Consider the following 106,116-nt stretch of genomic DNA (forward strand, 5'->3'; position numbering starts at 1 on the left):
ATGCACTTTAAGTGCCAGGGGGTCCCCATACTAGAAGACAGAGTTAAATCTTCTGTGTAGTGCAGCTTGCATAGTAATCCACCTGCTGTACTGAGCAAGGAGAAAAAGGGGGTGAGCTACAGTGAAGCAGGTGAATATATTGACAAGAGGGTGGAGGCCATTATAAAAATCTGTCCATCCATATATCATGTTTCCTGGGCTGTCTACCTTGAGAAAAGCACCTTTGAACTGAAGACTCATACTCTGCGTCACTTTCTTTGACACCCTTTGCTATTTGCTAGAGAAATTGATGTGATTTTGGAAATTTTTCTTCCTGCTCTTGTATATTAATGAAAGTCTGGAAATTTAAAGGGATTTTTTTCTGACATAGATAGCAAGACAACTTTTTCCATTTTAAAACTCCTGCCCAGCTTTTACTGCTAATCTAAGTGAGATTTCTCACTCTGACTGAATTTTCTCCCTTTCTGAAACTAGCAGTCAGCAGAGCAGATAACATTTCAATTTACTCACAACAGTCAAGCAGTCATGGGCATAATTCAGGAACTTGCTGAAATATTACTGATACCATATCGGTCCTGCTTAAAAATAAGGGATCATTTTCTAGGCTTCCATGAAGTCTCTGTCACTTGCTGGCAGTCCAGAAAAAGCAGGTGAATCATTCCCACTGACACTTGGGCCTTTGCTTGTTCTTTTGCAGCATTTCTTGTACTGGGGTCTGCAACAAATAGCTCAAAGGCAGATAAATTCCTACTCCATTGGGTTTCGTGAGTGATGAGAGACAAAGGAGTCTCATAAAGTGTACAGTGCTTCCTTGCACTGCCAGGAAACCCTAGACCACTGCTCTTTTTTTTAATCTAGGAGGAGTATGTGTCTGGGAGTGGGCCTTCCTGTAAAAGTGGCCTCTTAGTTGCAACCACTCTCTCTTTTCTATTATATTCTGATGATTAAGATAATTCAGCCTTTTTAAATTAAGTCTGGAATTTCTTCAACTCCTTTTTGCCTTACTCTAACGTTAAGTTAGATGTTAACGGATTGTGTTGACAATTTGCCTGGGACTGCATTCTGCCACAATTTCATGCCCCACACAAGCCCCTCCCAAGCAAGAGGGTAGTGCTCATTTGACTGGTAATAATCTCCCTCCAGTGCAAATATTTTCCTAGGAAAATGTGTGTACTTTGGCCACACAGTAAAGAGGGAAGAGGATTTCTGTGATTTAGAGACAAAAGATTTTGTGCATTTCCCACACAAAACCCTTGACCACACTTTCCAGTTCAGCTGAGGAGAGCTCAGTGGGACAGGGAGAATACAAGTGACCACCAGACACAGATGCATAGTGCACACTGCATTTTCAGCAGGGCTGAAGGAATCCCTTTACCACCTGAGATGCTGGTCCAGCAGGTGGAAATGTGGGCAATAGAAGTGCTTAGCACTGCTGTGGGGAGCAGTACTCCATGTACTCACTTGCTTTCCTTCTGCAGACAAGGGGTGTGCCCTGAATCTGGTGCTGCTCTGTACAATTCTGACAAGATGAGAGTCTCTCTTGGAAAGAAAGCAGCTCTCCGATAATACCATCCATTCATTCACACATTCTTTGACTATTCCTCACCCACAGTAAGTATGAGGCCCTGCAGCACCATGAACATCCCCCCAGCCTAGCTGTGTGACTTTTCCTGTGACTTTCTGTCACTCCAACATACTGACAACTCAGGTACTCTGTGAAAGGTGAACTGAAGTACAGATTAAGGCTTTTCAGTGAGGGCCAAATATTAATGACTGTTTTTCCATATGGAAAGGATGACAAGGAAATGACCTGTCATTTTATTCCAGTGGGATGTGACAGTATCCCACATTCCTGAGAATCAATCTGATCACTTTGCAAGCCCACTATTTCTCTCCTCTACTTGCACGCTATGTATCTCTGAAAGGTGCCTGGGAGACACTGCCCTTTGTATAAAAATACTGGGCTGGACTGCCCAGTAACCAGAGGAAGGAAAGCACCCTCAGTTTTTAATTGCTAATACATTGAAGCTAAAATTCTTTCTAAGGAAGGGCATTTGCAGGGAATCTCACCAACAGTTTATGTTTTACTTCTGCCTTAAATCCAGGGTACAAGTGATGCACACCTGGTTGGTAATGCCTGTGACTGGCTAGCTAGTGCTCTGTACTGCTGTGTTTCCTTCTGACTGCAGATTTCACTCCATCTGCAGCCAGCATTAGATACCTCACCTGCTGCCAAGGCACACGAGGTTGATCATGGGACTATTTGCCTATAGGTGATATAAGACATTTCCCACATTAAATCTGCAGCATAAGATGCCAATAATAGGGCTTGTCAATGATCAGTGTGACATGCAACACCCTCAAAATGACAGATAATACTCCATGTTTTACTTCTGGCTGGTGGTCAGAAAGGGTCACTTCAAGAGACTCTCTTAATTTTTGCAGGATGAATTTATGTTTTCCAAGAGACAGAATTAGCTTGATATGCACACAGGGGGACAGCAAAATTAAGAAAATAACAAAACAAAACAAAACAACAACAACAAAAAAAAAGCCCAAGCAAGATAAATCAAATTATAAAAGAAGCAAACTCAGCAGTTCAGCCATTTTAGTGAGTGCTGTCTAGTGCAGCTTTTGCTGCACAGTTACTCCAATAGATGTAATTGTCCTCAAGTACCTAAATCTGGTTCCTCCCATTTTCTTGAATGCAAGTGTTCTCTGATGAATAGCAATTGCAATTCACTGAATAGCTAATGCTCAGTCTGTGGTGTTGTAATCAGCTGAAAGCTAGGGAGCTTGAAAAGCTTAAAGAATGGAGGAAATTACACAAAACCTCTTTCTCCTAAGGCATCAGTTTGAGGCCAGTTGAGCCTCACAGTGCCACTGCAGGAGGCTGCTTACACTTCTACCTAGCACAAAGCAGAGAGGTGACTGCCTGATATGAAATGCTGCTGTCTTGTTGGGATGCATTTGAAGCGTGTGTATCTTAAGACTTATTTTTTCTGAGGCTATATCTAGAAAAAATTTTAAATTAATTAACTAAATGACTGCTCTTAAATGGCAGAACTCTGTGCAGATTCCCTTAATTTAGAATATATTAGGTTCTGTAAATTTGCACATAGAAATGACAGATCTTTCTCTGGTTTTCAGACAGTGTAGCTGTATCTCACTGGGCTTTGCACTGATTTAACTGCAGTGGTTTTTTGCATCAATTTCAGTTTAATTGATACAACTTGTGTAAGTAAAATCATTCTCCTGTTGTTTCTGTTTCTGTTCAGCCACTAATTTCTTCCTCTGTCCTCACAAATGACTGACTCAGATTTTGGAGCCTGTATTATCTCTGTTCCTGTTTCTGGAATTCTCACTGACCTATGGCTCCATTCTGCTTTACTGACATTGTGGGTGAGAAGGCACTGATAGATGTCCAATTCCTTCAGAGATCTTTCTATGCTGGACTCCTGTTGGAGCTACACTCAAGTCACTACTCTGAGAAACATTCACCAAGGAGTTATAAATCAAGCAGTCAGCACCCATAAATCTATAAACAGATAAATCCAGATTATACAGAAGTGTAACTAATCTCGCTTTTGTACTGTTGAGCAATACATGGTGACAGGCTGATAGGACACAGAAAATGTGTCTTAGAACTAGATTTTTGCTTGATGAGTAAAGTGTTTGTGTTCTATTGAGCACAAGCTGAGGCTGTTTTTTTAACTACTGGCTCTCCAAACTGAAACTTCAATTTGAAATTCAAGCTATCTCTTTCCTGGTCTGATATCTATAATAATTTTGGAAAGGAAATGTAGCATTCTTACTAGAGTGCAGACGCCAGATTCAGATTTCATTCTCTTTCTTATGGTTTGAACAATGCAGAGATAATAGAAATAAAAAGAGAGCAGCTTTTTGGCCAGTATTTTCTGTTGTCAACTGCCTAGGGCCAAAATTCCTGAGGGCAAATAGTGTTCTTATACTGTGATCTAAAAGAAATGTTTTTTCAAAGTAACATTCATGAGTTAATTCAGTGCTTACAAATGTCTACTATATGGATAACTATAATTAAATCTACAACTATTATGGCCTTTCTTATCTTTCAGCTGAAATATATCTCAATATATTATATTTCCAGGCTACTGAGGTAAAGACCATAAAATTCCTCCCAATTAATGCAAAAAAGAGGGTTTGCTGGTATTCCAGTGGATATTTGAAGAAAGAAAAAACTGTAATAGGCAAAACTCTTCTTCATTTCGGGGGGGCTATGCTTACAATCATAAGATTACTAAATCAGTTCAGAAAAGCCCAGAAATTTTACAAGTCTGTCTCTTAATTATAGATAAGATGCAAAAGACAATTTTGAATGTGTGTTTTGGGAGTAGATCTCTGGCAGGAGGAAATAGATTCTATTTATCTCTTTAACTACCTTCTTTATACAGGGTTGGGGTTTTTTGGTTCAATGATAATCTAAGCAACTGTCTCTGGTTCACTGGAGTTCAGTAATTTTATATCTGCACCTTTATACATTTTACATTTATCATTACATCTATGCTGCACAACATACCTGTGGTAAGCAGAGACCGGATCCTAATGTCATTTTCTTTCAGAGGCAGAGGGCTGCTCTTTAATTGTCCATGGTCTTGTAAATCCAAGTTACCTACAGAGGCAGAGGTCTGATTCCACTATTACACTCTTTGAATTTCAGTATTCTACTTTTAAAGCTGGTGGTGCTGGTCCTAGTTCATTGTGATCTAAACAAATAGGGCTCCTGGCTCATTCTTTGTGGAGGGACAGAACGTAAGAAAATAAAGGTAGTGCAGAAGGTAATCTCACCCCTGAGGAGTTGCAGCTGTACCAATCACCAAAGATTAGGAACAGGCCTGCCCTTAACAGGCCACAGCTGTGTCCAATACTGATGAGTGCTATAGAAGAGTGGGTTAGCTGGGTGAGGAGGGAGTTGAAGTTTGTTGGCTGTGTTGTGCAGACGGAGTTAGTGTTGTGAGGGGCTGCATGTGAGAAATCACTGAGGAGGTATGGGACTTTTGAAATAAGATGTACAACAATTCTTTAACTTGTATTACAGTAGCAACTGTGTCTAAAATTAACAACCTTGGGCTTGGCTTAACGAGTGCTAAGGTCTGAATTTTCAGCTCACCACTGCATACTCCTTTAGTGCTGATGAAGCCTGTGTTGTCTCTCCTCTCATCAGCACGCTGGCTTCAGCAGGCCTTTCACTTACTTGACCATGGTTCTAACCAGCTGTCTGTGTCTACTTGATTATTTTTGCTACAGATCCCCAATGAATTGGGACCTTTTCCTTCCAACCCTGCTCCTCATGAACTGAGTAATCCTGCAAGCCTCTTAACTCTTCTTGGTCATTTCACAGAGGATGACTTCTCCCATCTCTTGTCTTCTGGATAAATCTGCTTCCTCTCAAGTCCTAGTCCTAAGGTATGGTCACTTCTTACAACCTCTTCTGTAAGACAGCCCTTTGAATAGCAAATGGTTTGTGTAATTAAGCTATTATAAGTTGTTACTACAGTTGCTTCAGAAAAAAATCATAATACAATTTTGGTTTTATGTAAATTTTTAGAGATGTAAAATTATAAATGACTTAAAAACTTAGAAACTTGCCAAAATCTATTTATATGGCCTTTTCTGATCTAAATCCTACACTCCCCATGTCTACTGGAGCTATGCAGTACTCTCCATTACCTGGATTACAGACAATGCCCTGCTCACTTTATAGAAAGACACACTGAGAGGTGGCTGAGTTCAGCTAAGAAAAGTCTCAGTCCAGCAGCTCCTGCCACTTTTACAATCAGAGAAAGAGGAAAGTTAACCTGTTGCATAGTCTGCCCACAGATCACAAATCAAATCCCCTCTGGACCCTAGCAAAGTATGAAGCTTGTGGAATGCATTGCTCCTTGCACTTTTTTCTGCACCCGAAATGAAATGAACACCTGAAATGGAACTCATTTGTGTCATTGATGGGTTCAGAGCAGAGTGATTCTGTTGTTTGCTTTGGAGTGAACTATATTTACACTAGATTACTTGAGTTTGGAGCTATACAGGAAAACAAGGCTTGTGTCTCTTGAGGTACACAGGGTTCCTTATCAGCAAGGCATTTAGTACTCCAGCTGATACCTGGGTGTGTTTGCAGGCTTATATACTCATAAAAATTTGTGTGAACAAACTTCAGGGAATGTAGCTGGCCTCAGAAAATGATTTTTTTTTAAAGTGAATGACTGTGATTTCCATTTTCAGAAACCTAGACAGTTGGATAGCATTTTTTAACATATTGAGTCCACTCAAAGTGTAACATTCTAGATAACACAACTGTATTTTGATCAAGAGAAAATGTTTCAATTTGGGTTCTGCTGGTCAAAATTCAAAGTTTACACACTTCTTCTAAGCTTCTCTGTTTGCCATTGAATCTTAAAATCAAATGCATATAGATAAAAATGAAGACCATTAACCACCATGATGCTGTCAATTGAGATGTTAATTATCAAAAAGAACGCACGCATATAAATTGCTTTTAAGATCGAGATTAAGAAATTATCTTTCAACCATTAAAAACAATATAATCTGTGGAGAAAGAGTGCCTACAGCAGTGGCTATGGACCCAAGAGAAAAGCCACTGGCTATGTTATTTCAGTATTTAGTAGATAGAAGGGGTTGGCAAAGTAGTATCTCACTGCTGAAAGAAAGCCTGAATGGAGGATGTGGGTTGGGAAATGAACATCAAACCAAGGAAACAAATAGTTCTTGGAAACAAGGATGCCAAAGCCATGGCAATCAAGTCAGTGATTTATTACATACCTACTTCTTGCAAAGCATCACTGTGTTATAAGAACAAGAACATAAGTCGCTATTAACATGATTCAGAAAGATAAATTGCCCTTACAACAAAATCATATATGATCCAAGAAATCTAGAAGCTTCCATGGAAGTAAGCAAATTCCACAGACTTTAAAATGCAGAGCTGGAAAACTCTTTACAAGACCCCTGCAGAGATGTTTCATTGAGAGCAGATATGTCTACCACATGCAATCTGTTCTTCTTACTTTTGTTGTACATAAGAAAATTGAACAATAACACTACTGTTTGCAGACCAGATCAATAGTATCAGAATATTCTACCCTTATTTCAGGATAGTATGCCCATATGTGTAATTGTATGAGTAAAACTACAGCAATGCCTTGATTCATCTGGAATTATATCAGTCAAGGTTCCCTAGTTGGGCAGGCCCATGGCAATGCATACAAATTGCAGAATTATCAAAAGAAGAAGGAAATTCTAAAAGTTACCTGGTTCACCCTGCTTAAAGTCTAAGTACCTCCAAGATTACATTAGGTTGGTCTGGCCCTTGCCCAATCAAGGAGGAAACACCAGAACATATCTGGGTCCTTCTGTGATTCCTGTGTTTGACCATTCCCATTATGAAGATTTAAAAATATAATTAGGAGTAGATATCCATCTTGAAATGAGCTTCTCTTCACACCTGCATTCAGCAATGCATGCAGAAGTGTCTATAAATGTGCTCTAGTCAGGAATAACAAATTACAGAGCAGACAGGCCTTTCTCTAATAGCTGAACCAGACAAGAGAGGACATTATATTTACTTGGATAGTACATAGTGCTACAACTCTAAGTGTCCAGATTTTGTGTTGGGCTTCAGAAGTAATTGTGTGATGGCTTAATAATCACAAAGCTCACAACTCTGCTTTTTCTTCAATGCCCAATGCTCTGAGTTTCCAGGTCACCACTGCTGGGTTATGTTATCAGATTTTCAAAGTAGAATTCTTCTCTCAATTTTTTTGTTTTGTTTGTTTGTTTTTGTTTATAAGCAAAAGACCCCCTGTAAATCAAAAATACTCACTTCATTCCACAATTTTCACTTTACGAAAATAATTTCTTAAGACTTGGATCAAAATGGGAGAATTAGCAAGGTTAGAGAAACATCCAATAAAGCTGGGAAACAGAAGCAGAGGCAATTCCCCTCTCACTGATAATGCTGGTAGTACACAACTTTGAAGAAAAGCAAAGCCATAAATCTTCCTTGTAGTTTTTAATAAGCCTTTTAGAGATGGAGAGCATGACACCCCCAAGTCCTGGCAAGTTCTCTTTATTTCAGGCCTGCTACAGAAGCATAGCAGAGGATAATCTGTGAGAAAACCTTTGTGAAAAAAAAAACCCTAAATAAAAATTAAGCATACAAATCAGTTAAGATTTTACTATGGAAAATGGCTTTCATTTTATCCCACAGTTCTTCTGTTGCTTTATGTTAACATGCAAATCCAGGAGAGACATAAAATGAAGAAAATAGTATGATAATATACTTAGAAAAATCTTTTATGCAACCATGAGCTATAAAATGTTTCTCTGGGCTGTCTTTGCATGCTGACATACAAATGGGTCTCTAAACCACTGTGCTTAAGGAACTAGGTGCAATAAATTACTGCAGTTGGTTTCACCCAGTGAAACCACAGATGGTTTCCCCTTATTTCTGATTTTCTTTTCCTCAAGCTGAGATTTCAGACCTGCTGCTTTGTTCCTGGTTTTCAGGGTGGAACAGTAAGAGATTATAGGGCTTGTCAGACGTCACAGACTGGAAAGAAAACCTGCCCTTTCCTTTATCTCAAATGTCTGTTCTGCAGGGTGAGTTCTTGTACCTTGGTCTCCTGCATCCCATGTGAGTCAGCCTAGATTTCTGGACTGAGGGTATTTAATTCTTCACATGAAATGAGCGAGTCTGTAGAGGAAAAATGTGAGTGATATTACCTGTTTAGCTCAGGGATTGGAGCACTCACACAACTTGTAAAACACCTAGGTTTTACCAAAGTGAAACAGCAGCAGTGATGGAGCCTGTGGACACATGAGCAGATTACAGCCTTTAAGGCATGAAGGTGACCAAATTGCATTGTGGTAGCCATAGGGGAAATGAAAACCTGTGGGTTAGAAGGATGGTGAAGGGTGAGGCTTCTCTCCTTAAGGCAAATGGCTGAGGCACTGCCAGGCTTCCCTGGTTCTGGTAGGAGATGATGTGCTTTGGGAGGCACAATGGTCAATCACTCTGAGAGCCACCAGTGTAAGCCCCTGGGCCTACAGCTGGCCTTGCTCAGGACATTCCCTCTGCCTGCCAGCGGGCTGAGGCACGAGCCAGAGATACAGGAACAGAAGCTGGAGTTTACAGGTGGTCACAGAAGCAAGGAGTTGATTTTGGTACTCAAAACCTGAACTAAAAGCAGCCCAGCCTGGGGCCACTCTCTGGCCTTGCAGCAGCCCAGCCCTGCCTGGCTGTAGGCTGGGTCCTGGCTGCCCACAGAGCCTCTGCTGCATCCAGGCCCAGCTCCCGTCCCCAGGCCCGATTCCCATCCCTGGGCCCAGGGGTCGCATCTGCTGCACGAGGGGCCTGTGCTGCAGCCAGCTGGGGACTGTGGTGTGGTGCCCCCACTGACAGGGAAGAGGCTGGTACATGGATGGAAGCCATGGTGGACAGGTCCCCAGTGTGTCACACCAGCTCTCTCCTCACTGGGAGAGATTCTTCAGGCTGAGATGGTTTTACCTTTTACACAGTCCCCCATGGGGCTTACACATTCAGGGCATCCTGCAGTAAAGCCATAGCAATTTTCTGTTTGTGCCAGAGTCACTCTTTAGTTTGGTTTCTCGTGTCTGGTCTGATTTTGAGAAGTGGGAAACTCAGTTGTTGAGTAAGCTGATGGCATTGATTTCTTCCTTGATTCCAAACTTCATTTTCACAATACCAGGTGTTAAAAGAATGAACTTTGATGTGCACTGTGACAGCATGGCCTGGCACCTAACTGGCTGGGGTCCAGCATCTGTTCCTGTTTGTGGACCCGTGGAATTACTTCTTCATTGCAAGCCACTTCTTGATGACTGTACAAAGATGTCAACTGATTTAATATTTTCAGACAAAATGAGAAAATAATTGTTTCAGTTAGCCCTCTAGATTTGCACATATTCTAGATTTGCTCTAGATTTGAAAATCTTGGGCTCTTTTGTTAAGCCAAATATCCAGCTACTATGGCCTTTGGCTTTTGATTAATTTCCTGAGATTGATAAGCTCATATTCGTCTTTCAGACCAGTTCAATAGGAGTTTTAAGAACATCTTCTGGCAGGCCTGTGTTTTGCCCTACTGACCTTGGTAAGCCTAGCCAAGGCCCCAGATGCTTTTGAGCTTCCTTGAACATTTTGCTGACTCCAGACTTGGAATTCTATGAAACTGAGGATAAAGCTCCTCAATGCTTGGCAAACAATTTTTCTTCTGCACTTGCATATATCTTTAGGCATAGTCCTTTCTTCCTAATCCTCCAAACTTTAGGACTGAATTCCACAAATAATTCTCTCTCTGCACTAGATTGAAGCAAAACTCATGGAGTTAAACACCCTGGGACCAAAACTGGGGGCAATAACAGTAGAAAGACAGTAGTTTCTCTAATCTTGTTTGATGCTATTCCTGCTAATTTTTGTCACCTCTATCTCCAGACACCATCAGACACTGAGAAGGCTGCCTAAAATGAAGCAATGGTAAAAGTGTGAGGAGGAGGCAACCATTAGGGCTAGTCCATTATTCCACTAATGCTTGAATAATCCCAGTGCTGCACATGATGGCTGTGGTCAAACTGTGCTGTCGTCCTTTAATTAAGGACTTGTTGATGCCTGAACCTGTAGAGATGTCTGAGGATGTTTTCAAAGAGATGCCCTGCTTCTGTAGAACTGACGTCTAAGATACCTGTGTGTGGCCATTCACACACACTGAATACCTGAGTAAACCTCCTTGTAAGTAAAAATGTTTTTACATGGTCTCTACCTGGCAGCCAGTACAGTTGGAAGTCAATGCAATTCTCTAGAAAAGCCACATCCTATCCACTGTGCTAAATGTTTTTGTGAGAATGTTTTAACTCTTGAGGAGCTTCTTTCCCAGCTGAATTATTTGCTAAACACCAGTGGGTAGCTATAAACAAGGGATTATTGCAGTCTGGGTGTGGAACTTAGGCTGATTTCTTGGGTGTATGCTGTTTCATAGTCTGAGCAATGATATGGAAGAAATCATGACTGATAGGGTGTTCAGATGAGACATTATGGATATATTAGATAAGGCAACCTAGAGAATGGTGGTACAGAGATCTGTAGTGCTTGTAATATACATGGATGTTCACTTAAGGGAAATACACAACTCTACTCCTGTTACCAAAATACAGGCTAAAATTCAAGGAAGGTGACAGGGCTAAAGCAGCTTTCCAACAGACTGGATGTTCACAGTGTAAAATCAGCAGAATTCAATATCATAAACAGAAGGGCTGCTCTGATTTGGAACTGGGAACACTGAGTCAGCTGTAGCAGCTATCATTTGAAGCATGCTGTATTAGTCTGGAGTCAAAGGTTCAAGAAACCTGCTGAGAACATTGAAATCATTTGGAAGGGAGCAGGTAGAAGAAGCTAAGAATATTGAAAAACATATTGTTTGATAAATCAAATTTAAAAATGTTCTTAAATGGCATAATGCCTACAGAGAATGAGAGTACAGTGAAGGAAGAGGCCCAGGTACTTTTAAATTATGTCATTATGAAATTACTTAATCTTGGAATCTATAGGCTGTATAAAGGCATGAGGTTTCCTTGGTTTGTTTTTGATTTTTTTTAAACACTGTTTTGCTGGTGGTGGAATAATTTTCTTGTGTGTAGTAAGTTCCTCTCTTGTTAAAACATGCTAAAAAGGGAAGTATTTCCTCAGCTTTGTAATGATACCTTAAAGTTACCAGCGACATGAGACTCAGTGCCTCTGCTGCCTCATGGCATTACCAGTGGCTTTTATTAGTTCCTCACACTTCAGCTGTTTCAGTACTTGCAGGTGATCTATTTGATCTGCCATTGCTTTGGCTGCTGCTTTCTAGGAGCAGAGCACAGCACTTTGTTCCACCTTCCATGTGTCTGAGCTGCCCTGCTGTTCCTGTCACTTTGACCAGGCTTCAGGCATTCTCCTACATGTCTGTGTCCAGTGGAATTGAGGCAGCAGCTTGGTAGTGAAGAGGAAGCAGGATGCCAGATCTGATTCCTAATAATTTACCTGTTTAATCCTTGGCAGCACTTTGGTGCTGGGTAAATGAGTCTTTACTCGCATACAGCTGGTCCAGAGCTTGCTAAATGCACTAAATGGAGCCAGAAGAGGAAACTCAGTTGCAGGAATCTGACTAAACTGTAGTGAAGTTGAACAGATGTGGTGTTAAAAAAGCACAGTTCTGTTAAATGCATTTCTCAACAAGCAAATTAGTATTACTTTTTAAAGAGAGAACATAATAGCCTTTAACAAGGAAAAAGTCACTAGAATTTTAAAGCACAAGCCAAGAAGAATTTTTAACTGATTTTGGGGGAGGTGCTTTTAAATGACAAGTGTTCTGCTTGGAGTAACCCAGAAAAGCCAAACCTGAGGCTTAGGTTCTCCCAAACTGTTCAGTTTGGCTATATCATTCATAAATAAAGATAGCAGAAGAGTCCTACTTTTAATGGCTCAAATTCTCAAAAGTAAGTGTTTGTTCTCATTGCCTCCATTTCAAGACTTTCAGTCTGAGTTGCTGATGGTCTCTGAAAACCAAGTTTCCCCAGGGTATTATTAGGATAGACAGAAGTGAAATATCCTGAAGACTCAATGCAGTAAACCAGAAGATTGTCAATTTCTACCAGTTATCTGTTGGTCTTTTAGGCTGCCTTTTACTAGGAACTACAAATGCATGTCATTTAAATGTTTGCCCACACAGAAAAATATTTTAACTCTTCACACCTAACTAACAAAGTCTCTGGGACTTTGAAGATGCTGAGAGATCTGAAGCCTTGTAACAGAATTTTTATCTCTAGAAGCTGTGCAAAATCTCATAGTTTTTAATGACTTCTGTGAGTCAGAGGAACTTCCACTATGGGATGAATCAGTGGTAGCTGAAAATCTCTGCATTGCACTGCATTGTGTAGACATGTCTTGAGTCATGTCCTTTAATTGCCTCAGACTGTAGCTGTAGAAAGTCAAAGATGAGTGGTATACTCCAATTAGTGCCCTTTGACATTGTAGGACTGAGAGTGTTATGTAAATGAAATCTTAAGGGTTGTCTGGTTCTCAGGTTAATGGTGCAGAGTAGAAGCTGAACAGGGGCCTGTAGTCATTCTCCTCTGAAAGTGATGGATGGTGCATCTTAGCTTAATATTTTCAACATTTCTAGGTACAACAAGGTAGGATCCTTAGATAGTAGCACCACAAATCACAAACCCTTCCTGAAACCTGTGGGTAAAAACTAGTCTCAATACAGAAGAGACAAACTCTGAGGTACATAGGGAGAAAAGATGGTACCTAAAACACTCTTTAGGAATAAAGAAGGCCAATTAGGAAATTCCCTCAAATTCCTGAAAGGATTTTAAACTTCACAGAAAATTAACTTTTTCTTCAAGGTTGTTTCATCGTCTCTCTATATCAGGATTCTTCGAGTGAGTTATGGGGTGGTGAATGACACTGAACAATGAAATCTATTTATGTATTCTTACTGCAGTGGTTACTAAAGAAATACCACAGTTTTATTGCCCACAGGTACCCTGAATCTTCCTCAGACTGAAATAAGTAGATGGTGAAATTTGTGCAACTAGGTGTCCTCTGCCAACTCTTCAGCTTTGAAATACATGAAGGGATTAATGAAGGCCTTTTACTGGAGCCAACATGAAAGTTTCTTTTCACTTAGGTACTGGACAGAAGACCCAAGGTTAAATGCTGGTCCTTGTAGTCTCTTCACATAGAGAAGGGTGGATGTTCCAGTTTGCATCCAGATGTTGACTTGGCCATGCTAAATCTGATACCAAGAAATTAACAAAACCTGGATTTGGAGAGGCAAAGTGGCTGTGCAATCACCAGTTTAGTCTGGAAACAATCTGTGCTCACAGAGTACAGATCTGGTAAGTCTGCTCCATGTGGAAAAGAGAAGGCTTAGAGGTGACCGAACTGTGATGTTCCAGGACCTGAAGGGAATCTACAACAAAGATGGAGAGAGACTATTTACAAGAGCATGTAGTGACATGGGAAGGGGGAATGGATTCAAACTGACAGAGAGTAGATTGACATTAGATATTAGGAAGAAACTCTTTACTGTGAGGGTGATAAGGCTCAGAAGTTGTGGACTCCCCATCCCTGGAAGCGTTCAAGGCCAGGCTGTATGAGGCTTTGAACAATCTGGTCTAGTGGAAGATGTCCCTGCCCATGGCAGGAGGGCTGGCACTAGATGATCTTTAAGGTCCTTTCCAATCCAGACTGTTCCATGATTTTGTGAAGATGGGATGAGAGGTGTGCCAGCTCAAGGTAATGTCAAAGGGTGCTGCCTCTGCCTGTCCAAATGATGATTTTTAGTAACACCAAGTGTTATCAGCTGGTTCAGGGCCCTGAGCAGCAACATGCACTTTGGAGATCCTCCATTGCCTACCTCTAGCATAGAGACAAAAATCCTTTTTTTCTCTCATCTTCATCTGTCAGGACTCAAGGTCTTTCAGGCCCTGCCCATCTATCAATGCCCTTTTGTACTGCCCCTTTTCTGACGTGAAGCCTGATCTTAGCAGGGACACGCAATGTGTGGGTGGCAGTAAAACCTTGTCTAATTAATGTCATTTTCCTGTATCCTGTCATGACTCAGTAAAATGCACCAGCAATTTACCCTCTGACTTTGATCTCAGGAACGCTTACGTCCAGACCCATTCTGCCTTCCAGAGCACCTATCTGCCAGTGTGTCATCATAACAGACATCAAGCAGAGTGTTTCCCCTAGACTCATCCATTTGGAAGCCAAAATAATTTTACTGAGGGCCCTGCCTTTGACTGTCAAAGTCTCTCTTGCTTGAACAAGACTGTCTGCATTGACAGGACAATGAACATGGATTATATTTTGGGTGAGGCTTCTGTCTGTGGGTGGGATAGAGTACAGGTCATTGGGTGTGGGGTGCTTATTTTTGCAGCCAAATGTTAATATTTAAATCAGGTTTAGCTTGTTTCGTGAACAGGAAAATGTTCCATCTACAAGATGACTGAAATTTTCACTGTCTATCAAGAAATTATGCCAACAGGAAAGGAGGAGATGACAAAATTCATTGCCTAAAGATGGGGAAGGTATTCGGTGATTGCAGCTGAAGGTGCTGCCAACTTCCACAAATTCCTCTTTGCCCTGGAGCCAAGCCAAACCAGAGAGCTGGAGTGCACAGCAGAAAGAGCAGTTCCTTCCTAAAGAAAGCAATGCCAGATGAGTCAGGCAGGAATTGATTGCTACTGTGGGACAGAGAGCTGTAGCTGTGTTATGGTTGTATTTCCATTCTGACAGCAACATGTGTGGTGGGACAGCTCGTGGCCACCTGTCTCTTTGCTGTAAGGATTCCTTAGGGATTTCCTGTGTGGCAACTTCTGAAAGAATTCTGCTGTCTATTCAGAAACAAAAAACTTTGCCATATGGCTGCTTTACAATAAATCAAGACACATATTGATGTTATTTCTGTTGTCTGATGCTCACCACCCCACAGTACTTCCTTCATCCACAATATAATGAAAATATCTAAAAGCCTTGCATCTCTGGGCTTCATTAAGTTGGTCTTTTTCCAGATGGACTTGGACAGGAGATGCATGTTAAGCAAATCAGAAGTAATGTCTGAGTGCATACAACTGAAACAGATTTGTTTTCCAAGTATCAGGTTTTTTATCACTGCTGGCACATATATTTCCAAAGTGTTATACTGCAAGAACTCTTATTCTAAGGCTTCTTTGTAGCAGTAGTTGAAGGATTAAGACCTGCTTCTTGGAATATATTTTTCTCTAAAAGAAATTTGTAACCATAAGAAGGTGCTGGCTATGTAAGCCTTGGACAGAGGCAGATATTTGACAGACATTTTTGTAGTCAGAAAATCTTCTCTCTCTTGGGTCCCTGGTGGGAGATGTCAGCTCCCTCAAATAAACTCTGTTCTACAACCTTCCAGTCAATGACTGTTATGTAATAACAAGGCAACAAAAGCACACCACTACATAAACAAGGCATATGGCTACCCCAGCCTCAGCTGCACCTGCTGATGCTGCAGTAAAGTTGCATGATGTTGGATAGCACTCTCTCTATCACTCTGTAGAGGATAGGCCAGTGGGATTCATTCACTCACAGAGAAGTGGGGATGCACTGAACCAGCAATCTCCTCTGCATTGGTAGAGATGATTAGTCTCAGAGTAGGAGAAGAGGAAAGATGAAGTCTCATAATAATAATGATGTGAAAGGGATTCCGCCCACTTCCAACTAGGCTCTGGTCTCCCCATATCCTGAACTGGCCCAGTGGGAATCTCTCCTGAAAATGGTGATGGAGGCATGGTGAAAAAAAAGGACTCCAAATTGTTGCCAGACTGTAGCAGGCCAGCACATTTTCCTGCAAAAATGCTTGGAGACCAGTTATGGGAGACCTTTCACCAGGTAGATTGCTTACAGGTTTCACAGTGAGGCTGGGGAGTCTCACTTTCTGGAGAAATTAAAAAACTGTCAAGACATAGCCCTGAGTAACATATTCCAGGAGACCCTGCCTGAGCAGGGAGGTTGGACTAGATGACCTCCTGTGGTCCCTTCCAACCCTCAACCATTCTGTGATTCTGATTGTGACAGATGTAATCATCATTTTCATTTATCTCAGGCTGCAACAAAGCACGTTCATTTTCCTAGAAAACCTGTTGCCATAACTCCTTCTGACTTTAATTTTAGACAAATAAAAGATCTTCCCTTTTCGCTGAAGGGCATTTAGCCAAGATGGTTTTAATGTTCTGGTATATACTTTTTTGCCTGCACTATTTATGATTTTAATTTAAGATGGACTGAAGTCTTTCCCCCAGACTCTTGAGAGCAATCAAATCATGGCCCCTGCTCAGCTGCACTGGGAGGTGACAGTGTGTAATCCCTGTGTCAATGCTCACTGGGCTGGGACTGGCAACCAGGGACCATGGGGCTGCCATAAGGAATAGCAGCCCTGCAGTTCATATCCTCTGAAAGGCCACTCCCACAACAACGACCCACAAACAATCCTTTGTTATAGGAACTTCCAAGCTTCACAGGCTTGTAAATCACAATTGCATTTATCTAGAAGATAACATTATTACTAAGCTACTATGTAGCTTTACCTTTGCACCTGCAATACAGTAGAGTGACATTTTCACCAGCTATAAAGACAGTCCATTCAGCTACAGCTAAATTTAATTTTAAATAATAAAAAATGAAAAGGCTCAAAAAATTATGGACCTTTATATAGCGCAAAACGGGTTCTGAGCTCAGCCCAGTGAAAAAAAGAATTTTGCTGGCTTTTTCTGAAGGCTCCAAGATACAGCTTCCAGTACACCACCCTGGGATGCACACTGACTACTCTGATGCATTCATAAGAAACAAACAGAGCAAAAAAAAAATCTGAATGCAAATCAGACCTAGCAGAGCAGATTGAATGGTGTCTCAGTTGAGACTTGTGATTCACACAAGATACATTATTTGCAGAATGTTGCCAAGAATGCAGGAGTAGGTTTTGGATACCCACTGCTACAGTCATGCAAGTTTAGTTTCAGTTTTCCAAATTTCATTTTTTCTCAGCAACAGAAAAATAAACACTGGCATGGAGAGAGCCTCAAAGTGACCAAACCCAGTGTCTCTGCAATCACAGCAACTAAGCAACCATTGAGATACCAGTGTCTGCCACCATCTATGCTAGGAAACAGAAAAGGAATCACTTTTTCATCAAAGAGGAATCTCACTCAACTAAGAGTCCTCTGACTTGAGCACCAGTCAGGCTGTTAAGAGAATGCCATGGTAGCTTGTTGTTAAGTCTTGTGGTTGGAACTAATTAGACAAGGGAGGGAGATGCGACAGGGGAGGGCTTTTTCTTGGTCAGAGGAAGCTAAGACCTCCCAGAGGAAGCTAAAACATCCCACAAATATTTTTGGTGTATGGAAGTGTTTATCTGCTCATGAAAAATAGTCCTTTTATTTTTATTGAAATAATTTAGTACTTTGGCAATGGCCAACTTCCCTTTCTTAAGGGTAAGGAGAGAGCTGGTCACAATTTGTCAGAGGGAAATTATCCATGGGAAATTCTGAAAAGAATTTCTGTGTGAAAGTGTGTGAAGGGAAGTGTCTTGTTCCTCATCTCCTGCAAATCACAGTGAGGTGATTTCTTCCAGCATTTTCAAAGAAATTGAGTAGTTCATACTGGTCCTTCAGCAGACTTGTGCCTACCTGTTCCAAACATTTTCTACATAAAATTTCCTGTCACAGGGTATTCTACAGTGTACATTTATTTCTTCCCAACAATATCCTACCAGAATCTGAGGTACAAATGGCTAATGATTCTAGTCATTCTAGCATTCTAGTTCCATGCTCTGACAAATAAGCATGCTCATCCCAGAAGAGGAATTTTTTTTTAGGTTTATTTTTCTTCCTCATGCTGCTATTTTCTGGTGAAGTAATTGACTTTGCATATCTTACTCAGCATCTCCTTGGCAACCTGGAACAGACTCCTCTTGTCTTCCTCTTACTAAGGCAGGCACTGTCGCACTCAGCAGCAGGAGCAGCGAGCAGAGGGGAGCGAGCGTGTCTGCCGAGGAGAGCGAGAGTGCCTCCCAAAGCCAGAGATGCAAACAGCACCTGGAGAGGAGCCAGCACAAACCCTGTCCTTCACAGCAGTCCTGGTGCTGCTCGTGACCACAGCAACCACTGCAGGAGACTGCATGCTGAACTCCATGGATGGTGGTCTGGCTGCTTAATCAGAAGTCACCCTGAGCTTTGAACGCTGATGAGATAGCCACAAAAAATACAAAATGTAGGGCTTGAGCACCTCTCCTATGAAAACAAGCTAAGAGAGCTGGGGTAGGTCTGCTTGGAGAGGAAAAGGCTCTAGGGAGACCTTGCTGCAGCCTTCCAGTACCTAAAGAGGGCTTTTCAAAAGAGGAACAGTGTCTTTTTACACAGGCAGATAGTGATAGGGAGGGGAAACGGTTTTAAAACTGAGAGGAGAGATGTAGATTAGATGTTAGAGCCAAGTTCTTTAGTTCTTTACTCATAGGGTGGTGGCGTGCTGGCACAGGCTGCCCAGAGAAGCTGTAGATGCCTCACTCCTGGCAGTGCTCGAGGCCAGGTGTGATGGGGCCCTGAACAGCCTGGTCTGGGGGCTGACTTCCCTGCCCATGGCAGGGGGATTGGAACTAGATGACCTTTAACGTCCCTTCCAATCCAAGTCTTTCTACTCTTATGTTGAAATACATTTGTAAGAATCAGTATAATTAAATAATAAGGAAGAACAAAGTTCTGTAGGAGATGGTTTTGGCACACTGCCTCTCTCCTTGCTCCAAACCCCTGGCAGCAGGCTGCCTGGGTTACTTGAAGTGGAATTTGATTGTGGCCTGCCAGCCAGAGCCTCTGCTACTTTGCTAGACTGAACAATGTGAGTGTGTCAGAACAAGTTCACTGCAAGGGAAACTCCACTGAAGTCAAGAGAGTTGTACTAAGAAAAAATCCAGCCCATCACTAGGCTTTTATTTCTGAGTGAATCACATGCTGATGCAAGCAGGCACTGCTCCCACTGGAGTTGGCAGCAGTGTTTTGAGAGACTCAGGCCTGTTTGTTTAGTGCTGCCCTGCTCTAGGACCAGCAAAATCCTCAGTGTTTCTTGACACATGAGATTCCTCTGCAGGGAGAGATACAGTTAAGTATAGGCATCAAAAGTGCTTATAGCTGTGGGGAAAATTTCAGAAATAATTTCACTGATAAAATACATGTTTTCTGATATGACAAACAGTGTAGGAAACCAGTTTTGAGACATCCACATACATTTATCACAACCAAGTTACTACAGTTACTACCACAGCAGTCCATTTTGCCGCTGATCACATTGCAGAACCATCCAACTTATTTAATTATGTCATTCCAAAGTGCCAAATTCTGTGGCAGCCTGGCTAGCACTCATTGTCTTTCCCTTCCCACTGTTCCCACTGTCTCCAACTGGAACAGCTTCTGCAGTCCCATGCTGAGCTACCAGCATGGAGTTAAGAGCAAATGGAGCTGAATATATGGGGTAGAGTCCAGTGAAATTTGATTTAAAATAAATAAATAAATATTCTTCAGTGAAGAAATTCTTCTAGATGTGCAGCCTGAACCGGAACCACTACTGGTGCGATGTGAAGCCTTTTCCTCTTCTTTGGAAAAGTCCTTTCCAAAGGACTTTTCCAAACATCCTTTGTGGTGATACATTATAGAGGAGAAACCTCCAGTTTCCAAAGATATCTGCTACTAAATTTTCAGGCTGGTACATTGATAAAATGTAGAAATCAGAGGGACTGGCCAAAGTAGATGCTCAAAGTACTCTATGAGCTCCTCAGCAGCAACCCATGTTTTTGGAAATTGTCTCCCAAGATTATTTTCTAAGATTTTTCCCCAGTTTTCTTCTCTGTTGCAGAACGCTGGCTGAGGCCAGTTCTGCACAACCAGCCTCGGTGCAGGATCTCTGTTATCTGATGTAGACCAGCACAACTGCACTGCCTCTCCTGGGGCAGTGAGAACCAGGGTCAGGCAAATGTCTGGACAGGCAAGGTAGAAATGAGGATACCACTGGAATGGCATTTTTCCAGATTCTAGTGATAAATTTGGTTTTAGTATCTTCAGTGGTGGTGGCCATGACATTTTCCTGAAGATTAGTAATGCAAGGAGAGGTTTCTGTCCTTTGTTAATTATAAACCTGAAATATGGCTCACAAAACATGGAAAAAAGCTCTTCCATTAACTGCTTTACAAAACCTATGGGACTTCTAATGCAAATACAAGCTAGAAACTATACCCATAGGCTTCATGAGCCTCTTGTTTACAGGCAGGCTCACCCCTTGGCAGCAGTATCTCTAGGACAGGACCTCTGCAGTTATGTAGGGCTGCCATTGCAATCACACTACTACAGTTTTTTAAAGGGAAGAAATATATATGTAAGCATTATCTTTGTAAACAGCACTAATATGTCAGAGATGGGAAAAATCACTGATGTGTGCATGTGAATGGCTGAGGCTGTACAGGCTGATGTGCAGTCCTTGGCATTTGGGATTTCTGAGAGAATGTGGTTAAAAAGGGAACCTATAATTCAAATTAACTGTTCCTCCAGAGAGCAGGACAGAGGGAGTGGGAGTATTCTCTGACTGCAGGGAAATTCAGATGGTGTGATGGAGAGACTGCAAGGGGAACCCGGCCAGGTTTAGATTATTCCAGTTCAGATCAAGACAAAAGAATCAGTGACCTGCTGGATTTAAATGGTCAGTTTCAGTGACCTGATTCTACCTTTTGTGTTAAATCCCATCAATGCTCCTTTTACACCACTTTACAAGCCCTTTGCCTGATTGAGGCCATAGAGAGCGAGCCAAGCACGCACAGTGACTCAGGAGACACAACACTGATGATGTAAGGGAAACCCTGTCCACTCCCCCCAGTGCTGGTTTTGGCCCCAGATGTCCAAATCAGTCCTGGGAAATGGCAGCTTTCAAATATGTGCTAATTCATGTGTAAGCATCTCCCTTACCTGTCTGCAGCCCTGATCAGCTGTTATACTAGGGAGCATGGGGAGGTGGGAAGCAAAGCAGAGAGCCAACAGAAACACATTTTCTAATACATCTGAGTACAGTACCCAGTATAGGAGGAGTCCACGCAGCTCCAGCTGCAGGGACTGATAGGACAGGCCTGAGGGACACTGAGACCTGCTCTGCATGGTCATAGACATGTTGTGTGGTCACAGATTGCTTCACTTTGCTTTTTCATATTTTTGCCGACCTGTAAAATGGGATGCCTGTGCTCCAGCTGTGGGAAATTAGGGCTAAGGGCATGCCCTGGTCACTGGGTACAGCTCCCCATAGTGCAGGCAGCTTTAGCTTCATACCAGCTTGAGGAAGGACTTCAGCTTTCAGAAAGTGCCTTGGGCTCTGCATGGTTAGGGGTTTGGAGTTCACATTATACCCTGGGTTCTTTTTTATTTTATTAACTTACATGAAACTCTATTCCATGTTTGTACATGTGATGGTGTAAGTAAAGAATAAGAAATCTAGTAGAATAGAATAGTAATTTCAAAGGACTAATAATTTAAATAAAGACAAGAGAGCTGGTCTCAGAGACAGAGAAATAGGATTGCGACTCAAGAGGCTTAGGCTGAGTTCCTAATTCTGCCGAGCTCTATGCAGAGGCTGTGTTTTTGACAATTTTTCTCTGTCTGGCCTTGAACAAACCAGCATTTCCAAGGCTGCCTTTATAAAATCTATTTATAAATGTATTAATTCACCTACCTTAACAGTCCAGGTGATTAATCTAGTCTAGATTAATTCCCAATGAGATAGAGGAAAGAACTTAGGTGTAAGTTGTTTTGCTGCTAAGAGGCTTAGAGAGGCATGGATTTACTTGTAGATTTCTACATATGCATAAATACACATATATACAACTTCTGCTCACAACACAGGAGGGAAGGGTGTGGCATATATATATTTTCCTGAAAAAGCATGAAGACTTTTGTTTAAGCTTTCCACAAATAAACTACACTTGAAAGCAAGGGAAAAAAAAGAATCAGAATTTCATTATTAAAAGGATTAATTTTCTAAATCTCTGAGAAAAAAAAGGAATTGTTCTAAACCTGGAAATATTTTTTTTTTTTACTATTATACTTGCTACATTAAGTGTAATTGGATCAATATGATAGTCTGGCTTTTATATATGCAGTTCTTGACAATGCTTTTTTACATTTAGTTATTTTGTGTTTTGTCATGTGTTGAATGCAAATATATGGCCACATATGCAGCTAATGGTGTTTATTTGTTGGTTTCAAAAGCAAGAGAAAGCATCTCCCTTGTATCTGAGTTATGGCTGAGTAGGTTAGAAGGATCCCAGCTCATGAATGTCCCCTATGTCTGGGGGATCTCCCGGCAGCCTTTCTGTTCATGAAATTCATCTTTGTCACAAAGAGCAAATCTGGGGCTATGGAATATCACAATCTCATTATGGGATGTCATCCCACAGCACAAATACATTATTCTCAGTGGATTTACAAACACCGTAGCCAATATTGCCACCTGGATGTGACAGATGTACGGGGTATATTTACACTGGGACATGATTTACACTTGTCAGGACAGAGGCAAGAATAGGCTGCAGAGAAGACTAGAAATACTGTTGAGAGAGTTTCTCCTTCATGGTTCCTTAGACACCATGAAGGAAAAGTCCCTGTCCTGAAGCACGGGGTGGGGGAGGGAGCAGCTCTCCCTTGCTCTTTAAGTTACAGCTGGATGTGGGGAATAATATTCAGCTCAGTATTTCTGCCTGAGCTTTACCTTCCAGCTGTGGGAGCAGTGTTACCCCTCACCACTAAAAGGAACTTGTAGCATCCTTGTCAGCCCAGCCCATGGATCCTCCAGATGTATCTCGGGGGGTGAGGGATAATGTCTGTGATTGACCAAGTTGCAGGAGAGCTCAAATTGTGCTATGTGGAGTGTGCCTCAGTAGCACCCTTTGCTCCCAGGGGAACAGCCCTCAGTGGCTCTCCAGGCAGTCCTTCTATGCCAAGGCAAACAGCCCTTGGCCACACTGTCTGCTCCCTACCTGCAGGTGAACTCTTGGCTTTGTTTTGATGCTTGAAACCCATCCTCCAGCTTTAGCTTTGTAGGAGCCTACAATCCAGACCTGAGCTGCACAGGGAGCTGTCCTCACAGCACAGGTGTCTACACAGTTTGGGTACCTTTCCAGCCACTTACAGGTTACTGATGGAGACAGGGTTTCCAGCTTCCCAGGGAGTAAGGAGCAAAATGCTGATTACAAAAGTACTACCAGTAAGAACATGTTGGTTTAATACTGGCCTCTCTAAGAAGGAGAAATATAAATGTCTGTGAATCAAACTGAAAAGGTAAATCAAACTGAAACAGGCAAATCTGTTCCACCAGAGCCAAAAATAAATGTGAGCAAACCTCCAGGGTTCTGTGAGATGAGACAAATGAGAGAGGAAATGACCCACTTAGAGCTGGAGAAGTCCAGATAACATATTAACATGGAGAGGACAGCCTGAGGGAATGTCTGCAGAGCTCTGTCACCCACAGAATGAGCAGGACTGATGGCACTCAGTATCCTGGCAGTCTGTAAGGCCAGCAGGGACTCATTGTTTCAAGGGCACAGAAAGGAGACTTTCACTCCTTCCTAATGAAGGAAGCAATCAGAACATCCTTGCACATGCATTTGGGGCAGGAGTGTGGGGTGCTGCTGCAAAAGAGGACATCCTCTGCTTTGTGGAGATAGGAGAAGCAGCAAGTGCTGCTCTGGGGGAGTAGGGAACAAAACAGCTTGGCTGGGATGTAAGCAGAATGCGGAGGGGAGTGTGAGTTGTGGAGCCCCCCCTGCCATCTCAAATGAGATCTGGTCCCTAAAAAGTGGGTTATCCTCAACCTCTGCATGGGCTGTGGACTACTACACATCCCTAAAACATGGTGCCCTTTCACATGAACAGCAGGACACAGTGAAGTGCTGAAGAGAGCTCTCAATCCAAATTCAAGGCCACACTGGGTCAATGGTCCTCTAGCTGAGCAGAAGGGAAGCAAAGCAGAACGAAGCTGGCGTATCTCCAACCAGCAACTTACAATCTAATTTCCATTTCTCAACTATGGGCATTTTAAGCCCAAAGCCTTTCTGAGTAAAGTGTCTGTGAAAGTTAGGGCCTTTACAATCCAGAGGGTTTGTTTATGGCTCAGGTCTGCATGAGTCTAATGCTTGAATTTCTCATCTGTGAAATTTTAATGGGGGAGCTGTAGAAAGAAAAGAGTTCTGCATGGTTTTACAGCAAAATAACAGACTTATGTTTTAAATATGAGACATCCACAGTGCAAAATTACAGTCAAGTACAAAGTGAGTAAATGAAGAAATGAAAATAAAATGAAAATTAAATGGAAAAAAAAAACCTGCACAAAAGTGAAAATCTGTTGACAGATTACAGTTGTGCTCCTGTGGCCAACAGTGCAACTGGTCTGCCTCCTTGAACAGAACTTAGGAAGATAGATGGTCACCTATCTATTAATTTCTACTGGAGATGCCTTTATTTTTTTTTTTTTCAAAGTTTGTGCTAAGATTAATTCTGGACTTTAAAAATAAAAGTGACTCTTGACGTTGAAATAGAAATTCACACACAAGAGAAATTGATAGTTTCCTGTGCAACAGCAATGTGACATCCATTCAAAAATATGAATATCAGACCCTGCTTCTCTCTAAACCAGAGCAGATTTTAATTCAGAGTATAATTATGTTATTTTCCTAACCCAAGGAAATGGGAAATCACATGCCCACCTAGGAAATGAGCACCTCTAATAACAAGGCAGCTGCAGAAGCTGCATGCAGACACTTCTACATCTCATTAGGTCAGACTTGTAGGGTAAATTCTCAAAATTAACCTTCTGCAGCAAGTGTTGCAGCATGATTGTTATAGACCTCAGTGCAGGGATGAAAGTGGGGCTCCCATCCAGCCAGCCCCCAGTTCACAACTCCCCATTTGCCATCTGCTTATGTCAGCACAAGGCTGCTGTTCTGGGCCTTGTTGCTGTGAGCTTCATGGCTGCATCCTCCCACACAACTTGGAAATTTATCTTGACCTGTTTCTCTTGACAGATGAATAAAATTTCTTCTGAATGGAAAGACATGCAAGATACAGCTGTGAATAACAGCTACCCTTGATACCAGCATTTCACCTCATTGCCTAATCAGTCAGAAAGAGAAGCAGGGGTTGTCTTGATGGACAAGGGACTGAAATATCAATTCAGTGCTGAATTCACACTTCTCCATAGCCTGTGTCTGATTCTAGGCCATTCTGTTCACCCAAAATGTACTGACATGTACCTTCCCAAATCCATAAAGCATGTATCCCCTTCTGTTAAACATAACACTCTGTTACTCCAGCCTGGTCTCTTCATCGTGAGAATCCATCCATGGCAGAGTGCAGTCAATAAATTAATTTACCTTGAGGTCTTCAGTGCATGTTGGATCAGCTCCAAAATGTATGGGTGGCTCTTCCTAAATCACGCCTTAACTTTGACTGGCAACTTTTCCAAGTGTCTCTGGTTAGACCTCTAGACCCTTCTTTAGGCATGTGGCTGAAGCATGAGAGCTTCAGCTGATTGACATCAGTGACACTGCAGCCATGTTTCCAAGATGTCAAATACACATTTTGTTTGGAGCATGAAACTGTCCATCCAAATTTGATTGCTGTAGGAACAGAAATTTGGCTATGAGGTTTGTTGTCTGTACTATAAGGAAATGTTGCATTTATTTATGGGTTATAGACCTGTGAATGAATACATCATTAACATTCATAATCTCAACAGTTATTTCTGCTCTACAATATAAGTGAAGCATTTAATGACCAAAGTATGGCAAGGTGAATATTAGTCTTTTGTGGCTCTGGAAAACTTCCTAGGGCTTTCACTCTGTGTGTATGTGTGTGTTTTCACTGTCTGTGGACAAAGTCTGGCTCTGTTTCTGTACTTTTCAGTACTTGTCAGTGAGAAGAGATGAGAAAAATATCTGCAAAGTTACCCAGCTTGGTCAAGGGTAATCAGACTCAAATATGGTGAGGCTGCATGACAATTTCTAACATGTCCCTGATGAATTGAGTTTCACAACAAAATGTTCAGAAACGTTGAGAGTCACTGAAAGCATGCCAGTGAGCCTGGACAGATGATACAAGTGTCATTTTTCTATGGACCTTCCACATGAAAGCAGAAAAAGAAAATAAACCTGTGATTTTCACTTTTTTGAAAGTCCCCTTTCCTGCAACACCAGGAATGTGATGCTGAGTGAATGTGGTTGCAGAACTCTCCATCTGTCATGCTGGCCAGTACTGTCTTGTTTCTGTGCTTCTTCACAGACTTATGCCTTTGTGAGAGCTCTCTGAGGCAGAGATCCTACTTTTGTTTTGTTTTGTTTTGTTTTGTTTTTTGGCACAGCATCTGACATGGTAAAGTTTGAATTTATAACCAGCTCTTGTGAACTAGAACTAAACATTTCTGACATGAGCAATATTTAAGAACAAATCAGACTTTTAAAACTGCATGTTGCTCTGTGTACAGGTGAATTTTTCCCTTTGAGATTTCATTATGGGGCAGGGTTTTATGTTCTGTTCAAAGTCAGCGATCTAGGGAATACTCATGGCCTATGTCTCACCCCACCTACCCTCTTAATTATATCAGTGCAACTCTTTCTGAGGCTCATGCTAAGAACAAGAATAGGGAACTGATCTGGCTTTTGGGAGAAGAAAATGGCTAAAGAATGCAACTATATATTCACTACTGGCTCAGTAAGCAGTCTCAGACCCTTGTAGGGCCAAGGGAGTTCATTGCAGCAAGTGAATGGAATGAGCAGCAGTACTGGCGGACAATGGGAACCAGTATGGCTGTTAAACACTTAATATGCTGAAACACGGTCTGGAAGTGGTGCTCTGGACTCTTGCCCTCCTTCCAGTTGCTCTTTCACTCCATCAAAGTAATAAAATCTCCTGCCTGGTTATTAAGAGCAAGCTGTCTCTGCTGTTAGTGAAGATGTTGGTTAGGAGAGAGTAGAAGTTCTGAACTGATGCTCATTACCTGAACTGGCAGAGGTGTAAATCTGGGTCAAGAGGGAGTGGTCAGGTCAGGCCAGGCCAGGCCAGGCCAGGCCAAGGGTGTTGCAAGGCTGTTTCAGTGCTCACTTTGCTGCTCTGCTTCACAAGCACTGATCTACTTGCTTTTTATTTCATCTCCTGCAGAGCACAGAGTGCAAAGGGACAGGTGCTCTGATTCCTGTGATGTGCTGAAGTTGATGACTCCTAGTTTGCTCATCAGTGCAGCAAAGAAAATCAGTCAGTTGAAGTAACATGCTAACATGCATTTTGGCCCAAAGCCTCTCCAGCTAGAGCTGTGAGAATGGCTTTTGTTCTGCCACAATGGAGAGGAGAATTCTCATGTATATTTTAAACAGCATGCTGAAAGTGAGGCCTGATCTTCCTTACTAATACCAGGGAAATTTTATTGAAATCAATGAAAATTGCATCTGAAATCCCTCAGTGGTAAAAGGATCAGGTCTTGCAAGCTCTCTGTTATGCTCATAGAGTTAATTTCCATTAGCAAATTAATTTTCTTTTTCTTTTGTCTAAATGAGCCATGAGAATCCAGCCACCATTACAAATAAGCATACAAACACATTGTACTTTTCTGTCTACTGCTTCTCTCCTGTCTTGAGTTCATTTGGACACAAGTGACATCAGTCACATCTGGAGAGATTGCAGCCAGGGCAAGTGGATGTGGCAGAGGAAGGAAATTGCAGAGGTACAGACCTGGCAGCGAAGCAGATACTGCCACAATACGGCCATGAACCAGTCCAGGAGAGAACTGTGCCCATCTGTAAATCTAGTGGAAGAAGGGATATGATTTTATGGTTTCATTTGTAATGCAAGAGGCTATAAATTCATCTATAATCAAAAATGGACTAAAAATTTCAGCAGACCGTTAATGGAGGATATGTCCACTTATCCCATGCTCACACATCACATATAACTACAGAATATCTGATGGCTCCTGGGTAGGAATAAGACTGGCAGATGCTCTTGTGTTGCCATTGTCTACGTCATCATTATAGCTACAGTTCATCCTACCCCTAATTTTGGTAACCAGGCAGGTAAAAATTCTTGCATCTGCAAGGGTTGGCACACACAAAATTGTATTTTAAATTTGGAGGCCTCTTTTCACCCTCCACTTTCACTGGAGAATGCATCAATGCTGACTGTTCCTTTCTGGGATGACGGACCCTCAAGCAGACAGAAAAACAACTTTAAAACTTCTTCACTCTTGCAGGCTCATCGATCTGCTTGAGGAAGCCACACTGCATGGAATGTCCTGACATATTGTAGTCTGGTTAGAAAAGGTAAATTGGTGTAGTTAGGGCAATCTGCCAGCAAGAAAATGAAATTTATCTTACCCATGACATTTTCACTGTAGATGTCTATACGGGGAGAGCTGGTGACAGCTCTCCAAGTTTTACAGTAAAATGTGCTGGTGTTACAGAGATGGACAGAGGCTGACTGACTGACTGACCAACCTTTTGCCTTTCATACACAGCCTACGGTGTCAGGTTCCCGGCATGCTGCAGGCACAGCTTCTGTTACACATTTCCTGCAGGAAGTTGAGTACATATACTTAAAAAGCAAACTAAAAAGTCACAGTTCATTGACAGTAACTGAACAGAACTGAGAAAGGATACCTTGAGAAGTCAGGAGCTAAATTACCTGCAGAGAGCATGGATAGGTAGAGACAGCAGCCACTGTGCATTGCAGCCAAAACATGGTGAGCCAGCTGTCTGTCCAGTTCCACAGCACCTCTGCACTATGGATCTGCCCACCTCTGCTTGCCTCACAAGCACTGCAGTGGGTGGCAGCTCAGTACCTGGGCTGGGTTGGCCAAAAGGATGATTTGTTATAGTTTTACCCATAATATTTTGCTGGCTTTTTGTGTCTATTTTACTCATTCCTGAGCAGCTGTTAGAGCCTTTTATCTTCCTACTTTAAGTCTTTATTTTCTTCTCCTCTAGAAGCATGTTGTTCACATGCCCTGATCAGAGTAATCAAAGGAAGTTGTGAGATGCCCAATTCATGCAGTTTGACTTTCTGCCTAAAGGTAGGCTTTTTCTTCAAGGCTTGAAGTTATGTTATACAGGCTTCCTCAAATCTCCTTTTACCCATAAAATGAAGAAGCCAGTTTTACCCAGCTCAAAATGCTGTTTGAAGTCAGATTGTAGCTGTCTATACATCAGTGGGAAACACAAACCTCTGCAGTGAATTGATCACACTGGGCTCACAGCCAGTGTCTAGTGTCATCCACCTGCTTCACCTACTTCAGCTCAGAGCTCTGGGGATAGGAAATAAATCTTTGGAAAAACCTTCTGCATGGGCACTTCCACCCCTCCCCATCTGCAACATAAACAGCTACCTGGACTTCTCAGCTCTAGAGCTGAGCACAAAGGGGGAAAACAGCACACAGAGGAATTTTTGGACACCTCATTTTCCCCCATATTCCTGGCTTGAATGCTGGCTAAAGCAACAGAGAACCAGGTTATGAAAGCCACAAAATCCTACTAGAGAGGAGTTGTGGACAAGGTATTGGCCTCGCATGAATGGGATAGGAAATTTCCTTCTTAACTTCCAACTTCTCTCCTACCCTTACTGGTGGTCTTGCCTGCTGCTTTACAGTGCTTCACCATCACTAAAGGACAGACATGAGCCAGCCCACTGCAGACCCACATGGGGTCTGTGCCAGACACTGGAAGGCTTTCTTGTGCTAATATGCATGTCTTCAGCTCAGGACTTAATCCAAGAAGGAATTCTAATGTTATAATTCCAGGAAAAAGAGTGTAAAACCACCACAATAATTAATACTTCTCTGAGATACATTGTGCAAGCCAACCTGGAGAGGACAACACTGTAATTTTTTTGGTGTTATTGTAACCTCGTGCCCATAAGGAAAAGCAAATATCAACTTCAAATTAACTGTAATACACACAGTGAAAGCTAAGTGGAGTGAATGAGGAGAGCCCAGAGATAAAACAGGCTGCTCTCCAGATATTATTCTGAAAATTAAAGTGAGTGGATGGAAGATATACATCATGAAAATATTCTATTATGCTCAGTGTACTAGAGCAGAACTTTCACCCCTTTAAACTCTCATTAAAATGCAGCCATTTTTGTTTCAAAGGATTAACATGTTGGCTCTAAAGAGAGAAGAAAAATGTGATTCATGGTGTGCTTGGAATTAGATATTGTTAATTGAAAATAACCCTAGGCACCTACACAGTGCTTTTCAGCTCAGAATCTTGAAACTATTTTGTTTGTATAAAATTCATTCATGTAAAGGGGCTGATAAAAGACGTGTGCAGCAAAAATCTCATTGAAGAGTACTGTACATTGAAGAGCCCTTTTATGTTTCCACTGTACATTAAGGCAAACATCACTTATGGGCAGAAGGCTTTTGAAAATGTGGGGACTCACTGTCACATAGGAACAAGACATCTGTCTGTAAAAATAGCAGGAAATTATTTATTATGGTTTGGCTATAGCTGAATGGGTATCTGTACAGCCAGATAAAACAAGTCCCCTGAGAACTCTGGAGCCAGCCAGTTTTGAACCCAGCATCTGAGGGGCCCTCTGTTCCCTTCAGAAGGGAGTCACCCACTATGACAGCCTTCTTTTCTTTTTACTATTAGAGGTGGTGATCCATCCGACAGATGAAGTGTAATTGAGAGGCTCACTGGGCAGATCATTTTCTTCTGTCATCTGTCTGACCCTCTAGATCCAGGGCCTCATACCTATTCTGAAGTGGCACCTGGGTAGGTGATGGGGATTGGGAGGAATTTTTACCACCTCCCTGAGTAGGGAACCATTTCCACTCCCTTTCATCCACCAGATGTCCTCCTACTGCCTGGCATTGAGTCCTCTGACTCCTGGTGGGCCTCCCTCAAGGATGGAAGGGCAGAACCCCACCAATCTATTTCCCTTTCACTTTCCCTAACACTCCTTGGTCTTTCTACTTCCTCCTTAAGCTTGGCCATCAGTGAAAGATCATTCACCAGCTCACACTGCTGACAGGCTTCTTCTGTAATGCCCCCTTCTTCTGTAATGCCCACTGATAAGCTCAAACACTCCACATTGGAAGGGGTCTGTGTTGGAGTGAAGATTTATCTTCTAAGTCATTTGTTTCTGAACCTATTGTGACTTAGTTTAAGTTTACTGATAAGTGGCTAGGATTTAGAGTGGTTGGGACAGTGACGTAATCAAAGTCACACTTCGGTGCATGGAGGCAAAATAAGCATCAAGGTCAGGAAATTTTGCAAAGTGCCACCAGATGAAATAAATAACTCTGGAATAAAGATGAAGAAAGCACCACATACTGAAAGGAAAGATCTGTTTGAAGTGGAGAGAGCAGGATGACAATTTTCATGTGGCTAATTGATGCAGCAATTCCAGCAGGAAGTCCAGTAACTGATGAGTGTATCCAACATCTCCAAATGCCCACTGGGAAGCAGAGGTGATGAACATCTTTGATAAGCCATTTTCTGCAGGCTTTCATCCTTTGCTAAGGTAAGGGATGAGTTGTCACAGACCTACTAGCCCCTAATGACCTTTTTGTATAATCAGCTGGAGCCTGCCATCATTCCTGGAAACAGGAATAGCTTCCTTTTACAGGAATAGATTTCCTCCCCTATGTCTGGGAGGCAGGTCATGAGATAGGGAAAGATACAGGTACAAGACTTAGTGAAGAAAACTAAATTGAAAGTGCTATATTCTATAACCAGCTTTGGCTCTGGCTTCTCCAAGGAAGAACTGGCTATAAGCTGCATGTAAAAGGCCAGTGATATTAAAGCACTTGGCTCTGAAAGGATCTGGGAATGAGAAATGCCACACAGTAGAAGCTATTATTGTAGTCATTTTACTGTGGACTGTTCACTGTCAGCCTCAAAGAGTGGTGGAGGAGAAGGGTGGAGTGGAGGAGGCTGGAGGAAAAGCCATTGGGATGGGCAGAGAGGGCACTTCCTGGACCACACTTACGATAGAGCTATGGACAAATCTCTCACACCAGAAACCAAGAAAAGTCAGTGAAAAGGCTCTTATTGTTGTCATCAAGGTCAGGATTTCACAGAGGTCTGACCTCAGCTATATGTAGTCCAAAGTATAGGTCACAGCCTCACAAAGGGAGCTCCAACAAAGCATAGCAGTGGAGTGATATTTGCCTTTAAGCTCTACGATATGTCACCATGGCTTTTATGTCTCATTCTTCTCTTCTATGTGTGACCTCTTCCTAAGGCTCTGCATTGAGCTCCCTGCAGAGGTCATTAGTGCCTCTCCTGGGGCAGCAAATTTGGAGACAAGGGCTAAAAAACCACATGGGTTTCACAGGAACTCAGTACTACTACATCCTAGATACACTGTCTCTGTCCTCAGATAGCTTTCCAAGCACGAGGGGAAAACATGAGTGGTGTTTCAATTAGCACTCAGTGTGTGCCAGATGTGCCAGGGTTCTGAGCCCTGAGCTCACTGCTACACTGAGCCTCCCTGTGTTATTGGAATGGCACCTGCTGCTGTGTGCAATGCCTCCACAGAGCACCCCTTCCCTGCCAGCCCAAATGGAAGAGGTGGCAAAATCACTGAAACTCTTTGACTCTAGCACAAGGTGGAGTTTGATGTCCTGTTATAAAATCACATACAGGGAGCATAATCCTTGGCCCTCATTGTCTCCTGAAATTAACTGAATTTCCCACAGAAATGCAAGGAAATTTTATCTTAATAAACCTTCATTATTTACTGGCTTTACTTTGCTTAAGTAACCAGGGGGAATTTAAACTGATCATTTGTTTTCCTGTGGAAAAGTTCCATGCACTGTAATAGAGGAGACCCTGAAAGGCTTTTATCTTAATTACTGCAGAAAATTACAGAGAATTAGATCCTTTGTAATGGTTTTCTGAATCATCCTTTGGGATTTGATAGCAAGAATATAATTCGCTATTGAATTGTATAGACTAGAGGAATAACAATGCCTCTAGAAAAGTGTTCACTATCTATTAATGTCTATAGGGCTTCCCTATAAAAGGTTTCTAAAAGCCTTTTATTTACAAATATTTCCAGGGGGTTCTATTATGCTGTTCACCTTTGTTTATAATGCACATTCATTAGAGTAAGAAGGGCAAAAATGACAGCAGAGATCAGAGATCTGGTTTCTGGGAAAAAGGACTGCATGAAGTTACAGGACACCATCTTTGTAACCCTGTGAAAATGCATCACATAGCCAAGGAAGGCAGAAAAAAGCAAAGGTTTTCATCCTGCATGGAGTTACTGTTGGCAGACCCTTGTTCCCACCTAAACTCTGCTGCTTTAGGGAGATGCAAAGAGCTTTACTTTGGATTACAGGTCCCTAAATTAACACAGTAAGTTCACAGTGGAATTTGATCATAGCCTGGAAGCTTGCATGCAAGGATCCACGTTTTCATGGGTAATATAGCAATAATTGATCAATTCCTTGTTTACTTCCTTCAGCTGAGCAGCAGCCAGGTTTTTCAGCTGCAATCCCTCCTGAGCAGACTGTGCTGTACATGTTTCTTCCTCCCCTAGTACTTGTTGCATTGACAGAAAAGGACTCCCTGAACCCTGCTCTGCACCCTCACTTCCACCTCACAGACATCAAGGGAATTAGGGTGTAGGAGGATAGAATATAAGGAAATAAAGATAGAAAAGTATAAAGTAATCTTACCCCTAAGGAGTTGCAGCTGGGCCAATTATCAAAGATTAGGAGCAGGCCTGACTTTAACAGACCACAGCTGTAACCAATGTGAAGAAGAGTCCTATAAAAGAGTAGGGTGCCTCCTTGTGTAGGGAAACTGGGGTCAGTTGGCTGCTTTGTGAAGAAGAAACAGTGAGTGCTCTGAGCAGCTGCCCATGAGAAACACCAAGGAGGTATGGAACTTTTATAATAAGGAGACAACAGTATGGAACCCCTGCAAGAAGATGACAACATTAGGGAGAACTGTCTTAGTTGTACAGTGATTTGCTACACAGATCTGGTCTCACTGTTAACATGCTTAAGCATCTGAGAAATGCTTGCAGTGGCAGTGTGGTGGGGCACTGTCAGGTGCTTTGTGTGCTTGGGAGTGATACCAAGCTCCTCTTCCATTGCCCTGGTCAGCAGTAAGAGCTACACAGTATCTGCTTTGAGAGTTTTCCATTTCTGATGGGCATTTCTGTTCCTCTTTTGGTTTATGCTAACTGCTTTTTCTCTTTTCTTCTATGACCTTGAAGGAAAAGACCTTGCTGAGTGTAGTTGTGTGCTTTTCAACAGATTTTTTACTTCACCACCTGATGAGGAATATGCTGAACGGTGCCTGACTCCAAAGTGTGCTGCTACAGTTACCCTGGGTTTAAGCTGAAGCTGCCACATGCAAGGGCTTGCAGATCTGGGAACAAGAGAAGTCACAGAAAAAGTCTAGGCATCTATCCTCAATTGCCCCTTAAAAGTGCCCAGCGGAGAAAATGGAAGAAGGATATCAACAGCAACTTCAGAATTTGCTTGTTTCTGCAAAAGAGGTGAGGATAGAAGAGGAAACACAATGACTTTAGGTGACTTTCCAGGTGACAGCATGCCGAGCTTTCACACAGGAGTCACAGAGGGATTCTAGCACTGAATGATACTGAGGGGCTTTTTGAGAGAAATGACATTAGGAAAATGTTACAAAGCTGTCCCAACATTGCATACCTGTGCATTTAAAATCCATGTGACAAAAGGTGTTTGCTAATCTCACACTAAAAGGTGCTTTTCATTTTCCAGGAATCCACTTATATTGCAGATATTCACATTCCAGCTGCTAACACAAAGTACTTAAGAGTAAATACAGACCATCCCAGAAAGCAGAAAACAGCATGCTCAGTACTGGAAGTGGAAGATGGATTATGTTAGTTATTAGATTTATAAGTTGAACTAAAGCTAGAAAAACCATTCATGTGTGTTGCAGTTCTGACCAAGTCCTGGCTCTCTAATACCTTTCATGAAAAGCACAATTACCTTGATTTTCCTTATCTTTCCTTCCTTTCCTCCCCTCCCATTCTTTCGTTATTTTTCATTTGCAATTGTCTGTCTTGGCAGACAGACAAGTCCTGTGTTCAGGACACAAACTCCTACTCATTATTATAGATCTCTAAAATGTTTTATCTAACACATTTTCAGGCTGTCACAAGAATTACAAGAGAATTTTTTTTGTTGTTATTATAGATTGTTCCTGCTTTTTGTTTATCCATCTCAGATTTTCCCTTTCTCAGATATGAACCCATACATCAGCCAAAGCTGTGCTGAAAGCAGCTTCTCAATGGTACAAAAAATGAGCTCTTAAAAATCTGCCAGCAGTGGCCAGATGCAGAGATATTTTTTTAGTGAAACAGGGCAGTTGAATACAGTACAGAGCTCAGGCTTCCTGAATTTCATTTTATGTTAATGTATTTTTATATTAAGAGATGAAGAAAACTAGTAAATCTTCATGCTAATCAAAAGGAAATTGATATGTCAGTGTGGTTTGACAATCATTTACAGATTGGGATATTCTAACAGGAAGCATGATGTTGGGAAAGGCAGAAGAAAGGGACTTTTGGCTTTAAGCATGTGACCAAGGGAGGGTTTCCTCTTTGTGTAGATGCTGCCACAGGGAATTGTAACATTTCCTGCAGACCTCTATTTTCCCAACACCCTTATGATCACTAGTAAGAAGTGTGTTCTTCATAGGAAAGAGTCTGGGTGTTGGAGTGTTTCTTGTTTTCAAACTTGGAGAAATATCCATCTTTTACAGCTACAGCCATTTTACAGCTGTGGTCACTACACAATGGCCTGGAGAGCTAAGCCACCAGTGAACTCAATGTGGGATTTGAAGTAGGAAATGCTGCTGAGACTGGTACATTACAAGGCTCCAAAGAGGTAGCAGGTATGTCTACATCCCAGGTGCTATTTTACTGAATTTACATGTAAAGTACTGTGTTGAAATCTGCTCAAGAGCTGTAGAATACAAAGTGAAACTTAAACTGCTGCTGGTAGTCATCTTGTGAGCAGAGGGGTGGCTCGAGAAATGGTGTGATTGGGTCTGGTGGGTCTGTACATCACTGCAAGCACAGACCCACTGGGAACGTTTCTGAGCTCCTGGATGGGAAGAGTCACTGAGTGAGGTCTCTGAGCACACAAGGAAATGAAACAGAAGTGCTAATGACCACTTCTTCATTGTATTTATATCTGGTTTCCAGTACAATAGGGCCCTGATTGTAATTTGTGGGTTTTGCTATTATTGTAATACAAGCAATTAGCTGCAAATGAACAACAGCAGTGAGTAGACAAGCTATACATAATGCATATAGATGTGTAAGGGAGCATGTCATACTGTTTGTGTTCCCCAAAATGCCCCAACAAAATTTATTTATTACGTATGGAACCAAACCCAAACACCAAATCTGTATCCTCTCCATGTAGGAGAAATTTGCACATGGATGAGGGATTTAATGTTCTGGTAATATCCCTGTACCAAAGCATTAGCTCCACTGCAGCACTGTAATGCAAAGCACTGCTCAGATATGAATACAAATTTTACTGCTTGAGAAAATCCCAATTTCAAAATAAATCTAATGACAGAAATTAACATAAATCCAGGAAATGAGCAGCAGAAATCTATGCAACCATTGCTTACAGAGGTCCTGAGCCAGCCCACTTAGAGACTATGAAGTTCTTCAGATCAACTTCAAAGGTGCCTTGCTACAATCTAATGACACTTTACAATAATGAGATTAACACATCACTAGTATATTTTCACCAAAATAAAAGGGGAAAAAAAAAAGACACTGAGGCAAGAATAGTAAATGATCCACCTGGGGACTTTGAATAGTTGTTGTCTGAAGCTGGTTGAGAATCAGGAGTTTGCTTCTTAGAACCTTACTTAAAAGCATCTTCTCTTCTTTTAGAAGACGTTTCAGGCATCCTGAGTATGTGTACTTTGAGGCTGGCTATGACAGATGCAATGCTATTGTCTCAAAAAATTTTAATGAGCACAGCTCCGCTGCCATGCAGATGGCTCGATGCTGTGTTCTACTGACAGGATGCAGATCACAACTCTTCACAGGGGAAGGCTTTTTTTTTTTTTTTTAATCTGGAGAAGAATTTTAAGTCTGTCAAGGAAGCAACACACCTTTTTAAAACTGTATGAAGATTGTGGTGTGTGCTGGATGCTATTGGCCTGACATAATCCTTGGCATATTGAGATTGTGCCCGTAAATCGTGCAGATTTTTTAGCTCCAGACACAAAATTTGTGGTTCATGGAGGGGGAATAAGGAGGAAGAAGAGCCTGTCATTGTCTCTGGGAGACACCTGGGGCACACTAGGTGTTTGAAGAGGGACACAGCTGAGTATAATCCATACTAGTTTGGCTGGCAAATTTAATAGTTGTGACCCTGTATGTCCCATGTGGAGACAGCTCCAGGTGGTGAAACTAATGGAGTTCATGACATTAGTTATTAGGATGATATAGTTATGAGCTGATTTTACCCTAAAAATGGGGCAAATCAAGAAGGACTGGTGAATACAAAACAGGAGCCCAATTCCTTGCTAGTTCCAGATCTCCAGAGTCTGGAAGTGCTGTGATGGGGCTCTGTGACTGCAGCTCCTCAAACTCTTGCCCCTTTGAAGCATGTAACTTGACAAGCAGAGCCAGGGAAACATCCTTAGTCCAGACTTCATCTGACAGACCCTGCGTGCCCTGAGTCTGCATTAAACCCAGCTTTTGCAGATCCCAGCCTTGTGGAGCCTGAAGACTGCTACCTGTAAGTGCTGTTTTGAAGATGTTTTTGAGGTGTATGAAATACAGGCAAAGTTTCTGGCATCGGAAAGGAGGACCTGGCACAAAGAAGCACAAGGAGTGCTTTGGTTACATCATAGTATTCTGTGACATTCCAGTTTTGTCCAGGAGTCCCAAAAATGCTTTGCTACAGAACCAGACAAGGGACTGCTATGGAGGGAAAGATCTGAAGAGTGGTGAAGCAGCTGCAGTACACTAGGATATCACCAACTCAATGAAAGTGAGGTCTTGAATTATGTGAAACCAGGTTTGGTGCTTCTGTGGGCTCCTTCCTACTGGGACTGGTGCAGACCTGGGAATTGAGGTCCCACAGAGAAAGTGTACAGGCAGAAGAAAAGGGAGAAGTCTTGGCCAGGATCCAGCTATCAATAGGAAGAGCACAGCTGAGTGCAAAGCCAGTGAAGGAGAGGGAGGAAGATGGCACAGCAGGATCCTTGGTCTGCCACTGAGCGACTCTCTCCATGTGAGCAGCTTAATTCCCTGCTCTGTCACTCTTCTTATCTGCACAGACAGCCTGCTCTATAGGCCAGGACCAGGTTTGTGCAGCACAAGGCACAAAGGACTCTTGAACAGCTTAGAAGGCACTGTAATAATACAAAGCAGAAATTGCAGCCACCAGATGGAGGAAATAGAGCACTTCCAGTCAGCAATTTTGTTCCTGGTGAAGTCCCATGCCACATGAAGCTTTGAGCTACAGCTGCTGCAGTGCTAAGTACAGAAAAGGGAGGTCTTTCTGGAGTCTACTTTGAAATTTTAAAAACTGGGTACAATTTCCATGAAATGAGGGATGAATTTAGCTCATTTTTCATCATGCTCTAATTACCAACTGCAGTGAAATATTCTATGATGTATCTCAGGCTCCATCTTATTTCTGGATCTTGTTCCAATTAATTCCCTCTACAGTTTACAGCACCTAAATGAAATGCACTGAGCACCAGGCTGTGAGTTGCCTGGTCTTTCTCCCTTGGTACCCTGGGCCAATTGCTCTTCATAGCTACTGCAATACTGTTTTGTCAGTCTTAGGATGATGGTACTAATACTCACTTGCTATCCAGCAGTTTTTTGAGACAGCCTATTCAAGTGTGAAAAGCTTTTTGAGGTCCTAGGTCATGCTACAGAAGTGAGAATAGTTATTTCTTCTCTTTCACATCATTTCTCTGTGGCATGTTGTATTTCTGAATGCTGGAATTGGCACAGGAAAGAGGGTATCTGTTCTGCCAGAAAAAAGGAAGAGGAAGTCTTTTTTGAAGGAGGAAAAGAGGAAGGCTGTTTGAAGGAAAGAGAGAACACATGGGAGAAAGGAAGGGTGAATGTGAGAGGGAGAGCACAGATCCTAGTGCAGGTGAGAAGCGGTTTAGTAATCCAGGTTGTCAATCCCTACCCTGAATAAGGTGAATGTACTCATTGGCAAGTCTTGGGGCCAGCACAGCAGAGGCTGTAGGTTCCTTCCAGATCCCAGATAATGCTCACAAGAGGAGCTTTGAGGATGCTGCATTTTTTCCACAAAGACTTCAATTTCAGAAAGAAAGAAAAAAGATTTGGTGGAAAACTCTGGGCCAACACTATTTGCAATCTCATTCTCATTTATTTGCTCAAGTAATCCCCAGTGCTTGATTTACGTAAGACTTGAATTAACTGTGTATTTATTCAGAGATCTTAAATTACACTGATGTGATGAGGTAAAATTGCAAGCTGATGCAGTTTCAAGGGTATTAACAAGCACATGATGGTGAGGCAGATCCCACTTGCCACTGAGGAATCCAAGCCCATTCAAAGGTTTCTAGAGAAGGTGGTAAGAAGGATCTTTTACAAGTACAACTGCTTTTCATGAAGCAAAATTTATCTTAGCACTGAGGTGAGGTGCAGTACCTGTCAGAGACTTTTGAACAAAATCAAAGCTGCTTGCTTGAATGCTGCTCTTGGTGAGCAGTCTTGGTTTGAGCTCAGACACTGAATGAAGCAAGTTTTTGGATCTGAGCAATTTCTGAATAATGCATGGTACCAGGAATAAAACAAATTCAGGTGAACAAGAAGCATGGAGCAGCTATGAGCCTGATATAATGGAAATTTTCTCTAAGTATGAAGGTGACTATAACTTCATGCAGAGGTGTCATTAAAAAAGACAAACTGAAATCACCATTGCTTCTGGTGTTAGCTGTTTCTGAAGTACTTCATGTTTTCCACAGGTGCTTAGTGAATTCAGGCAATGAAAGCTAGCTATGAAGTTGTCACTGAATGGGATTTAGACCTGTTAAATGAAGAGGGAGGGAAATGATAATGCAAGTCTATGGTTGATGTGGGTGGAGAGTTGATGGGACATTTTGGAGGCCCACTGAAAGACAGAATCTGAGACAAAATGCTCATAAAGAAATGACTGGAACTTCTAGTATTGAAATATGATGCAGCAAATAGGATATGGTTAGGAAAGAAAGTTATCTGGTCCATGAAGCTTGTGGAGATCATCATCTTGAAAAAGATGAGGCAAGAGGATTGGGGATGAAAACTGGAACTGGTATAGAAAGATCTGTCTGCTTTGCCCAAGTGATGCCCGTGATGCATGTGGCAGAGCTGCTGGAGGTTTGCACCACGTGAAAGGGAAACAAGGAGACCCACACACCTAAAAATGGTTATGACGGGCACACAGGAGACTTAGAGGTATTCAGAGACGGACAGAGCAGGTCTTGCAGTGGCTTGGGGTTCAGGAGCTACTGTGACTTCTGTGGGAGCAGCATTATCACCAGAGGGAGCTGTCCGCCTGTATGAGATTGTCACCCCGGCAAGAAACACTGCGGGGAAACAGCACCAGGGCTCTCAAACCCGGGCAGGAGGCAAGAGAGCTCAGCCAGGCAGTGACCACAGCAGCCCAGAGTGGAGGCCATGGGCTGAGCCGGGCGAGCAGAACTAATCCCTCAGGGCAGGCCACCCACACCGCACACTGCTGATTGCTCTCCTGCAAGTCAGATCCTGCACGGTGCTACTGCCATCAGTTCATTGGTTTTTTGTTTTTCTGTAGGCTTTGCTGGGGAGGGAGAAAAAGGAGAGGTGGTTGGTCAAAGTCAGACAAGGTGCTAGTCAGAGGTTCATGTGACAAGGCAGCTGATCACCGAGGCTCCGATGGTGAACGAAGTCGATGTGTGCCAGTCGGCTGTGAGAGTGTCTGAGCACAACAGGGCCCGCGTACCCAGCAGAGGGCATGTGCACACACACACACACACACTCACTCCTGCCTGTACCTCCGGAACATCATTTCTTAGATAATGAGCATATCAGTGCCCGAAACGGTATCAGTGGCTACAGGACAAAGCCAGAGTACCAGGTGTTCTGCTTGAATGGTCTGTGGTTTCTGTTACAGGGTCCAAACCTACCCTTCTGCTGAACTTCCACTTCAGATCAAGGTAGTGGTTCAGAGGAGCTAGGCAACATCCCTAAGCTCAGGTTTAAAGACTGGCATCTGTATTTACAATGTATCAGGCAAACCTGTAACCTCTTCACATCCGCCCGTGACCTCTTCACGCTGAGCTTTATTTATTTATTATCCAATTATTTATCCAAATGCTCATGTCTGATTTTGGTAGACACATTTTACCATAGTCTGAGACTGAGCTGAAAGCTTTGTTTCCTGCCAAGAATCTTGAGAGGATATTACATATTCAAGCAGTTCTTCTGCCCTACAGAAGACAAAAACAATGTATTTGTACGCTCCCTGGGCAGAAAGACAGACAGTTCTTCCAGTGGATGCACTAATACATGTAATGGATAGTGCTGTATATGTTCAATGATGGGTCAAGGCACAGAAGATCAGGCTAAAGGGAGAAAAACCACTGCAGTTTGAAAAGTTAGAAGGCATTAAAATGACATACAGAAGAAAAGGGTGTAGTCTTGTCGATGGGAGAAATGGATGAAGATGAGAGGTCTGGGCTCCTTGCCCCAGGCTACTTGACCTCAGGCAAGTCTTCCGAGATCCCATTTCCCCTCCTATCCTTTGTCTATGTGGCTCCCGGGAGCTTCGAGGCAGGGTTGGTCTCAAGCGCAGGAGTTACTGTACTTTATCTTGGTCATTTCTCCCAGGACATACCATAACATAATTTCTTATATATATACATATATGTATATCAAAAGCAGCCTTCAAGATAGCATAAGAAGCTAAAAGGAATAAACACAGAACGCTTTGGGAACATGTGGGAAGAGCAGAGTTCAGAGCCAGTTATTAATCCGCTTTCAGGACAAGGGTTTTGCTGAAGTTTAAAATAAATTTAAGTTAAAAAAAAAAAAAAAAAGATAATTTTATCCCGAGCCAGCGGTCTGGCTCCAGCCTCGGCACCCGCCCGCCGTGACGCCGGCAGCGGAGCACCCCCCCGCCCCGCGGCCCGGGCAGCCCCCGCCGTGCCGTGCCGTGCTGTGCCGTGCCGTGCTGCGCTCCCCGCGGCGGGCGGGCGGCTCCGCGGTGCCGCGGGCGGGGGCTGAGCCCGGGCGGGGGCCGAGCCCGCGCGGCCGCTTGTTGATCGCGGCGGCCGGCGCCGCTCCGGGCTCAGCAGCGCCGGCGGCCAGCCCCGCGCCCGCGCTTTGCCGTTGCGCCGCCGCTCGCATTCTTCCATTTCAACAGTGCAAACCCCTCCTTTTTCCTTTTTTTTTTTTTTTCCCTCTCCCTTTCTTTCCTTTTTTTTTTTTTTTTTTTTTTTTTTTTTTTTTTGCATGAAGATGGCGGCGCCTCTCGCCAGCAAGGCAGGGTCCGCCGGCACCACCAGCAAGCCTCCCTTCCCGGAGCTGGATTTCCGATCGGGAGCCAGGGTGGAGGAATTAAATAAACTCATCCAGGAATTCACCAAGCACGATCAGAGGGAGTACGACGACCAGCGAGCCCTGGAGATCCACACGGCCAAGGACTTCATCTTCTCCATGCTGGGTAGGGCAGGGACCGAGCGGGGCGGGGCGGGGGCGATGCCGGCCGGGGACCCCCGGGCAGGGCTCCCGGCCGTGCGGCACCAGCGGACCCTTTCCCCGCGCCGGGCTGGGGGGGGCCCGGTCGCAGGGCGGCTCTCACCCCCAGGAAACTAATTTTTCCTGTCCTATCCGACTAGCCTTTGGCAGCGATGTGTTTATAAGCACAGAGGAAAGGCTGGGTCGCAGAGCTGACCGGTGCCCGAGAAACACGCCGAGCCAGCAGGGCTGCAGGCGAGGCGAGTCCGGCCCTTTATTGTTTTTACCCCCAATTGTCGAGACATAGGAAACACAGATTTTTAATTTTTTTTTTCTGGACCGCTTATTTTGGTTATTAGACCGGCGGATGCTTGTACAGGAGCATCTCCCGAACTGCCTTTCTTGCTTAGGTTGCAAAACTCGCAGCGAGTGGAGCAAGTCAGATTGTGGCGGGGGAGTCTTCATCTGTGTGAAACTTTGAATCGCAGGCAGGGATCCTTAAACCGGGGTGAAGCATGTGTTGGCCTTGCGGAAATCACCTGGGCTCTAGCATGACTAAGGCTTCCTAAGAGTAACAGTAGAATGACTAACAGCTCTGATTCTCCAGGTAGTCAGTTTCTGATAAATATTTACCATGAATTGACGAAGAAATCACTTAGACGAATAAAAGCTTTCAGGATACAAAAGGATGCTCTTTAGCATGCAGATTAGACCTTGAAATCAGTCATCCAAGTTTCAATTATTGTCCTAAACGTTCTCTCAAACATTTTTGTGTAAACAGCTGCTGTGGCGGGTGAATGGTTCTTTGTAGCTCAGAGGTGCACATTCACCCTTAAAGCATACTTGGTACAAACCAAGTGTATGATCTACATGTACACTCTGAATAACCTACATCACTTTTCTCATCCAGAACCACAGAGCTGTCCTATTGCAATGATTATTATTTTCTGTCTCAAAGGATTGTCTCTATGATAGACCAGTTCCTCTATAGATGGCTATGAGAATCTGTCTGTCCCACTGGTTATCTTGTAAGGTACCTGGATCAGTACAATTGCCCACTGTATGGGATTTGCACAATTTTATATGTGTATTGCTTTTTCACCAAGGGCTGGACAGGATATAGCAGACTAAATTTAGACTGAGACCAAGGACAACAAGTTGAAAAGTCAGTAGTGTGTATATTTATAGTCGCAGTTATAAATATTTCCCCCTTCCCAGTTAAACAACAACAAAAAAGATGTGGTGAAGCCAGGGTTGCCTCAAAGCCTGTAGGATTTTTTTTCTTAAAAGCATGATCTGGTGGAAGTCATCCAGTATTATGATCTGATACATTTTTCAATCAGGGCTTTAAATAACTGGCTGAGGAAACATGGCTGGATGGGATGGAGCAAAGAAGAGTGGAGAGAAAAAAGCAATAGCTGCTGTGGCTAGCAAGTAGAGAACGCTTTGTATGATCCTGTTTAAGCATTAATAGTCTTTGCAAGGTACAGGGATCACAGAATTTCTTCCTGCCTCGTGTAGGAGAAAGCAATAGAAGAAAGAAGAATAAACTGGAGCATGCCTTGTATTTCTGCAAATACACCCTAATGCCTTGCTGTTCATGAAACAGGGAGCCTTAGGCTGTTTAGAAGTAATGTAAATTAATGTGGTTGTCTTTGTTAATATAATGACTGGGAGATGAGCATTCTTCAGTTCTAAATGTATAGCTAAACCATTGGTTTCAACAAAAAACTTATTTCTGTCTAAGTTGTACATGATAATTTTCAGTAAGTCTTGTTTCTGAATAAAAGAAGAGACTTGAGGACTGAGCCCAGGACAGAAATGGAGATGACATGTCTGGTTTGCATGCATTAGACCCTAGAAGTTGTGTTTGTGGATCAGATCCTTCTTAGCAAGAGAGGCTCTTAAATCTAAAAGGATTTAACTTATTAATAAATAGCTCTTTCCCCTGTGCCTGGTCTCTCCCATACGTACTGCTCTTATCTCGTCGGGTGATGATAGGAAAATTAAACATAGCTTTCCTGATTTAATTACACTGGTGTATAATTGGTGGATGAATGATAGGTGAGGAGACCTTGTGAAGATTCTCAGATGTTTGTACTCTGCACGGCTTGCCCTCTAGGTCAGACTTTGCTTTTAATTTGTATTAACTCTTTTTCAGCTGTGTTGTCTTGTCCTGGCTTTAAGTAACTGAACTCTGGGAGATCTAAAGAGTTGGACTGTGAGAAAATTAGGGAGAGGCACTACTTGTCGTGGTTTTGTCCAAAATCTTGTGTCCCAAGTATTAGAAGAGGACTGCAAATGACTTACCTCTCTGGTGGGGGAAGTGAGTGTTTTCTGAATGTGGGTGGTTCCTGGCCATTCACAGTCCCTTTCACAGTCACCAAGACCATATGGTCTTGCCAACACCCTATACCAAAACAACAGGTGTATTTTGGTGCCTTTGTTAGTAAATTCCTGTACTCACACTGAGCTATGCCTGATAAATTCTTGTCTCTTTGATTCAGGTATGGTTGAGCTTCAGAGGAGGGAAAGGCTGTGGGAACCAAGAAAAAGAGTGGAGAAAAGACAGTCTTGTGTGCTGGGCAGAGGGCTGACTAAGAGAGGCTGAGAGACCAAGTCTGTACCTGCTAGTCATGAAAGGAGCTAACTACTTATTCCCCTGATGACTCAGTTTTGGGGGGGTCTTGTGCTTAAAAAGTGATAAAGGAGTATTTTTATCAAATGATGACATTACAGTCAACGATATTTTGATTTTTAAAGTACTTGCTGCCATTGTGATGGGAGGTGCATAGCAGTCATATTAAAAACCATTTAAGGGTATCTGACCTAGAGGATATTATTCTTGCAGTACAAGTACTTTCAGGAAATTCTGTAATAAACACTGCCTGTCTCTTTCTGTTCAACACCTAAGTAAAAAGTGCTTTCATGCACAGATGTTGTAGGCTTAAAAAAAACCATATATTAATGCTCTTGAGAGAACATAATTGAACATTGCATATAAAATAACTCCTTGAAATTTCTAGTGCTATTGCTGCCTCAAACCAGCTCATGTTGTTTGGAATACCGACTCCAGAATTTTATATGGTAACAAGAGAAAGGAACAAAGATATATGAATTAGTACAGACTATATAGCACTCCAGGTACACATCAGGGTTCAGTCGTCTAGAGCAGTTTTCAAGCTCTTTAGGTTGGTGTTTTGTTTCTATTTCCTACTATGAGACTTCTCAGCAGAACCAGAAGACAGATGCTTAGGACATTTCATGCCATTCTCCTTCCTGAGAAATCAAATCAAGGAACAGATGAGTTCAAATTGGTGCTAAAGTGGCCTTTTGGGGTTTTAAGGCCTCTAGTGTGTCTTTTTGTCACTTGAGTGGTTACTTCTGTGGGAAGTGCCCACCAGGGCAGGCCATACTTGGAGCATCTGCAGCCAGCTGCAGCTTGGAGCTGTTGACAAGACCTCTAGAGAGCTTGTCTCAGCACCTGATACAGGAGAGGTGGTGATCCTATTCTGAGATCATTTCCTAATTCTCTGGTGTCTGCCTGCTGCTGTGCTGGGTATGCTAGCAAGTGTTTGTGATAGAGGCAAGTCTCAGAGTGGAAGCAGGGCTGGCATCAGCAAATTATTTCTGCTGCAAATACCAGATTCCCAAATGGAGTGAGCTACCCTGCTGAGCCCCTGCATCTGTAGCAAGGCTTCCAGCTGTTTCCTGGACTCATGGGCCCCTAAAATATGTGCTCTGGAGGTGCAGATTGCTGTGCTGACAACACAGGTGTCCTCACATTAGCTTGCCTTTGTCAGCAGCTTCTACGAGGGAAGAATTTTCCAGTTTCCCCCTGTACCTGAGGTCTGTGTAGCAGAACAGCATTGGCAGTGTGACTCTTGTGTGGGTTTGTGTGGCATTTTTTTCCTCCCCTTCCCTACCTGCCATAACTTGCTGATAAAATCTATTGTAGATTAGATTTCAGACATTGTTTGAAGTGTTACCTGTTTAGGTGTGTGTCTAGGATACATCATGGAAATTCTCTGCTTCCTGTTGTAGCGTCAAGCTGATGAAATAGCAACAGGATTGGAGTGATCTCTCTAGGGTTAAGTCTTTTGTGTGTGTGTGCCTTCTCTCAAGAGAAGCCAATCATGATAGGAGCACACTGTACTCTGAGGCCTATGTTAATAAAGGCTCCCTGCTGGCATTCCCTGTGCTGCTGAATGCATAATGCACAGCTGTTAAAAACAACCTTACTCTATCACAGATTTCATTTCTGGCTTCACTTGTGTCTCCTCTCCCTGCAGACCACATGTTTCTGTATTTGCATTTAAGGCTGGGGGGTTTCTTGGTGGTTTTGCCTTTCTTAATTAGGGGACAGTGTACTGAACTGGTAAGGTAAGGCTACAAAGCATTGGTAGCTTCTATTTGGTTGTACCTTTCATAAATCAACCAATTTCTTCTCACTGGGAATTAGTTAAAAAAGGTTTTGTAGCCTTCTCTGTCCCTTTGTTCAAAGGGATTGTTGGTCCATATATGTATCATCAGGGAAAATAGATTGAAAATATTTGTCTCAATTTGTTTTAAGATGCTGGTATTTTACTTGCTCAACTACTGTTTTGAAACATTAGTCTGTGATGCAAAGTATTTAGTGTAATAGCTAGGAACATGTCCTGAGGGCACAAATTCTCATGGCAGGCTTGTCAGACTGCCCACCTCCTGTTCTTTCAGTCTGTGGAAATATTTGTAAAAGATTTGGGAGAATACTTGCCAAGCCCAATTATGCAATTATGTTTTAAGGGCAATTTTATAATTACAGCGGTAACCAGGATACAGGAGTTGTTGAGGTTTTGACTTTTCCTTTTTTTTTTCCTATGTGGCTTTGTGTGAATGCTAAAATATTTAGGGCAATTCTAGTTAGAAACCAGTTGTTCAACTTTCTTTTAAGCAGCTGGCTACTTTTATAGGTGAAGCTAAATTAAAGATGACTCCGGCATTGCTCAGGAAGGCTGGAGGACATGTTTTATTATAGCTTTGGTAATCTGCAGCTTGGATGTGTACTCAGAGACCCAGAGTAGCCCACCAACAATGTCCAGTCTAGAGGAAACTCAGAGGGTAAAAGTCCTGCCTGGACTTCTCAAAGAGAATCTCCAAGCTGATCAGTTTTTTTACAGTTGGGCTTGTCTGTTGTAATTTTTCTTTCACAAATGCCAGGTTCCTGCTTTGTCTCCTGCACAGCTGAAATTTTTGCACTTTTTCTTGGGCCTTGATATGTGCACTTTTGCATTGAGCTGCACCTTTAGGGGCGTGTCCCAGTCCTTTTGCTGCAAAGGTGGTTTTCCAGGGCACACCTCTGGAATCTTCTCCTGCCCAGGTCAGACCCTGTTTGTACTCTGCAGGGTTGGTTAGGTGAGAGAGTGCCAGGAAGAGATGTGGCTAAGGCCAAGATTGCCTTTCACCTCCAGTCAAGGGGTCTTGAGTTCCAAGGGCTTCTTCAGCATGACACTGTGAACAGTGATTGAGATGGCAAATTGCACTTCCAAGCATATCTGTGTGAAACCCTGTGGTGGCAGCTGCAGGTAGAGGCTCTGGAATAGACCTGTCAAGTTTCTGTGAGTCTAAGAAAAATGACCTGCTGTTGAGTCCATCACCTTTGTCTGGGTGATGCTGATGTATGAAGCTCACTTGAGAAGCAAGAGCTGTGGATCACTTGCTCTGAAAGAAGCTTAAGAGTTGAGTGCATTATATAGGATGACACATCTTCTGGGTTTTCCCATAGCAACAGCTGGGGTGGTAAGTTCCATGTCTTAAAAGAAAACCATTAATTCTGGCCATTGGTACCTTGGCCTGCTATCCTCTGAACAAGGAGAAAATTCTTTGAGAGTGACACTCCCTTAATGTGTACAGCATAATATGTTACATTTAGACTGTCTTTAATTTGCTTGTCTTTGGGGTATGAAACAAGAAGTGGAGTAGGTGGAGTTCTGGGGAAGTCAAGAGGAGTATCTGGAGGTTTTTTTTTTCCCTTGGAAAAGCAGAAGACCTATCATGGGAGCTAAGCAGAAAGCAGCTTTGGAGGCTGAATTGACAGAATGTCCTTTATTGGGAAAAGAGCAGTGAGCCTGCATGGGAACAAGGGTGAGAGAGCTGAAAAATGACCTCTGGCTGCATGGCCCAAGTCATTGGTCTGAGTCTTGTCCTGGTGACTCGTAGCGTGGTGTGAGTTCAGGAGCTGAACTGTAGCTTTATTGGAACTCACAACCATATTTCATAGGTTCCCCATCTTAACCATGGATTTTATATCCAGTGAAGTTTTATGACTTCTGTTAGCACAAACTTCTCTTACTGTCTAAGTAACAAAAAGATGACAGTCAGGTGTTCTTGGTGGTTTATTTTGATTGGTTTTTTGGGGGGGGTTGCTTTTTGTTTGTCATTGATTTCTTTTTGGTTTTTTGGGGTTTTTTTTGTTGTTTTTCTAACAGAACTGGAAGGCAGCTTATGAGACATTCAAAATAAATCTTTCAGCAGCAGCTGATGTTCCAATTGACAGATGCAGCTATGGATTTTGCTATGTTTCATTAAGAGAACTCCACTGTTTGCTTTCATTTCCACCATTCTGTTGTGTTCCCTTTTACTGTAAATAGCAATTGTCCTGGACTGAGTGGATTAATCTGTGCCTTAGTGCTTCAACCAAACTGGCAGGTCTCTGAATCATGTACTTTTACAGTAGATAAACTTTCTGCAGTTCTTTCAAGGCACTATTTCAGTGACTGTGTGGTTGTATAGGAAGCATTCAGTTTGAAGAAGATAGATTCCCTGCTCCCCAACATATTTGACTTCTGAGCTTTTAATAAACACTGGATGCTAAGAAAGTCACAATGATCTTATTAATGCATTGTTTCAACTGTCAGACAATCTGATTTTAACCTAATTGAAAGCATTTAATTAGAAGGTTGTTAACATATTTTGTTATCAGCATGCTGGTGTCAAAAGTACAAATACCATTGAGTGGGGGTGATTGGTTGCTCTAAGGTTCATAATATCCATGTCTTTGACACAGCAGTGGTAGCTACTGCCACCCACTCATGTTTAGGGCTGTGGGCAGACATTTTCACAGCATTGGGTGGCTTCAGCTGGTAGAACAGGAGGTGGGTGGCATCTATTTCAACCTAAGAAAATCATTCTGTGGGTGAAACACTGAGTCAGAGTGAGGACACCCTAGACCTCTGTTCTGAACTGCCCCCAAATTTATACAGATCTATGCAAGTTTCAGTATATAATCATATGTAGTAGGGGCCTGGTACTATGAGAAGCCTTCCTTGTCTCCTGTGCTCCAGCAGTCTGTGAAAGCTGGGGTGGTACTGCAAGAGTGGAACACAGTGGTGCTGCAGTTCTTCATGACAGGATGGTTAAATCATGCAACTCTCCCATGTAAAGACTCTCTGGCTCTGAGAGTCTTGCCATGAAAAGTATTTAAATAATGAAGGCAAATAGTTATCTGTCATTTGTTGTTGATCTAGTGGCTTTGAGATCAAGTGCAATTCAACCTCTATGAGAGAGATTACAACCTAACCCAGTTCTAGCAAGTAATCTTATTTTGTACTGAATGGACCCCAAAGCAAAATTGGGACAAATTAGTTTCAATAATGCATCCTGTCCGTAGTGTGCATAGTGATGCAGTTTAGCAGTGTCAGGCAATGCCACTTAGTAGAAGGCAGCAGTTTGGGACAGAAGGCAAGGGAAAAATACAAGACATGGCCAAAACTAGAAATCCTTCTTGGATACCATTAACAGTGATTTTTTTTTTTTTTTTGCCATGCTATGACACACTTATAAGGCCATAATTTAGGAGAAAAGTAGAGGTTTATGTGTGGCATGCCATTGATCTGCCAAGAGCTTCTTTATGTGGCTTGCAGTCAGACCATACAGAACTTCTACCCACTGATGGAGTGAGAGTTCAGAAATGATTTGGTCCAGAACTACTGAGTAGCTAGCAAACACTTTCAGTTTTCATCTGGAAATAACAAAGTCAGTTCTTGATTTACTGCATAATCTGCTAGGCAGTGTGGGTTTTTTGTTCTAAAATGTCTTGTCTCTCCTGTTCCTGTTTGTGGGGTCTTTTGGCACTGCTCCACAACCCCCTCTCAAGGATGGATGTTTTTATTCAGTGGTGCATATATGACCTGGTTTAGGAAATCAGGTTCTGAGGTTGTGAAGGAGTAGTACTAAACATCTACCAAAAATGCTGAGACAAATGTTGCAATTAGCTTCTGTATGTTTCCCTTCAGCATTTCTGCTCTTTGCATTTTAATAGTCTGAAGAGCTATGTCTTTGTGATGCTTTGGGTGACTCCTTTTGGAAATGAATCCTGTGCTGATAGCTCTGGCTGTGTCCCATCCACAGGCACGTGCTTGGAGATATTTTGTGTTTGTTTTGTACCTCACTAATTAATGTATAAGTTAGTGGTAGAACAGCAGGAAAGCTGCGTTTGCTGACACTTCATGAAATAATGATTTAATCCTTTGTGACACATTCCTGCTGAGTGTCAAAGCTGATAACTCTAATCTCTGTCCCTAGCTCAGTGCAACAGGAACCTGTTCTAGAGGGCATTTTACATGAGCTTGCAAGCTCTTGTAGGTACTTTGTGACCAATTCATGTAAACTTTTTTTGTACATTGCCACTCTTGAGCACAATTGTACAGGATTGTCTGGCACACTGAGGAATCTGGAGTTGAGAGCAAACAAAGGAGCTAACATTTGCCTGCTTCAGATGAAATAAGGGGTGTCCTGTGAGCAGCAGGGAAATGCCCTCATTTCCTTCTCAGTGCACCTCTTCCTTTGCCAGCAATCAGAGCAAGGTGTGATTCTGTTGATCCAGAGGTGGTCCTTGACAGAGCTTTACACTAGTTTGGAATGGGGAATGATGGACCAAGGGGGTCTCAGTGCCCTGAGCTGGAGGACCATGACTGAGACAACTATCACTCCCAGTCAGCCATGAAATTGTGTGGGATCTGCTGCTCCAGTTGGATCCTTACAAATCTGTGTGGCCTGATAGGATTCATCGAAGAATTTTTCAAGACCTGTTGATGTTGTCACAAAACCTCTCTTAATGACTTTCGAGTGGTCTTGGGAATCCAGAGAAGTCCCAGCTGCCTGGAAGCTGGCAAACATTCCTGATTTTCAAGAAGGGCAAGAAAGAGGACCCCAGAAACTACAGGCCTGTCAGTCTCACTTTGGTGCTTTGTTAAGTTATGGAGAAGATTATTCTGGGAGGTATTGAAAAACACTTTGAAGACAACACAGTCATTGATCACAGCCAGCACAGCTTCATGAGATGAAATTCTTGCTTGTTGAATCTGATTTTCTTTTATGACAAGGTAACAACCTAATTACCTTACCATCAGGTACAGCATCACCTGCCTGGCAAGGGAGGGGATTGGATTGTCCTGCTCTGCTCTGGGGCAGCCTCACCTCGAGTGCTGGGGCAGTTTGGGGCACCACAATGCAAGAAAGACACCAAATCATTAGAGAGCATCCAAAGGAGGGCTGTGAATGGTGAAGGAGCTTGAGGGGAAACTGGAGCAGCTGAGGGCACTTGGTCTGTTCAGCCTGGAGGAGGCTGAGGGAGACTCTGCAGTCACAGCTTCCTCCTGAGGGAAGAGGAGGGGCAGGCCCTGATCTCCTCTCTGTGCTGACCGTGACAGGACCTGAGGGAGTGGCCTGAAGCTGTGTCAGGAGAGATTTAGGTTGATATTAGGAAAAGGTTCTGCCCCAGAGGGTGGTTGGGCTGGAACAGGCTCCCCAGGGAAGGGGTCACAGCACCAGCCTGGCAGAGCTCAAGAAGAGTTTGGGCAATGGTCTCAGGCACATGGTGTGACTCTTGGGCATGGTGCTGAGCAGGGACAGGAGTTGGACTTGATGACCCTTGTGGTCCCTTCCAACTCAGCAGATTCTGTGAAACCCACCCCTCTTCATTCTATGTGATTCTGAATCCTGGGTGTGGATGCAAATCTGTATGCAGGGATAGCTGAGAAACTGCTCTGCAGTAATTAGTCCTTGAGATACAACAAGCAAAGCTTACTTCTGTTCTGGCATGAACTGTGAATTGCTGTTTAAAATAAACTTTTGGTTTAATGGTATTAAACAAAAAATGTGCAGCTCTGCAAATCGAGAAGGGAATGTCACTGTAACAACACTTCAGGGCCTCTGAAATTCATCTTTTACACTTGCAATACAGTGTGCTGAATGGCAGATCAGGTATTGATATTGGCCCCTTGATATAAGACCCTTAAAGCTTGAGTTGCTGAAATATCTGTATTTCGTAGAGAGTAGGACAACCATGTGCTAAGCAATCAGTTACTTGAGGAAAATAAGAGGAATGCAGGTCTCTGCCAGCACAGTGTGTCTCTGACAAGCTGAATTAAATGCCCATGTCTTTTTCCAATGAGCAAGCTGTGATGCACATCTAAGTTGCATTATTGAGAAAAAGGAACCATTACAATTTGATTGAGCATCTCTCAGAGGCTTGCATTATGTAATAAGTTGTCTGTAAAAGTTTGAACCCGAACTTGCATTTTTTCTTAATATCCTGTGAATGTCTGTGGATGTGCAAAATTTGCAGTTGAGGCAACAATGTTACAGTGAAAACAACCCATTTGACACAGGCTTGTAACATCAAAGAAAGACTTTCTGTGCAGTATTTTAATTGTCTTGGGGAGAGATTTGTATGTGCTCTATAAGCACTTAACAGAACTATTTTCACACTATCAGAGCTGCAGAGTTAAGTTACAAGTTAACTGGAAAATCAAAGTTTAAAAAATTATTTTGATCCTCTTAAACTTAAATCCTGGCTATGAACTAGGGCACTCATGAGTTAATTTAGAAAGTAGACAAACCCTCTCACTCCTTCATCCTAAAAATCTGGAATCATCTTTTTATCTAAACTACTTCTTAAAAATTCAGGTAAAGAATTCAGTGTTTAAAAATCTGCTCTTATGCTGAGACCAGTCTTGTAAGACGTTGCTTGTATATGTCTGAATCACTCTATTGTTGTGAATGTCACTGAGTTCTCAACTTCTTTTAAGTGACTCTTTCTTTACCTTAAAATGTGTGCATGCCTTTGTTTTATTCTATGTGGAGGTCTCACCCTCTCCCAACAGGGCTGTTCCAGTGTGGCAGGCTTCACTGGGCCAAGGCCAGCACTGCTTGGCGAGGGCTGTTGGAGTCCTATGGAAAAGATTTCTGTCTGAAGGATACAGGAGTGAGGGAGACAAATGAAGAAAATCCCCAGACCCACAGCATGTTGATAGACCTCCTGTTGTTCTTAATTCGTGTCTGTAAATGGCACTGGTTTCCGCTGTTGTGCACTGAGACAATAATAAATAACCATCCTTAGCATTTATATACCACTTCACAATTTTCTGTGTGTTCAACACACATTAACTAATTCAGCTGAGATGCACATATTCTGTGAGCAAAAGTACTCTTCTTGCTGCCCAGGGGAACCTTTTATTACAGCTGGGACAAAGCTTTTCTTTTTACCCTTAACTGGAGCTGTTGGCAGGATTGTTCTGTACAGAGCCTGTGTCTTTCTTCCTGAAGGTTTTAAGCATTTGCATGTACCTCTGTTTGAACAGGAATTGGAGCACTCCCAAGTCATATGTGATACTATGAAAAAGAGATGCAGGAGACTTTTCTTTGTGTTTTGTGCTGCAAATATGCAGACCCAGGGTTAATAGATCTGTGGTTTCAGAAGTCATTGAGTTAGCAAAGATGTGGCTACATTAAGAGCATCTTTCTGTGCTTCCATAAGGTCTTAAGGGCACACCATATCCAGTGGCCCTCAAGGCTTAGGAGGGGAATAAGTCTCTTGTCAGTTTTGGCTGTGTTGGATCATTGCACCATGTGCTGAAGAAAATTGAGGATGCTTGGTGGTTTTGGTGCACAAGATCCAGCACCTGCTAGGCCACCAGCTTGTCTTTTGGGGCAGGAGAAAGCTCAACAGAAGCCTATTGCCATGTGAGAGGTGTTTTGAAGGCAATTAAAGACATTATGCTGTATTATTTGTAATCCTGAATCCCAAACATGTTGTTTGGGGTCCCAGATATGCACTGGCATGAATCTAATCTGTCAGGCATTTGTCTTGTTTTGTGCCTTGGTGTTTTGCATATGTGTATAGAGCTGGTGGGAGGAGTTTGATGCATCCCTGTCTGCATCTTGAAGCTGGGCAGGATTGGTTCCACATTTTCTTTCCAAGAATAGCACCATTTTAGCATTCCATTCAGGTGGCTAGAAGATAAGCATCTTATTTAATCAGGTCATATAACGTGGGATTAGTGGTTTACCTTGGTAATAACTGTTTTGTAGTCTTTGTAAATTGGTGCCTGGTACTTCAGAATGGCTTTACAGTTGTAACTCTTTTTCTGATCTGAGAGATTTAGTTATAGCTAGTGGTCACACTTCTGGATTTCCTCTTTGTCTAATCTTATAGTAACCTTCTGGTTTAGAAGTGATGCCTGCAGGTTTGACCTGAAACTGATTCTGCTAGACCAGCACAGAGTATAATTTTCCTATAAATGGTTGTGTGAACCAGGAGCAAGCACCATTAGCCTTTTAGTGGCCTAATTACGCAGGCAGGCAGCATTTTGAGGTGAGAACTCTCATCTTGCTACAGCTCTTCCTTCAGCTAACAGTGCATGAGAGAAGAACAGCAAGTTTCTTGCAGGTGATGATTTCTCTTTCAGTGGCTTTGATATCCTCATTTTGTGTTTGAAGGTAATGTGCAGATTGCTGGGTGGTGTCACTCAAAGTGACTGACTGAGCTGCTGTAGCATGTGAAGATGTCTCCAAGACAACTGATTTCCTGGTCAAACAGCACATTGGCTTCTGCCACAAGACATTTTAAGGGAGCTGGTGAGCTGAAGGAGCAAGATATTTTAGCAGTTAATTATTAGCACTGTAGCTGCCAAATGCAGCTCAGAATCTTAGGCTGAAAATGTACCTATTACACACTGTAAATGAATAACTTTAAATAAAAAGGATTGTGTTATTTGATTAGCAAGCTGATTTATCAGAAAACTTCTACCAAATAATAGGAATTAATTCTCCCCCTTTACAGTTCTTTTCCTCCAATTGTTATATGTGGAATTTAGGGACCTTCTTTTACTCTCAAATTTTGTTGTCTATGTCCCTGCTACCTTTCAGCTTTGCTTTTAAGTGGTAGTGTGCCATATATTTTTCTAAAATATACCCAAAAAATCAAATGTTTGTTTCTGTTTTCCTCATGCTCTAAAACTCAGAAAGGTTTAGTGACTCCATTCTATTCTAAAGTTAGGATAATAAAAGCTGGAAGCACTGGATTTTTTCCTCTGTGTTATCCCCTCCTCCCAGTCCCCTTTGTCTCCAGAGGAGCAGTGTTACTGAACAGGTGTAGAGCATTTTGAATTTTTTCTTCTGCATTTCAAATTTTAAACTTTTCTTCAGAAAATATTCCTTTGTCCATCCTGTTTTAAGGTACTTGGTCCAAACTAAAATCAAAATTATCCACTTGTTCTTTTGCCCTCCCTGCAAGGCTTGGCTGTTCTGCTTAGCTGAACAAACCCCACCTTTGTCTTTGCTTTGGAATAAGAAACAAGCAGGCTTGTTGATTTCTGCAGCATTAATACTCTCCTTCGTCACAGGGATGTAGTGGTTGTCAGGGGTAGAGTGGGAGCTGCTGGCTGCTGTTTCTGTGAGATCTCCAGGAGCTGCTGCAGTGTGGATCTCCAGCCCCAGGGACAGCACAAACTGAAGGAACACGAGCAAAAAGCGCTCTGTGTAATGGTGGGTAGTGAGAGGACAGAGAGTGCTGAGAACACTTGAAGATTTTCAAATAATGTGCAGGAGAGCCAGGGGGTTGTATCCCTGCCCTGACCTCTGTCCCATGGAACATCTGAACCTGAATTCTCAGCTAATAACCCCTAAGCTGCCTTCTCTGAGCGTGCCTGCATTTGCTGGGGAATTTTAGGAATGCGCATTTCAGCACAGTGTTGCTGCTGCTCACCCTCTGTTCAACTAAGATTTAGAAGCTGGTGTGGGGTTGGTATTGCCAGCATAAAACCCCATTGTGGTTTGCAGTATTCTTTAACTAAAGATTTATTTTCCTGGGTAAGGTTCCATTTAGAACAGCAGGAGTCAACATCAAAGAGCTGGAGAAAGGCCTCTTCCCTTTCCCTGACACAGCACAGCTTCAACCCTCTCCCTTCACCATCCCCTCTCCCAGTTCCTTTGTTTTTAAGGCATTACAACTTCAGTGACTGGAATATTGAAAAGACTGTAGTCAGTGTTGTATTGCTCACAATTACAGGGGCAATTGATCTAAGGAGGGAAGAGGAGAAGTGGGAGGGTGGAGCCAGTATCACTGATGCAAACCTCTCTCTTTTGATGTACCCTCCATGCTGATGCAACTCCATCTTTAGCCTCCAGCCTCTTAAGTAGTTCCTGTTGGAGGATGTGGGAGGTCTGCTCTTGACCCATATGGGAGGAAGTTGGGAAACTGGGCACAGAGGCCCCACCACCTGCTTGGCCTTGTGCACAGCTCTGTGGACTGTGTGCCTTTTGCTGCATGTGTGTCTCACTCAGCAAGGCAGCAGGAGTCTGTGGGTTTGTTTTGTAGCAGATGTGGTAACAAGGACACTCCTTAGTCCATCCCTGTTTCTGGTGACAAGGTCTGACTGTTGAAGGTCCTTCTATTTGCTTTGAAAAGCAGCTGACAAAGGAAGGCAAAGCAATTTGTGTCCTCAGCAGGGCAGAAAAATCATGTGACCAGCATCTCTGAAAGATCTCAACAGTGCATCTTGGAGTCTCATCCAAACTGTGTTAATGCAGAATTCCTACACACGCAGGCATTCAGTGCCACACTTGATAACGAGGCAGTGATTCAAGCTGTTTGAGATCCTGCATGCAGTATGAGAAGCAGCCTGGACCAAAATGAAAACACAGGGTGATTCTGGAGGAAAATGTAAGGTTATTTTTAGGATTGCTGCTATTCTGTTGTGCACCAAGGAAGATAATGCTCCAGCTTTGCACTACAGGTCAGCATTGTTTGGCCTTATTCCTTGTTTCTTGGCCCCATCTATTTTAACTGGCAAATAATGTTTGCTTTAGCACCTTCTTTTGTGACCCTGCATCTGCTCATCTAGGTGCTGGACAAAGCAAGGGTTTGAAGCAATCGCAAGCAGGGCTTGTGTTCTGTATATAAAATGCAGTTAAATTTGTTCCTGGTCATCTTGCAGCAAAGCTATTTTTGCCCTGCCTATGGCCTGGCTTGCAAGCTGCAAATGTCTGGATAGGATTTATTATCTCTGACCATAAAATTTTAAACTGCTTTTAATGGTAGATATTAAATCACTGCTGCCCCAATTCCAATCTCTGCAGAATTTCTGAGTTCCTAGGATGGCATTTTCTCTGCCAGTAACCTTTGGTTTCTGAGAGCAGAGGGTTACAGGGCTGTTCACAGGATGATGATGGTGAGGGACCTGTGTGCTGGCCAGTGTCCAGGCATCTGTCTGGCTCCAGAGAGCAGAGCCAGGCAGACCTGGTACGGCTGTGATGTGACTGAGGGATGTTTGTATTGGTGTCTGGGTGCAGACACTCTGCTGGGACACAGGGACTGAGTGTCTCTGCTCTTGGCTTTGTTCCTTCCTGATTGAAGTATCTTTGACACAGCAAGAAAACTGGAATTCAGTGCTTCAGCACTGAGCTGCTTACAACAATCTATTTTATTTTTTGTGCATGTCTAATAAATACTGAACAGTTCAGTGTTGTCACTCAATGTGGCTTTGTCCCTTGCTGCTGGGAGTCTCTGCATAGATTTCTCTTGAGACTGGCAAAATGCTTCCTCCAGGATGTGCACGAGAGGCACAGTGTTCTAGCTGAGGCTGTTGTTTGTCACCTTTGCCTAGAGAGCAGTGGCAGCACTAAAATAGAATCTAATGTTTCTTAAATCAATTAATAGCCTTAAAGCCCTTTTCAGGAACATGCAAAGGCAGCTGTGGGAGGTGGGCAGGAGATGTCTTCCTTGCCAGGGAGGAGGAGATGCCACCTTCTGTGCAGCATTTGCAGGGGAGGCAGAGAGTCACCCAGGCCTTCCCACTCTCAGGCCTATGCACTTTACACTGCTCCATCTTCCTCATGGCAGCCTAGCTTTCCATTTCATCAGCAGGAGTGCCATTTAGTGTGTTTTGCTTTAACCCAAAGCTGGACATCATAGAAAATAGTCATCCAAGACTAGGCTGGTAAGAATTGTTTGACATCAGCATATCAGAAAAGGTTGCAAAAATTTACAGTATGCTGTGGTAGAGTTTTCCAGAGCTTGTGCTTGACTGAAGCAGGATAACTCCTGTCCCTAATGTGGTATTTAAAACCACTCTTCATAGCAGTGCCTGCAGCGATGGCAGTTGGAAGCAATCTTCTGGACCAGAGTAGCCAAAAGCTTAAAAACATCTAATATTTGATAATTTTCATCTTCTGGAAGATCTGTGCTGTCTAACTCAGGGGTTATTTACCTTCCCTTATGGTGGGAAAGGCAGGCTATCATCAGTAGACACTGGTAATCCTGGACCAGGGTGTAAGCAAAACCACTTTCAGCAAGAATGCTTTCCACAAGTGGTTCTGCCTGTCTGAAGTTAAAAGGGGACTCTGACTTTTCCTCTGCTCATTCTCACACCTCTAAAGGTTGAACAGTCCATTTTCTCAGTGCTCTGTATGGCTCCTTCCCATATTAGAAAGGGAGTTGCTGAATATGGGCATCCCAGGGTGCATGCGTCTGTCAGTCTGGACCCGTCCCATCAATTAAACAGCAGCTGACGTCATATTTGAAGGTCAGCTGTTTTATAACCTAATATTATCTTTTTTTTTTCCCCTCTGGGTTTATTATCTCTCTCCAACCTGCAGCTCAGCACCATCTGGTGCAGGCACACAAGGGAGAAAGATTAGAGAAAGTAAAGCAGCTTTGTTCGCTTCCCCCATTGCTTCCGATGTACAGAGGAGTTGCAGTCTCTTGCAATATTGAATTTTAAGTGGTGGGGAGGGCTGGATCCTGTTTGCTATCTGAGAGAGGGAAAAACAGTCTGTGCTTACCAGCAACCTGTCAGGAAGTGTCTCAGCATTCCTAAGGGTCTTACTGTGGCCACAAAGTGTACTTTGCTAGCATTTTATTTTATATTTAAATACTGTTGGGATTTTTTATGACCTGTTTTTCTCAGCACACATATTTTCCTTACCTGTAAATTGCCAGAAGCACTTCTAAATGAGGTATATGTGCAGTGCTGACCCCAACTAGAGTCTGCTTTGGAGGTGAAGATCTCTGAACAGCTGAAGTGCATTTACACCTGACAGAGCCGAGCTGTCACACCCCAAGCATGTTCTGCCACACAGAGGTAGCTCCATCTTCCCTGGTGGCATCTGTGTGCACATGCCAGGGAAGTGAATATTTACTTACCCAGCCTCAGCCTACAGGGAAGACACATGAGTTGTTTCCATTTCATAGGCAGGGTTGGGTTGCACAAAAGCTTCACCCTCTCTCCCATCCTCCCTCCTTCTTTTCCTCTGTGCATCTAGAGGTGTGATTGCTTTCTGTCCAAACTGCATGGTGCTGATTTTCTGTAAAGGCAAAGCTCTTTTCTTTCCAGTAATAAAATGATAATAATTCTAGAATGCTGATCTCCTCATTCAGCTGGCGAACTTGCAAACTATTATATTGTTGCTTTTCTTCAATGTTTCAAATTTTGCATTTGGCTATTTTGAAACAAAATTTCTTTAGGCATAAATAACTGGTTTTGGCTATTGGGAAAGATAATTGTTGGACACAAATAAAAAAGTTTAATTATGAAAACAGTTGGCTGACTGGTGGTGCATGGATGTACATGCACTGTATCATAAGACATAGAGACTCTTTTTTTGTCCAACTTTCCTTTGGTGCTGTGTAGCCTTCTCCTAAACTGTGATTTTGTCAGGTCAAGGACATTTCATACAGATTCCTAATTTCTGGGGAATAGATCAGCTTGTGGAGGTTTAGTTTCAGTTTTATTCTTCTAAGGAAAAATGGCATTTGTTTCTAGCTTCTCCCATTTTATAAAGAATCTTGAACAAATGAAAGTAGAATTTCAAAAGAGGAAAATGTATTTGGAAACAAAGAGGAAGTTCTGTTTTTTCCAGTGCTTTAGGTTTAGCTCCAATTTGTAACAGAGAGGGGTTTGTCTCCTTTCCCACGTTCTGATGCAATTCTTTCCACTGTGATGTATTTAAGGTTGGGACTGAATTTTTTCCTCTTCTAAATCAGTATAATATATGGTGTTTTTTCAGTATTTGATTCAGCTTTTCATGTCCCCAGCATCTTGATTTATACAGGGTTTTTATGGAAGCACAGCAAATGGAGCAATTGTTCCTACATTTCTTGACAGGTTTTTAGGTTTGTGAAGTGTACTTTTCCAAGCAGTGAGACAAACTGAAGTCTCCACTCATGACAGTAAAGGGTTGAGAAGGCAGATGCACACAATGGAGGACCTGACCATGTCACAGTCTTCCTAGTGTGAATCCTCAGCACCTTGAAGTGAGCTTCAAAATGCTGCTATGGATTCTCATTTGCAGCTTACCTTTGAAACCAGTTGTTGTATATCCTGTTTATATTTTTTAAGACCATTCTCGGAGTAATTTTAATCACTCACAGCAGTTTACAACACATTTTGTTTCCAGTCTAGACTGACTCAGTTTTCTCTACACTTAAGCACTATATAAGTAAAGAACCCAAACACTTCTTTGTGCTGTCTTGCCATGAGGGAAGGCTAGATCTAGGAGATACTGAAATGGGGTTTGAGGAGAGAGAAGGAAACTGCATGAAAGGTTTGAGTCTTTTTTACAAGTTTGCTTAGTTGTTTTTAGTGCCCAAGAGAAAAAGAGAGATGATTTTTTTTTATATTATTCAGGTCATAATGTGGCCTTTGCAACCTAAAATGCTCCTAGACATATTGATTTTGTACTTCTGGTGCTCTCTACAAAAAGATCTCTCACTTCTTTTCAAGGACAGTACAAGACAGCAGTGCTTGGCTTGGATCACCGTGAAATCCCCTTATCTGCCCGTTCTCACTTTATTTTTCTTCCAACTCTTACAGTGTCTTCATTTGCACTGAAAACACACAGCCAAGGTTGATGAGGGCAAAACTTAAGCTTTACCTTAACTTCTACTTAACTCTTTGCAGTGTTTTTTCAAGGACTGTGAGTGAGCAGAGCCATTAAATCCTTCCTATTTTTTTAATTTTTTTTTCTGTCCCAATGCAGCAAGTATTTTTAATCTGCCTTTTAAAGAGCTGGAGCTCAGTCACTGATCTAGAATGGTGTACTGTGCCTGGTGGTGATGTGTAATCTGCAAGGAGCTTGGGTTCCTCCATCTCTTTACTTTTTTTCTTCTGGACACCAGAGGATGCATACACATTATTTTTACTGCAGACAAGGTTGTACTTGCCAGATTGGCAAATGGCAGGCTTCAGAAAAGAGGCAGCATAATAGCTGGCTTTGCTACTACAATGAAGATTTCTGTCCTGGAAGAGGAACCTGCTGACAGACATCTTCATGTGGCTCCTGGTGCTGTGGCCAGTGAAGCACCCACAGTATCTGATGATGTCTTGGCAGGGAATGAACCCAGCAGTACTATTTCACCTGATACATCCAGCAGAGCCATCCCACAATGGTCAGGTTAATGGTAGGCAGTAATACTAAAATGTTGCACTAAAACCAGCTTTTCATGCTGAAATAGAGAGTTTTGGTTTATATTGCCAGTACCTCTAGGGCTTCTTGGTTGGGGACAGAGCCCCTTTGTACTCCAGTCTGTGTAAAGACCAATTGAAAACTGCAACCTTTGCTTTGACATGTTTTCAGGATATAAGTAGCAGAAGCATTTTAAGTAGTCTTGTGCCTTCTGCTGCTTTGTTAACTTTCACTTGCATTGGGCTGTATTAACCATTGACTGGACTGTTTGCAGTTGCTTGGTGTTTTGTTCTTTTCTCTTTGCATCTCAGCAAAAATCCCTGCTAACAGTCTCTCAATGTTTGTCTTGTTTTTGGAGGTTCCTCTTTTGAGGGGTTTGGCAGGGGTTTGCTCACTGTCTCTAGTAATAATTGAGGTGGTTGAGTGAGTTATGAAGAATCAGCTGGATTGATTTCCCTTTTGCAATTGGGACTAGAAAAGCTGATTGCCTTGGTGTGCAGCATGCTCAAGGCCATACGCCAAGCTGCTATCAATTTTGCCTTCTCCTCCTGTGAAATTACTAAAGAAAAGATGTTTTCCAGATCATGCATGTGGAACAGATGTAGCTTATATTGCTAGATGATTCAGCTAAGACTGGTGCCAAAACATTTTCCAGAACTCTCAGCTGGTAGTTGGGTTGAGAGAAGGAATAACTTGATTGAAGGTGCTGGGCTAGCTCTGCCCTCCTTGTCTGTAACTGCAGCTGTGTCAGGTACAGTTCCCTTTGATGTACAAAGGTCTAACAGAGTGATGGGATGAGGGGTGCACACAGGAATCTTGGGCCATGAGGCCAGGGAGGCATGGGCAATGTGTGTCCAGACTGGGTGCTGCCAGCCTGGGAGCCTGAAAGGAGTACAGAAATGCATTTGTGGTAGGCTTAGTTAATGTGTGCAGGTGCTTACACACAGCCCATGTGTGCTTCTCCCACTGCAAGTGTTCCTTTTTAGTCAAATGCCATCAGCACAGAGATCACTGGGGTACTTTGGCCAAATGTATTTCCTTCCACCTTCTGCTGAGATGGAGAAAATTCTGTTTTCATGAATAGGAATGTGATTAGCTCACCTATTTTTCCCTTTGCAGTCACACTTGGCAGTCTCCCAGAAAGTCACTGGAATGAGCTTTTCTAAGGCTGTATGTATACATAGAAACATGCCAGAGATGGGACTGGGCAGTTGCCTGAAAGTCTGGCACAGTAAAGCACATTTGTTTGTTTAAAACTTGCTTATATGTAGACTGAGGAGTGCAGAGAATGAGCAGAAGTGCTTAATCAAATTCAGTCCACATGCCTTACCAGCATGGCTCCTTGGACCTTCCTGCTACCGTTGTAAATTGGAGCACTTTAACCCTAAAGCTGGGTAAATGTTTGTACATGGATGAAGTCCAGGGGAGGTGTTCTGATGGTGGTGCCTGCGGAGTTTAGCCCAAGGAGGAGAAACTGGTTATTTTGTAACCCATAATAGGGAAGTGTTAATCACAGCTGCTGAACAAGACGTGGTTTTATTGCACACAGGGCATTTATGGGGAATACAGTGTAGCAAGTCCTGGCATGGGGAATGTGGAGTCTATAGTCTTGTGTCTAGGACTGTCAGAGAAGACATTTGTGCAAAATGTTTGCAGGGTACCAGCAGCCTCCAAGCCTCCACCAGCCAGAACATGGGATTACTAGTGGCCTCACTCATGGATGGATCAAAGGAGGGAAATGTCTACAGGAGATGGTGGCCATTGTCTTCTCTTCATGTTCCCTGGAAAAACTTTAGCTGTCAGTCTTCTACTGAAATATATACTACATTCTGCCTTAATAAAGAGAACTATAGGAAGAACTGTGTTTTTTTTCCTGCAATTGCTGAGTCAGGAGGGGGTGGAGATGAGAAACTCAGAGTTGTCATTCTGGTCCCATGGGAGAGCAGTTCACAGCTTGGCACAATAGTTTCTCTCAGTATCTGTCCCCTGGGAGCTCACTCTAAGGTTTAGCAACCCTATCTACCTTCCATGAGAAATTAGGATACCTCCTTATTGCTGTTTGGTTCTTGACTGTGGTCTATAAACCAGATCTCTTGTGGCAGTGAGCAGAGCAGCCAAAAAAGCAGTCTCTACCCAATGCCACTGCTACAGCTCCTGGTAATTTGGAAGAGGTCAAGTGTGGCAGGCTTGGGCTAGTGCACACTATTGTAGGTGACCCTGGTGTTCCGTGGGACATGGTGGTCCTTGCAACAGTGGGTGCTGCTCCCCATGCTCTGGAGCTGCCTGGGGAGGGGACAGTGTTTGCACACTCTGCCATGCCTCTTTCTATGTAATTATTAAATAAAGCAGTTGGGGTCCCAGCTGTGCTGTGGCTTCTTTTGTGTTTAAAGTGTCTGTTCTCTGTCCAGCCACCGGAGATTTTCATGCAGCTCAAAGTGCAGGGCTGGTGCTTTCGAAGCAGGAGGCTTGATGTCCTTTCAGGTTAGTAAGGGCAGGCTCTGTCAGCAAAATCTTGCCAAGGTTCTCTCTCTTTTTTTCCAGGAAGGCTCTTTCCTACCTTTGCCTGTGTCTGGGGGAAAGGCGGCACCAAGTGGCAAAGAGACCGGGCTCATGCTGCAGGGCTTTAATGGCGATTCAGTTGCATCTCTTGCATTTTTTGGTGATGCTGATGGAAGAGCTTGCAGTAGGGGATGGGTTAGTAGTGCTTTTGTGTTGTTGCCAAGTTCTATTTAATCACAGAGTACTTTGCAGCCCCTGGAATTTCACTCAGAGTGCATGCATGCTTTGGTCCTAAGAAGTAAAATGCTGCATATTGCAAACTGAGGTGTGCCTTGACAGGTGAAAAACCACAAACCCAATTCCAGCTGGATACAAAATGAAACAAAATGTATTTACCAAGTTTTTATTACATTTACGACAAAGATTTGGAATTAAAGCATGGGTGCTATTTGGATAAAGAGGCTATTTCATGTATTCCAAGTGTGAAAGTTTTTAGTCACACTCTGAATAAGTTGCTTAAATATCAGAAGTTTGCAGTTTCCTCCCTAGCTCTGTAACTACTGAATAGTAGAGAGGATAGAGTAAGCAAAAAATATTATTTGGAGGAAACTAATTTCTCTCTGCTCCACCTCTTCCTGTGAGCAAAAGGAGAGGGAAGGCACAATGAAGACATCTGTTCCTTTGAACCCACTCACAGACTTGCTTAGTAATAAAACTAGGGGAGAGGAGGAGAAGATATTGGTGCTGTTCAAGTGGTTGTTAATCGTTTTGAGTACTGAGGGGGCACGTTGACCTTCTTAGGAGATATTGAAAAGAAGCTGGCACTGACCTCTGCCAGGGTTTAAATCCAGGAGACTCAGAATCCCTTTGTGCCCCTTTCAAAGAGGAGACAAATCTGTGTGGTAGCCACGCTGTCCCCTTGCCTCAGGGTAGGCACCTCAGCTGGACTGACCCAGATACTGTGCTCTGGTCTCCTGGATGGGCCCTTCACTGCTTGTGTATCACCGTGATCAGGGCTGCAGCAAACTAAACAAGAGTCCTGCAGATAAAAAAAATTATCCTGTGCCCTGCCTCCCATCCACGCTTTGCTCTTGTTATGTGTAATGCTTAAAATCTTGTGTGTCTGTAACACAGAGCTGCAGGGTCCTCCCCATCCCCCAGTCCTCCTGCCTAATCTCATTGTGCTGCTTAGTCACAGCAAAGACCCCTCTAATGGGTTTAAGTGGCCGTGCTCCTGGCTGGCTGAGCTGCTTTCTGTCCAGCCTGGGACACTGTGTGTAAGTAAAAGATGAGACTGCACACATCTACTGCCTCTGAGTCCTCCTGAGTGTCAGCAGGTGCCTGCATGAAGATTAGGTTTCCCTCTAAGTGTCATATCTGGAAACAAAAGCCTGTTAAAAATGCCAAGGGGGTGATACATTTTTCTCAAACTAATAAAATGTGGCCAAAAATGCTTCTATGAACTCAGCCACAAAAGGCAGGGGTAGATGGTTCCTTATGAGCCTTTCCAGGTCCTTAGAAGTGTCTTAAGGCATAAACCAGTGGTTGTGGCATACACTGGCACTGGTAAGGTTGATGAGGGACATTCTTCAGCTGTGGATATCGAGTCTTCTCTGAATTCTTACGTGGCATTCTCCCATAGCTAGTAAGGAGCTCTCAGAGAAGGGCTCTCTGAGAGCTGGTATAAGGTCTTTAAGCCTGGAATGTTTGTTCAGAGTGGGAATGGTTCTGCCTTAACCAAAGGTAACAAGCAGGCAGCTGCTAAAGAAAAGAAAGATGGCTTTGTGTGGTGATGCAAGGAGCAAGTTTGCCAAGCCAACACAGTGGAGGAGAAATAGGGACTTTGTTACTGTAGGCAGCACTGGAGCATGATGATATGATTTAAAGTCATGGGGTTCTCTAATTTGTGGCTATAAACCATAGAACATATGTAATATAGGTGAGAAAGGGCTCCAGGAGGCCCCCAAATACCTCCCTAAACTGTAACTGATGACATAACATTAAGGCAAGAGAGAGCACCACATCACAACAGTGCATAGAGTGTGAAGTTGAGCAAGGTAGCAGGGCTAGACTTATTCCTTCTTTCCTCTATCAATCTCTGGACAGTACCGAGTTAATAGTTAATATTTGTATGCAACACTGGTAAGGCTGGACTCTACTGTGTGCTGGGACTTAGAGAACTCTTGAAAGAAAAGGCTGGAGAACAGAACCTGTGAAGTATTGTTCTCCTTTGTCCTTTTGTGAATGCTAGCCTTGGGCCTGAAATGTCCTGGATGGAAAAGTTGCTTTGAATAACTCATGATGCTGCTGACTTCATGGAAGTGAAATCTCTATGCAACACTGCTCTCCTTTCTCATTGCCTTTCAAGACAGAGCTTGGTGCAGATCCATGTGGTGCTCCTAGGGAGAGCAAGCAAAGGGTATCAGTAGTGTCCTGGAAGCTGCTGTCTGGCCCAGAGCTCTCTAGTTAGGAGTGGAGTCTAGCTTGGGAGCTTGGCCCCAGATTCCCTGTGAGACCCCTGGCAGATGTTTCCTCAGGAGTGTGAGTAGCCGCTCTCCTCAACAAAGCATAAGGTTCAGCCACTGTGTAGGGAACCACAGAGCTGTGGGCACTGCTTTGGAGGATGCTGGTGCTCAGTGCTGCTGTCAGGCTGCCTGGGATCCAGGATGGAAGCAGCTTCTGGGGAGTGCCACCCCACAGGCTCTGAAAAATAATCCTCTTCTTGTGGTAGCACAGTTAGGAGGAAGCTCAGAGTCTTTAATCCTCTCCTGAAGCAACCAGACAGCTGGCTTTACAGGCAGAAGGGTGGGCTCAGTAGGCAGGTGCTTCTTCTCTGAGGGGATTGTAGCTCTAGTCTGACAGATACATAGCAGGGTGGGATGGACAGGGAAAGTGGGTTTTGCTATCAAATTTCCATATCTTCCCTTTAGTCTCAACAACATTCTTCTATTACAGCTCTTACAAATCTCCCATACATCAACTTTAATTTAGCAATGCACAAGCCAGACATAGTTTGTCAGTTCTCTCCCCTGGAGCAGGGTTTGTTAGCCAGTAGTGCCAGAAGGGACGTGTGTGCCCTGGTGCCTTCCTCCCTTTGCCCCAGTCTCTGTTCTGCAGTAGGACTTGTCTGGACTGATAATACTCATACCATTTACAGAAACATTCTGCCCAGACTTGTCATTGCCTGGTAGTGAAGAATTTTTTTCTGATCATCAGGCCTGGATCAGAATATGATCTTTCTCTTCCTTATAAAGCAGCCATAGAGCAGCCCAAACTGTTAAGATACTCCTTTAGGAAAGAAACTGCTTAGAATAATGAACTGACTCATGGCATTTGTGACTGCAATCCAGAAAGACTCTCCCCTATGTGCTTAACTCCTTCTTCCCCTGAAAGGAATGACAGTGAATGGGGTGGAAAGGGTGATATGATATGAATTTTGATTGTGTTCCACTCTGCAGAAGAATTACAGGCACCAATAAACGTAGCAGGTGGCCACTGGAATGCAAGCATTTCTCATGACCCAGAGTTGCAGCATGGAGCTTGTTGCCCCATGACACACGAAGTTTAAAATACAAACGGGTATAAACGGAGTTGTGCAAATTCATAGACAATTTGTCTGTAAAAGTGACTATTTAGCATTTACAAGGCTGCATGCAGGAACCTCTGAGCCACGCACTGCTGAAAGCCAGGGAAGGTGTGTCAGAGGAGGTATTGCTGGAGGCTACTCTGCCCTCTCACACTTGCCCCTGAAGTTTCTCCTCCTTGTCACTGTCAGACAGTCCATGGTGGATGAAATGACCCAGGATTGTTATTCCAGTGTTGTTGAACACTTACTCTTTCTTTGCCATGAGGTCTCTCCCACCCTGTCATTTCTGCCTTTCACACAGACTTGTCGCACTGGCATCCCAGCCAGAGCCTGCTTGTGTGAGGCATCACCCTAATGAGTGCTGGAGCTCACGAGTTCCTTTTTCACACAAGCAGGGCAGCTGCCCCAGTGTGGGCAGGAAAAGTGTGAGAGAGGAAAAGTAGATGCAAGTATCATGAGCAATAACATGTTTAAAAATAAAAGGCACAACTGTTCAGTTGTGCAGATAGATCAGCTGCTTGGCTTTTTCACATGTGTGAGCTTCTTTGGTGTGGCTGCCATTGTGTTTTGCAGCTAGATACCTTCTCATTCCTTCTTAATTTGCTGAGCCCTTGTCTCCAGCATTTTGACTAAAAGAGTCTCCAAGTATGTTAAAGAGATAAATGCATGTTTTCTGGCTTCTTAAACAACCCTTACTCATAGCAGTGGAATTTAAAGTATATTATCCACCCCCTTTTCAGACGCTCTTTTTAAGGGGTTTGGATAAGGAACTCAAGAGTTCTGCTAACAGAGAGGTAATACTGCTATTTGACCAGTGTCTGAATGGGTGGTTTGTACCCACAGATCCCTCTCTCTGAGACCAGACAGGGATGTGCTCTGTAACAGACACAGTCTTCCTTAAGGATTTGGATCCAAAACATGTAATTGACAAAGCTTGTTTTGCTGGAATGAACATTATGTCCAAACATGAACAGCTCTTAGTTTGTGGGCCTGATTGCTTGTATGTTTCTCTACCTTCCCCCTCCTTCACCCACTATCCTCTCTGCTAATTGCTTTTCATCAGTTTTATCCAATACTTATTAGTAGACAGGAATATCATCAGCCATTCATTAGATTTCTGTTGAAATGGCTCTTTCCATGGCAGGAGGTCCAGGCTCTGGTGCCCATTCTGTAAAACCTCAGGATGGAAATAGACTTCCCACATGGAAATCTGCTGCAGTTGGATATCTTTTGGCCAGGATTGTAAGGGAAAAGCCTCCTAACAATATTCAGTGATGGCTTTTTTCCTCCCACCCAACTCTTCACACACACACACAAAATGTTGCTGGGCTCCTATTCCAGTTCTATTTCTGATGCCCCAGCCTCACTCTGCCCCTGTCGCCTTAGCACAGGGCTTTGAGTGAGACTTTCAAACACATACTGGGTCAGCTTCTTCACCTCCAGCAGCAGGTGACACAGATGGCTGGGCTGATTTTTAAGGCCATACATATGCGTTAGGCTGCCTTCGTGTGTTTCTGTGACTTCAGAAGCCTGTGTGCTCACAGGTCATAAAATACTACTCTATGCACCACAAAAACGTGCCACTTAAAGCTCTTTAAGAACTGTTGAATTCTGCTAGGGCTGCTTATATATATCATCTAAACTCTCTTCTCAAAGCATCACATTAGCATGTGGCTGTCCTCAAAAGCTGCATGCATGACCTTTCTGGCATATGCAAAAGTGGTGCTATTGATTTTACCTTAGCTTTATTCCTTAGAAAGTCATGAGTTCATGTATTTATTCCTGTTTATTATTTGCAGTACCCAGCTATGTTACCTCGTTACCTACCCCATTCTGTGATCAGCTCTTCCCTTCTAGCAGGAAAGAAAATAAGCACATGCAGTGTGCATTACAAATCACTGTATGCTGGTGTATCTTGGTATTGACAGTGGAGCTGTTCTGCACTTCTGTGTCTTGTGAAAGCTCACTGAATAAATGTTTTATAGGATCCAGCCCAGTTCCCACTTAATGGGAAAAAATCTTATTGGTTTCAGTGGTATATGGATCAGTCTTCTAATCCTGTGAAGGAATGTAGTTATATTCTTCTGTGGATTTTAGCATGACTGTATGCTGAATGCCATAATGACTGCTGCAATATTAGCCTGCATATTTTCCATTGAGGTGTGAAATCATCTTGATGTTTGGAACTGCTCAGATATTTTTCTAACTCACTGCTTATCTCTGCATGGGAGCAGCATGCTGTAATAGCCTTAGGACTGACTGAATATTGCATGCTACTGGACTGTGAGTTTTCCCTTAATCCAGGGGATTCCTGCAGTCTTTTTGAAAACAAGAATAGGGAAAGGGGAGAAGGATGTGAGCAAGATTTTAAAAGGAATTTGTAATGAACCTTTGCAGACTAGCAGTTAGGTATTACAGGTCTGATTCTGTGGTTTTCTGTATAAACTGACTGATATCTTACTTTGAAGTCATGCTGTAGATTTCCATCATGTTTCTAATCTTTGAAGCATTATTGAAGCAGAGCTAAATGCTACCAAGAAATTTTCACTAACATATAATATGTGCCATCTCTGGCAATATTTCGATATAATAGTTAAACATTTTTGGCAGGGGTGCTTCATTGACACAACAATTTAGAAAAGCATTTAAAAATACTTTCTGTGTGCTATTAACACCTCCTGTATCAAGACTCAAAGTAAAATTCTGTGTGGTGGGCTTCCTTTCTTCATGCTGCACTGGATTCACCCTGAAGAGTACATCAGAAACTGGCTGCTTTCTCTGCTTCTGGGCCTGTAGCTTTCATGCAATGCCAAAATAGTGACTCCATACTAACGTCATGTTTTCTATAAAGAACAATCTTAATAAAACCAAGACGATGCAACTTTCCCTTCCCTTTCCTCTGGATATAGCTTTTCTTTTTCTGTCTGGATAATTTTTGACCTTGTTGAGTTTTCCTTGGAACTGACAGCTCCCTCTACCAATATGCCATTTCACTCAAACCACTTTGGAAATCATTTCCTTTCCATGGCAGAGTGGTTGCATGTCTCTGCAGGGTGGTGGAGGGCACAAGCTGCAGTATGCTGGCTGCCTTGTTTCAGTTCCTGTTTCAGAGGGACTTTTTTGCTGTAATGTTGCATTTTTGCAGACCACTTGTCAGTCTTCTGGTATCCTTTTGCATGGCAGTGGGAGAGCTAAATGCCACTGAGTCAGAGGGTTAAACAGATTGTGAGGATCAGCTGCAACGGCTGCATGGGGCAGCTGAAGATCATGGCTGAAAATTTGGTACTCTGAAGTTTTAGTGACCAAACAATTGCTTTTCAGATCAGAACATACCTTTGACTTTTTCCTATGGTGACACAGAGCTCCTTTCATGGGCTCATCCCAGAACACTGATGGCATCAGGACAAGAAGATGTATCAACAGTGTCTTCCCATGGCTGGCTGGTAGATGAGAGCTGCCCTTCTCTAAGCAGCTTCTGCTTTTCCTGGGTTTTCTTGCTCTGTGACCCATCTCCCATCTATTGCAATGAGCTGTAGAGCCCTGCCATCCATCCCCTGTGTGCATGTGGAAATAGCAGCTTCCAGGCCACCGATGGTGACAGCCTGGGGAGAATTGTCTTGGCACAAGGAGTGCAGAAGTGCTTCACTCGCATTTGGTGCCAGATGTCTACTTATTTCTGACTGCTGGAGTGCTGCCAGCTCTGGGGTGGGTGTGGAAAAAGGGATTTGGGCAGTTAAATGCGGGAAGGGGAAGAGAGGTCAGGGCTGGCAGCTCCTCTGTGCCTCAGAGGATCTTCTTACAGCAGAAGCTTTAAGGGACTGTCTTGCTGCAAGACCCATGGGCAGCCCTATGATCTGTCCCCAGACTCCTTACTGACTACTCTTCTTTTTAAATAGCTGTGTAAAATATATGGGAGTCTGGCCTCACACGCGCTTGGCATGAACAGAGCCCAAAACATGCCATGGGAATCACGCTGCTCCTGGGAAGTCTGGCCAGCAGCACAATTGAAGCAAGGCAGATATGGATCACAGGGTCAGGATAACGATTAGTCCTACCCTTCCCCCTAGTTGTAATTAGCTGTGGTGATGTCACCCTCTGTTCTGACTTCTCACTGGCATTAATTACAGATCTGCAAATTTCCTGCCTTTCTCTTCTAATTGCTGTCTGGGAAACTCAGAGTTTACACCCTCTGTTCAATGTCTGCCAGCAGCCTTGTACATGACATGCTCCAGGGACTAACCTCTGGAAATGGGCTTGTTTGGGATACTTGCTCAGATGCATTTCTGAATGTGAACATTTCTGGTTAGGAATAATCCCTCTGCTTCTCTTGAGCTTGGGTCCTTTCATCCCATTTCATTTTGGATTCAGTCCTGAGGAGCAAAAGGTGTTCAAACCCTGCAATGAAGTTCACCCTCCCTTTAAGAGAATTCTGTCCCTCATTAGATGACCCTGTTTCTATTGGAGATAAATTCTCTGCTGGTGAGACAGGGTTTGGGAAATCTGAACTGGTGTGGTCTACGTGCCTTGAGTGGCCTGGAATGTGTTCTGGTCCTGCAAGGACCCTACAGCCCTTGGGTTGGACTCCACCTGCTTGAGGGGCTGTGGCTTGACCCCAGCCAGTAGTGGCTTGTGTTCTGTCACCCATGGACTCTCACAAGCTCTTAGCAGCCTCTAATCATTAGGGTCAAATGGAAAGAGTGAGTACTGGTAGAGGGATGAGGGAAGGAGATGACAGTGATTGCACTAAGAGTTATCAGGGGAGAGAAGGACGAGCTGTTGAGAGCAAGTGAGATCCTGGGGGACAGCAATGTGTCAGCATGAACTGGTTGGATCCCCACCAGTTTGGAGTGGGCAGTCCTGGTTAAGTGCTGATGCTCCAGGTCAAGCCCTGAGCCAGGCTGGTGCTGAGAAGGAGAGCAGCCTGTCTCCCATGGCAGGGTGCTCCTCTGAGTGTGTGGGTGAGCAGGGCTGCCTGCACCCCCAGGCAGGTTCCCCAGGCAGCCTCTGTGCTCTGTGTAGAAGTTTATGTGCTGTAGAACCAAGGTTCTACACTAATACTTACCTATTTAGAGAAGATCATAAAAATTCAGTCCAGATTTCCGTTCTGAGGAAGCTAAATCCTGAGCATCCATGCCCCTGGTCTTCATACTTGTTTTGGTCATTTATTTTCCTGGATGACTTTTCAGCCTTGTGCATTTTGCTCTGCACAGACCTCAGCAAGGTGGCCTCGTGGCTTCTTCAGTCAAGCATCTCCCAGTCAATCCTCCTTTTATTTTGGGTGCCAGTCCCCTTTCAAGTGGGGTGCATTTATGACAATAAACATCATCATTAACATGAGGGGGAACATATCCCATAATCAGGAACCTTCTGTTTAGAGAGAAGTGTTTATTATACACAACTTGTTAGGGAGTGTCAATCAGCCAGGCTCCCTTTGTTACTCCATAATGCATCATTAATGATGGCTGCTGCTGTGCATTTAATTTCATTGCACACAAGGGCCTTGTCTCTGTCTCCTCACCCCCTTCCCCCTCTTTATAATCACCAGCACAGAAGAAATTAATAAATCAATCCAGGATAGGAGAGCTACAGACTTGCTATAGGCTATCTTTGGTGTCCTTGCTCTCACTGGGTTGTGCCTTACTCGTGGAGAGATCTTTAGGATGTCAGTGGAGCTATTTTGGGATTACTACTTGCTCTGCATCTTGAGAAAGGGGACTGGTGTCTGCCCACACAAATACATGAGCATGGATAACTGGCCATGGAAGTATCTAATGAAAGTGATCTGTTGAGTCCTGGGGATGGATATATCACATCCTTTTCAACTCTTCATTTCTGCCCCACCCCTCTGGATCTTTGAGCCCTGAGAACATGCTGATGCTTTGCTGACTGACGTCTTGCTCATTCAGTCCAACTCAATTAACTTTAAAAAAGAATATTCAGCTGCTCCAGGGCTTGTGAAAGGTGAATGGGAGAAACAAGCTTACTGGAGGCTATATATTCACTAAGAAATTCAGTGTCTACCCTGGAATTTTTTGGGAAACTACAAAGAGTTAAAAAAAAAACAAACTGGAAAATCCCCAAATCCCCACTTAACAGTGATAAGAGAAAATGCTAGTTTGTAGTGTATTTTGTTTGTTAAATAAATCTAACTATGTGGTTTGGGACCCGCCTGTTGGAAGCCCTGAAGCTGATTTTCTCCTACTGTCAAAGTTTCCAGCCTTCATCTGCAGCTGAAATTCAGCATGCCAGTAATGGCAGGGATAATTCTGCCTTCTGGCTGGAGTCTGCTAATTGGTTTTGGTTGATCTCCCTGTCTCATTTTTTTCTGTTTGAGTATCTCTAGGGCTTTTTTTGAGCAAAGGGGGCCAAGTCCTGGTGTGAACTGTGGATACCAAACTCTCTGGTTTTTGTACTTTCCCAGATTAGAAATTACTTATATTGTCTGGGCACTTTCCCACTCTGTGGAAAATCCAGTCCTGTTTTATGGTCCCAAACTAGCTGCTTGGCGTCCATCTTGGCACCAAATCTTTCCTAAGTCCTTATGTGGTGCTCCTGCTCATATATGTCACTTAGCTGCACTGGCATTTTTTTGTGTGGAAACAGTGGTTTGTGTGGTCATTTTTCATTAAAGCAAGGAGTGGCTTGTGTTGAGGACAAGAAACCCCCACAAATACTTCTTTCCATTCTCCTGGGTTTTTCCAAAGGAGCTCCACTCCTTATCCTGACATCTGTTACACAGAAAGACCCCATCAGTCCTGAGGACGCTGCGCAGCAATTAGAGGAGAAGGAAATTCAGTCAACTTTAGATGGACTTCTTTAATTCCCTGTCCTGACATCCTTGGCTCCAGGCCACAGTCTTTTGGGATTTCCCTCTGGCAAGCAGCGCTGGCAGAGCGCTCCCGGCCGGGCTCCAGCTTGTTCTGCTTTGTCCCGCGCGCGCCCAGGCCTGGCCAGGGGCTTCAGCTGCTCTTGGGGGGAATCTCTCGGGGTCTCTCACTGCTCAGAGTGACCCCAAGAAAAGTTACAAAGTCTCTTTTCCCAGCCCAGTGCTCAAAGAAGGAGTCAGAGCTCTTCATTTCTCGGTCTCAAGGTTGTTTATTGTATCTTATCTATAAAATTTTTTCTCCTGTCCTGCAATCTGCCTGGCCCCGTGGTGGTGTTATCTTTTTATACTGAAAACTACGTGTGCAATGTTTACAATTACTTTCCAATATCTATCATCTATGTTAGACAGTGAGCTTCTACTCTAAACCCATGTAAAAGTGCCAACATCACAGCAGAAGATGGAGGCCAAGAAGAAGAAGGAGAAAGGCTGGACACGCCCAGATTCCTCCATGAACCCCCATTCTAAAAACCCCAAAATCTACTTTTTCACCCCATGATAAATTCACTATCATTCTGCTTAAACTGTCGTGGCTTGCATATCTTCATCTAAGGTTGGTAACTTGCTCCACGGGTCATAATCAAACCCACAGGGGCATCTTGGGCTCTGTGCCAGGGTCTCTGAGCCCCCTGGTAGGGGTCTTGGCCGTTCAGGACAGCCAGAGGGATGTCCTGGGTTCCAACAGGAATCCACCTCTCCTGTCTGCAGGGCACCAACTCTCCCTGGGCACACACCTTGGTGTCCTCTGGCTCACCAAAAGGAAAAGTTCACCTTGCTGCTTTGGCCTCTCAGTCCAGAGCATCCTGCTCAGAAAGGGAAAGGGCATCAGTGAGGCTGCTTTAAACACCTGATAAGCAGAGCTGTAGCAAAAACCTTTGATCATTTTCCATCTGAGTGGAGTAACTCACAAGACTGCATTGCCCTGATTTTCCATGATAAAGGAAAAATAATGAGATTTGATGTTTCTTTTCTGGAACAGAGCACTTGAAGTTTTTGAAATGTTTTGTTTATTTTCTATTTGCTGTTCCTGTACCTAAATACCTGAAATATTTTTAGATTTTTCCTCTTGTGGATCATTTCAGAGGATTTTTGTCCTTTGTTTCAACTCCAAAGGAAGTCAAATTTTAGAATATTTCAATCTTGGCCATAGTGGATTTCTGTCTTCTGTACTGTTTTGTGGATTTATTTGATATTTAAAAAACCACAGACTTCAGCACAGAAGAGGACAAATTTTACCTTGCTTTTTTTTCCCCATTTTTTTTTTCTAAGACCCATGGTTTCACTGGAAACCTATTTCTGGACTTGCTGCTTCCTCTTTAAGGTTACTTTCTCCCTCCACTCAGCATTAATTCTAGGGCCCTCCAGTGGCCCAATAAGGGAGCAAATGATCTTTTGGTGCTGGGCTATGAACCTGTTTTCCCATGATAAAAACAAACTACTTAGGTTAAGGGAGTCACCATGCATTCATCATGGTGCTGAGGGCATAGAAAGCCTCTCAGTGTGATAATTTTTAGAGTTTATACAAATTGAGAGAGATGCTAAATGCACATTACTGAGAAGGAAGTGTGAAAATCTAGTGACCGGTCTCCTGGGAGAAAAAAAAAAAAAAGGAGAAAATAAATTTGGGGCTTAAAATTTTATTGTATTCTTTAGTTTGACCCTGTAGGCTGAATTCAGATTTCAATAAATCTATATAGTAAAAAGAATTTACCTGCTAATAGTTTCTGCTCTTTTAGTGAAAGGTTCTTCAGAGAAGACTTTGCCGCATGATAAATTGGTGCTGAATTTAATCTCTAGACAAACTGCATAAGAAGCTGAACTGTCTAGGTCTTTGTTATGGTAGCAGACTGAGCAAAAACTTGGTATGGAATGAAACTCTCAACTTCATATTCTCAGTTCTTTGCTAAATTTTGTTCCTTTACATCCAGTGCATTTTCAGGCTTGCTTTATCTTGAAGATAGAACTATAACCCTTGATACCTCCCCCCTCTTTCGTGTCCGGTGTAGAGCAAAGAATTAATTATGGAGACTTAAATCACTGCTTGAAGCCATAACAGCAGATCATCATTGTCCTTAAATGTCTCTGGCACAAGCTCACTATCTCTGATTTTCATGTCTCACCAGTTGCTATTTTTACATGTTTTGTACGGAAGAGGCTGCACCAAATAAAGCTCTGTGTTGTAATAAGTGATTGAAGACCTTAAAATGGCTCCCACTCTGTTATGTGCCTTATAACCTGAATTCCCAGCTCAGCTTTTTCCCTGTGCCAGGAAATATCTCCTACCTTTGAAACTCCTCTCCAGAGATGTAAGATTAGCTTCATGCTGTCAGGAGCTGTCATTTCAGGCAATTAGAAATAGATCAGCTGACACCTGGTAGTTTTGCAAATGCCTTTCTTTCCTTCAACTGCTTCATCTCTGGCTGGTTTTGAAGATTACAGGGTGCAGGGCAACTCTTCCCTATTGCCCACATGCACTCTTTGTTCCTGGCTGCTGTTCTCTGGCTGCCTTTTCAGTGTTGGTGAAGTTATTGGTAGCTCGTAATGCTGCTGTGAGGGAGCTTTATTTGTAGTGTAAGAGGGGTGGAAGTGGCAGATTTCTCGTTCTTAGCTAACCCAGTGTGTGAAGAAGGAAATGGAGAAAATAGGAATTGTTATTGCTGAAGGCAGAGGCAAATGAAAAAGGAGATTTTATTGCTGTAGAGCTCTGTCCTCTGCCAGGACTGGGAGGAAACATGCAGTGGGAGCCAGAAAACTGCATCCACAGAGTGAAACTCTTGGCATGCCCTTGGGCTGCATCTTTCATTAGGCGCCTGCCAGCCCTCTGCTCACACCATCCCAACCCACCTGTCTGCTCTTGTGCTCTCCCTGTACAGCTGCTTCTGCTTTCATTTGTTTCTAGGTTAAATATTGCCACCTGAAATATGCAGTTCCCAGAGGAGACACAGTCAATGTTAGTGGAAGGCTAGGATCTGTTTCTTTGCATTTTGGCTTGAATTTGGAATATAAAATCAGTGTGAGAGAGTGAGGGGGAGGCTGAGCCATGACACTAGGAGCAGCACAGCTCTCTTTCGTGACCTTGCAGTGCCTCCAGAGAATCCTGTATGTATGTGAAATTATGAACTCTGGGACTTGGTTATGCTGCCAACTTCATTTTGATCTTCTCTCTCTCTCTGAGGCTGTGTTTTAACTGAGGCAGAGCTAGCAGGCAGTTAACCCCAGTGCTCCCCGGTGGAGATGTGCTACCCTGGATAATAACATCGTTTCTAGCAAACTCTTGTTTGAAAGTGGTCTCCTAGACAACTAAGTTTCTTGGCAGGGATCTGTTATCTCTGGGTGGAAGCTGAAAGAGAGCCTGCAAGGTAACCAAATGCCAGGCCCTGGCCTGTCTGCTATGTCAGACATCTTCAATAGCAGAGGCAGAGGAGGGTCTGCCCACATCCAGAAATAGCGAGGGAGTGAGGCTCTTGGCTCCCTGTGTGCACACAGATGGGGAGAAGATAAAATGAGTGGTCTCAAGGAGCATGGTGTTCAAACCTTTGTTTTGTCACTGTCTGTGAGTCCCTGAGGAGCCCTTTGGGGCTGTCTGGTGGGTGGAGGGCTCTGGGGCTGAGTGGCTGTCCCCCTGGAGCATCAGAAGGGTGCTGGAAAAGGCCAGGGCTTGGACAGATGGAGTAACAGAGATTGGAGGCAGAGGAGCTTGGCCTTGTGCCAGGCTGTGGAGTGGGGTGGGCAGATCACAGAGAGGAGCTGGAGGGGGTCAGAGGAGGATAATCCTCAGGCAGCAAGGAAGGCTGCAGCTGTCAGTGTTAGAGCATGGCACTGCAGAGGTTTGCTGCTGCTGGGCTCTGGGCATCAGCAGAGCTCTGGCACTCCTGAGAGCTGGCTGAAGTGGGGTGCTGACAGGCTTGTCCCTGTCCTTTGGTCAGTGTCCCAGGGGATGTTCTGGGACATCAGCTGAAGGTGGAGGAGCCTGGAGATGTGCAGAGCCCTGGACAGAGCCTCTCCTGGCCTGGTGTGGGGTTGTGAGAGCTGTGGCAGTGGCTGGAAGGGAAGGCAGGAGCTTGGACATGCTGCTGTGTGTTGCCTTAGAAGAACTGCTGAACTCAACTTGCTTTTCTGTCCCCCTTTGCACCAAGTCACAGCAATGCCCTCTGTGAATGCTTCTTCCAGATGCCCCAGTGGGGCAAGCACTATGCTCTGGTGGGAATAATTAATTCATGCTGAGCAGAGAAGCAAGCAAGGAGCCCAGCAGTTTCCAGCTCCAGCTCCTGGAAACTCTTTCTCTGGCAGAGGTGCCCAAACTGTGCTGCACTGCAGGACCTGGCAGGAAGTGGTGCCTGGAATAGAGCCTTTTTTCCCTGCTCACTGTGGTGTTTCTAACACCTCCAGTACAAGTGCACGGTGCTGCTGTTTTGCTTTGAGACTGGAGGGAGTTTGCCTGCATGGAAGATCTCTGAAGGGATGTTAGAGATCCAGCAGAGTTTGTGATGTGAAAGTGGGCACTTAGAGGACTACAGCAAGACAGGGACCAGTGCTGGGAAAAGATGCACTGCACTCCTGCACTCCAGAGGAGGAAGCTCTCTGTCCAGGGAAGAGTATAGCCTGCCCCTGCCATCCCTAGGGCTGCAGGCAGATTCCTTCTTGGAGTGTTTTTCCCAGAACATCACTGTTTGTCCCAGGGAACAATACATGGGATCCCTCTGTCCTTTTCCTCAGTGCCATCTTTCCATCTCCCTCCCTATATGAGACCCAGTGGGTTTTACTTTGCTGGTTTTTTACTCAATAAATTTGTAGAGAGAGCTGATGCCAGCCATCTAAAGGAAAGCTTAGGGGGAATAGCAGTGAGCTGGTTTGCAAAACTTGAGGCATTCAGAAGCTGAGTTGGACTCTAAAATTAAAAGCTCTTGGTGTATTTTTATTTCTGTTCTGTTTTCTTCTACTTTTAAGTGAGACTCATCTCCTTCAGGGTATTTTTGGTTATTTGCAGCTGTGATGGATAGGAGTTGCTAATTTCTTTTCATAAATTTAAGCCGAGACTTTTGCCCTGCCTTAGGACTCCAGAAACTTGGATTTTCAGAAAAAAACAGAAGACAAGAATTGGCAATATGGCCCAATAACAAATATTGAACATTTCTCAAGCACCTCCAGCACATCTTTGCCAAGTGCCTGAACTTGAATCCAATACAAATACTTATCTATGGCTTATGCTTTGGAGACTTAGGGAGGAACAGCTCTGCAGGTGTTTGTTAGGTTGGTAGATGGAGGTGATGGATGAGAATGGATCTTCTTGTGTGTCCTAGCCAAAAATGGTTTGTAACAAAACATAGCAGTTATTCTGTCCAGCTGGCAGGGGCTGTTGAGAGCTACTGTCTCAAAAGTGCAGACAGATCTCAGTTTTCCTCTCTCTGTTCAGTGGGAAGTTTGAGATGGGGCTCTGGCAGCAATTCTGTGCCAAAGCTGTCGAAGCCCAGCCCCAGCCCCGCTTGTTCTCATGCTGCAACTTCGGATGTGCTGGAGCAGGCACATCAAATAGTTACAAAGGGTGTGATTAAGCCCTGGGAAAGAGCAAGCCGGCAGCTTGTTTTATGTTTCCTCCCCTGTGTTTGTATGAGTCACGGAGCTGGCGGCAGTCCTGCTTTCACCTCACAGAGAGCAGAAATAAGTGTGTAAGAGCCCCACACTAATTTGCTGAAAATAGCCAAAAGCCAGGCTCTTAAGATACCCAAAAGAGATTGCAGCTCCTCCATTTATTGATTCCTTTTCTCTCTGCTTCAAGTTAACAGCTTTTAAGAGACATAAAATGGGAAGAGCATCCATTCTGCCAGTGGTGTGGTTGTCTGTCCCAGCCCTTGCCTCAATGGTGTGTGTGTGTGTGTGACCTTGAAGGGCAGACAGTGGGATGGTGTGTGGAGACACACATTTGAAGCAGTAGAGAAGAGGTAAAAAATATCTTCCCCTGTTACCCTGGAGGCTGCTGGCATGTCATACCACTGCCAGGGCAGCAGAGAGGCTGGCTCTCACCATCACACACCAACTCTGCCCCGAGCAGGCCGGGGCCAAGGGGGTTTACACCCGAGCTGTGTTTGTGCAAGTCTCTCGTGGCTGGACTTGCCCCTGCATTCTCCCAGTGCAGGGGACAAAATACTACCTGGGTGCCTTGCAATGGTGCCAACTCATATTTTTTGTTTCTCTTTTTAATCAACTGTGATGTTAAATTTTAGGCTGTCATTAAAGCTCCAACTTCTGGAGCCAGTAGATGATGCTGTGAGAATTCCAGCTTTGTTTCTGAGCAGGGGAAGGAAGTCAGGAAGGCAGTCTGGGAGCTTGTAGCTTGGGGACAAGCAATGGACCTCGTGTTCCTTCCATGTTTCCATGGGCTAAGTCCACGTTCCAAGTTTTGAACACAAGGGTTGGCAGAGCAGCCTCTGAGCCTAGCTGATGTGTTGGGAAAAGCAGGAAAAGTGCTTCAGCTTGCAAGGGATACATGGCTTGTGTGATGATCACAAATTCAGCTCAGCTCACTTGAGCAGGAGGAGAAATAGATGAGAGAGGCTGCCCTCACTTCATCCACTGGTGTGGGGAATGCAGCTGTGGTTTGGGGCTCACTGAGCCAGGGCTGTTTGTGTGCTGAGCATCTCAAGCAGGCAGGAGACTCAGACATCTCCCAGCATTCGTCCTTGGTGCAATCAAGCAATTGCTCTTTAGCAGTGCAGGCTCCCCCAAAGCCCAATTCCTGCATTTCCTCCCTGCTGTAAGCTCTCTTTGCTTCACTTGTTTCCACATTTGTTTCTTCTGTTACACAAGCTTTGGTCTCAGGCCTGTGAGATGAAATACTCGGGGCTTTCAAAAGCATGACTCTGAATTAGTCTCTGGCCCTCTCTGCTCCATGCCCAGCTCATCTGCCTTGGCAGAGTGAGCACCAAAGTTAAGGAGCTCTAGTGAGTGTTGCTGTTCAATACTTGAAACCTGTACATGTCTTCTGAACTGCCACAATTTTGCTTTAATCCCAGACCACATCCCATTGGATTCAACTAATATTCCTCATGGAATCTGCAACTTTAATGGCCCTCAGAGGGCTCTGTTTGCCACTTCATTCACTTTTTCTGCTTCCTCTGCTGTTTTCTACTGACTTCCCCACAGTGGAGAATTCCCTCCCATGATCCCTAAACTGGATCTCCACCCAGCCCCCTTGCAACAAATGCCCTGTCCCTCACACTGACTGCTGGGGCTGGGCTCTTTCCTTTTAACTGGAGTGGAATGAGAAAATAGGTGTGAAGATTTAGAATTATCCACTCACCTCCCTTTTACCAGACTCCAGACTGAATATGGGGTTGGGGGCAAGACCATGACAGGACATCTGCATCACTATCCAATACTTGGAAATCAATTCTAGGGCTTGAAATAGGCTTGCTGCTGGGTTGCTTCTGGTTATGTATGTCTGGAGCCAGCAAGAGAGCTATCCCAGCAGTGTCCCCTGTGACAATGTCTGAGCAGTGTTCAAAGGCTGGGGAGTGTTCTGGGGCAGAGAAATACATGTTTGTCTCCTCCATTAAGGTTTTTGCTGGCCTACAGCTGCAGTGTGGGTGTGACCATAGCTATTTAAATGCAGCTTCAGAGTGTCTATAGGACAGCCCCCCTGAGAGCTGATGCCATTGCTGGGCACGGTGCTGTAGTTCACACAGCGTTACCAGCACAGCACTTGTGCTGGTAGTTTGATATTTCTATAAACTCAAAGGGTGCTTGGGTTTGTTCCTTTGATGTTCCCTCATCCCAGATGTGTTCTGTGTTGCCAGATGTCCACAGCTATCTGTTAGAGCACACACATTCAATTAATTAAACACATTAAATGCACCCACTTTCCACTCTGGATTTGTTCCTTCCCTGACCTATAACTCAGCCTGACACATGGACAGTTTGATGGATCTTGGTCCTACAGGTGGAGTCATGTGGTAACCTTCTCCCTTTTCTGCAGCAGATCACCCATAGAGGAGGGTCTGTATTTTAAATCTCTGGAAGTTACACTGACAAAATAGAAATACAGTTCCCTTGACTAAGAAGCTGGTTTTGTCTTCCTTTGTTTCTGCTATTTAGGTGCATTTAAATCGATTTAGTTCAGAAATTTTACACACTGGATTAAAACATGCAAACATGACTTTACTACACTGTTTTTTTCTTAATGCTTTCTTCTTCTTTTTTTTTGGTTTTTTTTTTTCTTAATGCTTTCTGCTCGTTCCCCATTTCCAGATAGACTCTCTGTTTATTGCCCTGAAACAGTTCCAAAATCCCAGCCCTGCTCTTCAATACATGGGTGTGTGTGCGTTCCTAGATGAACCCCTTTGCATTTAATTTTGAATGCTCCTAGATTACTTTTTTTGTACTCACTATGTTCTGGGGAGGAAAATAAACAAGGGAAACTGATTAGTTAGATGTTGACTTCACCTTTAATCTGAATCTCTGGAGGCTTCTGTCCTTAAACTGAAGTAGCTGCTTCCTCTGAACACAAGAACTGCTCCTGGGCAGCTCTGTGCTTGCTGAGAGTTTACTTGGTTTTTGATGAAGAAATAGAAAATCTAATTTTTGAACTAAATTTACCTGCAATGATTCATTCTCTTTTCATAACTTATCAAAATGCATTAGCAATAAATTCTTGACAGTGCTTCTATAAACAGCAGTTGTTCTCCTTTGAAGCCTTGGTGCTCGCTGCCCGCTCAGTTGTGCTGCTGTGCAAAGTGGCATAAATACCCAAAGAGAAATGGCACAAAAGGAGCTGTGTACAGATGGCTTAGACAAAATGCTGGCCTTTTCCTTCAGTCGTCACAAGCTGGAAATCTGGCATTAAATAGGATTTGTAGACAGGTTTGGTGTCTATCTTCTGGCTTATCCCCTCTTAAAGTCGCATCTCGCTCCCACCCCGTACATTGTCTGCTGCCGGAGTACCCCCGGCGGAAAGGATGGAGCGAACGCGGCTTGGCGGCCTGGTGCTGTCTCAAAGCTGTAATTGTGTCAGACGCGGTAAGCGTGCGGGGTGCTGGGGAAGCTGCGGTGTGCGTGCCCGTGCAGTGTCACAGGGCGGCGGGAGAGCGCTCCCGGCCGGGCGCGGCTGGGCTGGGCTGTGCTGGGCAGTGCTGGGTTGGGCTGTGCTGGGCAGTGCTGGGCTGTGCTGGGCAGTGCTGGGCTGGGCTGGGCTGAGCCGTACTGGGCTGGGCTGTGCTGGGCAGTGCTGGGTTGGGCTGTGCTGGGCTGGGCTGGGCAGGGCAGTGCTGGGCTGGGCTGGGCAGGGCAGGGCAGTGCTGGGCTGGGCTGGCAGGGCAGTGCTGGGCTGGGCCCGGCTGAGCTGGGCAGTGCTGGGCTGGGCTGGGCTGGGCTGGACTGGGCAGTGCTGGGCTGGGCAGTGCTGTGCTGTGCTGGGCTGTGCTGGGCAGTGCTGTGCTGGGCAGTGCTGGGCTGGGCTGGGCTGGGCTGGGCAGTGCTGTGCTGTGCTGTGCTGGGCTGGGCTGTGCTGTGCTGTGCTGGGCAGTGCTGGGCTGGGCTGGGCTGGGCTGGGCAGTGCTGTGCTGTGCTGTGCTGGGCTGGGCTGTGCTGTGCTGGGCTGGGCTGGGCAGTGCTGGGCTGTGCTGGGCTGGGCTGGGCAGTGCTGTGCTGGGCTGGGCTGTGCTGGGCAGTGCTGTGCTGGGCAGTGCTGGGCTGTGCTGTGCTGGGCTGGGCAGTGCTGTGCTGGGCAGTGCTGGGCTGTGCTGTGCTGTGCTGGGCTGGTCTGTGCAGTGCTGTGCTGGGCTGTGCTGTGCTGTGCTGTGCTGTGCTGGGCTGTGCTGTGCTGTGCTGGGCTGTGCTGGGCTGTGCTGTGCTGTGCTGTGCTGTGCTGTGCTGGGCTGTGCTGTGCTGAGCAGTGCCGGGCTGGGCTGTGCTGTGCTGGGCTGTGCTCGCCGGTGCGCTCCTGCCATCTGCTGCCGGCACAGAGCGCCGCACGCTCCGCTCCTGCTCCTGCTGCTGCTGCTGGGGCTGGCGCGGCTTCCCCGGCACCTCCTGAACGGGGGTGGGACAACGACCATGCCCGCGGCAAGGCGGAATGGTTCCTGCCTTCCCGGTAAGGCGGCTGGGTAAATGCCAGTGAAGTTTAGAATGATCCCCCAAACCCAATCAAGTCAGGAAGGAAATCTGTTTGAAGTAAGATTTGTCAGGAAAATTAATGCACAAACAGCAGAGGTTTATGTCCAAAAAGGAGACAGAGTAGTCCTGTAACTTTATTCGAATAAAGAGAGAGGCCACTGGGCATTCCCCTGGGGTCTCACTAATTTTTGGAGGATGCAGCCTCCTTTTTATCCTCATTTCCCGGCCGCATGTCCCTCTCTGTTTCCCCATTGGCTGAGGTACTTGAGAGGTACAGAATTCCCAGAGTGCCTAATCCCTAAGACTGCCTTCTAATCTATATCCTCTTTTTCTTTTCCTTGTGTCAATCAGTGGAACTCCTATGGAATTTATGGTTCTTCCCATTGTTTCTTTCATCTCTCAGTATCTGACTTTATTTATCAGCAGACCTACAGTTTGTTTGTAAAGACAAATCCCTCTCACTCCTTTCATCAATTAGTGGAATCCTTTCCATTGTTTGTTTTATCTCTCAATATCTAACTTTACTTAGCAGCAGACCCACAGGTTTTTATGTAAAGATAAATCCCTGATTCCTTTCAGATTTAAAGCTCAATATGGTGATTTAATGAACCCGAAGCAAAGTAGAATGTCCTCAGCTTGGGAATGCAGAGATGTTTTAACAGCACTGTGATTTCATGAGCCATCTCTCTGGGAAGGGATAAAGTGCTGCTTCCCCAACCACAAAGTTCTGTGGAATATTTCTTACTTAATTTCTGAATGCTCAGAATATAATTTGGGGCAGGGTGTTGTGTTTTAGCAACAAAAATTTTGCAGGGTCCTCCTAGTGGTGGCCCTGTCTGTAGGCAGAGGATGCCAGTGGCTGTTTGGGATACTGGCATACTTTTGCCCTCCTCTGGGCTCTACCTGTGGGTAAGAGCTGGCTGATCCCTGAGCTTAAGAAATGCCCCAAACCTCATCAAGTCGGGAAGGAAATCTGAAAGGTCTTTTTAAACTCCTCCTCCCTGTGGGTTGTTTGTGAGGCAAGGAGAATAGGGCAGTTCAGGGGCCTCAGATCTTGGCCCAGCCCATCATCCAAGGCAGGTCTCCCTGGGCACAAGTAGAACAATACCAGCCAGAGCAGCAGCACAGCAGCTCAGGGTGCGATTTGTGCTTTGGTGATGGTTGGCTTCAGCTACAAACCAGGATTTTCCTGTCTCTGCCTCTGCCAGCCCCTTCCTAAAGTGCAGCCAGGAACAAACAAGTAGGAGTGTGCTCAGATTTCTGCTGGGTATGAGCTGTACATCAGCTCTGTCTGACTTCAGGGACAAGCACCCTTGTTACAGGACCAGCTCACACCCTCGTATTCCTGCTTCTACCTCATGCAATTAATTCTGAAAACTGTGTTAGCAAATTTAGGAGGTCTGTAATCTTCTTTCTTTGTCTGTTAATCACAGTGTGGGGACCAGCTGTCAGTGGGAAGCCAGCAAGCACTGTGTTATTCGTTGCTTTCTGTGTAGCAGGACTGTATTCAAACAATATCTGTCTCTGTTGTGCTGGGAAGTGTTTTCATGCAAGGGATAGCAAGCCTTGCAGGAGCTGGATATCCACATGAAAATTTTACAAAGTGTTTTCACAGCAACATCTATAAAATACAGGTGAGATTTCTAATTACTGAATCCATTTGAAGGATCTGTATTCTCTGTGTACCTGCCTCTTCTAAGCATGAATTCTTTATCATCATTTGTGAGCAAAACTTTTTAGATTTTTCATGATTGTATGTACAAGGGAATTTGTAGGATTAAAATTCAAAATTATCACTGTACAAGACAATAAAGAAGGTACTTTAATTTTTGAAAGAGAGTCCAAATGCAGGTAGGAAAGTTCTACCAGTATACTGTGGTTTTTCCTTAAGGCATTTTACTGGAGTTATAGGAAGTTCTCTGTTAAATAGAGTGTAAACAAAGCATTTCTAGTTCTCACATTTTCAAGGGAAAGCTAAGTGAGCTAACTGAATTTTCTATTCTACTGAATTATATTTCTATTGGATTTTGAGCAGTATTTGCCTTTCCTCTCTACTCCTTGCAAAAATGGCTGGGGAAAATGGCACTGGGAAGACATTGTTCTGATTTCATGGCCTGTCTTTTCATGTCTATTTGGGATGGGGACACTGCTTCCTAAAACATGGGGGCGTTGGTGAAAGGGATTCTGCTCACCTGACCTTTCAGAGTCAGGAAGGTGAAGCAGCCCTGATAGGAGATGAGATTTGAAGAATGAGCTTTGATTGTCATCAGCTTTCCATTACAAGAAGACTTTGAGATACTACTTTGTGAGGTCTTTTGCATAGGTTTCTGACAGTTTCTGGACCCAAATCTTGCTCATACCATTATTCCATTAGATTTTTAGAAGAGACATTACTTTGGGACTCAGCTATTGGCGGGGACAGCTTCCTGGAACATACTTCACAAATTTTATATTTGATCAGCAACAATTTTGCTTTCTCCTCCCTCCTTCACCTTGCAAAGTAGCTTTCATCCTGATGAGCCAAGAGATCACCAGGCCTTTCTTTAAATAAATGTGTGTGTGAGGCTTTATTTCATTCCAGGTAAGCACAAAAAGGCTTTGCAAGAGATGTGATTGTTCTCTTGGAATTTCTCCTGAGCGAGCAGAGTGGGTAAAATGGGGTGGGAGTTCTATGCAAAGGGCATTTCAAGCCCTGCTCCTGATAACAGTGAATTGCTCCAAAAATACAGCCCTCATCTCACTGCAAATGCTTCCAGGGCATGGGCCAGTGGGCACTGCCAGCTCCACCAGTTCCTCCTTCCTACCAGCCAATCCACACCTTACACTGGAAGGAGGGTGGTTGCAATACCTGGGTCTTTCAGGGCCACCTGGCAATGTGATTACTTACCTTGCCTTCTTCAGGGGACTGCATTTCACCTTTGCTGTCCAAAATGACAGTGGCATTTTACTGCATACCTCCACACCAGGTGGTCCAGGTTCTACCCTACTGTAGCAGTGGTTGCTCTTCCCTTTCTCTTTTACCCTAATTATTCAGTTCCATACTTCCTGGCCATTGCTGTGCTGCAGAGATAAGAGATCCTTGACAGCTGCTGGGGCTGTGGGCTTGGTGCTTGATGGAGATCAAATCCACACAGTGCTTCCTGCTGTGCTCTTTGACAGATGACAGTGCTCAGCTGCAAAAAAAAATGGCTGTAAAATCTGAGATTTTGGTTAGAAACTTCTGCTGGCTTTTGTGTGCTGTCAAATATGACCTCTGCAAGATGAAGCTGGAGCAGGATGATAGGAGCAGTGGGACATGGACAGGCAAGCTTGGAGGGCTTAGGTTTTCCTCTGCCTGTCTCCCATGGAAAGCAAGGAGAAATGCTCTTGACATTTCCATTCACTTCTGGAGAGCTGCTCTGTTTTTGCTAATAACAAATTTGGCCTGTAGCAACTTCTGGTGATGTGGATGAAGAGGAATTTTGCAGGAATGTCAAAGCCAACCAGCATACACCCAGCTGATGCTGCACATGGGGCTTTGGCAAAAGTGTCTCCTATAGGTGACTTGATGCAGCTCCACATGGCTTTGGCCATGTTCTCATTGGTGGGTGGGAAGGTGGTTAATACTGCAGGAAAGCTTGCTCTTGGCTTCATGAGCTCAGACACAGCTGTATTGTTTAAGCCTTTTTGATTTCACACTCTCTGACAAGGATCTGCATTCCCTGCCTTGTTTTGCTAGTCCAATCCATGCTCATGTGCAAGGATAGAGAAAAATTATATTGTGCTTCTGGCATTGGTTGTGTCAGCCATAGTTGGCCTATCTGTTTTGTCTTCTCCCAGTGTTTGGATACCAGATTTGTCAAAGGGGCCAGATCATGTCTGTACAGATGGAGTCCAGTGAATTCTCAGGGCTGGAGAGAAGATTCAGTTCATGTAATTTTCTCCACTACATACCTTGGAAAGGCTTCTGAAGACAGCTGCTTTCCTTCTGTACTCAGAGAACACAAGATTTCCAGCACTCTTTTGGTGCTTGGCTGGTTTCCTGGAAACATCCTTCATTCCCTCTTTTTCTGACCTGTCCCATTGTATAAACCTAAATAGATTTTGTTATTGGTAGATTAAGAGAATGAAAGCAATTGAAAGAGATGCCATTCTGGTCATGTCGTTGACCCCAGGAGCCAAGTTTGGTGGATTTTAAGGGAAAATTAAGGACAGAATTACAGCTGTGGTTATTCATCAACTCCCTGATGTGGTTATTCATCAACTCCCTGTTAGTCACCGTGTATACTCCACATGTAAGCTTAGCTTTTCTGGATGATTTAGTGAAGAATTGTTGCAGCAAGGACAAATCTCCTGCTGCTCTGCAGCAAGGTAGAGCTGTTATTACAGAAAAGGCAGGCCCTGAGGACGGGCAATGTCAGCTCAGGCCCAGTTCATAAGGAATGGTGCTGTGATTTGTCTTGGCTGTGACTTAGCTTTGTAGAAAACAGCTACTAAAGGAAAAGAAAGCAAGCTGGTAATTTAGCAGCTGGGGAGAGAATTTGTGGTGTGTTGGGTAGCTGTAAGCAGGAGTCTTGGTAGAACAGCTCAAAGTGCATTTACAGTGAAGGCTCTGATGTTATTTAGAGGATGTGAGATTGTGGTAGCATTCCTCTATGCACAGCCCAGTGGCACCAGAACATAGAGTGGTATGGCAACTTAGCCCTTTCAGGATGGGAAAAAGATACCAGATAGTAACTGAGAACACAAAACCATCCCAGAGGAGCCCAAAGTGCTTTTGCAACCTTGGAGTCAAGTTCTGCCTGATATGTACTTGTGCCTCTGTGGCTGACAGGATGAGAGGAGAATGTGTTCCCAGGTTTGGAAGGGAATGGCTTTGCTCATCAGAGGAGAGCTGCCACGTGTTTTCTGTGAGAGGCACCTGGTGCTGACTCTTCAGATTGGGATGAGAGCCCGAGGGGGGCTGGGGACTTTGTTCCCATGTGCAGCCTCCAAAACCTTACCCTGTCCTACTTGCACAGTTCTTTTGCAGTGTCAGCAACACCCCTTGTAAAGTGGTGGGATTGGTGTTGGCTTTTACAAGGGGAACATCCTGAAGGTGAAATTAAATACTGGGGAGGAGGACTCCAATACATTGAGCAAACCTGCAGTGGAGTGGGGCTAATTTAGCAAGCAAGGCTGCTGAGGTATTTCCCAGAGGACTGTGAAGACATTCACCCAGAAGTCACTTTTCACGTGAAGTCACCTTTTCATGCAGTGTTGACCATCTCATTTCACTTGAGTGTAGCAATACCAGGGCCCACACAATTGCAGATCAGGACAGTCAGCTAAACAAAGTTTAAATAAGTTGTCCTTTTCAATGTGGAAGAAAGATGACTGATGAAGCTGTGTAAGATCTTCAGTGATCCATGGGAGGTGCCACGGTTAGGTGATTTTCTTCATTTCCTAGCAAGCTAGCAAAAGGAAGTCCTTTTGATACATGTGTTTTGTGAAACACGGTGCTGCAAGGCACTGACTATAACAAAGATATAGCTGATTTACAAAGCAATGAGAGACATTCCAGGCAGATATGCCTGTCAGTGCTATTAAAGACAAAGCTGCAAATACTGCCTCTGGGTTGGGAAACAGCAAAGCCAGAGAATGCTTGGAGATTGCAGAGGGAAAAATTATTATGCTGTACTTTCCTTGCTCTTAATGCTCTTCTGAAAGCCCCCAGCAGCAGTTGCCTGAGCCAGGCTGCCACAGTAGGTGGACATGTCATGCACCACTCTGAGGTTGTTGGGCTCTTGTGAGGATCTCAGTAACAGGGAGGAACTAGGAAAAAAAAGGGCAGAACAGCCTCTCCTGCAAGCTGCGTGTTTGCACTCAAGATGCTCAACCTGGTTTGTGCCCACTGCTGTTACCTTGTAATCAGATCCAAGAGAGGAATCCTGGTGAGTCTCCCCCAGGGTAACATCTTGCTGAATATTTAGCAGTGCTCTGTAGGGGTGTGAGCAGAAATGGCCCATCTAGACCCTGTGTAGCCCTTGCCAAATGTGCACTCTCAGTCCCAGAGGGTGGAACTGTTAAAACAATCTGTCCCTTGGTATATTTTGTCTCTGGCATTGCAGTTCCAGGAGAGATGGCATCTTGTGCCATTTCCAAAGGGAATTTCATGTCTTATGCCCATTTGAAAATATGGACACCGTATGGACACAGTGTGCAGTGTTAACTGGGGTGTAGCTGCAACTTGTTCTTACAGCTGTCCTCTCTGTCCCCTGCTCATTCTGTTCTGCTTGTCAGCTGCTCTCAGACCTCACCACCCACATTTTTCAGACCCTAGAGCACCTCTTTGACTTGCACTTCATATTCCATGTAGGCTTTCACCTTTCATCGCTTCTATTATTTTGGCTAATATGACTCTGGAGATAAAACTCTTGAATAAGCAGACTGGTGGAAACCCAGCATCAGTTTGGAACTGACTCTCAAATTCTTCCTGCCCAGAGTAGAGGTGCACAGCAATGCAGGGGCTCCCTCTGAAAATGCTGGTTCCAGCTCTGGGAGCAATCTGGCCCTGCTGTTGTGGTCTCTGAGCCCTGACTGGTTTAGCCAAGCAGATAACTACAGAAACACTGCTGCTGGTTTTGGTGCCAGAGTGGGTTTAGATGTTTGTGACAGCTCCACTCTTCACTGTACAGGCTCACCCTTTGCATCTGGGCTCTTTCTTGCTTTTCTTTTTTTTTCCTGCTTGCAGCATGAAACACCCCTTTCCACTGCCAAACAGGATTTCAGCGAGGTGGGTGGCTTTCACCAGGACCCATGAAAAATGGCAAAAAACTGGGACACTACTTTTAAGATTGTTTTTAAAACTTTGGAGAAAGAAGCTGATTTCTTTTACGAGGGGGTGCTGTCTCCCTGCAGTGTGTTCTGTCACCATGTCACAAGATTTCTAAAAGGAGCAGAATCAGTAGGACACTGGTGTATCAGTCTGCAAGGAGCAGCTTCCTTCTCTCGCATCCCATATTTGAGTGAACTGGTATCACATGGTTCAGTCTCCCCACTCTTCTCCCACCCCCTGCCTGCTTCCGCCAACAGTCCTCTCAAAATGTGCTTTGTAACTGAAGACTCCCCTAAAGAGCTGACTCTTCCAGTTCTCCTGCGTAACAAAAACTTGTGCTGCTCATAAATAGAATTGCAATTACCAAGGGAAACAGAAGAATCTGCGCAGTCCAGATGCATCAGAGCGGCCTCTCATCTTGTCTTAAAGAAGCCTCTGAAATTCAACACACACTGCTCAGGCAGAGCTGGGAGACCTCGGCAGAAATCTTTCCTTTGAGCAGCCACTGTCTGATCATCCAGGAAGTCAGACTTGCTTAGGTCTTGGACTTACAGGATGGTAATGATTTCATATAGAAGAAAAAAGGCATTCTCTAGGTTATGCATCAAAAAGGATGAACCTGTGAGGAAAAATCAAGAGCCTTGACTTTGCATGCTGGGTCCTGTGGAAGGATTAAGCAGTAATAGAAAAGAGGGAGGCAGTAGGATATGTGAGTGGTCCTTAGCTTTCCCTATAGAACAGGTCACATATATAAGGAAGATCCCTTCTATATATCTGCTCCCTAGGCTGCCAGGGAACTCGAGGGGGGCATACACCATTTAGTGCCTGGGTCTGGTTGGTCCCAGAAGAATTCCTGTGATAGGCTTCTTCTGTGTGCAAGGTTCTGCTGATTCTCCTCTGTGGAACCTTTCCAAGCCCCCCCCTGCTCCTTTGACCTCTCTCTAGTTCCCATGCAGCAGAAGCCTCCCTGAATTCAGTGACTGCCCTGAACATCACCCCATTCAGTTTGATGAGACCAAGTTAGATTAACAGAACAGCATCTTGCTTTGCCACATTTCCTTTTGGTGGCAATGATTGCACATCTAAAGTGTCAGGAAGAAAGACTTCCTGGAAGGAACCCAAATTACGAAATGCATATGTTAGAAATAAGCTTTTATGTAATATTTTTCTTGTGGTCAGTTTCTTCAAAGAGAAATCTCTGTGTTCCTCCTTATTTCCACAAAGCTAGTCATGAAATAGCAGTGGATCCCAGCACACACTGCAATGGTCATGAAATCTGTTTATCTGAAATTCTGTCATGGTTGGAGAGCATCTTTGCATTGCAGTTTTTTTGTTTTCAATGGGAAGAATAGTCTCTGTGTCATCTGCATCAGAGTCACAGTTCATTCAAGGATGTGTCCCAAATGTAGGTGTTATATAAAGTAAAATCTCTTTTCTCTGTTTTTGTGCTCTTTGTATCTTAGTGTTTGTAGTAGAAATAAATCCTTTTTTTCCTGACACTAAAGAAACAACAAAGGAACAATGTTCTGTTGGTAGAACTCACTTGCTCACCTGTGTTCCTCTGAATTCATGTTTAGTAAACCAACCAGCAAGCCTGGCCTACAGGTGGTGCTCCTGATTTTTACAATCCTTGCCTTTCCCATGCTTGCAAGCATACTTACCTGTTAGAATGCCAAATTTACTAGCTTGGGAAGATCTTAAATTAGTTACATATCTAGAAAAACAGAATCCTTTAAGGTGGTTTAGAAAGAAGAGGTAGCTGTACACCAATCTCTCACTTAGCTTTGCCAAACACCTTTTCAGTGTCACACAAGGTACTACTGCAAATTATGTGTCTTGCCTAGTAGCAGTGAGAGGCTTCTTATGTACCAGTGAACCTACTTTGATAGCATGAGAGCTGGTCCTTCAGCTAAAATTTGTTTTGTGTGTTTGACCCTACAAATTCTGATTTGGTCTTTACAGACAACTCCACAGATTTTCTATACATTTCATTTGTTTTTCTGTAACTGCTATTGCCTCCTCCTCCCAGGTGGTCCTGGGACTGAGATGAAAAGAACAGAGCTCAAGCTGCCCACTGATGCTATTAAGTACTTGGGTTGAGTACCAGTCTTGGTATTTTTCTTTGTATTTGCACTTACATGCTTGCTGAACTGGAGTGCTGACTTGTGTTGTACATTCATGGGCTGCAGAAACTTGGGGTGAAAGCTTTGTGACAGGGTGGAGTGTGCCACACAGTGCTGGCTGATGGGATTCCTTGAAATCCCTTCACATTTCAAATAGACTTGTGAGCAAGGGGGGCAGTTTGAAGACACTGCAAACCCCTAAAGCCTTAGGTAATCCTGAATTTGGCCAGCTCAACTATTTATAGAACACTCTATGCCTATTCTAAATATACTTTCCTCAAGGGGACCTTATCTCAACTCCCTGCTCCACCACTTCAGTTGGATCAGCAATGCTGCTGTGATCATTTAGCAAAAATTCCTTCTCTTGTTCTGTGGCAGAGCTGCAGATGTTGCTGGTTTGGGACTTGAAGGGGAAGTTCTGTGCCAAGCAGAGCTCAAGGGTTTGAATTTAAACTGGAGCCAGCCAAGTAGAGAGATATTGATGACATGTTAGATTATTTGCTGTGACCATTTACTTACTATTTTTCAATATTTCTCTTCTGCTGGTAGGTCTAGAGTTCTGGAGAGGGAACATCAAGTGACTCATTGTGACAGTGTACAGAAGGCAGGGCTTGAGTCCCACTTGCTGCTGGTTAAATGGGGTTAGACTATCAACTCTATTGCTCCCATGTAAGGACAAATATTCTCTTTAGGCCAAGGAGAGCAACTCATCCAACAGCAGATTCTGAAGTGGGGAATCTCTTTGGAAAAATCCTGATTTTCTTTTTTAGTTGAAGGCCCTGGGATAGAAGTTCTGGTGCAAAGGGCCCACTGCAGAGCATTTTTCATCCCTTGAGTTTAAAAAGATTTAGAAAAATGCATCCTTTATTCAGTCCTATAAGTTTGAACATTTTCCTCTGTCGGATAGTTACATTCTGTCTGCCTGTCTCAGGAACATCTGCAAATTTGCATGGCAGATGCTGCAGAGCACTGTCCTGAGTGGGAAATTTTGGCTGAGTGTAGAGGCAGGATGGGCCATCCAAACCCTTCATATCATGAATAGATGTGCTGCCCCACAGTAAGGGCCAGTAGTGCATTAATCTGGGGAAAAAAAATTGCTCCCTGTCCCTATGATGTGATTGATCCAGACTCTGCTTTGTGGGTATTGGACTCAACTTCCAGCAGAGGTGTAAAGCACTAATGCTGCTTGCACTGGTTCAAGGACAGGATTCAGAGGCAGTGTGTCAGTAGTGTCTGCAGAAGTCACATCAATTGAGGTACCCATTAGAAAACCCCTTCTGGGTACAGCAAAAGAGTGACTGCTACTTATTTAGCCTCTGGGACAGAGAAGCCTGTGTAAGACTTTGCTGCTCCACAGATCAGGGTAACATAGCTCACTGTGTGTCTAAGCCTCAGAAAATGTTTTTGAGGTTGACAGAAGCTTTTCTTAGTTATTACCCTTTGAGGATGAACAGGGCAGCGTGTGGCAAGATCGCAGAATGGGATTAGCTCAGGATTTAGCAGGAAGAGTTTCTTAGCACTCCTTTAGAGCTATTTCCTTCTATTGCAGCCCCTGGAGCTGCATGAAATAGAAGGGTTTATATCCTTGCCTGCCTGGCAGGAAAATCATCCCAGCTCAGTGCAGCAAAATGGACTGGGTCCAGTGCTCTTGGAAGGAATGAAACAGGTCAAGTGTATTTAACAAGGAATTTCACATGGGGGCTTTCAGGTACACTGAATATTGCCCCAGGATGCATTCTGCCTCACACAAAGGCCTCTTCCTCCAATATCCTTGGCTTTCCCAAGGAATCAGTGTACAGAGAGCTTTAGATTTTGCTCTGGTCATGGCTTACCTATAAGCATGCAGGTAGTGTTTCCTTGTTGCTGTCCTACATGCAGGGAAGGCCAGGTGAGTCTGAAAGCACTGTAGTGCCACTCAGCCTAGTGCAGCCCTCAGTGCCTTGGGTGCTGCTGCTGCTGCTCTCTGCTAGGGTGACCCACTCAGTGCAGGCAGTGTCTGTGATCCTACAGGGATGCAATACCTCAGGAAAGGCTCTGCAGTCACTGGGACCATGACAGCATGGGTACTCATACTGTAGTGCTGATCATTTGTGTTTCACATTCTTGATGTGTCTGCCTGTGATTTCTGGGCTGACAGAGTGACTGGCAGCTTTCTGGCTCACTCTGTTATGCCTCTGGCTAGTTATTCCCACTGCTGTCTCTCTAAGACCAGCTTCCTTTTAATGGAAGTTGTCCATTTGACCATTCTTGACGTAAACAAACCATATTGCCTTTCAGAAGCTGGACTCAGTAATGCATGCCAACAAAAACTAGTGCATTTGTACTTGTAAGGAATAAAATCTATCCCCTTTGCAGTGCTTATAACAGCTTCAGCATCTCCATTCAGAACCACTGGCCTTTGTTCCTCATGGCTGAGGTGTGGCGGCTGAATTGAGGCTGGGAAGCAACCAAAAGCATTTAACCACAAGAGGAACACCAGCAGTGAATCAGCCCAGAAAGCAGGAGCAGACTGCAGAGCAGTTGAAGTGCAGAGCTCAATTTTAAGCCTAATTTGAACACTGAATGAGGTGCTAATATCTCAGCTTCTGTGTAGAGTCTCAGTGTGCTGTTCATTTTCTATGGACACAGTATAGCGGAGTGTATTTATAGAATTCCTGGTGAAAAGCTGGCTTTGTACAACTGGTACAGGCATTGCAGGGTGAATGTTGCCTCTGGTTTTGGTGCTGAAAGTAAAAATCTGTCTTCATGTCTGTGTTCTGGGGAGCTGATCAGATATTTTATGTCATTGCAGCTTGAAGAGCCAGTTTCAGAGCTGGCTTCTCTAATTGCCTGATCATTTAACCTGCTCCATTTGCCCATAAGAGAAGGATGCATTTCTTTTGTTCATGTTGCCTTGTTCATCAGTAAATGTAAATGTAAAGCAGATTGTAAAATCAGACCTGCTTGAACTAACATTTGTAGCTATTCATTCACTCATGAGCAAACCAACTCCCTGATGCTGGTCCAGCTTTTTTCTATACCAGAGAGAAAATAAGAACAGCGAGTCAATTAATATTCTCTTTTCTCTATGGAGTGTTGGTGAAACATTTGGATACTCTGGAAATGAATGTCAGTATGGTGAAAAACTGGTTTAGAAGGTGTTGAAAAAGTTACATTTAGTTCTAGAAGTATCTTTGCTGTGTTTCACCAGAGGCTGCTGCTTTTTTCCATTGCTTGAAGTGTGATGTTTAGGATGGACTTCACACATTCCCAGGAATGCAGGGAAGGCCATGCCCTGAGTCAGGTGAGACCAAAGGTGGTCTGAGTGCTGGGCCTGATTTATGTTTTTGCCACACCAAAAGTTATAGATACCTCTGGCTGCTTATTTTTCCTGCTGGGCATGGGATGGGTTTTAATCCTGGTTAGATCCTGTATCAGTTTGCCTTTTTTGAAAGGATTTCTCTTTCTGTCTTTTTCAGGCATGGTTCAGAAACTCGACCAGAAGCTGCCTGTAGCCAACGAGTACCTGCTGCTGTCGGGCGGCGTGCGGGAAGGTGTGGTGGACATTGACCTCGATGAGCTGAATGTTTATGCCCGGGGCACAGACTACGACATGGACTTCACCCTGCTGGTGCCTGCACTGAAGCTGCACGACCGCAACCAGCCGGTGACGCTGGACATGCGCCACTCGGCCCTGTGCCACTCCTGGCTGAGCCTGCGCCTCTTCGACGAAGGAACCATCAGCAAGTGGAAGGACTGCTGCACAATCGTGGACCATATCAATGGAGCTACCAATTACTTCTTCTCCCCAACAAAAGTTGCAGACTGGTTCTATGAGTCCATTAGCATCGTGCTCTCTGAGATCCAGAAGAAGCCCCAGCGAGGGATGCCAAAGGTGGAGAAGGTAGAAAAGAATGGGACTATCATATCCATTATTTTGGGAGTGGGCAGCAGCCGCATGCTGTATGACATTGTCCCTGTGGTGTCCTTCAAAGGCTGGCCGGCTGTGGCACAGAGCTGGCTGATGGAGAACCACTTCTGGGATGGGAAGATCACGGAGGAGGAAGTCATAAGTGGGTTTTACTTAGTGCCTGCATGTTCCTACAAGGGGAAGAAGGACAATGAATGGAGGCTGTCATTTGCCAGGAGTGAAGTGCAGCTGAAAAAGTGCATCTCCAGCAGCCTCATGCAAGCCTACCAGGCCTGCAAAGCCATCATCATCAAACTGCTGTCCCGCCCCAAAGCCATTAGTCCATATCACCTGCGCAGCATGATGCTGTGGGCTTGCGACAGGCTGCCAGCCAGCTACCTGGCCCAGGAGGATTACGCAGCCCATTTCCTCCTGGGGCTCATCGATGATCTCCAGCACTGCTTGGTCAACAAGATGTGCCCTAACTACTTCATCCCGCAGTGCAACATGCTGGAGCACCTGTCTGAAGACACGGTGATGCTCCACGCGCGGAAGCTGTCCTCGGTGCGCTCCGACCCCGCCGAGCACCTCCGGACTGCCATCGAGCACGTCAAGGCAGCCAACAGGCTCACCCTGGAGCTGCAGCGGCGGGGCAGCACCACCAGCATCCCCTCCCCGCAGTCCGACGGAGGGGACCCCAACCAGCCCGATGACCGGTTAGCCAAAAAGTTGCAGCAGCTAGTGACTGAGAACCCCGGAAAGTCCATCTCTGTCTTCATCAATCCAGATGATGTCACAAGGCCTCACTTCAGAATTGATGATAAATTTTTCTGAGCTTTCGTCAATGTTTCTTGGGATTTTTATTTGTTTTGTTTTTTAAAACTCTTGCAGTGAGCAGGTTTTTTAATTTGGTTTTTCTTGATGACTTAGTCTCTTGGTTTTTACATATCCAGCATAGATTGGATCTGTTGAGAACAATCTGAACAAATTATAAATCCTGTTTCTGCAGGACAGTGCAGATTTTGGAACAGTATATTACTATTTCATATGCTGCTTTTTTTTTTTTTTCATCCACCCTGCCCATTGTCTGTGAGTAGTTTCTAAAGGAGGACATGCATTGTAAACACAAGCCACAGTGTAATGTAGGGTTTTTTTCCAAGCTTCCATAATTTATGTACATTGTTGGGCCGCGGGAGAAAGAACAACTCCCCTTCCGTTGCTTCAGAAATTCACTTCTTTTTCCATGAGCTTCCATCACCCTAAAGAAATGAGGAGAGGCTGGGTTGGAAAGCACTCCTGGTAATTTGACGAGGCCAAATCTACTGGGCTGAAGCCCAGTTCATCTGTTCTTCACATTTCTGATACAGGGGAGAAAGCTGACTTTAAAGATGATGATGCAGCTTTTTGGGGAAAGAGTTGTTTCTGTTTTGATCTACTTTTTGAATGTAATTGTTCATTAATTGGACCTTGTACAGTCCAGAGGGTTGTTTCTGCTGCTTTTCCATGCGGAATAAGGTTATGGAATGTTAGTTTTAGTGTGTGTAATTATTCAAAGCCTTATTTAAATTCTATTAAAGAACATACCATTTTAAATGTAATTGCACTAATGAAATCTCTGCCATTACCTCAGTCCCACTGTTTGTGTTTCTTTCATGAATTAGCATCTGTTATTAGGTCTCAATATTGCTGATTGCTTGAGACCCCTCTGGTCTCACGGTTTCAGGTCATTTCTTGATTGTCTTTTGTAAAAGACTTCCTTGTTAGCCCGGCTATGTGTGAGCAGTCAGAGTTTTGCATTGGCATATTTCTTTGGATGCGTATTGTGTGTTGCAGTGCATATTGCATTAATATGTATTGCATGTTGTTGAAACAGGTTTACCATTAGATAAGGATGTAATGCTAAAGCAGTGGTATGTGCAAAGTGAATCAGCCAGACCTCCAGCAAAGGAGCTACCTTGCTTCTCTAATGCATGTATTAGGCCTGATCCTTTCTGGCAGTTACCATTCCCTGGACTCCTGAGAACTTTCTGACTCACCCTGGGACATGGGAGATCTTACTCTGGTCTCATGTTTGCAAAAGTTGTGTTTGTGTGTAAAACTTGTGGTGCAACAGTAGCCTTGAAAAACACATACACTTTTCTTCTGTGTGTAGGGTAAGATGTATGGTAACAAGGGTTAGTCTGAGCCAAAAATAATTCCAGAGTTCAAGGATAGAGTGACTTATTGTGGCTGGCTGGCCAGTGACTGATATTTAGGCCTTAAATCAGCAATTTGGGCTTACTGATTATCCCAGAGACGCTGTTCTGATCCAAACTTGATGCATGTGTTAAAATGTGATTATTAGAACAGGTTGAAGTATTTTTTAAATATTTGACAGACAAATGAGGTGCATATCTAGTAAATTCTAACTGATAAAAATTGTGTATGAAAAATGTGTCACTTTTTCAGTCCAGCCTTTGTGGTACAGAAACCAGGCTGGTGGAGCAGCACACCAACAGCTTTGGCAACTGCTTTATTAGATGGCAGGGAGGTTCCAATACCTGATCTAGTGCCCAAGTCATGTCTTAAAACTTTAGCTCCTCCATCTCTTGGGCATAATTGAAAACTTCACCCCATTGCTATAGCCAAGATGTTCACATTTACCTGAATTTACTGGTACACACTTACAAGAAGCTCTCAGAAGTTGCTGGCCTGATGGAGTGGACGAGGATTTAACCTTAAAGCACAATTGGCTCTTGATCATGAGCCCTGTGCAGCTGCAGTTTGGTCCGGGGAAGGACATGGATTGGCTTCAGCAGAAGCAGAGCTGGGTCCTACCTGTGTGGCTATTCCCAAAGATGAGTTTCCATATAAACCTGTGAAACCTGCCTGGGGGAGGCAGGAGAAACAACGGGGAATCCTCTCCAGAAGTGCGTGGAAAATGCAGATTTGTTGAAATGGTTTCTTCCCCAGTCTCTGGGACTTCTGTTTGTTGAAAGAAGAGTCTGGGCTGCAGGATGAAGTTTCCCATCACTACATGAGAAATCTGCTCAGCACAAAGCAGCAGTAGCCTGGCAGGCAGAGTACTCTCCCAGGAGACCCATTGTCTGTGCCAGTGCTCCTGAGATATGCAGAAACACAGCCTTCCTCATGCCAGTTCAATGTCCTGGTGACCAGCAGTTTGACTAGCCCATGTCAAGCTCTGGTGTGTGCTCCTTTTTTTGGTTTTAATTAAAAAAACATTTTGAAAAGTATTCACCTTGTTCTTCCTGCATTCCATGTGTTGGGGTTTGTTGTTGTTGTTGTTGGGTTTTTTGTTTGGTTTTTTGTTTGGTTGTTTTTTTTTTTCTTGTGGGGGAATGGAGGCTTGACTTTTTTCTGGACTGAAAAGCAGTTTTCCAGGCAGGTTTGTGAGAATGTTATATCCTCCAACTGGACCATCTGTCTTCCCAGGAGACAGAATCCTAATCTGCAGTAGGTTTGTATCTGTCTAGTATTTGCTCTTCTCCACATACTATAGTTAATGAAGCAAGCTGCCAGCCCAGAGGTGACAAGTGTTTTGTATATTAGAGAATACAAAAGACTGTTTTCTTCCTTTTCTATTGCCCCCTCTTGCCTTTGAGTATATGCTGGCACAGACTTGTGAAGTGCAGAAGTCTCTGTGTGGGATTTCAAAGTAGTCAGTGGGTTTAGATACCAATGACCTTTTACTCTTTACTTCTCTCTGCAAGTTTCAATGAAACCATGGTGCTTTTCCTGTTAGGGAGTTCTTGAAAGTCATTCACACAAGCAGTTTAGAGCACTCAGCCCTATGGGGTTAGAGACTTGGCCAGTCTTACAAACACTGAACTAAAAGGGAATTTGCTTTAAACTAGCAATGTAGGCATCTTCCCTGCTGATGTCAAGAGGAGACAAGTCAGTGCTATGAGCCAGTGTCTCCATGGGAGCTTCAGTTCTGCACCCACTGCTATGGCAGGTAAGACTTCTTTTTTTTCTTTTCCTTTTGCCCATTAGCCACCTTTCTGCTGACTTCTCCCTGTCCTGAGTGAGGTTGTAAAAGGACTGGGACAGTTTGTGAGGGGCTGGCAGCATGTAGGATGGATCCCTTGTGAGTCTGTGAGTTAATGACTCCTACAGGGTTAAAAGGGAGGGAGTCCCAGCCAAGAGGGTCTGGCTTTGAGGCATCAGAAAGGTGGGGAGGAAGGAAAAGTGCCCTTCAGAGGCTCCTCTTCCTCCTCCCAGTGTGATCCTCCTTGGGCATCTTGGCTCTGGTCCTACTCTTGGAACATGCTTTTGCCTTTGCTCTTTCCATAGGGTTTCTCTCCAGTAGGACAGTGGGAGAAGCAGCTAATTTGACTGGTTCCAGTTGTTGTAAGTTCTGGGAGATGGTGAAAAAGCTGTCACTTCTTCAGAAGGACACCTGAGCTGCTGCAGAGGTGACAGAACCACCAGCTAATGGGAGTTACTCTCAGTGCTGTGTTGGGAGAACTCATTTGAAGGCAGAAGGGAACAAGAGACCAAGAGCTTTGTGTCAGCCTGCAGTCTCTGCTCCTTCAGGCAGATTGTGTGAAGCCTCAGTCACTCTTGTCTGGCTGTGATAAATTGGTTTCTGCACATATTCCAATACTTTAGCCTGGAGAAGTATTGGTGCTCTAACCAGAAAACTACAACTGGGCATCACAACCACTCTTTGCAGCAAAATACCAGCAGGACTTTAACCTTGCACTGCCCAAAATAGAAGCCAGTTCACAAAAGCCTCTGAAAGAGGTGGTTTTTACTAGTGTGTTTTCTCTGTTGTCATTGTGACAAATAGCACTAATTTTGATCTAGATTCTTGGACTTTCCCTGATTGCCTTGTTCCAGTGGAGAGTAACCTTTTGGCAGCTATGGTGGTTCTGTGCTGGACACCTGAGCTCTGTGCCCTTCCACTGCTTGGTCTCCCCATGGAGGGCTGTGAGAAGGACTTGTGTCTGCTAAAAATTGACTGAAACAGGCATTGAAAGGTGGCAGTCACAATAAATTCCATTGGGAGACTTGAAAATATGCTCAAAACAAAGCGTGTGTACTTTGCTGTATAGAAGCTGATTGTGGTCAGACTAAAGTAAGCAGACATTTATCATATTTTCTTAACCCATGCATAATACAAGTGGCCATGTACAATGCAAGTGACTGTGGCAGAGGGAAAGGAAGATAGATTTGCTAATTATTATTTCTTATATTTTTTTTTAAAGGTGTGCATACTCCATGCATAGAATTGCTTAAAAACATCCATCTGTCCCTTTTTATGGGTTCAGTGTTGGATGCATTTTGCCACTTTGTCTTCTATTAAAGTGAGCATTTTTGAAAGGTTGCTGGGCAGCTGAGGGTAATAATGTTCACATTCTCCTGGCATTGCTCAGTGATTAGAAGTATTCAGCATGCAAATAGTTCGTTCAACTTCAGCAAGTACATCATCTCCCTCCTGCCAGCCTTGCTTGGGGTGAGCTAATGGACTTTTAACATTATACAGCTTAGAGAGCACTGTCTCTAATAGCTCCTGATTAAGCTCTCCAGAAAGGCAAATAACCATCACGGGGCAAAGGCTAAACCAGGGGAGGGAGGGGAAAGAACACCCTGGCCAAGGGACTCTTGCTGACATGTTTTGGGTTTAGGGACATTCAGCATTATATTTAGCACATTTTGGCTTTCAAGAACTGTCAAGTGAATCCAAATTTATTTTCTCTGAATGCTTTTAGAATAGTGATAAAATAGCCCTCACTCCCTTCTCCTCCCCTTTTGCCATTTATAATCTATTATTTTAGGACTGCTCTGAGGAACTATTGTGTTTTCCTATTATCATTGTCCCTGGCTCAGCACTGTGCTTCCAGGCTGAATGTAGGCTTTTGGGGTTATTTTTATCTTAGTGGCCTTCTGTGGTAGAGGAACACACTCTCATTCAGTCTCCAGACAGCCTGATTCACCAGGCAGAGAGGTGGGTGCATATCGGGGCCATCAGGCTCTCTTCAAACTGACTCAGCCCTGTCTTTTCCTCAGTTTTTGTGTGTTAGGAATATCAGTATGAAAGACATGACTGAGGTCTTGCTAAGCCCACAGAAGACATGGTGTGTGATTCTGAAGTCAAGCAAGCTCCAGTGCAAAGTGAAAACTGAGCCCAAAAAGCCACTTTTCTCCCTGATTCTCAACCCATCTGACTCCTTTGTTTCAGTTTTATTTTGGGGAGGTGGAGAGAGATGAGCTGCTTTTGTCCACTTCAGTGGGTACAAATCACAGCTGTGGCCGAGGACGTCAGGCACTTCACTCATTAATGGCTTTGTCTCCAGGTCTCCATTGCTTATGCCCTACCATGACATTGACAGGATGGGAGAGGGTTTTATGATTTGTTCAGCATTGTGCAAAGAAAGGAATGGGCATTTTTCATGAAGGGCTGGTGACCTATTGTCCTTCCCCTGCTCCCGCGTGCCAAGGCTTACACACACAGTTTATTAATTGCCACTTTTGTGGGCTGCAGCTGATCACAGAGGGAATGCCAAGGTGTTTCTGTGCAAACCAGTCTTCAACCTTCAGCATCCCTTGCAGGGTAAGTCTGCTCCTGACTGAAGTCTGTGCTCTCAGAACAGACTTTGGTTGTGTTTGAAGGGTACAGGCTGGGTCTGTGTACACAGAGAATGGCAGGCCAGGTTCCCTATGGCTGACACACAGGGAGATAAATCCACTTGTCTGATCTGAAAGAACACAGAGAAGATAATGCTTCCTGCTGGGAGGCCGCTGCAAAGTCTAACTTTTCCAGCACTCTGACTTGTGCAGTGACCAGGAGCAGTCTCCATGATTTGTGCCACCATAGAGGCACCCTTGTGTCTCAGAGCTTTGTGTGTCATGTAGTAGCCACAGCTGCTGGGGCTCCTCTGCCTTCTGCCACCATGAGGGATGGAGACCAGAACTGTCTCTGGTGGTTTTCATGTTTGGGCTCCAGAGCTTATCTGGTCCACCTCCAGACCAACACTTTTTAGCACCCTGTAACAGGCAAAAGAGCTGTAATGAAAAAAATCAAAGTTGTAACTTCATTGAGCTTCTCCAAGAGGTTTCCTCTGTTTGCTAATGGTTCTGCCTGATCTTGCTTGAGGTGCACAGTGCTCCTCAGTGCTCTAATTCATT

The 106,116-nt window shown here is 43.9% G+C and overlaps 1 protein-coding gene across 1 annotated transcript; it reads left to right on the forward strand.

Moving 5' to 3' along the window:
• Positions 1–43,118: 43,118 nt before the first annotated feature.
• Positions 43,119–102,218, forward strand: MB21D2 (Mab-21 domain containing 2). Its single transcript, XM_054639387.2, has 2 exons — positions 43,119–43,363; positions 98,555–102,218. The coding sequence occupies exons 1-2, from the start codon at positions 43,153–43,155 to the stop codon at positions 99,817–99,819; spliced, it is 1,476 nt and encodes a 491-aa protein (XP_054495362.1). The 5' UTR covers positions 43,119–43,152; the 3' UTR covers positions 99,820–102,218.
• The last annotated feature ends 3,898 nt before the right edge of the window (positions 102,219–106,116 follow it).

This window comes from Agelaius phoeniceus, chromosome 10 (genome assembly GCF_051311805.1).
Source record: "Agelaius phoeniceus isolate bAgePho1 chromosome 10, bAgePho1.hap1, whole genome shotgun sequence".
Classification (NCBI taxonomy): Eukaryota; Metazoa; Chordata; class Aves; order Passeriformes; family Icteridae; genus Agelaius; species Agelaius phoeniceus.

Coding starts and splice junctions, on each gene's coding strand:
- MB21D2 (XM_054639387.2), top strand. CDS start 43,153: ATGAAGATGGCGGCGCCTCTCGCCAGCAAGGCAGGGTCCGCCGGCACC. Junction 43,364..98,554: donor CTTCATCTTCTCCATGCTGG/GTAGGGCAGGGA, acceptor TGTCTTTTTCAG/GCATGGTTCAGAAACTCGAC.